Source organism: Oppia nitens, unplaced genomic scaffold, assembly GCF_028296485.1.
Source record: "Oppia nitens isolate AA-2021 unplaced genomic scaffold, nextdenovo-longstitch-racon4-pilon3 scaffold28_pilon_pilon_pilon, whole genome shotgun sequence".
Taxonomy (NCBI): domain Eukaryota; kingdom Metazoa; phylum Arthropoda; class Arachnida; order Sarcoptiformes; family Oppiidae; genus Oppia; species Oppia nitens.
Genome location: NW_026533208.1, coordinates 41,535 through 162,500, shown reverse-complemented (window position 1 = coordinate 162,500; position 120,966 = coordinate 41,535). Strand labels below are relative to the sequence as shown.

Sequence of the window (120,966 nt, the reverse complement as noted above, 5' to 3'; positions counted from 1 at the left end):
TTAATTGCCATTTCATTCAAACATTTATACATACAGTATATAACAATATATTATCTTTCCATATAAACGTTTCCTTCAATTCGGACAACAATTTAATGAATCAGTCATATTAAATGAAATAATAATAATAATAATAATACAGGTATTTTAATAGATAATTTGATAAGCATTGAGATACACACACACACACTATTGAATAGATTTTTATGAATAATGTGTTGAGAAATATATAATCTATAATATAATTCAATTACAACATAAAATAAAAGTTTATTGTTATTATTATTATTAATAATTTTTTGGCGGTACCTATTTGTGAAGATAATATATGGGCTGTCTATCTACACACACACACACACACACACACACACACACACACACACACACACACACACACACACACACACACACACACACACACATAAATACATACATACAAACACACACACATATATACATACATAACATCGATTTATTTTCACACAAAGTGATCTCATCATCACTTTTTTTAGTTGTAGGCCTAATCTATTGCAAAATATCATTACGACTACTAAACCTATTGATGTGTGGGCTTATATGTAGGTCTGGGTTAATAAGAAAATTGGTTTTTCAAGAGAAACAAATAAGTTTTGAATTACTTTTAAGTGTATAGTATATGCATATTATTATTATTATTATATGCAAACAGTCAGTCTGTAAGAGAAATGTGATAACTCCTCTGTGTGTATGTTTGCAGAGTTAGGGCCCCCATCATCACCACCACTACACCACACCATCACTCACTTGAACTATATATTTGGTGTCTTAAAAGTGTATAAATGAGCCGTTAAGTGATGCAAACGGCATATACAGTATACTATGCTATGAAATATTATATATTGAATTCAATATATATATATATTCAGCTATATATTGAAAGGGGGATTCTCACCGTTAAAAGTTTTTGACGATAATCTAAATAATAATAATAATTATTATTATTATTATTATAATACTAATACAAAAATCCTATTAATATTAATAATACTATTACTAATAATACTAATAACAATATGACATTTTTGGTATTTAAGTGTTTCACAAATTTTAAACATTTTGTATGTCCAGTGCAATCACTACTAACCAACCACTTCAAAAAGTGGTTGACATGAAATAAAAATTTACACACACTTGTACACAGTGTATATATATAAGTTATGTCTACCCTGTAAGTACAGTATTACAATACCGTACATACACTACAATGGGATATATATATATATATATATATATATGAGAGAGAGAGAGAGAGAGAGAGAGAGAGAGAGAGAGAGAGAGAGAGGCACAGGTGAGTCTCATTTAGCATCATTTGGATGGCAAACCGTTTTAGTTGTTTTAAGCGCAAAGTTTTCCTCCTCTGTCTCACTCTTTATCGTTCAGTTAGCAAATCCCTCCTCCTTTCAGTGCACACAAGCATTTGTGGCATAACAGCGAATACAGCACTTGGAGGCACTTACATATAGCATACTCTCTCTCTCTCTCTCTCTCTCTCTCCTTCTCCCCCGCGCTTCTCCTCTCTCAATGCTTCTCCAGATTGAAGAAACACTGCCTATTCCCTGACCTCGATCTTCATGTGAAGCACCGAATCACGAGTCCAACAGAGAAAAGGTGTTCAGTTCTTACCGGTGCTCACGTCTGATGAGATAAAACATTGAAAAACTAAACTCTCATTTCATTTTTGCTGCTAAAATCAAAATCAATACATACTTTTTGAAGAAACTTTTTTTTTTGCTTTAATAATATATTTTTATATTAATAATAATAATAATAATTCAACAACAATTGTGTGCTCCTCTTTAACTACTATTATATATATATTGATCATAATTATTGCTGCTATTGTTTTATAAAAACAGTTTGTTTTAGTTTTAATTTTTGTGTATCAATTATGTGACCACTGTTTATCCGTTTAATTACTGTATTATTATTACTTAAATATTAATCTAATTTTTTTAAGTTGTTGTATTTCCAACCAATACTTAACACATATTAGAAAAAAAGTTAATTTGTTTTATTTTTTCTGCTGCTGTTAATTAATGAGTTAACATATCAAATGCAAAAAAATATGATGATTTTTATTTTTTGTTTTTTTTGTTATACATATATATATATAATAAAAAACACATTTTAAATTCAAGTGATTCAGTTAATAGATTTATTATTATTATTATTCTTATTAATAATAATATTATTAGTTGCGATATAAATGTTTCAATTTTATTATTTATATATATATATATAATTATATATTAATATAATGAATATACTGGTAAAAATCTGCTAATTATTTATAATATCAATAATAAATAAATTGTATTTTCAACTACACTTTCACAGTCATTGTCGAACGCATTAAAATGTTATAATAAGTGAGAGTCGAGTTATTAAGCAAAAAAAAATTGTGATATTTTAATATATCAAAAAAAAATAATATACAGTATATATATACATACATATAAAAAAAATTATATAGTTTAAATAAATATATTTATATATATATATGTATGTTATATATGTGTAAATGTGTGGTTTATTATAAAGAGATTATCATTGCTTAATACACGGCTGGCTGTAAAAGGAAAAGTGTTTGTGTGCCGTCACTTCACTTTACTTTACAAGAAAAAACATTACATTATTTTACTGTGTATTTCAATTCAAAAAATTATTTACTGTATAATAAAAAATATTATTATTAATAATAATAATAATAATATAAATTATATTATAATACTGTTGTCTTTTTTTCTGTATTAAAAAAGGCCATGAAATACATACATGAAATCTTGTGCTGTTGTGTGTGAAAAACTCTCTACTATTTTGACTTTTTATTTAAATATATTTAAAAAAAACTTATTGTTTTTTCTGTGTGTGTGTGTGTGTGTGTGTGTGTGTGTTTGTATCGCATATTTTGCTACTTAAAGAAATTATATACATATATATATATATATATATATATATATATATATATATTTATAATAATAATTATAATACAGTATATTGAGAAAGCCCCATTATTATTAAGGTAAGTTAACTGTTTTTTTAAAAAATAAACAGTACTGTTTTTTAAACTACTAAAAACTTATATATATATATATATATAATTTATAAACTGTATATTATTAAAACAAGTAATAATTTTTATAGACATTTTTATCATATATGCAAATCTAATGCTAATATACATATTATTTTTGTTTTTATATAAAATTCTAATATTAAAAAAACAAAACAAAACGAAACAAAAAAAATATATTTTCTATAAATAAATAATTATATTTAATTTATTATATTATTATTTTTTTGTTGTGAGGCAAATATTCTCACAATTGTCTCAATCACATACACATACATAATAGCTATTAGTTATATTAGGGAGACTGATATTAATCTAACCGTTCAATTCAATTCGTTTTTTTTATTAAGAGAGAGAGAGAGAGAGAGAGATTCTGTTAAATAATTTTTTAACGGATCGATGAATTCTTTGCTAATAAGGGATTGCCATCTTTCCGGGCACTGGGATCATCAGGTCTCTCTCTCTCTCTCTATCTATCTACTAGTGCTGGCTTTTTTTTGAACAAAAATAATATTACTCGCTTAATGAATGAAAAAACACCAGTTCTTATATTAGTATATTTATATATATATATATATATATATATATATTTGACATCCCAGTGCTGAGAGGGGATTCGTGGGAAACCTTAAATTCTCATGTAATGCTTCATCAGGCCAGAGGATTCCTTCTCTCTCTCTATAACCACTTACTACCTATTACTAGCTACCGGTGCCAATAGCCAGTCCACTCACTCATTCACTTACTTACTAACTCACTCACACACACACACAGACATACACACACTTACTCTAACCACTCATTTCCCTAAAAAAATTTTTTTTAGTGTTTTGGCCGTTAGATTAGCAGAGAAATCGGTTGAACTAAATTCACAAAAAAAATCCCACTAATTATTTAGTATACTATAGTAATAGTCGATATATACTAACCCATCAAAATCATCACCGACTTTGATTGTCTATTAGCTAACAAACTATCATCTGCTGCTATATTCCCCATTCAATTGCATATTAAATGCCATCACAAATAGCTTTAGTCTCTCTCTCTCTCTCTCTCTCTCTCTCTCTCTCTCTCTCTCTCTCTCTCTCTCTCTCTCTCTCAACATAACTCAACAGCAAAAAAAAATAAATAAATCAAAATCAGAGACTTGAATACTAATTAAATAGCATTTATTAACAATTATCAAAATAAAGTAGACAAAATAGTAGACAAAATATATTATAATTTCATAATTTCAAGTTTTATTTAGAAAAAAATTGTGTTTATTAAAATGATAAGTTGTATTATATTTAGTAATAACTAATTAAACAAATTTTATAATTTATTATATTTAAAAAAAAATCGATATTCATTCGACATTAATTATTTTATTATTTAAATTTTCAACAATTGAGTAGATATAAGTAGGATTTCAACAAAAATTAAATATATTATATTATTTTACAGTATTATCACTAAAAAAAAATAATTTTTTTTTCACTCTGCAATACCATGAATATACACTATTTATTATTTTAGACCAATTGTTTGTTAGGTGTATACAGTATGTACTGTATATATATATATTTATATGTAAATTGAAGGGTTTCTAGAAACCATGACATTGAACAGTCAATTTTTATTAGCATGATAAGATTTCTTATTTTTTGAAAATTTATAGTTATTATTGTTTTATATATATATATATTAGATGAAAATTATTTGATACAAGTTGTTCAGCAAAAAAATAATAAAAATAAAAATATCAGTAAACTATTGTATACTATTTTATTAATTTTTTAAATAAATATATATATATATTTATAATTTTATTTTAAAATATACATTTTAGTTATAACTAAAAATATTCAGTTACTTATAATAGTTATTTATAATATTGTATTTAGGCAAAAACTAGTATTTATATATACAGTATATATAGTATTTATAATGTATATTTAGTGTAACTATATTTGACCATTTAAGTTATCTTTAGACAAATATATATATATATATAGTATATACTGGACTATGTCCATTGAATTCAAGTGATTTTATATATATATACAGTATATATTAATATAYAGTATATTATATGTACATAACTGTAGTATCATTGAATAGTAGTACATTTCTATCGCACACAAAACTACATAAATATTAATATAAAATATTGATAAAAAAACGATTGTAAACTGGTTTATATTGTCCATGAAAAGCACTTTAATATATTAGTTTGACATTTAAACTTTTTAAGAAAACTCTCCATTTAGACTAAAACTAATAATAGACAGATCATAAAATTATAAACATTTATATCATATATATATATATATATATAAATCAAATTATTTTATGTCTATATATAGATTATATATATAATCAATTAGTTGATATATATATATATTTTATATWTCAAAATAATAATAAATTAAAGTGATTTTTTGTTTTCAGAGATTTTTTAATAAAATTATATTCTAATAATAATAATAATAATAATAATAATAATAATAATAATAATAATAATAATTATTATTATTATTATTATTATAGTTAAGGAAACACACATATATATATATATATATAAATTTAAAAAATGTTATATACACTGTACACCTGCACACACACACAATTAGATACATTTGTCTAACATTTTTTTTTAAAAATATTATTGTTGATATCGGTTGTTAAATTTTAATATAATTATCTACACACACACACACACACACACAMACACACACACACACACATACATACATACATACATACATACATACATATATATATATATTAATTTTTTTTATATATATATATAGTTGAATCGCGATGAACCAACTGTGTAAGGTGTGTGGAGAACCTGCAGCAGGATATCATTTTGGCGCTTTCACTTGCGAGGGCTGTAAGGTATGTATACATACATTTCCCTCAATATATATATATATATAACTTATAAACGGTATAAATATATTATACATAGTAGTAGTCTATGTCTGCAATTTTTGTTTTACCCTACAAATACCTTTTTTTAAAAAAAAAAACTTTTTTTTTATTATTTTTTTATTGCTATTACTCTATGACTATCACTATTACGAAAAAAATTATTATTATTATTATTATTATTATTGCTACCTTTTTCTGCCTAATATTATTATATACAGTATATATACTGTATATATATGTAAATGTTATACAGTATTATATATCGTATACCCTCTCTCTCTCTCATTTAGTCTCCTTGTTTTTTCCCACTGTTTTGTATAGTGGAAGGACATTACGGTAGTGTTGTGTTTAAATAATGGATAACTAAGTTAAATGAAAAGAAAAGAAAAAATTAAAATGCATTTCATTTTAATAAATGTTATATTGTGTGTATGTATGTGTGTGTGTGTGTGTGTGTGTGTGAGAGAGAGAGAGAGAGAGAGAGAGAGAGAGAGAGAGAGAGAGAGAGTTAACAAAAATAACAATATAATACAAATGTTGAATCTTTTTTAAAACATTTTCCTCAATTTTCACTGATGTATTTTTTATATAATAATAATAATATATATAAAACTAATTTTTAATATTATTATTATATATATATATTGTATAAAACAGTTTTTTATGTTTGTATTGTCAATTAAGAGCGCGCGCGAATTATATACAAATAAAAAAAGCATTTTAATTTTAAATATAAAGAGTATTTTATTATATTAATATAAAATAAACAAAAATAAATTAAAATAAAGTAAAACACTTTTGATTAACGCAACAATTTTTCAATGACTTTATCTCTCTCTCTCTCTCTCTCTCTCTCTCTCTCTCTCTCTTCTTAAGTAATTTAAAAAGTGGTATTAAATTTAAAACAACTTTCCGCAACTGAAACACTCATTATTAAAATTATTATTATTTTTGTTGTTGAGCTCTAATTTTCTAACGAAATAATTGATTTTGAAAAATGCACTTTTTATTCATCTCTCTCTCTCTCTCTCTCTCTCTCTCTCTCTCTCTCCTGTTGTTTGTTAACAAAGCATATCATTCAATGTAAGTAAATTATAAATCATCATTTAATTCATGGCTTTTTAAGCCTTAAAAGATTGCCTTCAAAGATGACGTAAATGCCTATTTGTGTGTTGCAATCATAGCTCTCTCTTAACTCTCTCTCTCTCTCTCTCTCTCTCTCTCTCTCTCTCTCTCTCTCTCTTTTACTTATAATTAAATTAGCTTTCAATATCAAAACATGAAAAGTGGTAATTTTTTTGACGAGAGTTTTAGTTTTCAATTATAAACTCATCTCAAACACACACACATAACATATAGTTGTTGGTCTGGTTTTTATTGACTTCACATATATTATAGTTAAGTTATTTTATTTTATTTTTTTAGACCAAACAAATTTTTATTTAATTATAAAAATCCTCTTTTGAATTTTCAATTAGACATATTAGCCTAAAATTACAATTCATTATAAATAAGCACATAATTTGAAAAATATGTAAAATAGTTTTATATTAACAAACTCTGGGAATTACTAATCAAATAATAATAATAATAATAAATTAAAATAAGATAAGAAAAAAATAAGAAAAATTAGAGAAAATTGTTTAGTTAATAAATATATATATATATATATATATATATTATATTATATTTAATAATATATTTTTATAATATATATATATAAATTGAATGCCAAATGAAATGCATGGACACCACCACTGGTTTTGTTTGATCGATGATTACATTGCTTAATATCGCACCAAAACATCTTTAATAATATATATATATATTTAACACAAATATATATATATATATATAAAATGTGGAACAGATCTCAATGTGTTTTTTATATTTTTTCCCTAAAACTACATGTAATCTACAACTCAATCATATGATATATATATATATATATAAATATATTTGTTTTAGTTTTTCTTGTTATATATCTCTCTCTCTCTCTTAGTTTTTTCTCTTAACTTAACTTCAAATCTTAATAAAAATGTTATTCATTTCAAGCATTTCTCTCTCTCTCTCTTTCTGTTATAATATTTCCATATAATCTCTCAAAAAAGCAAATGAGTGAGAAAGAGAAATGAATTACAAATAATGATAATAAAAAATTGTTTTCTCTTTTTTGTTGATTTTTATGTTGTGTGTGTGTGTTTGTGTTTGAAAATGAAAGCAAAAATATTAATAATCATAATAATAATAAAATGTTATAAACGATAGTAACAAAAGCCAAGGTTATGCTAGTAAAGAGAGAGAGAGAGAGAGAGAGAGAGAGAGAGAGAGAGAGAGAGAGAGAGAGAGAGAGATGCGATTCAATTGAATTCAAGATCAGATTATATTCATCTAAAAAACTACTTTTCAATGCTTTTCTCTCTTTCTTTCTATACATAAGCRTAAGACAACATTAAATACTAAATATATAAAGCAATTGAAACGGGAGGTGGGTTTTTATGGTTAATAACTATTTTACAACACTTGCCTTAAATATCTATAGTATATATATATACAGGTATTRAAAACAATTAAATTTAAAGGCACTGAAATCTCTCTCTCTCTCTCTCTCTCTCTCTCTCTCTCTCTCTCTCTCTCTCTCACACACACACACACACACACACACACTCTAGTGTTCACTCTTTGTTCACTAATTTTTTTCTCCTAATATAACAAATAATATATAATAAGTTAAGAAATAATAATAACCAAAAAAAAACGAAATGCTATTTAAATACAGCACACAATTGTAATGTTAGTGTTTTTTTCTTTCTGGATAGTCATGAATCAATTACTATCATATAATAGTATAATATATAATAATAATAATACAGTAATATAACAATAAAATAAAAAAAAAGTATTTATGATATTATTATTATTATTATTATTATTATTATTATTATTATGTTATGAATAAAGAAAATTGACTCAACATTTCTCTCTTTCTTTCTTAAGAGATGTGTTTCATTACATTAACACTATTGTTGTGACCTAATTGTATATATATATATATATATATATATATATATATATATATATATATATATATATAWAAAACAGTCTGTCCTTCAAATGCGCCTACACTTTCAGTTTTTACCCCTTAAATAATATAATGTATAATAATGTTTGCAATATTAGCGCAATTTTCTTCAAATAAGTGAAAGCGGTTCCCATTTATTCATAGTATTATTAATAATAATAATACGGTTTGTCTTATATTTATGTTTTTTAAGTGTTATGTGGGATGAAAACAATGCATTTACAAAGTGCTGCTCTTTACATAAATACAACAAAAAAATTTAAAAAATAGTATTTTAACTGTAATATTGTATATATATATATATAAATGTATCATTTGTGCTATATATAGTTGCATACAAATACATAGATATATCATAGATTATACTTAATATATACAAACAATACAACTTAGTGTGTATAATAACTATGTAAAAACTCCGCCCCTTAAGCATTAGACGCTATAATATTGCGCGCATATATACTATTGACTGTATTATAGGATGACATTGTGTGGCATTGAAAACAAACTAAGTCCACGTGTTGTTTAAGTACTTTTAGATTTGTGATAACAAATGTGATTAAATAATAAATATTAGTTATAAATAGTACTAAATATTGTGATAAATACAATACAATATTAATAACAATCAATTATGTGCAATAATATAGTTTTTAAAGTTAATTAAAGTTAATTAAAATGTCTAATAATAATAATAATAATAATAATAAAACTAATGTCATAGTTGTCATATAATATCTACATTTTTTTTAGATTAAATATATATATTTTTTATAATTAATATTTTTTATAATAATTTTGTATAATTAATAATTTTTTATATATTCCATATTAATAATTAATACAATTAATAATTTATTAAATACAAATTTAAATAATTATTAAATTAAAATATAATAATTAAATAATAATTAATATATTCATAAATAAAATTAAATTTTAATAATTGTTAAAAATTTAAAATATTTCTATTTCAATAAAAAATATATATATATTTTATTATTATAATAATTTAAAAAATAATATCTTATATATAAATCTTTACATTATTACTGTACGCTTTATAGTATAACAGCAATATATATGGGCGCGATATTATAACGTTTAATGCTTAGAGGAGGAGTTTTAATTTTTATTTGTATGTATATATTAAGTATAATCTATGATATATCTATGTATTTGTGGTGCAACTCATATAGATTTGGTTTAGCACAAAGTGAGACAGTTTTATATATATATAATAAAAAAATCTCATTCAATTCATATGCAAACATACGGTACACACACACACACACACACACACACACACACACACACACACACACACACACACACACACACACACACACACACACACACACACACACATACAATATTACTGTACCTGCCTTTCCCTTTTTTTGATGACAAGTAATTGCTGTGCACTTATGGGTAATTTATATATTACTTGCCATTTATTACAATTATAATAATAATAATAAATAAATAAATAAATAGATAATTGTAAAATAGCAACAAAAAAAGTAAAGCCCAAAAACAAATTAATATTATTGAGAGAAAGTTTTATTTTATGAATGAGAGAGATAATGAATGAGTGAATGAATGAAAGTATATAATAATAATAATAATAATATATTTCTTTATTAAATAATAAATGCTTTTTTAACTTAATTAATGCAATCGACACACAAAAGTGTTATACCTGTACTGTATATATAAGTATGTAATGTTTGCGTAACACTATTACTAATATTGTTAACTATTGTTAAAATAAGCGAAGGATGAGTTTTTCAGGTTATCACACATTTTTCATTTAACACTACTTTTATAATATAACATAGATTTTTTAATTTATAAATATAATAATATTGTATAACATATATATATATATATAGTATATATGTATTTGTGTAATATTGGGTAACAATGAATGTCAAGTTTATTTAATTATCTCAAAAAAAGATTATTATGGTATATAAGACATAACCGCCACCACAACCACCACCTACTACTATCACCAATGCTATCATTTATTTATTTTTTTGCTACTATTTATGGCTATATTATATAACATTTAGTTAAAGATATATATGTTATGTGTGTGTGTCTTATATCATATATATATATATATATATTGTTTATTATACTGTATACTAAAAAACTTATATTATATTTGTGTGTATAGTTTCTGAGAAATGGCCGGTAATTAGAAATTCAATTTATTGGTCACGAATTATATGTTCAAATAAAAAGCGATCTTTTATTTTATATACGCAACTAATATACAGTATATACTGTATATAAATACATGATATGGTATTATATATCAAAGAAAAAAGTTTTCGCACACAAAATGTTTGGTTTATCACTCAGCTCTCTCTCTCTCTCTCTCTCTCTCTCTCTAAAAGATAACAAATAATTATTAATTTTATATGTGATGAGAGAKCACACACACACACACTCTTCAAAGTCTATCTGTCTTTTGTTTGTTTGACTTTTAATTTTAATTTTATTTTTTTATGTTTCAAATATCACACAAAATATATTTCACAGACACAATGTGTATACACTAAACTAACTTAAATGTAAGTGACTTTTTTTAGTTCACACATTGCATTGCGTATATATAATATGTGTGTTTGGCTATCAGTGATGATATTATTAATTTTCGTGAGCTATATAGCCATGTAATCCCATTTTTTTGTTGAATAAAGAATAAAAGAGAGAAAGAGAGAGAAAAAAATTCATGGATTATATTGTGATATCTTTTTAGGTGTAATTGCTTTCTATTCAATTTTTTATTATTTTTTTATTTGTTTCATTTACTCTCTCTCTCTCTCTCTCTCTCTCTCTCTCTCTCTCTCTCTCTCTCTCTCTCTCTCTCTCTCTCTCTCTCTCTCTCTCTCTCTTAATAATATAATAAGTGAAACAACAAGTGGTGTAATAGTAGTACACAATGAAAGTTATGTTGAAATGATGTTCCCATTTCAGGTGTGTGTGTGTGTGTATGTGTGCGAGAGTCTCATCCCCTCTCTATCTCTCTGAGCCCTCAATAAGCCCTTACATACAAATGTAATACAAGTGATATGTGAATCGACTCATTAAACGACTCATATATTATAAGTTAAATTACTATTATTTTTATTAAATGTTTTTTTTCAAATCAATGATTTAATTTCGTTACACTGTTTTACTTTTAAGATAAAACTTTAAATATGATTTTTGCTAATATATATATATATATATATTCACGGTTAAAGTGTTGGGAAAATTTATCAAAAATTAATTTTTAAACAGAGAAAGAGAAAATAAAATAAAATATTGAATATCTCTTACTCWCTCACTCAGTCAGTCACTCACTCACTCACTCACTCACTCACTCACTCACTCACTCACTCACTCACTCACTCACTCACTCACTCASTCAGTCACTCACTCACTTACTCACTCAAACACACACACACATTGAGATATTTTGATATCCAATTTGACAAAACAATTGAAATCAAAAATTGTCTTTAAATAAGTTTTTTCTCTCTATTATTATTATTATTATTATTCTTTTGTGTTTAAATTTTAAAGAATAAGCGATCTTTTATTTTTATATATTTTTAATTTTTATAATTTTTTTTAGAGATATAATTCTCAATTGTAAGGGTTTCACAATTATTATTATTTTATTATTATTATTAACACATCTCTTTCTCATTAAGATTATATGTATTTATTTGGAGAGACTCTCGCAAATGAAATGTTTAAAAGTTTATAAAATTAAATAATTGTTTTTTAGTAGTGTGCCATAGATTATATATTATATATTATTATTATTATTGTATTTAATATAACACTGAAATCTACTGTATTATATGTTTTGATATGATAGTACTAAATCTCCACCAAAATAAAAAAAAACTAAATTATAAAACAATTGTTTGTTTATTATATTGTGAGGATTAGGTCATTGGGATTATTCACACATCTCTACAACAATTATTTAATACTTTCAGAGAAAAAAAATTACATTCAATTAACTGACATTTAAAGTGTTTTAATTATATTTTATTTCAATTATTGTTTGCTTGTTTTTGTTTGTTTGTGTGTAATATATTTATTTATATTTATTTAATACAATAAATTGCATGTATGGTTTTATTATCATTATTAGTATTATTATTATTATTATTAAAATAATTTTTTATATATATATTATATATAACAAGCTTGGCGTCAGATTTAAATGAAAAGTCAAAAACAATTAATTAAATGCTTTTCTTTATTTGCAAACACAAGTATAAAGATATTATTGAAAAATTTATTTACTTGTAATATGTGTTAGATATATCACACATACATTTAAAAAACAAGAATAATAATAATAAATAATTAAAAATATTCAGTACAAACATAAAGATAATCACAGAAAATAATAATAATAATAATAAAAATTATTTTTTAAAAACTTTTTTGATATTTTTCATGAATTCGATCTGAATATTAATTTGTATTAAAAGTAATTTAAATATATATTTATATGTATTTTAAACAAAAACATCGCCAAAAAAAATTTAATTCAAATAACTCTCAAATAAAATAATTTATTCATTAAAATGCATACATAAAGCCCTAAATAGTGTTTGTTTTATACGATTTGCAAAAAATAATAAAAAAATAATAAAAATTTTGTAACAATTATTTAAAAACTGATTTGTTATAAAACATGAATAATTTAGTGATTTCTTATACAGTTTATTCATTGGGAATATATAGTATAGTATTTTTTATTTTATTTTATTATAAATATAAACTAATTTTAAGGCACGAAACGTATTAATGTTTTTACTTAATAGATCTTTCGTAACATTTTTTCTCTTATATATATATATATACCGGTATATACAGTATATTATGTATGTTTAACTCATTTGTATTAAATTAGGAGAGAGAGAGAGAGAGAGAAATGAGTTTTTCTCAAAAACTATTGAAATTTTTGAATAAAAACTAATAATAATAATAAATAATAATAATATATAATTTGTTTGTTTGACTCAATTGTAAAGCATGGAAAATAAAATAATATATATATATATATATATGTGTATATATATTATATAATAATTGCTGATGATATATACGGGCGATTCAAACGCACAAATAATATTATGTACACACAAAAAATACAGTATTATTTAATGATATAAAAACATTAATATTAGTATATATAATAGTGAGGCACAAATACAGTACATATACACTATTAAATAAAATATATATATATAAAAAAAACTATTACTCTATTAGTATTACAGTACAACAGGTATTATATAATAATAATAATATTATACTATTAGAGTTACATTACTTATTACATTAAAAAAACATATTAACTTACTCTTCATTTTTTTGTAGTTCAACTCAACAAAAATGTTGTGAAATAAAGATTTTTTTTATTTCTCTCTCTCTCTCTTTCTCTCTCTTTCTTTCTCATTCATTCAATTCATTTATTATATGATTAAATTATTTGTTAACTCAACAGTACATTACCGTTAATAAAGAAATTATTACAACAAGAAGTCGTCTTCTCTTTTATATTATATATATATTATATTATTATATAATATAAATAATTTTTTTGTTCAAAAAAAATAAAAATAATTTCCTGCCATCTCATCACAACCCTATTGATGGCCTCATTTTTCATCAATTTTTTTTGTTAAAAAAATGTTTAATAATAATAAAATTTATGAACAAAAATTCACTAAAAATGTTGATATTTTTTAAGTATTTATATATACTGTATATATATATATACAATATATTATATAATAAAAAAAACTAGATCGACACTCAACCAAATCTTTTTTACAATAAATATATATATATTGTATGTATAAATATATATATAAATAAGTGAATAATTTTGTGGTATTTTATTATATTATTTTTATTATTATAATTATGTATTTTGTTTAAATAAATAATGTCATATACATCATACTGTTGTATATATTATATATACACTAAATAAGTTAATATATATTAAAGAAATACATTAAAATAAATGAAAGAGAAAAACAGGTCTTTTTTTCTTTCAATACACAAAAACATACATAAAAATAATTTAACCAAAAGTTTTATTTTTTATTATTATTATTATTTGTATATATTTATAAAACTACATAATATATAATAATTTTTGTTTGATGTATACAATATAGCATACAAATATACAGTATATATATATAACTACATATAAACAAAACAAAATAAACCAACAAAATAATAATAATAATGTTTTCAATTAGTTTGGGGTAAAAATCGTGATTTTGCAAATTATCAATTTCTTATAGCTTAGTAGTACAGTATATGTATATATATTAGTATTAGTATTAGTAGTTAATATATATATATTGTATGGTTAGGTTTGGGTCACAGGTATGCTATGGGTTTGTCTTGCTTTACTCCTCTTTAATACCTGTGCTCAACCAATATTGTACATAATATAAACTATTGTATTATATATTGTACTTTATATACAGTATATATTATAAAAGAGAGCAATCATTATGTATTTGGGAGATAGAAATACAAGTATATATTATATATGTATACATAAGTGAAATAACTTATGCACTCATGATGTGCTGTTTATTATATATACTGTATATATATATTTAAGGGTAAGTTTTTTTTCTGTGAAAATTAGTTTTTATTTTTTTTGTTTGTTGAATACCGTTGAATATCTGGTCTAATGTTTTATTTTTTTTCACTCCACTCTATGACTTATTATGATTACCTGTTTTGTCCCCTTAAAAACTAAACTAAAACTTTAGCAAACATTAGCTGACACAACAATACAATACCTTATTGCTTCTCATATACAGTATATACTGTTTATATATATATATATATAATACAATATATGTCTATGAAAGCACAGTTCCTGTCAAACGCTTATATTTATTATATATATATATAAATATAAGATTTCAGTTACCGATGTCTACCACTACCGCTACTAATGTTATATTTTTTTGAGAGGTATTTCTCTCTCTCTCTCTCAATATTGGGATTTCTTGAATCCTAAAAATAAAAACATTTTTTTCAGAGAGAGAGAGAGAGAGAGAGAGAGAGAGAGAGAAACGGAAATATAGCCAAACTTAACAGTTTTGTCATATTATTGGTCACGTTTGGCACTTCACGCTTCCGTAAACAATATAAAGTTTTTTGTTTCCCAACCAAAGAAAAAAATTATACTACAATTACAATACAATACATTCAAATATCACTACAAAAAAAATAAAATAAATCATTTTGCTATCAATTTATTATTCAAACTGTTTGTGTTGTGTGACTATCCCTACATATGATTAGATATTGTTTTTACAATTGGACTTGCTTAGTTTGTTTTTCAGGGTACACCTAATTAACAGTATGTGTATGTAGTAGTAGTAGTAGTAGTATACCTGTAAGTACAGTATAAACAAATATTACGCTATAATTTTAAACTAAATAACTTAAGTTGTGATTTCAAATTATAACACACACATAGAAAGAGAAAGAGAGAGAGAAAAAAAAACATTGATATTAATTGAACAGACAATTATAGCGTAAACTTTTCCACATATAATGATAATAATAATTATTATTATTAATAAATAATAAGTGAGGCTATCATTTAACTTCATTTCTTGCTCTAATAGATAGTACAGTATTATAAATGTAATGCAATTTTTTTTACCTTAAGGTTGCAAATATATATATCAGACAATAAAAATAAGTTGTATTTAATTGAGGCAGTGGTGTGTTAATAAAGAAAGAGAGAGAGAGATTGAGACTATGGATTATATACATGAATATATTACTCAKAAAAATATGTATTTTATTAATATAAGTGTATWTAAGTCTATAATATATACAGTATATTAGTGAAAAGGTATTCAAATGCAAAAAATGAGAGTCAAATCCGTGAACAGACTCTTACTTTTCATGTTTGTTGTGAAACATAGTCTCTCTTTTTTTCGGTCGTTTGTGCTCTCAATTGTACGCACCGGTGGTTTAGGGGACGACAGTCGTCGTCGTCTTTTTTTTTTTTTGGTTTGGTTGTTGTGTGTTTCATTGTCATTAAGACAAGTGCATAGCTTATTGTCAAACAAGTGAGTGAGTGAGTGAGTGAGTGAGTGAGWGAGAGAGAGAGAGAGAGAGAGAGAGAGAAAGTGMTTGCTTTATATTTTTTGTTAGCCCTGAGGGCTATAAATGAGATGAAGAGAGAGAGAGAGAGAGAGAGAGAGAGTATGAAAATAAAAGGAAAAAGTGGGCCGTAATTGTGGTAACGGTATGTCAACATTAGGACATATTATATACTGTATATATCATATATATATATACTTTTTTTCAAATAAATTATAAGTAAACTGTAACTTAACTGCACCTAAAAATATTAGCACAACTTTCAAAATCAATTTTAATTAGCAAAAGATTTATTGGTTTCACTTTCTAGTTATTCAGTTATTTATTTATTTATTTTATTTTTTATTATTATTTTTCTAATGCAATTCACTGTTGATCTCAATGTATATATAAATATTATATTTAAAGAGATTTTTTGTTTCTTTCTTTCTCTCTCTCAAAGGTTTTTATGCAAAAAATGTTATGAATTTTTTATGAGATTACTCTGCTTTTCATTAATCAAAACACAAACAAAAATGATTAATAAATATTTCAATATTATTTTGTTTCATTTATTATATTATTAATATTTTTTACCTAATATTTTATCTTTTTTTGTTGAAATAATAACGGAATGTTAAATTTTATAAATTTTTAACACACAAAAATGTTAAAAAATTTTATAAAGAAATATTAAATTATTATTTTTTTTTTGTATACATTTATTAGATTAGCCAAAAAATTAATACAATATGTGTTTGAATACAATATACAAAATATATACATAAATATATTTAAAGAAAAATTGAAAGAAAATTGCTATTTTCTAGAAGAAAAACATATACACAATATGTTATTATTTATTTATATGTATTTCTCCTTTTTAGTAAACAATATAAAAATTTATTTATTTAGAAATAAAGTTTTTAAACAATAAAATAAGAGCAGAGAGAGAGAGAGAGAGAGAGAGAGAGAGAGAGAGAGAGTTAAATTAATGGTAATCATAGTCATCATAATAATAACACACACACACACACACAATAATAATGATAATTTAGTAATAATAATAATAATATATAACAGCAAAGGTGTAACTAAAATAAGTCGATTTCAATAAAATAAAACAATTTAATGCATTTTTATTATTTAGTGTAAATAATAATAATAATAATAATAACATTTTGTATACATGTATACACAAACATAAAAATTAATGCAATAATTTTTGCATAAGTTGCACGCATTGCCCAAATTGACTAATAGCTTGTATGCCTTATTTGTAAATTGTAATAATCATAATCATCTAAGTAATCAAATAATTTTATTTTAGTATTTTTAAACAACAACAACAAACAGCCCTAAAACCATACCAATCCTTACTATACAAAACACTTAACTGTTGAACTTAATATTGTTGTTATAGTTTTTTTTGTTGTTGAGAATATTTTATATAATATATAATTGCAAACAACATTTAACTATACATTATTTAAATTATTTAAAACACTTTCACTCAATTTTTTTTGTATATTAAAGTCACAGCACAATAATAATAATAATAATAAATATTATATATCATTGTAAATGTATTTATCATTCAATTAAAATATAATTTCCTTTTTTAATTTATTATATATTTTTTTGAAACAAAAATTTGATAATGAATTAGTTTTGTTTGTAATATATGTTTTTTATGTTGTGTTATCATAAATGTTAGTCACAAAAAAGCATTTAATAATAATAATAATAATAATTTAATATTTAATAATGTAAATTAATAATATAGTTTAACCATCTCTCTCTCTCTCTCTCTCTCTCTCTCTCTCTCTCTCTCTCTCTCTCTCTCTCTCTCTCATGCAAACACACACACATTTGGTTTGTTTGTTAAAACAAATAATAATAATAATAATAAATTGTAAATGAAATAAAATAAAATGATTTCAATGCAGATATGATTATATATATATATATAAAAATTGTAATTGTTTTGCATTATAATAATAATTGTGTTAATTTTGTTGTCGTGTCTGTGACTCATATGGACTTTTATAATATACTATATTATAATTTTTATTATAATAGCAATAGTAATAATAATATTGAAATATAATAAAATAAAATAAAACATTTATGAAGAAATGCATTTTAATTTATCCAAACTATTATGTAAATGATGTCATCATATGAATTAAATTACATTACATTACAGTATCATATATTGCCATCAAAATCATTGGTGGTGTACCTGAACTCAATTCCCCCATATTTTTTGTATTTAGTTATTTTATTTTTTTTTATAAATAAGAAAACCAGTTATGCATTTAATTAAATTGAATATTTAACTCATATTTTTCATACAATCGATTATTTTCTCATTAATTACAAATTCCTCTCTCTCTCTCTCTCTCTCTCTCTCTCTCTCTCTCTCTCTTTTTATTTATCATTTATATATTGTATATATATATATATTTATATTTATTTATTTATTTAACTAAAAATTAAATAAATGCCATTAATATATATGGTAAAACCGCAAATAACAACAACAACAAAACACAATATATTTATTATACACTATATTATATACCGTTATATATACACACAAACAAAAAATTAAAGTTAAATAAAATTTATTAATTAATTAATTAATTTTTTTTCTATAAAAAAATAGTCATTTTTTGGTCGCACATACAATAATCTGTCGGCACTGGGAGAGTGTAAAAACAATGGTCAGTGCGTTATCAACAAAAAGAACAGAACCTCCTGTAAGAGCTGTCGGCTCAAGAAGTGTCTGGTCGTCGGTATGTCTAAGAGTGGTATGTATTGTCTGATTAAATAAAAATATTTATATATATATTAGTAATAGTAGTAATATTGCCGRTAATATTACGTAATAATTATTATGATTATCCCGTTTTTAAGATTATAATATTTATTAATTATATAATGTAATAGATTGTACCATTAGATTATTGCCCACTCATTTGAACGCCTCCTCTCTCTCTCTYTCTCTCTCTCTTTCTTTCTCTCTCTTTCACTCACTCCCGATGAATACAATATTACAGTACAGTATATACTGTATATATAAGCCATATATGCCTCCAACATACCTGTTATTTCAAACAGTTTTTTATTATTATTTTATTGTTATTGTGTATATTTGAAAAAACATCGTTATTAATATTAGTATTATTATTATTATTATTATTATTATGGTTATCATTTATAATTAATATCATATTTATATACCATATAAAAAAATATTTTTTTGTTAATAAAAAAAGGCGCTATAATTGCAACAATATTTTAATTTATTATTATTATTTTTATTTTTCTATTTGCATATTTAATGCAATATCCAAATAATAAAAATCCCAAATTAATAATATGATATATCAGTATATAATATAATATATATATATACGATATATATAGAGATAGAGAGGCTTATTATGAAATAATATTTGAGCCAAAAATAAAAAATAACACAAAATTTTGTGCCATATTTTTATATGGATTGTAGAGAAAAAAAAGTTTTTTATTTTCTTCTATTTATTCTTCTTCTTCTTGTATTTTTCAAAGAAATTTCACAACTCATGTGATGTCTATTGAAGCGAATCTTTTAAAAATAAAAAATTAAAAAAAAATAAAAATTAAAGAAGTGTTTCCACAAATGGCACCCAATTTATGATATAATTTTATATATAAAAAATATATACAGTTTTTTTTAATTTGTCGACAAATTGACGATTTGAGTGATGAATTCAGACCACATTCCTCCAGACCGATAAAAGTCTCTCATTTTTTTTTTAAATTTTAGATTTGAAAATAAATATATAACAATCAAATCAATAATAATAATAAAAATCAATAATTTATTTCCCTATCATTATTATTATTATTATTATTATTATTGATGAACATATTTAAGAGGGCCATCAAACAAACTAAATGGCAAAATCTCTCTCTCTCTCTCTCTCTCTCTCTCTCTCTCTCTCTCTTTTATATATTTAAACTGTAATACCAATAGAGTACATATAAAGTTATTTTAGGATTAACCAGTGTATGAAATAATAATAATAATAATAAATGGTAACAATAATAATAATGATGATAATATTGAAAATTATTTTTTTAAGTGAATACAGGGCTAACATATATATTATAAAACCATTGCTTATATTACTGGTTCATATGGATGTGAACTAACTAAACTCTATGCTTTTTTTCAAAAAATAAGTTCATCGACTTATACATCAATACATATATAACACAAAATTTTTATATCCAAATACATAATACATAACAACAACAACAACAAAAAGTTTTTGATGAGACTTAAAAGTTTTAGTGTAACAAAAAAATAATAATAAWAAAATAAAATCAATTGATATTAGACTCGGTGTACGTCTTGTTAGTGGTTAGTGTCAGTCACGCCGTTCACAAAGTCAGGGGTTAATTGAACTAAACATTACTTTAAATAAGATTATACTTTATATATATATATATATATATATACTGTATATTGATTTTTTAAGGGGTATAAGTAAAATAATAATAATAATACTATAATATTTAAGAAATAATAATAATAATGAAAAGATTGTGTGAGTCTGTATATGAAGACTCAGATGGCAAGTGTCCGCCTCTTCATCTGTGATCTGATTAGCACTTTATTATGCGATTTGCACTTTTTGATTGCCTTTTTAAATATTATATACAATAATAATTGTTATGGTTTGCACTCAATTTGCGGCCTTTAAATAATCAATGAATTGTATGTACAGTATGTATGTATGTATGAATGGTCTCTAATAATTGATTTTTGATTTGTTGCCCAAACATTAATTGATTTTCACTTTACAATACAAAATATTAAATGCATTTTCCGGCTTTTATTTTATTAATTTAATTTCATATTATATTCTAAATAATTTAAATTTTTATTCATAATTTCATTTATTATAATATATTAAATAACTTCGAGTTTAGTGTCTATTATAAACATATATATATATATTCATACTATATATCTATATATTCATTATTTTTTTACGGTATATGTTCATTAGGTTCCCGTTACGGCCGGCGATCCAATTGGTTTAAAATACATTGTCTCATACAAGACCAACAAGAGATGACAAACCGACTACAAGAACAGGGAGTAATGGCCACCAATAGCCAGATCGCTCACGCGTTTGCCGAAAACAAAGATCTCTTATCGCAGTACAAGAGCAGCGACTCATTCAGGGAAACGAGTAGCGCCTCATCCGTCCATCACGGAGTGTCGCCGCGGGCCGCGTCACCCAACTCTAGCGACGGCTCGGTTGGCGGTCACCTATCATCGCCTTATCCGACAATATTCGACACCAAACCAAATGGCTATTCGTCGTCCCGATTCGGCACAACCAGTCCATCATCATATCTGGACGCTCGCAAAGAAGTCAACAACAATTTCCGATTGCACGGCTCGCACGGTCTGCCGCTGTCGCCGGTATCGCCGCTGTCGCCGTTGAGCGCCGCAGCCACTGCTCGCTTCCTATTTCACAATTCACACGCCGCGGCCGCCGGCGCACTGTTCGGTAAAGGTATGAACGGTTTGCACGCCTTTCACGACATGTCTAAACTGTATAATGGAAATCATCTGAACTTTGCCGCCTATCAATCGATGGGCCTACCGATCCATGCCATGCAACCGGTGCTCAGCAAAGCCAATATCAAAGAACAGACAGACATCAACCAGAATATCGGCGGCGGCGAGTGCTATGGCGGTGATGTACCCGAACAGGAGCGGCCAATTGATCTCTCGGTCAAAACTAATACTAATATCGGCAACTTATTGAGTGAGACGGCACTACTCAAAAACCTCAGCAAATCATCGAAACAATCGCTCGGCGATCACGACTCAGGATTTTCGCCGAGCAGTAATGAGGACAACCATCGCGTCAATACTTCACCGTTAGATTTGACGGCCAAACGATCGACACCCGACCCACCGATTAATAAACCAAATGATAGACAACAACATAAGCAGCACTTAGATAGTGATGTCGACGATGATGATGATAATGATGACGATGATGACGATGACGATGAACAGCACATGGAGTTTAATAGAGACAACAAATGACATTTAAAATTGTTTTTTTAAAAAAAATTAGATTTATATATATATTAAATAAATAAATAAATAAATAAATTTAAGACATATATTAATACAAACAGGTAGACAGACAGATAATGCACAGGTGTCACAACATACACACACACACTCAACGCCTGTCCATTATTGCCGCACCGATACAGCCTATTGTCGGCAATTATAGTCATGTGTTTGGGTAGGATCTTCCAGTGCTAATCATTTAGTCTCTCTTTTATCGATATCTCTCATATCAAGTGCTTTATACATATAGTTATATATAAATTAAATCAAAACAAAAACCTTATTATATATGTACTTCACCTGTGATTTAAAGTGTGCCTCTATTTTTTGTATAATAAAATTGGCAAATTTTTTAGGTAAAAAACATAATATATATATATATATAATACACAATAAGTCCATTTACAAGACAAGTTTATATATATATATAAAAATATACATAATCTATACATTCAATCATATTTTTTTTTGTATGAAAATAAATATATAATATATTTGATTGTGTGTGCTTATGGTTTAGGCCTTATTAAAATAAAACCAATTGACAGTATTATTATTATTATTATATTTTATTATTAGTAATATTATTATTATTATTATTATTATCACAATTATGATCAAGTTATATACAATTGCATACATGCCGTCCCATTTGCCATCCATATATATATTATACAGAGTACATGCATTATATTATAATATATTAATATAAAAAAATAATATTTGTTTGGTGTAACCAATATAACACATTTTTGTTAAACATCTAAAAAACAGTATTTATAACATAAATATATGTATAGTTTATTATATATATATATATATCCAGTAGATATATATGTATACTGTATTTATACATTTATAAACCAGGCATCAAACTTTTATATCATGCAATTTGTAAATTATTTTTTATTTTCAAAAAAATTGTTATTAGAGTTATCATAACATAATCAATTTTTTTTATAATTAAAAAATATAAATACATTCATTTTTCACAACAAAAAATTTATACATTTTTTATAATATAAGCAAATTGTCACTTATATACAGTATATACTATTAAAAACTTAACACATTATTAGTGTCACTATTTTTTATTATTATTATTATTATATATATATATTTTTTTTAAAACACATTATAAATATTGTTTATAAATTAGTTTCATTTAAAGAGAGTAGTTTTGTATTATTATTATTACTATTATTATTATTATTATTATATAATGATTATACTATTTTTTTATACTGAATAACAATTAAACAAATTTTTTTATTATTATGATTACGATTATTATTATTATTATTATTAAATCGTATTATTAATGAGTCTTATTTTTGGAGTTTGAGTTTTTAGATCATTTTTTTATTAATCCATTCAATTAAAGCAAATTTAAATATATAATAAAATTATATACAATTTTATTGTTTGTTTGAATTTTTTTTGACAGCATTTTGTAATTTGCATTATAAAGAACTACTAGTCCTTTGTAATTGATATGGAAATTGTTGTATTAAATCATTTGATTTTATTATTATTATTATTATTATTATTATTATTATTATTATTATTATTATTATTATGACTTAACAAAATTGCCAATCATTGGTATTGTGATAAAAAAAATAATTGAGTAATTTAGTTGATACTAATTAGATATAAAATAATTTTTAATTTCACAAATAAAATTGAATTGAATTTTTTTTTTATTTTAGTAGCACTAAAGCATTTAATATAACAAAATATATACACAAACTTGTATATAACAATTTGTATATAAGTTTTATTGGGTAAATATAATTGATATTAAGCCATTTAAAAATGATTTTTATTTATATCAATAAATTAATTAATTTTTTTTAACAAAGAAAAGTTAATTTCTTTATTATAATAAATACTTTTGTAATCAATTTAAATTAAGCAAAAATATATCAAATTTTTGTAAATTTAATATTTTTTCAAAAGACATTGTTTTTAAAAAAAATCAAAATATTTTTCTTTATATAAAAATTAGTTTAACCTAAATATTAGAAATTTATTATCTTATATGATATACAGTATATATTTATATAAATATAAAGTATATCGATAAAAAAATTATTTTTTATAATTTATATTTTATGTTATGTAATGTACAGTTTATTAATACAAATTTCATACATATTTTTATAAATATATATTACATTTTGAAATTTTCACCAATTTATGTCATATATATATAATATTAATTAAAAAAATAAAATTTAAAAACTAAAGGTTGCCTTGTTTTGCTTAGTTTATTTTATTATTATTATTATATTTAGTATATATATATTTTTTTTAAACTAACAATATTTATTTTATGTATAGATTTATAATTTCATTGTAAATTATTAAATAAATATTAAAAAAAAGCTGACATTAATAATCCAAAATAAATATAGGATTAAATAGTTGATTCATTTATCTAACATTATTATTATTATTATTTATATTACTATTATTATTGTACGTAATATTTTCAATGACTATCAACTTTTTATTTTATTTTACTTATAATCACATTATTTAAATAATATAAATCATTATATATATATATTTATTTAATACTCAAATTAAGTATATAAAACATTTTTGACGTATGAGTTTTGAATATTACAAATGATAACATATAAATAAATTAAAACTTATATTTTATTTGAATAATAATAAAAAAATATTATTATTTTTTTGATGATATTTTATTAAACACATTTCATTGTGTAACTACTACTACTACTACTAGTATTATAATAAAAATAATTTTCGGCAATATTTTTAGCGGCACTTCATTAATTCAAATCTTTATTTTATTTTCAAATTTTTGTTTAGTTCAATAAATTATGGTTTTTATTGTTTTCTCGTTAAAATATTTTCTATAAAAGTCTAAAACTAAAAAAAAATTATAGTTTAAATTATTAGTTGAAAAATCTTTTAAATTTTTTTTAAATTAAAATTAGTTGACAAGGATTTTGTAGTTTGAATTATAATAATAATAATAAAAAAAACAATCACTGATTTATTGATACTACAAAAATCTCTACCTAATAAATAAGCCATTAAATTGATTTAGTTAAAAGCAGTAAAGGTATTACTCAAAAAAATAATAATAATAATGAGCAGCACAGGTATTTAAAAGGAAAGGGGTGTTTAAAAACTAATTAATCAACAGAGTAACAGATAAAACATCAAAAAATCAATAAATTTTGTAATTCAAGTAATTGTCAAAAAAATCAATATTATTATTATTATATATATATTATCTTTAAATAAAATTCAATAGAAAATTTCTAATTTATTTATATTATATACTGTATAAATCAACAAAATTATTGATGAAAAAAAATTGTAAAATAATTATTTTATAGTTGTTATTATTATTAAAGTTAGAAAATGTTGAATAAAATAACCTTGATATATTTTTTTCAATAAAAATGACTTACAATTATATTTAAGGCAATAAATTAGTCGCTTAACAAAATCTTTTACCTATTTTATTATTATTATTATTATTATTATTTTCTTGTTTAATTGTATAATACATGTTTTAAATTTAATATACTATATTTTTTGTGCAAAAAAATATATTAATAATTTTTATATCTACTATATAATTGATTTTACCTCCAATTGGCCTCCAATTTAAAATTCATATAATAATAATCTTATTATTAATATAACTATTATATATAAATGTGATTTCATACACCTGTACTACTACTATATATTCCAGCTATCATTAAATAATCAAAATTTTTATTACGTTATTAGTTACTAAATATTATTATCTATATTTTTATTTTGTTTTATTTTTATTCAAAAAAAAACAATACATAATTTTGTATTAAATTTAAAAATAATAAATTGTGTGTAACATCATCTAGATATAATTTCTTAAATGTATTTACATAACTATCATGAAATATATTTATTTTTTTATATTTTTAAATTTATTATGCATTATGTATACAGTATATAATCAATCTATTATAAAAATCGTGTACAACTAATTGACCAATCACACTTTTGCAATTATGGTTAATATAATAATAATAATAAAATAATTATTATAATAAACTTTATATATATACTGTATATATGTATATATATATATATATATATAATTTATATTTTGTATATATATATATTTATACGCGTGTTGCTCATCACATTTGAATTTTTGTTAATAAAATTTTTATTTTGCTTTTTTCAAATAAACAAAAAAAATAACAGTTAATTATGCATAAACTAAAAATTATAGCTGTAAAATAATTGCACTAAACTAAATTTATAATAATTGTTTTAATTTTTCATCATCAACAACAACAGCAACAAAAATTTATTACTATAAATAAAATATATAGTCATAAAAATAAATGTATAAACAATATTTATTAACATTTTTTTTTGGATTCATCTTTCAATTCAATAAAATAAAATCACATAAAAATGTTTAATAAAATTATCATTTTTTATATATACAATATATTATTTTTAACAATTTTAACAATTTAGTTTACTAGTTGAACTTGATGAATTAATTTAGAAAAATAAATATTGATATAATTGGAAATCAAGTTTTAAAAAATAATATATTGTGACTACAAATAGTAGATATACTGTATATATACCGTATATAACACACATTTATTACATACATTTATATCATTTATAATAATATTATTATTAAATAAAAAGTGAGAGATTGTATAATATAATAAAAAAATAGTAATAATTTTTTTTGTTTGCAAAACTTCCTACAGATTTATCCTCTGATAATCGTTCAAAAAAATACTACTTTTTTGATGACTTCATACCCTTACATATATATATATAATATTTAAGTATTAACTATTGATACAATAATAATAATAATAATAATATTTTTTTATATCATTAAACTATTAATACAGTAAAAGTATGTACTGTATGTCTATGTGATTATTGTATAGTTATTGCCATTACCCTTGATCTTGGAGGTGGTTATCATAAATGTTTTTATTTAGGTGTGGATTTTTTTTATAAATATTTTTTTTGTGTTAGATTAATCATGATTTTTTTAGTTTATTAATAATTAATTAATCATTTTTTAATTAAAGTTATCATCATCATCATTATTATAAGCCTTTAATCAGTTTCAAAGTTGTTATTTATCACTTTTAATCATATATTACCATAAAATAGTTTTAAGTAAATTATATATATTTACAGTATTATACGTATGATATTAATATTGTATTGATAAATGCAATTAAATATACATTAAATTATTTTTTTTTGTTTTTGTTTTTATTATCAGTTCCAGTAAGATATAGCTAATAATCATTTGCAACAACTCTACTATTTAAAAATAAAATTATTTCCTTAAATAATAATTTAGTAAAAAAAAAATGAAATTATTTTTAAAATTCAAGCAAATTTATTTTAACATTATTAAAAAAAATTATTGTCTAAAATTTTATTAAAAATATAATATGTCAATACAGTATATTTATATGCTATGTGTATAATATAATTTAATTACATATAAATTGGACTTTTAGCCGCTTTAATTCTTAACTAAAATTAAGTTATAAAAACAACAATTGATATCCAGTGATATCAATAACAAATTATATATAAATCTTATGACAATCTGGTATTTAAAATATATATATATATATATATATATATATCATATGACATATATAATTTATAATAACTTTATAATACTATTTAAGTATAAAATACTAATTTTAAATTTTAAAGTTTAAAATAATAATTACTACAGTAAGTATAGTAAAACAAAAAATAGCTTAAATTGTTTAATAAATTGTATGATAATTTTTTCCTATACATATCAAAACAATTTTTTATGAACAATCTAAACTTGGTAATCCCTTTTTTTAAAAAAAATATATATAATTGTTATTTTTTATTTTAAAATTCAATTCATGAACATTACAGTAAACCGTATAGTATTGTAAATATAGTTTCTTATTCTCTATTATTTCTAATACTATTAATATTATGATTATTATTATTACTTTTTTTATAAAAAAAATCTATCCTAACGTGTAAATCAAATATTTTGATTTCAAGGTTCCCAACAATTTATTTTTAAAAACATACAAAACACAAAATAAAAAGTTACTGAGATATATAGTATAATATATATATATAAAATTTAATGCATTTATATTATAACATATTATTATTATTATCAGTATTAATGCTATTATAGACCTAAATCTCAAGTGTTTTATTAAATGAAATACTTTACTCAAAAAAATTATTATTATTATTACAGTATTGTCTGTAATATATTTTGTTTTTGTTTTTTTATTTTATAAAAAAAGTGTGAACTATATTGTTTGGTGAATCAAAGATAAAGAGAGAGAGAAAAAAATGAAAAGTCAATTATTTTTTAATAGTATTATATATTATATTTTACTATTAAAAAAAACTACTTAAAGCTATTAAATATTACAGTATTTTTTATTATTATTATTAAAGACAACATTTCAAGAATAGCTGCCAATACTTGACTTCGAGGTTAAGGGCGACTATGAGTTGTTGTAAGGAAAGGGATGGATATTTTAATAGTAATAATAATAATAATAATCGTTTTGTTATTATTATAAATTATCATTTAATAAATATATATTTATATAAATACTTTAATATAAGAGAGACTCGATTTATATTTTTTTTTTTTGAAAAACTTTATTGAATATGAATTATAAATGAAAATAAAAGCATTTTCTAAAAATTCAAAAGTGCTTTTGAAATAACTTTCAAATAATTTTTTTCATAAAGTGTTTTCATTCAAAACGAAAGTAACTTTTTAAAAAAATGATTGCATTTTAATTGCTTTATTGTTTTAAATTGTTTTTTATATTTTATATTTAAAACATATACCAGTAATATGTTATTATTTTATCATAAGCAATAATCTTTTACTTTTTTGATATATTTGATAAATACTTTCATATAAATATAAATATTATTAGTAATGTTAGATTAATTTAAACTATTTTATTATTATTATTATTATTATTATACAAGTATTATTATATACAGAATAATAGATATTTTAATATATGTGCAAAAAATATATTTAAAATGATTAAGCAATAAATAATATATAGTAATTTTAATGATGCTGGCATTAAATTAAAATATTTAAAATAGTTTCAAGTGCATTATTTAAATTAAATATTTACAGTAATTAACTTTTTTAAAGTAATACAATAATTAATAATACATTAATCTAATTAATCTAATTAATAATTACACAATTTTTGCATATAATTTAGTATAATTAACTCAAATTGGGTCTCATCAAGTTAAATTTAATTTTAATAATTTTAATACAACGATAAATGATAATAATAAATAAAAAAATTTAATAATTTCACTTACTTGAAACTATTAGTATAAATACAAATAGTTTTAAATAAAATATCGTATATTATAAAACTTTTTTTTAGTTAACATATTTTTATTTAAAAAACTTTATTACTAACAAAGCGTTGCCATCTATATGTTAACTTATTTACTAATATATATATATATAAATTATATAATATAATAAAATTGTTAATAAACTTACCCATATCCATTTAGATAGTTGCGCCATACTCGATGGTACTGGATCACTTTATTAAACAATTTATTAAATTTATTTAATAAAAATTATGTCTAATTCAATACTATTGTAATATACGCAATGAATAAAAAATATTGTAATTTTATTAATTAAATATATAAATGATTATCTGTAATAATGTATACAAATTGTTAAGTATAACATTACATTTGAGCTAAATATTAATTAATATTAATATTATTATACACTTTATTATACACTTTAATCTATACAAAATCAAAAATAAATAAAATAAAATATTATTAAAAATAATTAATAACTTATATTATAATATTTTTTATTAAAAAAAAGTTATATTATAAGTAAGTGAAGGTCGATAATTGACAACTATATCTTAGTATAGTCTATAATATAACTAATAACTAAATTTAATTGATTAACAATCATCAAAATCAAGTAGAAATTAATTCAATTGCAATCGATTAATACACATAAAAATTTTATCGATAAAAAATTATGAAATAAAATCAAACTAATTGTTAATAACTAAATTTGCTAGCTGAATAATTATCATAGTTTTTACTTATAAATTATTAAATAATTTATATTAATTAAATACATTATATTTATTTAACGCTAGAGGTGCTTGTTTATATTTTATTAAATACAGTGTATATACGGTACTGTCTAAATAAAAATATAATTATTTTTAGAAATCATATTATGTTATAAACTTTTTTTTTAAATAAATAAAACAATAATAATATTATTTAGCAATTATTTAGTCACTGTATGTTAGTTAGTCAGTATGTATGACATATTCAAATGTCGGACCACTGGTTAGTTTCAATTGGTTGACTTCGCCGACAAATGTGGCCACAAACGGACCAACCGATAACAAATATAACCATTCGAATAGAGCGGCCAATACGTGTTGCCAATAGCCGCCGTCGGCAGACGTCCACACGAGTCGATCGGACGATCGAAACTTGAGTCGAAACTCTTGAAACGACCAAAGAGTGAATCCACTGCTCGACACTATACTGACCACCGATACCAGTGTTATCGATAGCCGAAAGTAGGCCATCCATTGACTGTTGATTAGCGGCGATAACTGATAGGATATCCAGGTTTGAGTGCCAAAGAAAACCGGACCGACACTGAAAATGACGGCCGCACTGGCAAAGTGTATGCGCGAAGTCTCTATTACCCGAAACGAGGCCAACGATATCAGTCCCAGCGATAATACCGGTGCCATATATAGTGATAGACAGTTTACAAATAATATGCGCTGTTTGCCGGTCGCCGATATCGACAATAATCGACAATAGCTATCGGTATCGAGTATTGTCTTAACTTGTATGACACGTAACACAATTGTACAGAAAACTATAATTAATTAATAGTTAAATAATTATTATTTGATTGAATGTTTATTATGTTAAATAGTTTATAAAGTGATTAAATAAATAATTTTTTTAAAAATTGTTTAAAAACTTATTTATTACTTAAAATGGCTATAATAGTGACCAATTCGGTGAATATGGACGCCTCGGGTGCCCTAAATGCACAGTCGCTAACATAGGGCAGCAGTGGTTTAACAGTATTGTCATTGACGGCCAACAAATAACTATTATTTTTATTTAAAAAAATACTGTATTAAATATATGTTTTATACAAGTGGTATATCGTTAATGGTTCTAAGATATTATACGTACGTCAAAAAAATAGTTATGGGAATCAGTATTGTCACTGATAGTGGAAATAATATCAAAATATTCATTCAATCAATCAATAAATCATTCAATAAATTTTGTTTCAATCAGTTTCAATATTGTAATTCACTTTATTATAACTATATTATTATTATTTTTGAAACAACAATTTTATAGATCAGTAACTAAACAGACAAATCAGTTGAATTCAATGTATAGTTGAGTTAATTCAATTCAATTATTTCAATGCACGTGAAGCACACGTGAAACACGTATTGTTGACCAAATTTGTCGACACTGTATAATTAAATATTATTAAACAAATAAATAAATTATTAAACACTAGTTATTCTAACTTTTTAATTAACAAAAGTATTTGATTTGATTTTGTATAACAAACACAAACAAACAAAAAAAGTTTTGAAATTCACGTTAATTATCAAATATTATTATTTTTAAAATTCTTGCATTTTTATCATCAAAACCCCTCCTCAAAAAATGTATTCATTGATACAACTAATTGTAATTTCATTAATGATTTTATTCATTATGAGCGCAAACATTGGTTTGATTAAAGCCAATGACAAATGCTTTACAAACGAGTCGTACAATTCTGGTCAGATGGTGGTGTGTCCGCCAAACAACCCATTTTGTTGTTACGATTTGGTCGGTGTCTACTATTGTTGTCCGCAACGTCAGTTGTACTCCGTATTGACAACCGGTTCAATAGTGATGACCACAATGCTTGCGTTGGCCATAGCTATTGCCACGTTTTTGGCAACGTTTGTCAGATTTGAATCAATTGAATGGTTTTCCGAAGAATCGCGCGATATGTCACAGAACACACCCACCGACGGAGGCTTTTCGACAATGTTTGAAACGGATAGTCCAAAGAAAGATGAAAAACAGGTATCAATTGGTTATCAATCAATCAAATTTTTTTTTCGAGAAATAATAATAATAATCACAATTATCTTTCATATATTATTAGTCGCCAACAACAACAACAACGACAACACCTCCACAGATACTTCTTGGACCAGCAATATATAGTCCCAAATGGATGGCAACAAAGTTAGGTGAAGCAAAAAGACAGACAACAACAGCTGAAACTTTGACGGCTGCAGTCAAGTCCGAAAAAATTGTTGATTATAAGCCAAAATGGGGTAAATTTGATGACAATAACAACGACAACAAATCTAGTGATAATAAGACGAGGACATCGCTAGAAAAGATTGGATTTATTAAGAAAAATGAAAAATCAAGCGAAAAGACTGCCTTAGAAGTGAAGAAATTGATCGACGATTCCGACAACAACAACAACAAGAAGAAGGATAGTATTAGTAATATTAATAAAACTAATGACAATAACATCAACGACAACAACAACAACGATAGGAAGATCGTGAAGACTAAGTCGTCGACTAGTTTTCAGCAAAATGTCGAGTCGTTAAAGAAATCAATAGCTAAGAAATGATTGCTAATTGAAAAATAATTTGTTTATTATTATTATATATATATATATACTGTATATAACTATTGATTATATATTTTATTTTATTATTTTATCGCCAATTTATACTTTATGTTTTTCATTATTATTTTATTTTTATTTAATTTTTGAATATACCGATAATTATCGATAATTTTATTTTTTGTATCATATAATTATTTTTGAATACTAAAATTTTACCGGTCTATTATTATTATTGTATAGTAAAAAGTGTTGTAAAAGATAATTAAACTTATTATACCAGTATACATAATAAATGATACATATTTTTTTATGTATTTATTCAGATATATAATTTTTGTTATTTACTACTGTTTAGTATTTCAATATACAGTATATTAGTAATTTATACCGGTAATATTTTTAATTTTATTATTGTATTTTTTAAATATATATATATATTGTATATATTTTAATAATACAATAAAAACACCACTTTGTTAATGTATTTTATTTAAATTAATTATTTGCAACACAAAATAGCTTATAAATTATAAGTTAWAACATAATAATATAAAACAGTTAAGAGATTTTTAATTCATGCACTTATTTAATGTATTTTTGTAATTAATAGTTTGAATATACGATATATATTAATATTTATTTATTTTTCTGTTAATTGACAACTTTTATGTTATTATTATTTTGTTTTTGTTTTGTTTTTTGTTGTTTCAATGATAAGCGTTAACTATATTTTATTACTTTTCATAACTTCATCATTACTAATGGCATTAAAATGTGAAAGATTTTGGAATAAATTTCAAATCAATAGAAATAYTATTACTAATGATACTAAAGATAATATAGTAACTATAACTATAAATTACAATATTTGTATTTATAAAATATATAATAAATAAATAAAAAACTAATTAATATCTAATTATTTTTAGAAAGATTTAATTTGTTTTTTGGAAACACCGAACGCTATCGTCAAAACTAATGACAATAAATTTTATCTATTTTTTCAYCAATACTTTTGGCAATTGATTGTCGATAACCGGACCAATAGTTTCCGAGTTATGGATGAAAATGCCCAACTGATCCGCGACCGATGGCCACCGTTGCCCAACGATATCGATATAGCCTTTACAGTGGAACAGTCGACTGTCCAGGGAAATCCGTTAGCAGGACATACCGTTTTCGTTAAGAACCAGACATACTATGAGTTTGATAATCGCCAATTCATTAGTTCCGGTGATATTAGTTTCTGGGAAATGGGAAGACCAGCCGATCAATGGAAATATGTTATAACATTTCGTGACACTAATCTAGTATTGATCAACGTTTGGGATCCATTTCGTAAAGATAATAAAGGCCATACACTGTATTTTGATCATAATAGATTTCCCGGTTAGGAAACTGTAGCTATATCTGTATAATTATTTTTTAAATATAGTTTAGTTTACACTTAATAGGAATATTTTTTTTAAAAAAACTTTTGAATTTTCAGAAACTTTGAGCCATTTTGACGCTAATATCGACTCAAGGGTTCCGTGGCATCACTTAAGACAGTTGTTCCCAATGCCCGGCAGTGATGATAAATATGTGGCACTGCTTAGGACTCATGGACAGGGATTTTACTGTATTATGAATGATTTGTTTGATAATGTATTAGACAATAGTTTTTTTAATTTTAATTATTTTTATCAATTAATTTATTATAATAATAATTAAATATTTTTTTCGTTTAGTGCAACTATCGGCCAATACATGAAGTGTTCAATTGTTCGGCTCAGGTATTGCTGACCAAACAAAACAATTGGATTTATTGGGTTTGGCTTAAAACCAGGTTAAACATGAATGAACTACTAATGGTTATGAGCGGTGCTATTTTGGCCACTGTTCTCGTTATTGTTTTGATAGCTATTGTCTCAACTATCAGATTCATTCAATTGTCATAATTTTTGTTCATTAAATTAAATACAATTAAAGTTTTAAATATTTATATTTTATAAATTTGTTTCATTTACACACACACACACACACACAAATTGTAATGATATTTTGCATGTTAACTATATTATTAATTAATCAATATACTATATAAAAAAATATTATATTAATATTTTAATAAATCGTTTACTTTATAAATATTTGATTTAATTATTTATTTTTTTAACTGTGTGTTAAATTATTTTTAAAAATTAATTATCATAAAAATTATTTTAAACTTAATGAAAAACAACTAAATATACTTATCAAGATAATTAATTAATATGTAATAATTTATAAAATAAAAATATTTTTTTATATCCAATTGATTTTTTCATTTGTAAATTATTAATTGTCATAATTGTTTTAATAATTTAAATTAAAAGTTATTGTAAGTTAATTACAATAAGTACACTAACATTACCTAACATTAATTGGGAAAATATTTTTTAAGAAAAAATCATTATTTTTGTGTCTACTTATAATAATAATAAAATATTATGAATATTATAATTACTGAAACAATTTGATTGTAATTTCCATTAATTAATACTAATAATAATAATAATTTAAAAGTAATTGACTCAAAGTAAGGTATTGTTATTTATCAATAAAATAAATAAATAAATAAAATTACCTAGAACACAATTCCATAAAGGACATTTCAATAAATAAGAAAAAACTAAATTTATTAATAAAAAATTTATTATTTTTTAATCCAACTTTATATAAAGATATACTAAATACAGTACATATAAATAATTTTAAAATGCTTAATATAGCTGTTTATTATATCCTTATATGTCATAAATTAGGTATTTTTTAAAAATAAAATACAGTAATTTATTTTTGCATTAAAAATTTAAAGTAAAAGTTATGGGCAAATAAAACAATTAAAAAAAACGAAAATATGACCAATAAATAAATAAAATATAATTTAGAGGTATTTCCTCATTGTGTTTGGGAAATAAAAAGCTTAAAATTATTTTTTTCGTTACTTTAATAAAGTAATTGAAGGAATGGGCGTTAACTACAACCGCATGTCTTTAGCTAAAACATTTGAAGAGATGGCACTCTTAATGCTCTCTCTCTCTCTCTCTCTCTCTCTCTCTCTCTCTCTCTCTCTCTCTCTCTCTCTCTCTCTCTCTCTCTCAACACACATAAAGCCATTGACATTCACATTGGGATTCAATCACTGCATTGAATTTATAATAACACAGAGAGTCCAATACATTAGCCTTAAAGTACATGTAAAGTAAAAATTTTCAACATACAGTCGACACCCAATTATTATTACAATTATTATTTACATCATTATTATTATAGTATTAGAATCATATTATATCATATAAAAATCGATTAATTACTAAATTAATTTAATTTTTATAAATTGTCTAAATTAAGTATATTTTTTTTATAATTAATTTATCGATAGCACCTGTATGTAAGTTCATGGTGTATATGTGTGACTATTGTTTGTGTGTTGAGACAAAAAACCTGAATTAGTATTTAATATAATATTATAGTATATTTTGGTGCTATCAGTGAATACCCGAACTGTTATAATAATAATATAATAATAGTTTGTTTCACTGCTATATTCACATTGAAAACCCATTTTGTGTTTGATTTATACATCCATTCATTCATTCATTCATTCAATTGAATTGAATGYAAACCAAAMGCAAACACACGACTAATAGATAGACTCATGAGTTGTTGTTATTATTATTATTATTGTTGAGTGAATCCAATGATCAGCTAATAATCAATTTTGTTATTTGTGTTGACACACACCGTGTGTCCAATCAATGAATCAATCGCCACAACAGTTGTGATCGATTCCCGACAAGACATCCAAAGACATGCAGACAACGGCAACAAAGATAACAACAACAACAACATCGGCAGCAAAAGTCCGTCCCATTTGATCCATCCATCCATTGGTCTTCAAATATCATATACCGTCTCACTACTGCAGTCCATCCATATCATCATCACTTCATATATATCAGTACTCCGAAGAAGATGTTGCGGTCATCACATTTGGTAATTGTCGTCATCGGAGTCATACTATTGCAAAGTTGCTTTCAATCGGTTGTTGGCCAAGTGATGTCCGTATCGGTATCCGAAACGGCCAACGATCTGATGAATGGCCAACTGTTGCATCACGGAAAGTGCGAAAAGATAACGATTCCCATTTGCATCGGTAATATCAAATACAACGAAACAATATTCCCGAATATACTGAACCAATTGAAACAAGAAGACGCCGGACTCGACGTCCATCTCTATATGCCTCTCATCAAAGTCCAGTGTAGTCCCGATTTGTTGACATTTTTGTGCTCAATCTATGCACCCGTTTGTACGATACTGGAAAAGCCGTTACCTCCGTGCCGGTCGCTATGTTTGTCGGCCAAAATCGGTTGCGAAACACTAATGAATAAGTTTGGCTACAAATGGCCCGAATATTTTGATTGCGACAAATTTCCGACACTCGAAGACCGAAAAAAAGGCATTCTATGCTTCGGTCAGGACAGTGACCAAAAACCCGACCAACCAGCCTATACGGGTACTGGTGGCGGTGGTGGTAGTGTTAGTGGTGCCGGTGTGGCACCGTTTTTCAACAATGTCATCACCAAATCGTGGCCAAAATCGTTYGCTAACACCACTACTACCATCAGCCGAGATCTTGGTTTTGTTTGTCCCATCAATTTTCAGACACCCGCCGGAATGGATTACGTATTTCGTGTTCAGGGCAAAGAGCACAAAAACTGTGGAGCACCGTGCGATGGCCTACTGTTCAACAGTGACCAGCGCCGGCTAATCAGGGTATGGACCGGTATCCTAGCACTGGTCTGTGTTTTTTCCACACTATCAGCCGTCCTAACCTATCTGATYGATACGTCACGCTTCCAATACCCGGAACGTCCGATCATCTACTTGAGYCTTTGCTACTTTTTTGTCGGTCTCGTCTATGTAATCGGCTGGGCACTGGGCGACACTGTCGCCTGTAACCAACCGTTTCCGGCACCCGACGGTCAAGTCAACGTCCAAATGGTACGGACCATAACTCAGGGAAACAAACGAGAGTACTGTACTCTTTTGTTCTTAATTTTATACTACTTTACAATGGCATCGGCTGTCTGGTGGGTCATACTTACCATTACATGGTTTCTGAGTGCCGGACTCAAGTGGAGCCACGAAGCCATCGAAAGCCAACAACATTACTTTCATTTTACTGCGTGGACAATACCGGCCCTGAAAGCAATAGCCGTACTGGCCATGCATAAAGTCGAAGGTGACGTACTCACTGGTGTCTGTTTTGTCAGTCTCTGGACACAATCATATTTGGCCATTTTCGTACTCATACCCCTACTCATCTATCTGGCCATTGGTGTACTGTTCCTGACCACCGGGTTTATATCGCTCTGGCGTATTCGTACGCTAATGAAAATGGACGGTACATTCCAGACGGATAAACTGGAAAAACTAATGTTCCGTAACGGCCTGTTTTCCATACTCTATCTGTGTCCGGCTATACTATTGTTGGCCACCTATTACTATGAACACAAAAATATCGATTCGTTTCTGTTGTCGTGGCTAACAGAAGTCTGTCATCGGCCAGAGTTTGGTATTCCCTGTCCGGTACCAAAACCAGACCAAAAACCAATGAAACCCTATCTGTTTGTATTCATAATCAAGTATATGACATGTCTGATGCCAGGCATTACAATGAGCTTCTGGATCTGGTCGGAGAAGACAATGAAATCGTGGGCAAAATTGTTCAAAAAGATATTCTGTCTCAACACCCGAACAGAGGCTTATATATAGTACATAACATACCAAACAAATCATAGAGAGAGAGAGAGAGTAATGCCTTTTTAAAAATAAGTTTTTTTTTTGTTATTATTATAACGCTTTTTAATAATTATTTAAATGAATGATTGTATATATATTTATACAGTATATATATATATATTTATTTACTGTTGAGCTTTTTTAACTGTTATTTCTTATATTTATATATATAGATAGATAGATAATGTTATTTAGCAATAACGCCATCAATCTCTTTATTGCCATATTTTTTTATTATTATTATTAGTAACTTTTGTATTTATTTTATTTTTTTTTTATAATTATCATAACTCTAACACACCATTGGACTTAATATTACTATTATTATTAATAATAAGTGTAATGCATTTTCCAATGCTCTTTGTGTTGTCTGATTAAAAAAAAGTCATACAACCAACAGAAAAAACAGCTTTAGTTAAGTTAAGTCCAGTCCTCCTATCGCACTGTTAGCTTAGCATTTTGGGACTTCCACATAGAGAGAGAGAGAGAGAGAGGTGGCAATCAGTTCATTGACATTACACCATAGGATGAAAGATATATAGATTTATATTATATATAATATTTTTAAGTATATATATATATCTATCTATCGATATATCATTGCATTATTTCATAGCAATGGGAGATCTTTTTTTTTTAAAAAAAAAGTTTATTTAAGGGACAAAATGTTTTAGTGAATTATTGTGTGTGTGTTTAGAGCTAAAGTATATATGAATACTATATATTTAAATATACATACAGTGTATATCTTAACTAATGTTGATTTTGTTGGATACAAAAACTAAGAGATAGAGAGAGAGATTGTGAACTCATTTTCATAAAAAGCAATATTTTATTCAAATATTCACCCAAACAAAAAAATGCATACTATTTATTATTTTCATTATTAATATTATTAGTTTTTTTTGTTGAACTAATTTTTCGCAAAAAAATCACACATATTTTGTGTCTATGTTTTTGGTGTTTAGTTAAAAAAAGATTAAGAATTTATAAATTCGCCCAAAAAAATGTGTTGAGAATTATAATATATATATATATTATATTAATATATATTTTATTATTTATAATTTGCTCCAAAAAACGCTTATTAGCGTATTTTTTATTTTAAAAAAACTAACTTAACTATACATATATTTTTAACTATATTTTTTATTATTTATTAATTAGTATATTACTTAAAAAAATTTATTTTTTAATTATGTGCAGTAATTATAATCATGTTTTAACGAATTTGTTAGTGAATAGAGAGAGAGAGAGAGAGAGAGAGAGAGAGAGAGGAAAAAACAGTTCAAAACTTTTTGAATAAATGGTAACTTTTTTTATTTTTATTTTTTAGACAATATACTATATATATTATATATATAAATCATCTGTCTAAATTTATTATTTTTTAATTTTAAAATACATTATAATTCATTTATGTAATTCATTTATAACGATTTATTTATGTAAATAATTTTTTTATGTTGTATTGAATTTATGGATATTTATTATATATATATATATTTATATATGAGATTTGTATATTATATTTCATAAGCGCAACGCAAACCTAATCGCAACAAAACTGCCTTAAAGTAAACTATATATATATATATATATATATAAAACATTATTTTAAACTGTATATACTATGCATTAATGATAATAAAATTTAAATAAATTGAATTAATATTTTTTAAAAAAAATTAAATTGATCGTGCTAATTTTTTTTATTATAAAAAAGTATGTATCTCTTATTTTTATTAAATACATTGTTTATTGTGTTTGAAAAATATTATGTATTGTCTTAAATGCATATTTTATATATATTTATTGTATATAATTGTAAATTACAATTTGTAATATAAAATAGTGGGCTAAAACTAATTATGATTATCAGTGAAAATCAATAAGTTAAACTTTTTAAATAATTAAATAAGCTATTGTCAATCTATCCTTAAATTTATTTATTTACTGATGTATAGTACAGTATATAAAGTATTTTATAATAATAAATAAAAATTAATAGGATTTTTATGTACTAAACTAAATTATTTATACAGTATATACCGGTAAATGTCTAATTTAGTTATCTATATTATCAACAACAAAATAATCATTTAGAAAATACAAGAGTATTTTATTATATATATATAAAACATATAAATATATAGTTAAATATTAATAAAAAAAATTAATAATTTATAAAGCTTTCAGTTAGTTTGAGATTTCATGAATTTTTTTTTTAGATACTTTAAAACATTTATGGAAAATATTGTGATTTAAAAAAAAATTTATATATATTTATTTATATCAAATAAATAGTTCACAAACTTATATGGATGTATATACGATACTAATACATAAAAAATAGTAATAGTCTTATATAATGATTTATTAATGTATTTTTTCAATGTGTGTGTGTGTGTGTGTGTGTGTGTGTACCCTATAACCTGTAGTTATTATTTTATTTTATTTTATTATTTAGAAATTAATCTTATAATTGAGGATTAAACTTTTTAAATATTTGTGTCAATGTTTTTTTTATATAAAAAATTTATTTACTAACACAATGCTACTAATATTTGGCCATAAAAGTTGAAAATGTTATAATAATATTCATAATTTTTACTTAAAAAAAAGTTATTTTGTTTGTATGATAATTATTTATCATAGCTTGTAGTCTATTAAAAAATTTTCATATTTTTATTATTTTCATATTTTTTGTTTTGGAAAAAAAGTTATAATGACATAAATATGATTAAATATTTCCAATGGGTATGATTTAATTAATAAAATTATTATTATTTTTTTTTTAAAAAAGGTAATTTAAAAGTTTTATTAATTAAAAAAATTGATTTATTCCTAATTTATTACACACACACACACACACACACAAACGTATTTTTAATACTTTATTAATGATTATAAAATATGATAATAATTAACTAATAATAATAATAATTATCATATCGATGTCACATAATTAAGTTTTTAAAAAAAAAATAATAATAAATTTAAAAAATATATATAAAAATCACTTATTATTTAACTGGCATTTGTTGTGTTAGTTCAGTGTTTGGTTCACTCATGTTTGGCAACTCTGCAAATACCATACAATAGTCGCCAATCTTCTGGATTTTACCGACTTTTCCCGTATAGAGAGTCAGACAACCTTTCCATAGACTAACATATCTGTATTGAAATTTAATAATAATTTAATTACCGATTAATTACTACTATCTCATCACCATTGGATCAAATATATAGCACACACACACACTAACTAACTAACACACCCGACACTAATTGTTGGCCAAACAAAACCTACCCTTTAGTGATACGGCATATGTCTCCCGGTTGAAGATAGACTCCCGGTTCGTCCCAAACGCATACGTTGATTGAACCGGTCCGGTCGGCCAACTTCACCGTACGTATCTCGTGATCATCTTTGGTTGTATTGGGTCGACCTGTCGTCGTCGTAGTCGTCGTCGTCGGGAGACAGATAACGGCGGAGAGAGAGAGAGAGAGAGAGAGAGCAGCGGACACATAGATATCGCAATCGAGAAAACAAGAGAGAAAATACTTTGGATTAGTCACTAAATTATTGGTCATATGATTGTTACCGACGGCGGCCATCACACACACACTAACCGATGTCCAAAACGATGGCAATTATGGTCAGATTTTTCGATCCGATCTTCAAATCTCTGATTGGTGTCACTCTGTCCGACTGATCCATCAATTGTGAAGATTTTTTATGATTTTGATTGAAGGGTTTGTTGTTGTTGTGACCACTTTTGTTGACCACCGATCGGCGGCCGCTAACGATATGACCTCAAAAAAAATCGCTGACAAACAAACAAATTAACCGCAAAATTGTATTATTTTTTATTAAAAAAAATTGTATTTTAATATAAATATTAAATTTTTTGTTTCAAAAAAAACTTCAAAACATTTATAAATTTAATGTTTTTGTGTTAAATATTTTGTGTTCACAAATAACGTGTAATAAATAGTTTATATTATAATTAAAATTAAATAATAGGAATATTCGTTGAAAAATTGATTATTTATTTATTGGTATATATTATATTTTTTTATTATATAATTATTTAATTAGTATTTTTATTTATTTATTTATTTTCCTAATTTATTAATTGTAATTTTGATTATATAATAGTTTTGTTTTTTGTTGTTATTTTATAAATGTAATTAATTTTGTCGATCTAATTGTATTTTATATATTTATAGTTTTTTTTGCTCTCTTTCTCTCTCTTTTAGCTACAAATAAAAATAAAATTGACATAAAATTTAGTGTTATTTATATAATAATTACATTGAAATGTTATCCAACTTAACCTTTAAACTTTATAGCAGTTATAAATTTAATGTCTTTTATTTAATTTAATGCTAAGTATTAAAAATGTTTGTGTTTTTATTATTACATTTGTAGACTAAAATTTTTTGTTTATTAATTTTATTATTTAGACTAATTTTAGAGTTAATAATACAATAATATTGTTTGCTATGTTAGCCAAAAAAAAGTTTATTTATTTTTTATTATACATTTAACAATACTTTTTTATTATGATAAATAACATCCAGTTTTTAAAATTGCTTAAAATTTAATAAACTTGTTTACAATAGGATTACAAATATATAGAGAGTATAAATATTAAACTTTTAACAAAAATGTTTTTTTTAATATTTAGATTAAACCAAAATTTTTTGACACAATGATATATTACAGTAAATAAAATAATAATAATAAATTTGCAACTTAAAGTTTTTTTTCGGTGCTAATAATTTAATTTTTATTTAAATAAAATCAAGTGTCTCGTTTATGTAATTTATAAATCCTATATATTATAATTAAGTGCAATAATTGACATACAAAAGTGTCATACACGCACACACACACATACAYACACACACAYACACACACACACACACACACACACACACATACACACACACACATACACACACACACACACACACACATACACACACACACACACACACACACACACACACACACACATTAGAGATAAAGTGAGATTAACTTTAATTAAGTGCATTGCTTTTTTAAATTACATAACAATTTTTTGTTAGTTGATGATGAGTATCGGATTTATATAAAACAGTTTAGTTTTTAAAATGATTTAATGGGATTTTGAATTGAATAATTAATTAATTAAAGTTATTTAATCTGATTATTTGTCTATTTTCCTGTCAAAACCAGTTTTTCAACTCAACAAAAATGATAAAATTAAATATTTTATAAAGAATTTGATTTTATAAGTTTAAAATATTTAGTAATATATTATATGATATTTATTTTTCAATATTGGATGCGCTGTACGCACACACGTTTGACATCAAAATGTTTATAAAATATTATTGAATTGCTATTTTAGTCACACACACACACACACACACACACACACACACACACACACACACACACACACACACACACACACACACACACACACGTCTTTGACAGTGCGATCGATAGGAAAGGGAGCGGCCGTTTGGCAGCCAATCCTATCGCCAGAACCATTGGATCCGCACATTTAGGTATATCCATCCATCCATCTCCCATTCCCCCAACCCGTACAGCGCATACATCACTTTAATGAACAGTACTTGTAATTAATGATGATTAAGAAAAATCATTTGTTTACTACTACTACTATATAAAACTATTTAGTATTAATCAATAGTAGAGAAAGTTATATATTCTTTAGTAGATTTTTCACCTTTAAATTTGATTGGGAAAAAAATGGGGATCCAGTGATCAGTGATAATACAGTTGTTGTCAATATACTAGTTGTTGTTGTTGTAGTAGAAAATAATGCCATAAAACCCAGAGTTGTCTGTAGTTAGCAATATATTAATATATGGTTGGCTTTGAGCCAAAAAAAACTACTGCAAAATTTTTTTCTGTCTTTTTACGCGCATTGGTATCGACCGGTTGGTTGGTTGGCTGGTGTGTCTGTCTATCTGTATTGTCGCTGTTGTTGTTGTGGTGTCGGTATTGTTGACGCCAACAGTGTTGTACTTATTATGCAAATTCTGTTGTTTACATCATTTCTCTGTTCAATTCATTTCTTCTCCTATTTTCAGTGAATCCAGACATATATAAGAGTTGGCATTGATTTTAACAAATAATTTGATTTGATTTTTTGTTAAATAAAATTATTATTTATTTGTGAACACATTTTTTAAATAATAATAATAAATTCTTTATATATATATATATATACAGTAAACTCAATATTGTATAACAAGAATCTCTGTTTTATTGTATTAATAGTATTATTCTCAACAATACTAATACAGTATTATTATCTAATATATTATCCAAAAAATATATATATATCATCACTAATACGATTATTTGTATTTAACATCAGATAAACTGATAATTAAAAACTATTTAATGGCAATTGAGTTACAAAAACAATCAAACATTGGTATGAATTATTATTTCTTTTTGTTGTAATCTAATTAATAAAAATAATAATAATTATTACTATTATTATTATTCTGTTATTTGTTGATTCATCTTTTTTTATATAAATAAAAAATCTAATATATTGTATATAATTATTGTATTATTAATATTCATTAATAATTATTATTTTGTAGCCAAAGTTAATGTCTTAAATGAATTATTGCCGCAAAAGTACGAATCGGGAGGCAATGGCTTATGTCTGGAGACCAGCTGGAGGTGTGTCTTCTCACACGACAATCAACTGTTTGCTTATTCATCCGGTGATAGTATTGTCCATCTCATTGATTATACAAAATTAATATCAAGGTATTTAATTAATCAATAAATTTTTTTTATTAAATATACAGTATATATGTATATATTATATTAAATGTTTCAAAAATTAAGATATTGTTTTGATTGAATGCAAATATTGATTAATTTTAGTTTTATTATTGATTAATTAATTTGTGGAAAATATATTAATTTATGTTTTTATTAATATATTATTTATTATTTATTGTTATGTTGAAACTACTATTTTGTATTGAGTTGAATCAGCATTTTTTTAAATTAAATAATTATTTTTCTAATGATTAATTAATAATATTAATATATCTATTTTTTTTAAAAAAAACAATTTATTAAAACAAAAATAATAATTGACGTAAATAAATTATTATGTAATAAAACATTAATTAAATAATACAGTATATTTCATAATTTAAAATATTAAAAATTTTGTATTATGCTAATCAAACAAACAAACAAAAAAAAGTAAAAATATATATTAACAAATATTGTTAGATTATTTTTAGATTTTTAGATTCAATTGAAAACATTTGTGTACATAATAAAAAATATTAAAATAGATATCAAACATATTATAGACAAACTTTATAAAAAATAAGCCAAACTCTATAGAATATTCAGTAATAATATACTGTATAACACTTTATTTTATATTTTTTGTTGCAATAAAATATAATATTTCACTGGATTTAAGTTTCAGTTTTTAAATTTCATACAATTTGTGTTAATGACTAAATAGCAAAATATCTACTAAATAACAGTAAATATATAATATATTTTACTATTAGTCATTAATATATATATATATATAAAAATAATGTTTTAGACTAAATTTATGTTAAACACAAAAAACAATAAAAAGAGTTAAAAAATTTAAATATTTATATTGTAATGTCACATGTATGCAATTTTTATGCAATCATTAATAAATTATCATTTTATTTGGCAATATTGTATAACAGTATAATAATAATAATAGAGCTATAAATAAATAAATAGCCTTCAAATTAAGTGTTAATAATATATTTATAAATGTCGCCGTCAATTATTAAACATATATTATAAATTATATATTACTGACACTCCTACTATTAATTAAACATTTTAATAAATAATATGCTATTAATAATGCTATTATTTATTCAATAAATGTTTTTTTTTGTTTCAGCTATCATTTAAATAGTTAATTCAATTAATGATCGCAGCATAGCATAGCTTAGCTATAAAAAAAACTATTAACACTAATACTAATTTATATATATATATATATATTTTTTAAAAAAAAGGCTATAATTATTGGTAATTAATATATTTGCTTTAAGTTATATTACATAATATTTATCATATGTAATACTAATTATTATGTTATACCAACAAATTATTAGTAGAATATTAATTATAAATTAAATATCTTATTATTAATAATGACAATATTATTTAATAATGAMWATATTATTTAATAATGAMTAATATTATTTAATAATGAATATATTATTTAATAATGAATATATTATTTAATAATGAATATATTATTTAATAATGAATATATTATTTAATAATGAATATATTATTTAATAATAAATATATTATCTAATAATAAATAATATTCTGTTAAATTAAATTATTAGATACGATCGTAATAGGGATGAATCGGCTAATAATTATAACAACAACAACAATGATTTAAATATTAATAATAATATTAATAATAATTTTAATAAATCAATTGAATGCAATCATTTGGTGAGATCAGTCAGTTTTGCACTAATGGCTAATTTGCACAAATCTACAGCTTTCTGGCACCGGTCGGCACAATTCAAACAGTATTTCCTAATTACTGGCCACTCGTCGGGCAGAGTCCGCATTTGGGACATCGATTCAGGTACTGATGAAAACTTTTTACTTAAAAAAAAATTTCGTAAGTTTTTTATATATATAAATATAAATGTATTATACAAAAGAAATTTGTTGTTTTATTAATTACTTGTTGTTTTAAACCGAAGAAAATTGTTGTTAAAAATTGTGTGAAATTGAGAGTGAAATTTCCAAAAATAAAAATAGGAAAATACTATCACTTCTGGTAAACCGACACTTAATTTTCATTTTATTATTATTATATAAATTTTTATAAAAAAAAAATTTAAATGCAATTGAAAACAAAAATAAAAGAAAAGTTTATTAATTGTATTTTTTTCTTTACAACAAATTATAGGAAAACTATTGCTTGAATTACTCGATCATAAGGCCTGTGTTACACACGTTGAGTGCAATGACACCGGTATATTGGCCTCGACATCGACTGATGGTACGATCAAACTATGGGATCTAATAGATGGTGGCAATCTGTTGAAGACAATCAAAAACGATGGAAAACCATTGTTCGGGTGCCGGTGGGCGCCGGACTCCAAATCGTTTGTCACGTTTGGTATGAGAAAAACAGTAAGTTTTCAGTACATATAATAAAACCAAAAAAAAAATTTTTTTGTTTCAAATTCTAACAATTCATGTAAAATACCTGTCCATATAATTATTATTATTATTTTTGTGGAAAACAGGTGTTTGTCTATGAGGCACACGACTACACTGTTAAACATAAACTGGTCGCTCATCAGCACACAGTCAGTTCGGCTGATTATTCGCCGGACAGTCGGCTTATTGTGACGGCCTCTTGGGATACGACTGCCATTATATGGAATGCCAACAGTGGAGAGATTCTGACAAAATTATAGTAAATTTTCTTTTTTAAATATTACATGAGCTCTAGTAATAATCTATACATTATTTTTTTGTTATTGATTTGCATAGCCATTTGAAACCCCGTCCGACACTTATGTGGGCGGGTGGAGAAAATGGACATCACATAAGTAAGTCCCTATACTACCTCTAGTTTTTTAGGACAGCCATATAACTTATTGTTGTTTCCAATGTATAATCTAATAACTCATAGGAAGTGTATCGTTTAGTCCGGACGGTGCACACATTGCCACTGTTGCCGATGATGGGTAACTCACTACCAACTCTTTTTTTGTTTATATTCAACTGATCTCATAATTTATTTAATTAATAAATCAAATATAGATTTGTGAGAATATGGGACATATGTAACGATGACAGTCCCGAAGCTATCTGTCCGGTTACACATGGGTTGTGCTGTACTTATTCAAAGTCGGGACAAGTACTGGCAGTCGGGTCAGTAGTATTATTTTTGTTGTTATACAGTAGTATATGTTATATACATATTACCGTAACATACAGGAGTAAAATTAATACCAATTTGTTTTTGTTAACCACATAATATYTACTGTATTTAGTACTCGATCGGGAAGTGTTACGGTATTGGAGTCTCACTCCTGTGTCAAATCGTTGCTATTCCTCTGTCGACTGGCCATCGGTAAGCATATGCGGTGGTCATCGGATACAATCGACGCCAATGATAATACTTTAGCCATTCCGCACGGTTTAGTCAATTATCTTAACTATCAAGAGTTGACATAAAATAAACCCCACACTGTTTCGACTATAAATTATTTTGTGCCAATTTATTATTAATAACAACAACAATAACAACAAAAAATCAATACTTTTTTTCATCATAGCAATCATTAAATTCATTTATTATTTAAATTAAAACTCAATTTACTAAAAAAATGATAAATTAAAAAAAATAATTATTATAATAATAAATTTTATGACGAAATAATTTTTTTAATTAACGAGTTTTGTCCCAATTTTTTGCGCTTTTGTTTTGATAGTGCTTTCAATTTGGTCTTTGCGTTATCCAAATCGTTGTTTGATATCTTTATTCAAAAAAAAATAAGTAATAATAATTAAATTCACACAAAAAATTGAATCAATTTTTAAAATATTAAATTAAATACCATTTGTTTGACATCTCTATCTTTCAATAGTTTGTCAGACAATACATATAATGTTAACAATACTTTCACGTATTGTGTCCGCAGTTTTTCTGTACTCAATTCGCTGGTCACCACTTTAATACACCGCTCTCTCAGATCCGACAGATTAGTATCTGTTAGTGAAATGGGTTTCTCTTTGTGTGTCTGTGTCTGACATAATAGTGTCAACATATCAATTGAAATCGCCTTTTTATACGAAGGAATCTCATTGTTGAAACCGTACTCTAGAAGTGTGTCATAAAATTTGACAGCAATTTCCTAATCAAAAAAAAATAATCAAATAAAATAATCAATAAAATCGATAAAAATTTTCATTTTTCTTCAATAAACTCACGGGATTTCTTGAAACAAAATTTTTAAACATATTTGGATTGATTTGACAATTGCTAGAAAATATATAAATTCAATAAAAAAAAAATCATTTTAAAAATGTTATTTTAAAGGTGGCAATAATTTATTTATTATTTAACAACCTTTTAGTAAAATATGTATTGAATGTATTTTTTATGACATCCAAATACCAACTATCATCAGCGGGAAATAGACGTTTGCATAGTTGTATCTATAAAAACAAAAAGTTTTACATAAATCACATATTTAAATAATCAGTAAAAAAAAGTTATATAAAAAAAATTTCAATAAAAATAAATAAATAAAAAACTAAAATTCACTTACAATCCAAATCCATAGAGAGCTAAATGGTTTTTGTAGCTCTAAATGTGTTGTTTTCGATAGTATTGGTGTCAAAAATTCAAACAATTTTATCAAATCATTAGCTTCTAGACTGTTGTCATCAGTTTTGCATTTGATTTGTGTGATTTCAGTAATCAATTTAAGAGCTTTTTGCGATAATTGATTTTGTTTGGACGGTTGATAAGATGTTTTGGCTAACAATACAATCGGCGGAACTAATTGTATTACTTGATCCATAACAATGTCTTTTGTATTCAAATAGATGTGCAATAGTTCAAGACATCTAAATAAATAAGTTWTATATATAAATTCATCAATAATTTCATATACAAAGTGGGGGTAATAATAATCATAATAATAATAATACCTATTTCTAAACATAACGACAGAGCTCTGGCGTTCAATCGATTGTTTTTTAAGATTAAATTTAGTTTTGAAAACTGCAGCCAACGAGTCGTCAATTTGAAACATTTCTGAATCGCTTAAATAAACTGAATCCTATTTTAAATAACAAAACAATACAATAATTGATATTTTTTTTAAAMMACAAACTRACTGACCTGATCGTCATCATTGTGTTCAGCGGCCGCTCCCAAAGCGTTCAGTACATCGTTGCGAAACTTTTCGTCGACATCATCGTTGGTGTCATCTTTTTCATCGTCAGATTCAGATTCATCGTCCGATTCACTTTCATCATCATCATTGGCTTCTTCATTCTCTACTTTATCATCACCACCACCATCATCATCATCGTCGTCATCATCATCCGATTCATCATTGTTGCCGAAAAGTTGATTATCATTCGATGGATTAATGGCATCGATTAGATACTGTATGCCAGAGCTGGTTATATGACTACAAATATGTCTAAAGCTCGACACAAGAGCTTCTTTAATTAGTTTCGAGTTTTTGGTTAACAACGATATTATTAAGTCCATCAATACGTCCGACCAAACCGGTGTCGTAGACGAGTCGTCATTATCTTCTAGTTTGCCATCGATGGCACGCTTTCGACATTCATCCAAATCCTTAAACAAATTAAAATTTTTAAAATATTCTTAAGATTCTTTGTTTACAAAACAAACCGCTAAAATATTGTCCACATCTTCAAACTCTTCAAACATCTGAATGCCAACCGTTGAATACAAAACAATAAAAATCTGAATTTCAATTCGTTTGTCTTCAGTTGTCTTGAGTTTCCTATTAAGTTTGGACACTCTTTTCGATACATTATGAAACAGTTCCACAATCTAATCATTAAGATTTATATATATATATATATATAACATATTAATTAGGTTTTATCCAATAAATTTTTTAACAGTAATTACTAATACTAACTCTTGAATCAATCAAACAGCTGCTCATATCTTCATCTGATGTCAACAATTCGTTGATAAACTTAACCATTTTGGTCACAGTCTGYGACTCCCAAACCAATCTCTCTTTGGCTGACTTTACATCCAAGTGTATGCTGTGATTGAATAAATTATAGAAACAATGTCTTAAAGCATCGCGAAGTTTATCGCTGACCGGAGCTAAAGGCTTACTCTTTAAAAAAAAAATCATTAAATAATGAAAATATAAAATTAAAAAATAAATTATAAAATACAGTAGAATACATACAAAATTTAATTTATCGAAATTTTTGTTAATATCAAAATATGAATAAACAAATATGAATCTAATGTTTGTCCATAAAATGTCAAAATCTTCATTTGATGAAATAGATTTGCAGACATGTGTTATCTAAATGAATGATAATAAAATACAATGAGATTTTCAAAAAATTTATTTCAATTATAATTAACAAAAAAAAAATCAATCAATAATATAACAAAATACCTGTTGAACGCAACGATTCCTAAATAAATCATTTGATTCAACTTTATTTGTAGTCAACAAATATATCTCTTAATTTTTGTGTCCACTCCTTAACCGATAAGCTTTTCATCTAAATTTATATATTAATAATTAAATTTTAATTTATATATATATTAAACAATTATATAAATCATTTAAAACATACAGATTTGCAGAGATGTTCAAAAAACTTGGACTTTGATATCGTGTCAAAGAGTAGAGATCCAGGTCTTTAATAAAAAAAAATTTAAAAATATATTTTAAAAACAATTAATGTATCATTAATTTACTAAATGTCTTACTCTTTTGTAAAATTATTAATAAACTCCAATTGAAATTCATGATTATCCAAACTTTTTGAAAAGTTTACAAAGAAATCGCACTAAAATTTTTTAAAAATAATAATAATTATTAATTACTAAAATTGTTACACTTAAATAAAAATATTAATCCTATAAATAATTCAATAAAATAACAATTAATATTACAAATTTAATTTTTAAATACCATTTTTAATGATGCGTTGTGTAGAGTATGGGATTTCGATGACAACGATTGAATGAATAGTCGCAAAAATGATGCGGATATTACTGTCGATATCTAATGTGAAATAATTAAATATATAAYAAAAATTTTAAAAATCAAAAAATAAAATATCATTAAAATTTGTTTAAAATAAAAATACATGTTTAGATTTAATCAATGGTAGCGCCAGTTTAATCAATTCAAATCCTAGCAATCCTTTTTCTATTTGATTTGGTGTAAATAATGTGTCTAAATATATATATATATATATATTTTAAAATTAGAAATAATTTTAAAATTACMGATAAAATTATCATTAGATTATTAAAGTATATACCATCGACACATTGTTTCCAAAATTTAACAAAATGTTTGCTATCATTAGTAGCAAAATGTTTGATAATCTGTTCATTTACCGGATGAACTAATGGTTGATATTGTGTCGACTCCTAAATAATAATAATATTAACAAATTAATGATAAATTAAAACCTAAAAATTATGTTAATAATAATAATATATATATAAAATAATCAATACTTTAATTAATTGCAAAAGTCGTTGCAAATCATCTGATTTTAATATATAGTTTAGTCGGTCTCTATCGCAATGATCCTACAGATTATAATATAAAATTTATATTTAAAAATCAATCATCAAATCTATAGTTAATTTAAAAAAATAAAAAAAATACAAACGGGAAAAGTGTCGCAAACAAACAGATAGACAAATAGGAAAAACGGTTTAAATTTGTTATCATTATTATTATTATTATCGATATCTTCGTGTAGTTTGTCGACAACTATTTCATCTAATTTTTTAGGATTCAAGTCGACTATAAATTGTTGAATCAATTGACAGACAATTAGCTCGACGTAGGCTTTAGTTGTTCCCAATGTATATAAGTTATCAAATACTTTGCCGAGAATGTCGTCGTTGGCTTCGGACAGACGTTCACTTTTGATTAGTGAGGCCAACATCAGTGACCAGCCGATCACCGAATCGTGATTTGATGATGACTTAATTGGTTGTAAATGTTTTTCGGCCAAATCAATGACCAACTTTAAGGTAACATTTTTCTTGAACATTGTCAACAACTATATTGAATGAGAGACCAAATAAATCAATCATCAAAAAAACAATGTCCGGAACCAATATATTGGTGACAATAAAAAATTTTTTTATTTACTTGTGTTAGGAGCACACAAAAGCCGTGTCTTGCAAACTGTCGGGCAGAGGCCAGACCACGGATGACGCGATCCAAACAATATCTGATATCATTATTACCTTTTGAGTCCTTTTTGTTTGTGAAAGAAAATGACAACAAAAAAAATGGTCAATAAGTGGTCATAAAAATTTCATTTTCATTTACCCATTGTTTGGTGAGAATATCGACAATAGTCTTCAGACTCTTGTTTCGTTTGTCTTCGTTTGGGTCGGCAATTAGCCAGAACTGGTCGAGAATGCGTTGGTCGGCATCGGGTCGGCGAAGTTTGGCCGCTACTGGCTTTATGTCGGCCGTCTCACCGGTGGTGGTGGTCGTCGTCGTCGCCGCCGACAGTACCAAGTCTTGCTTTGAGTCCATCGATGATGTGGCCATCAATGTGATCAGCGGGCAGTCAATCAATCAGTCCGTCGGTAATCAAATAAGTGGGACAACAATCAGTTTTTTTTGTTACATTCAATCAATCAATCAGTCAATGCATTCAAAAAAACATGTGTTTTATATATGTTTTAAAACACTTCACACAAAACGTGGGTTTGTTTTTGTGTTTTTTAGTGTTTTGAACGACAATAACGTCAATGTATTTAAACAATGATTTTTTAAAGACAGTTGTCATCGACTTTGAAGAGACAAAACAACCACTTTATTGTTGTTGAAGAAGAAGAATAAGAAGAAAAAACAAGACAACTAAATGATGGTTACCATCGATGAGTTACCCCAAGAGATTGTCGACAAAATACTAGTGTTGTTGTCGTTCAACGACCGACTACTAGCCAGTCGTGTGTGCCGTCGATGGCATTCACTGGTCTTCAATACCGCTGCCGTCTCATCTGCCGTCCGATTCTGTATCCGTTACAAGACGTCCAATAATAATGAAGAAGACAACCAAAAGACAATTTACGAAAGCAAACAACTCTATTGGAAAGCAATGGATGTATTGGCCAATAGTTTTGCCGACTTTTCCGACATACTCATCGAATCGGTTAATCTGGACTCTGACGATACAATAGTTGCCGATCGATGGCAACGAGTGGCCACTAGTGTCCAGTGTTTGCATCTGATTGATTGTACAACAACTGACTATCACTTGTTGGCCATATTGTCACAGTTGCCATCGCTAGTGGAGTTGCATCTCAATAATAACTACTATCTGATCAAACAAAGCCAACAAACGGCTACAATCGGCAAATGGTCGTCAATTGATAGAAGCGATTGTTTGCGTCGACTTCGACGGCTGGATATGTCGGGCAATAAATCGTTTAAGTTATGCGATGCCTTGTTTGTGGCCATTGTCCAACATTGTCGCGACGGTAGCTTACGATCGGTAAATGTGGCCAACTGTAAGCTAGTATTTCATTTTCATATCATACGCCGGTACTACGGTAGCGACTGTTGCGATCACTGGTCACAGGCCACACACTATGCCTTTACGTTTGCCGTAATCAAAGAGTTTTGTCTGAAATTTGGCCAACAAATCGAGTCAATGGATTTTAGCGGAACCGACATATGTTATCAACATTTACTGGAACTGTTAGACTTGCAATCATTGGCAACTAATTTAAGACAATTTATTATTAAAGATTGTCGACAACTACTGACAAATGGTGATAATTTGACAGAAATTGTACGCTTGAAACCAATGATTAAATTTATTTATTAATTACCGGTAATTGTTTCTCTCTTTCTCTCTCTCTCTCTCTCTCTCTCTCTCTCTCTCTCTCTCTCTCTTTCTCTATACTGTCAGTAGTACTACTGTACAACTATTATTAATAATGAATTATTAATAATATTTTTTAAACGACTATTGTGTATATGTATACTATATTTGTTATATTTATTATTAAATGAATAAATGAATTTTTAATAAGACATTTAAATATTAAACTCTCATAATATTTTCATTTTCATTGAGATGTCATTGAAATATCTATACAGCAATATATTTAGGTATACACAGTGTGTATATAGAGTATAGTATAGTTTTAGTAAATACGGGTAAAAATTTATAGTGTATTATATACCGTATAACTTATACGGTTATATGATATATACAACTAATACCATATATATTGTATAGTACTTTATATAACGGTATACAGTATACACATACACACACACACAGTGTGTATTTATAATATGATGATAGCCTATGAAAATGAAATGAAACTAAAATGAAAGATAATTTAGATATTAAATATTCAAAACCAACTATTTTAAGTCAATATTATGTTTGCTAAATATTTAATTATACACTTTTGTCTGTCTATGTTATGTACAGTATGTATGTGTGTGTGTGTGTGTGTGTGTGTGTGTGTCTGTGCATAATGTTTAGGAATATCCAGATTTTTATTGTCGTTGTTGTTACTAAACAGACTGTTGAATACCTGAAACCTAATGTGTCATTTGATATGTCAGGCCTCGACCCCCGATGGGTCCCTACCTAATCAGTCCATTAACTGGTTACTACTACTACTACTACTATATATATTAGACTTAATGGTTGACCACTATAGTTGATATCATAAATATGTATTTGAATACACGATAATAGGTCTGTTATGTTGAACCATAAATATGAGAGTTTTTTTTCAATCATAAATTTTGTGTAATTTTCAGTTAATTTATTAAGATTATAATTACGGTATTATAAAAGATATTTTTTTATATAAATGTTTAAATAATAATGCATCTATGAAACAGTTGGATAGTTGGTTGATTCAGTTGGGATACTTGGCCTCAATGGGTGTCTCATTATATTTAGTCATTGAATGCAAAAGATAGTAGTAGTAGTAGTAGTAGTAGTCATCAGTGGATAAATCAATGACATAAAGACATAATAATATCAATAATAATAATGGGGTTTATGAATAAAATAATCATTTATCATAAATATATTAATATATTGATGCAAAATAAGCAAATATTATAATAATAGTAATAATAAATTAGTAGTAATGAAAAAAAAATAAAATAGTATATCATATATATTGCTATACATAATATATTCATATTATATTAAACAAAATCAAAATTTTCATGTTTGAGCCGGTATTTACTATAAATATAACATATATATACCTGTATATACTGTATTTTTGTTGTTGTTATATAATATATCATATAAAATAACTATACAATAAATGTATAGTAATGAATAAATTAAAATATCATACTATATATCGAGTGTGTAATAAAAACTACCAATATAATTTTGTTTTTTATACTACTAGTTTTTTTATACATGTAATTTATTTGAAATATTAAACACTATTAAATAAAAAAGTATTGAAAAATAAGAGATATTTTATAAAGAGTAATATACAGATTAAATACAGTATATATMTATCTATATTACTATATATAACTTAGGTTATAATATAGGATTTATTGTGAAATATTTAATAATAAACATTTTTTTTAAAAAAAATATTACTGTATTTTTCCGTATCATTGAGTTTAACAAAAAAAAATTTATTAATTTATTAATCCATAAATATCCCCAGCAATTGGGAGTATTGATTAGAAAATAATAACTATAATAATATTTTGTTTTTAGTTTTTGAAAAACTATTAATTATAAAACTGATAATGGGCAACACAATACAATACAAATTAACCATCAAATTATATTAAAGTGTAATTATCAATTGGATAATGCACTTTCCAACAAATTGTATATAAAGAAAAAAAATTTGTAGGCTTTTTAATATACAGTATATWTATATATATATATATATCAAACATATTGTACCAAAAAAAAGGAGAGCACACATGTAGTCATGCAGTTATGTAATTCCCCCGATATTTCACTAGACGTGTCATTCAATTCAATAATAATACAGTTGTGTTATACAATATATATATAAAGTATATATAACTTATTGTTTAGTACTTTAAATTTAAAACCATTTATCAATGGTTTGTATCTCGAAACATATATATTTTTTTATATTGTATAATACATTGTATAAATTACATGAGTATATATATATATATATATACTAATGGCTTCTAAATTTTAAACAATACTTTTTGACAATGTTTTACATGTAATACAAATAAATAACAGTAAATTTCAATCAATTTTGTCGAGTCTATTGAGAACAAACATTTTAAAACTCGTTATTGTATTCTCTCTCTCTCTCTCTCTCTCTCTCTCTCTCTCTCTCTCTCTCTCTCTCTCTCTCTAAAACACAAATAAATATATTTTTATAGTCTATGGGTTACCATTAAATTTATTTACACTAATTTATAATTTATATAAATTTTTATATATATTTGACTTTATATGTATATATATATATATATATATATATATATATATAAGTTATATATGATATTAATATATTCAGTTCATAAAATTTGTTGAAAATTAGTGATAAATATTATTTAGTTATTCATTTTTAATACTCTATAATTTATTAATGAGTGAATATTATTTTTAAATACATGTACAGTATTTACACAGTAGGAAGTATACAAAAAGGGTTATTAAATATTCAATTTATATATAATTTTATATATAATATTTTATGATTTTTATACGACTTTTTTCAAATTAATTAATTAATCATATATAAGATAATTATTTAGTTAACAAACAACCAAAAAATCTGATTTAAAAATAACTTATTATACACTAATTATATTATAGATTTCTATTAATTTATATGGTATTATTAAACTAATAATACTAAAATCCATTTAATATATATATATATATATATATACTTTATGTATAAATACATAATATTGTATAATAAATTTTCAATACTCAATCACTTAAAATTGTTTATTATGTTAATTTTTATTTTATTATTATTAGTATTATTATTTTTACGTGTAAATCAATAACACAAATCTACTGGTAATTTGATTGGGAGATTGGATTTTAGTTTTATGATTTACACATATAGTAGTAGTAGTAGTAGTAGTAGTAGTAGTAGTAAATAGTGTACCGGTATATACAGTATGTGATGTGAATGTTTCAGAGAAATACTACATATATTACTGTATACACAAACTAATGGGTATTGATATTTGATGTAATTATATATACAGTACTGTATATATATATATATATATATATATATATATACTAACACAAAATGTATGCCATTTTAGTATCAAAGAGACAAATCCAATTTATCACAGACATACAGTAATTATTATACAATTTATAGGTTATATCATATACAGTATATACTATACAGTATATATACACAAATAGTAAACATATTATTAGAAAAAGTACCAGTATACTTTATTATATGATAAAATCACCAAGCGCCGTCACCAAATAAAATTCAATATGAGTTTTTTCAACAGCAACAACAAAAAATTAGCTAACTGTGCCGTATTTATCATTATTAGTTTTATATTGATGATGTTATCATTGCACAACGTATTCAATTGATTTTTCTGAAATGATAACCCAGTTAATCACACACACACACACACACACACACACACACATCAATACTACGGTATATACGGTATGGTACATATAAAAACAAAAATATAAAATAAAACTACATTTTTATTTAATAGCAATAAATATAATGCTTACAAAAATATTCTTACATTTTCAATATATGAAATATGATTWTTGAATAAATTCTAATTAAATATTATTTCATTGTATTTATTTTTAACTTTAAAAAAATATAATTATAAATCTTAGCTATTGGAGGAAAACATTTTAAAATTGAAAATACATAATACTACTTATCCTTTTAAAAAATTTCAAATATGTTTTCAAAAATAAAAATATATATATATATTGTCTGACGTTTAGCAACACTGACTTCACAACAATACCATTAATACTAAATTATAGGATACGAGTGAATGATTTAGAAAGAGAGAGAGAGAGAGAGAGAGAGAATATTAGACAAATAGCTATTGAGTGAGTGAGTGAGTGACTGTGTGTGTGTTAGCACTAAATAATTATAAATTATTAATAAATAATACATTGATATAAATAAATATAAAAAAAACCTAATGATCATAAGGTTCTGACCTATGTTTTCTGTTTGGTGTCTCTGAGAATCGACACATCTGATAGGTATTAGTATACAGTATATTAATATAGTATTTGTCAGTCGATATAATAGTCGGAAGAGAGAGAGAGAGAGAGAGAGAGAGAGAGAGAGAGAGAGAGAGAGAGAGAGAGAGAGAGAGAGAGAGAGAGATAAAGAGAGAGAGAGAGAGAGTCGGGTCGAGTCGGGAGTCAATTCATTGGTGTCACGATATAGTAATTGTTTCCATCATTTTATATCATATATATATATACTAAAATATATTATATATGTATTATTATTATTATTATTTATATTCTATGATATTTAGGTTTTTTTTGTTAGAATTTAAACACATTTTTCTATTTTTTTTATATCTATTTGAAATGAATGAATTACTACATACACACTGTATTTATCATTTATTGAATATAAAATTTTTTTTATATATAAATATATCGATAAAAAGGTTTTATATTATTAACATTGTGTCACCCAATCAATTCACTATCCAATTATAGTGACAATATAAGGTCAATAAAATTTAATAATTTATAGCTATTTGCAAAATATTAGTTATGTATAATATAAATTATATAATATAATAATGCCCATATAATAATAAAAGTCATTAATAAGATAACTGTTTGGTTGGGTTAATAAATGATCTCTCATTAGATATATATATATTTTTTATTTTACGGTATATATACAGTACTAATATACTTATATTTTTGATGGCAACGAGTCGTACGACAATTTGCTACATAACTACATATAAATTTATAAGTCATTTACAATCAAATAATGTTCAGCCAAAAAATAATAGTATATAATATATAATACAATATAAAAATTTCAATCATATATACTATATATGATTGAAATTTTTATATAGCATTTATTGTATACSGTATCATATTAATACTGATATTAGTTATCATATATATATATATACAGMATATAAACGTTTTTTATTCAAAACAAAATGTGATGCTTTGACATAATCGATAATAATAATAATAATAATAATAATAATACTTAAAATAAGAGTATATACAGTATATAAATAATAGTAAAATATATACAATAAGTTTGACTAAAAAAAATAAAATAAAATAAGTTATAATCGGATTCATAATTCGTTTTGATTGCACTGTAATCTCCTAAATATATTATACAAAACATTTTCACTGGTAAAGAGCACCAACATATAAAAAAAAGACAGGTATCAAATTTTATRCCAATACATTATTATACTGTATTATATATGAAGTTTATATACTATCGGATCAAAAGCCAGTGTGTCATTTATAAAATTTATATATAGCTTTCATATATATATAATAAAGTTATGGTGTTTTAGTTATAGTTTGAAAGAGATTGAAACAATATGTGATCCGATTGTGATGTAAACATGTCTTTTGATGTGATTTTCAAATGCGATGTGAACTTCCCAAAGGGACACCAACTACTAAGTATTGGATATACAGTAAATATATACAATATATATATAAGCGATACATAACAGTAACTATAGTATAGTATATACTATATATATATATATATAAGCCTCTTGAAGAGGCGATACGATAGATGCGACAGCMGAGATGTACAGTATCTATGCTTYAGAGAGAGAGAGAGAGAGAGAGAGAGAGAGAGAGAGAGAGAGAGAGAGAGAGAGAGAGAAATAGAGAGGAACGGTATGATAGAGAAACTGATAGGCAATGATTCCTATCCCGACACCCGAGCGATGCTTTTGAATAATTGAATAGAAATGTTGAGTGTTTTGCTCTGTTGTGCTCTGCATTGCTTTCGGCGTTGATTTAAGCTCTGTCTCTCTCTATATATAAATATATATTTATACTGTATATATAAATTTATATATATATATATATTTGTACACTGTTTGTCAAATAGTATTAACTCATGTAATCAAGTAATACCTCATATACCTTATATAACTAAATACATAACTATCCTAATGTATAGTATAGTGATTATATTGGGAAATAAAATGTATTAAATGTATATTTTCTCTTTCAGTCTAAACATCAAATATTGTATATAACTATAAAAATTTATATAAACTCTATTATCATTGCAATTGCTATATGAGTTTGCAGTCCACCGACTTTTTCTATTTTCTCTCTCTCTCTCTCTCTCTCTCTCTCTCTCTCTCACTCAGTCAGTCTCTCTCATGTGTAACATCTCTCCAGTCATACACATACACACACACACATATACATACAGCAACTCATCCAGTGATCCACTCATTCACTTGTCGGGTGTGGTTGTACTGAGCCATAGGTGCGGTTCAAACTCTATTGTCTAACTATAAAATACTGTATTACATGTGATGATGGCATTGATGATGATGATGACTACGATGACACACTGATGGCTATGATGGCAATGACGAGAGCTAACAGTTCACTCCTTTTTATTAAATGTTTGGCCACAATATTTAGTGGTCGGAGCTCTCACTCACACATATAATAAGATACAACAAAAAATACTGCACTTTAATTGATACCATTTTTCTCAATCAATTTTTGGCACTAATATATCAAAACACACTATTGTTTTTAGTTTTATTTTTCTAAWATACTGTATATAAATAATTTTCTTTGCCTCTAGATTTTGACAACCAATTTGTATTAATGTATTGTATTATAAATTAATTAATTATTTTTTAAGTTTATTGTTATAATAAATATATATATATTATCAATCAATATATAATAAAATTTTCTCAAAATAATTTCTATTATTATCATATACTATTAGTAGTATTAGTGGAAAATTTAATTAGTAATTTTGCAATTGAATTAAAATATTATAATGCTATGATTCAGTGTAATGCAAATATTGAGTGTATGTTTAGTAGAAATTTTCAAATATATATAAAAGAGACAAAACTTTTATATATTATTATGATTTGTTTGAATGAATGAATGCAATCAATCATCAATTATATGGATATAAATAAAAGCAATAAGAGTTGTACAGTTATATTATAGTACAGTACAAGTTTCCACTCAATAGTATAATATAGTATAGTATAGTATGGTATGGTATTCAAGTAATAATGAAAGTGATTGTTCACATCAATGTTAAAAACTAATTTAGTTGTTGTTTAGTCAAATCCTATGGTGTTAGACATTAAATTGGGGAAACMGGAGATGGATAGGAGAGAGAGAGAGAGAGAGAGTGAGAGTGAATGCTTGGCACTGACAGTTAAAAAGCCAACTGAGCACCTGAGCCTTTTAAGGTCGGGTTTGCACTTAAAAAGCATCGGCTCTGAGTGTATGCACATTATCTATSTGTATGTCTGTGTGTATGTGTGTGTGATGGCTATAACGGTGCCTATAATTTCCGAGTAGTCTTTTATTTAGACATATAAATGTCAATCCAATGATTGTATGTATAAACACAAAACCCATGGCATTGATTCAATTAGTTGGACRACTGAATGACACGCGTCTCCCAATTGAATGGCAATCCAATGCATTGGCCTATTGTTTGCCTGGATATTAACGGCACGCGTCTTGCGTTTGGCCGCACATATACCGATCCCGGGTCTCTCTCTCTCTCTCTCTCTCTCTCTCTCGCTTGTCTTTCAAWCAACATAGCGTTTAGATAGTGTACAAAACACAACGAAATATATATATATATATATAATGTTTTTGGGTAATGGATARGCAGGTGCACATACAGTACATATAGAGTATAGCATATACAATGCCATACAAACTATCATCGCATCCATAAGCGCACCACCACTACATCCAWATACAGTATATGACATTATTGATAACTTAGTATTGAATGACTAATTGCAAAATAAAAATTTTTGTTTTGTTCGTTATGAGCCTTTTTATATATCAATTATTTCATTTAGATTTTTTTCTTACATTATATACATATTACATATCAATAATAATAATAATAATCGTAATAATAATAATAATAATAATAATAATCATAATAATAATAATAATAAGATAGTGTACATTACATTATTACATACAAATCATACATTTGTTTTTGTTGGTATTGTTATTAATATTATATTTTTTTTTTGTTATTTGTCACAACAATTCGGGTTAAATTTATAATATAATAATCATAATCATTATATATAGAGAGAATTAATTAATTTAATTAATAGGAATTCAATTATAAACCTAAAATATTTACAATAACTGTTTGTTTGTAATTCAAAAAATCTTTAAATAAATAATAATAATAATAATAATAATCTGTTTGTTAGGTTATATTTGGTTTTTATTTTATAAGTAAAAGTTTGAATTAGTATTTATATTATTTTATTATTTTTCTTGTTTGGCAAACATTATTTTATATCGGGTTTCACTTATTTATTATTTTTTTTGTAAATATACTGTAAATATATATTGGTATATAACTTATATATTTATATACAGGTATATATGATATGTGTTTGTGTGTGTATGTGATATAAATACAACACTATTATCGCAATCATTGTTTAATTTAGATTTTTTTGTTGTTGAAAATGCCGTAAATAATTTATAAATGTAATTTATTATTTAATAAAAAATTACATAAAACTGTATTAAATGAAAACTGTGTTAATATTATTATTACTATTATATCCTTATTTTTTAAGAGTTTTATTCCAGTTATTTTCGCAKTTATTKTTGTTATATTGTTTTTTTAAATAATAATTTTATTTTACAATAATTWTATGTTTTTTWWWAWTTTTTTTTGTAATTGTCTGCTAACTTAAACATACAGTACAACAGCTTACTGTGTTTGACCTCCCGGTCCGTTCACTGCCGAGTATTTCATACGTTTTTGTTTTTGTCTTTGATTGCAAAACCAGACGCGGACCACGTTTTTCTTGAGGTCCAACTTTTCGGCGATGGCCGCAATTTTTTCGCCCGACGGTCGCGGCTGTACAGAGAAGTAKGCCTCGAGCGACCGTTTTTCTGGGGCAGCAATCGACGTACGCTTTCGTTTYTTATCACTCGACGGTAGTACACAAAGATCTCCGTCTCGGCCGTTGTTACGATTTTTGCGGGCCTGAGCTTCGGCCGCCTCCAGCCAGGCCTGTAGTATCGGTTTCAGTGCCACCATATTGTTGTGGGACAGTGTTAGCGATTCAAAACTGTTTATTTTTTGGGTAAGTTTTTTGGTTGGATAGCAATTTAGATGTTTGTTACAATCATAATTTGATTATATATGATATATAATTTTTTTGTTGTTGTAATTAGCATTAATTAATTTAATTACCGGCATATAGTACTCTGCGAGAGTGAGCCGACGCCCGGAAGCTTCAAATTGGCCAAAGCTTTGCCGACGTCGGCCTGAGTGACGCCAAGTTTGATACGCCTTTGTTTAAACCTTTCAGCAAAGGCCTCGAGCTCTCGTGGATCGGCATCTAATAGTGACGGGTCGGCGGCCACGTGATGGGGCGATGTGGCCACAAATGAACTGTGATGATGTGGATGATGGTGCGGGTGATGATGAAACGGATTCTGGATCTGATGACTAGTCAGTTGCGATGCACTCGGATGATGATGTAGGCCAGGAATCATACCATTGACTATTATGTGATGGAGAGGGAAAGGGAGGCAGAAAGGGAATGGTAGTGCACACACACAAAAAAACGTATGGTTTATTCAATATATAATATATCAATATACAGTATATATATAGTGTATATATAAATATTAATTAATGGGCAACAAAAACGACACAATGGAAAAGCACTTGTATGTTAAATGAGTCAAATATAATACTAATAATAATATTTAACAATAATAATCACCATTCATAGGGTTGTGGTGATGTGTGTGAGCCGTATAGAGAGCGGAAGGTGCGTGTAATTGAGCGCTGGATGACGATCCCGGATGATGGGAGACATCAGATGCCTGGGCCGCTAAGCCCAGCGCTGACGACATGGGATCAGCGGTAAGGAACTCATGCATCTCTGATGAATGATGCTGTCGACTCTGCATCATATGGTGATGGTATGCCATAGACGACATGTCTGGCTTAATGTTGGCCTGATTTCGGCTGCTCAGGTCGTGTAGTTCAACGGTGGCTGCATCGAGACCCGCGGCGGCAAATATATTGGCGGATCCCTAACAACAACAAAAAATCATAGTCACACATCAATACAGACAGTGAGGTACTGTAGTTTAGATATATATATATATATATAGTTTGGAAACAGAGGTATTGCCAGTAATAGAGTGATAGATATATAATGGAGTGAGAGATACTCTATGGTCTATGGGTTTGTAGTGCTTAATAAAAGTGCCGCTTATTATGATTAAAAGCAAAATCATATGTATTAAAGCTATTAATTTGCATTAATTGCTACTTTGATCGATGAGTTAAATGAGTGCATGGCTTGCATATCAACTAATCTCTCTCTATATATACAGTATAAGTATATACTATATATGTAAAATATGGTACAATAATATGATATAATATCATAGATTTTCATAGCTATATGGATGTACGTGTGCTATGCGCACCGGTATATAAATCTCTGCTCTGATAAGCACACAATCATATATTAATACGGTATTTGATTTGATGCAAGCATTTAATTAATTCATAATTTTTTTTTCTCTCTCTTGTTTAAAAAAAAATGATAATAATTCTCCAAAATATTATTATAATATATATATATATAACAATGTTTTACTAATTTATATATTTTCAGTTCAATTCAGTTTCTCTTATACTGTCTATTGATAGTATACTATGTATTGATACACAATGTTATACAATATCATATAATATACGAAAATAGATTTTTGTTTCACTATTGTTGCCCAAAGCAGTTAGCAATTAATAATTTATAATATGAATAGTTATGTTTATATTATATAAAAATAATTTATATATATATATATATATATATATATATATATATATATATATATATATATAAATCAGTTATGGATATCTCTTTGATGATGATTATTAGTATTGGGCACACATTTATACATTTATGCAAATAAGGCACTACTGTTAGTACTTGTGTTTATTGTTGGGTTATCACTGTTATCACAGACATACACAATGGTTGTGTGCTTTTCAAATGAATGAATAAAAAAATACTATTTAGAAAATACCATTTAATTATTTAAAGAGAGCCACATATATAATGCAATTCCACTTTTTGTGGCTTATTATAAAAACATGAACTGAAAGAGAGAGAGAGAGAGAGAGAGAGAGAGAGAGAGAGAGAGAGAGAGAGAGAGAGAGAGAGAGAGCCCAGACCCCAATTAATAAATAAAATATTTTTACTCTCTCTCTCTCGCACTCTAATCATAGATTATAGTCATACATACACACACACACAACACACCCAACCAGACACGCAGTTCAGGTATAACCCAGTGTTAAAAATGTGTATACAGTATGTATCTATGAATGTGTGTGTGTGTGCACTACCAGTGCTGTTTTTAACACACTTATTAAATAACGAGTGATATATTTTCTATCATTTTCTTTTAGAGCCAAAAGTGAAAAGTTTTTTTTAATATAAATATAATAATAATAATGTTTTATGTTTGACACACATGTTTAAAATCATTTTAAAAACCAACACAATTGTGTSTATGTGTGTGTGTAGTTTGACATTAAAACAAAATAAGTGTTACATTTAATTATAGTGCACTAATATTTATCTATCACTATCTAATTGTGTGAAAAAAAWTTTTTTTAATTGTGAAATATAATCAAAATGGATGGGACACAACAATATATTGACAACTAAAAAAAATACATTATTAAAAGATAAATATATATATATATTTACAATGTTATCGTAATAATCATTATTAGTAGTATTATTAGTAGTGATATTATTATTATTATTATTATTATTATTATTATTACTATTCATCTCATCAATGATTTTACGGAATCGTTCGGCAGTGAAGTGCTATTTGAGGGGCAAAAACTCAACTTCAGTCAACAATTTTCATTTTCAGTCAAAAAAAAGTGTAAGTTTTTCAACTAAACGTTTATTTATATATATATAAATATATTAATGTATTGTATATTTTTGCAATGAGTTTATCTCAACAACAAAATCATATTTTTATTAGTGAAATATCGGAAAAAATTAAAATTAAAAATTAAAAACGATTTGCAATTTGACACATTAGTCAGTTAGTTATTTATGAGATTTATTTTTTTATATATATATAAATAAAAAACAGATTGTTTTTTTTTTGATTGAATACCTACAGTCACTAATACTATCTATAAAAAAATCCAGTGTATTATATTGTGTGTGTAAAATATATGTCATATACTATTATCTCTCTCAGTCTTACCGGTGATGAGTGTGGGTTAGGTGTCATAGTTGTACAGTGTCTTCTCATATCTCGATGATGGATAGATGTAGGTGTATACGGTGACGGTGGCGAAAAGGTACGGCCAGCGCCGGGGGAACCGACGTTTTGATTTGAAAAACACGACGTATTGTTATTATTATTATTAGGACTGTTTGTCTTTATGTTGATAGTATTATTCATATCATATCATTACAAACTAGGATATATCATAACAAACAAACAAACAAAAAAACTTGATTATTATTATATCATCGATGATAATAATAATAATAATGTATATAAATATTGCGATAGACACTGACGATTGAATAGCTCTTGGTTTGACAAAATGTAATGCATTTTATTTACTCCAAAGAGTGAAACAGAGAGAGAGACGGCTTTTTTGTGAAGATGAGTGAAACTGATAGATAAGTTTGGGCACCAACTTCTATGGCTCTCTTTTTCCTCTCCTCTCTCTTTCTCTCTCTCTCTCTCTCTCTCTCTCTCTCTCTCTCTCTCTCATTCTCTCTCTCTCTCTCTATTTTGATCTCTCCAGTCATGCCCGATGTGATACCACTACCACTACTAGTGGCCTCCACTCTTGACTGAACCAATCAGAGCATTGTATAGGCGCTGTATATACCTGTAAACTGTTATAATGCAAGACAAGTGCATCCATTGAATAGATGTATATATGTTTCTCCCATGGATTACATGCTATCTGCCAGTGCTTGTATATAAAAAGTATGTTTATATATATATATAGTTGTATAGATTCACAATAGGGTTATGGACATGGGGTTATAATGGCAATGTGTATGTATAAATTTTTATGTGTGTGTGTATGTGTATGAGTTTGTGTGTGTATGTGTCTCATCAAGTAGTCATCTATTATAACATTTAATGTCATTTTGTGTTACTCGCACTTAATTTAATATAATTGCTATTTTGAGTGATCCCTCTTTTTTTGTGCAAATATAGTCAAAATACCATAAACACACACAACACTCATAATTGTCATGCACTTCATTCAATGCATTTCAATGTATACTAAATTTTAACAAAACTAAATGCACACGCATTGATGATAATCACAACAAGAGAGAGAGAGAGAGAGAGAGAGAGAGAGAGAGAGAGAGAGAGAGAGAGAGAGAGAGAGAGAGAGATAAAGGGCACAGTTATCTTTTATGGTTTGACTTCCATACACCCCATACAAACCAATGTATTATACAATATATAAGTTCCTTATTAGTCACAAATCACTCATTATATTTTTATATATATAAAATAAGATTAAAATTTACTTTCATTTTATTTGTTAGTGATCAGTGACAGCAACATTGAAAAACAATGTTTAGAGAGAAGAAAGGAAGAAAGAGTGAGTGAGAGAGAGAGAGAGAAAGAGAGAGAAAGGAAATAAATGGCAATTGAGGGCAAACTAAGAGCTAATATAAGACTTTGAGGACAATAATAATATATTGTTGTAAATGGCATCGCAATGCCATTCATATGGCCATTGAATGGCACATTAGTGGTCTATTGTGTGAATGGGCAGCAAATTTTAGTTGTAATACTAGTTTATTATAGTTAGCCCATCACTTGGACTAAACAAACGCCAGAGTCCTAATCATTTGAAATGTTGCCTCATTGGCGTTGGACACGGAAATTGCATTATAGCTCATCACTGATTTGCTTTTATTTTTTTTTTGTTTTGTTTTGTTTAGTGTTTAGTCTGCAACAGTTGGTCCAACACTATCTAACACAACTGCAACACTATATACAGTACAGTATATATATATCAATATATTGTATATGCATTCACTTCTCTCTCTCTCTCTCCGCATCCAACTGTCCATCGCTTTGTGTTTATCTTAATTCTCTGGTGTATCGGTGCTCTGCCAAGGATTCAACCAAAAGCAAATATATGGCAAACATATGGATTAATGTTCAATTGTTAATCCAAACCCATTGTTAAATGATAAAGAGAGAGCACATTCAGGCCTACCATTCAAATACATATCACTTCTAGTCAAACGCCTCTCGCCTCTGGGCTCCCCAAACACTAGAGCAGAGGGTCAAGTAAGACAACTACTATCCTCTCACTCCTATTCACTCTCTCTCTCTCTCTATTTACTATTTTTCTATGAGTCCATACAATAGGGTAATGTATATAACAGTTTCAATTCTATAACATATTAAACATTATATTTTTTTCTGGGGGCTCAACAATACATATATCCATATACAATGATTATGACTGCTCTCTCTCTCTCTCTCTCTCTCTCACTCACTCATGTAGCGCTTATGTTATGAATTAAAATGATAATAATAATAATAATAGCAATTTATGACATTATATACTTTTATAACTGTTGTGAATATAATGTAATATAGCGTATATATTGACTCCCGAGTGGATAGAGTGGGATATATATCTATACTACTCATATATATATATACTAAATAATAAGCATTAAAAGATTACAATTTTGACAATATATTCACTCAATTTATCAAATAATACAACTTCTAAGTAATTACTAACAGATCAACAAAAGTTATTCATACTTTTTTTTAGTGTAATTTATATACTCTACAGTATATAACATACTGTTTATACACTTATTCACTTCACTTTAACATTATTTTTATTAATGTTTTTTAAAAAATACATATATTTATTTAAATTTATTTTTATAACTTTTCAAATATACAAGTATTTTGTGGTAACGCCATAATAATATTTAACATTATTTTTCATTGATATTAATGAACCAAAAAAAACTATATATATTGTATATATAAGTATAAATGTATATAAAAAACTCTTTGAAATTAATATGCATATAATAATAATAATAATATACTGTAAATACTACTTTAGTATTAATATTAGTAAAGTATTATACTGTTAAAACATAGAAATATATATACACACACATAATAATAATTATTATTATAACAAATAATTATCGTATATTTTGCACTGTAATTATTAAATAAAAATATAGTTCACCAAAAATATATATATGTATATAAAAATAAAATAATAATAATAATAATTAAAATGCTGAAATTGAAAATATCAGGTAATTAACAGAAACATTTAGTCCAAACGAAAATAAAAAAATAAATGTTGTTTTGAATGATTCAAACTAACAAAAAAAAGAGTCTTATTTGTTTGACCTCTCTCTTGTATATACTGTATATATATATATATATATATATATAATACCCGAGTATTATTCAGAGATTTACTGTAGTTTTCGGGTGACTTATTATACACTGAATTTATTTATTCATGAATTAATGCAATGAATGCAATACTTTATAAGGAATCCAATCAACATTTCTCAGATCGAAAATCTACTTTCTCTCTCTCTCTCTCTCTCTCTCTCTCTCTCTCTCTCTCTCTCTCTCTCTCTCTCTCTCTCTCTCTCTCTCTCTCTCGGAGCTAACTGTGCGTGAGTTGTGTGTTATACTCTTTACTTTAATATATATATATATTTTGTACAGTATATACATTAACTAATGGTTAGGTATAATAACACATAACGTTTGGAACATAGGGTTGTCTAATACCAGAGCGATAGAGAGCTATGCTATCATTTGTATTCAAGTCTACCCAAAAAAAAATATATTGTACGGAAAGGTTAGGTTAGGAACTAATGACATAGAAGTGGTATATAAATATATATACAGTATATATATATATATATATATCATATATGGCTCGTGGAGTGGAAGAGCTCTCACGCATTGGTCTCACAAAAACAATTTGATTCTCATCACAACTAAAAGTAATTGTAATGAAAAAAAACTAAGCCATTGAAACATCTGCGTTAGTGGTTGTCAGTGGTTAGCACTACATATAATATATATATACTTTAATATATATATATATATACTATATATTCATACACTCAATATACCATTTAGACAATATTTATGCCGTATTTATATACAGTATATGCCGACCACATATATATATAAATATAAATATATACTGTATATATCATACAACGCCCTCCTAAAGCACATGAGTTTAGCTTTGAATTGTCATCAGTTTGATAGTCATAATCATCAACAAAAATAGTATATATTTATTATTATTATTGAAAACAACAAATTATGTATTGATTATAAAACAATCCATACATTTTGCTTTCTCTCTCTCTCTTTCTCTCTTTTATCCCAAAAAACCTGCAATTTTTTACTCTCTCTCTCTCTCTCTCTCTCTCTCTCTCTCTCTCTCTCTCTCTCTCTCTCTCTCTCTCTCTCTCTCTGTAATTCTCTATACTTTGTGTTATTGCAGATGTTTTTGTTAGATTTTTTAAAGGGAGTCTTTCATTTTTTAGTCAATTGATTGAAACAAACAAATAATAAAACAAAACACAAAAAAATACATTAATACAAGATATAAAAAAAATTTAAGACACTAAAAACATAATATTTAAAAACTAGTGGGTAATTACATTACGATTATTTTATTTTATTTTTTTATTGAAACAATAAAAAAAATTCTTTAGTGTAGTAATACTTTTATATAATTTAGAAAAAATAACAAAATGCCATTAAGTCATATCATATATAAATAAATATAAATATATTGTTACGGCAATTGCTGGTCGTGTGGATAGTCGTAAAAGCCGTAAAAGTATAGTGTAATTCATATTCAAGTAAACAATTAGAAAGAGGAGAGAGAGAGAGAGAGAGAGATATTGTGAGAGATATTTATGTGAGTAAATAGTGAAATGAATTAAAATTAGTTGTGTTGTTAGGCTGTCTATGTGTGTGTGTGTGTGTGTGTGTGTGTGTGTGTGTGTGTGTGTGTAACGGCCGTGTTTTATGTGCTGCCACTTTTCATGTCATGTTATAAATGTTACGTTTGGGAAACATTGCAAAAGAGCACAAATTGAGTTAAGATTGCGTTCACCAGTCATACCTACCCATACCATACCAGTCAATATAACCGGAGTCTGAGGCACATCCATACACACACACACATACTTGACTTAGGCTTTGGCACCGGTATATGAAATATATGTCGTATATCTATATATATTAGTGCAATGGTATTGGTATGGTTGGCAATCGAGATGCTGAACTCATGTAATATTCAAAACTCAATCATGTTATCCAAACGCTCTATGTTTGTGTGTGTATTCCCAATGGATTTTTCAAAAACTATTGCAACCAATCCTACATTAGATGCGCGAAACACAAGAGCCTTACTGTAGTTATAGACACAACACTTATATATTATATATCGTATATATATATATATATATATATATATAATAGATATTTATGTATTGAGATTACATACTGTAATACTGTTAATGTTATTGCTATAAATGCCATCAAAAAAATAGTATACTTTCTCTCTCTCTCTCTCTCTCTCTCTCTCTCTCTCTCTCTCTTTCCTATCAAAACAATTCCTATTTTCCATATTTTTAAACGCTTTTAAACTCAAATATATTGTTTTTACAATTTTTATAAGTTTCTCTAAAACTCATATATCCTACTAATACAATAAGTTAAAATTACAGTATTATTATTATTACTACTACTACTACACGGTATATTATATTTTTGAAATATATATATATATATACAGTATATATTATATCCAAAATATTGTAATTTAGTTAATCCAATGGTTATAAAACTGAATTACCGCTACAATTACTATTATACTAACACTAGTACTACTAATACTAATAATATTATATTATAATATTACTACTATTTTTCATGACTAACGTTTAATTGTATTCACAAGTGACTTAAAAATATATATAATATTATATATATTTTTATTATATCTTTCACTTTCTATTTTCATTTCACTTTTGCATTTTCGTTGAATATATAAAAAAAATTTTGTTAACTTTTGTTTTATTTTATTATTATTATTATTTTCTCCTTTTTTTTAGTCTAAGCTATCTCATTGTATAACTGGTGTACAGCACTGGTATACTGTATGTGATTTTATGATTGTGTGTGTGATATACTGAAAACTGGTACAATAATTCATATAATACAGCACATACACACACACACACACACACACACACATAATATTATTTAGTATACCATAGACTTCAGTAATGGTTTGTATGTATGTGTGCACTGGTAGGCACACAACAACACATATATATACATAGATAGACATTCATATATGTTTAGTCCATTGATCGAAGTGCAGGTGCATTATTCTCCATTATTTTCTCACCTGAAAAAAATGTCTAACTCTTATGCAAAGGCGGAGACCTTTCTCTCTTTCTCTCTCTCTCTCTCTCTCTCTCTCTCTCTCTCTCTCTCTCTCTCTCTCTCTCTCTTCTATGCCTTACAATTATACTGTATATAATAGAAATAATATACAACAACACACAGACACACAACAGAAAAAATTAAATAATAACATAAAAAGAGAGAAATTTGTCTCTCATTTGTTGTACTCATTAATCATATTCAATAATTATTTGGTCAAATCCCGGCTGACAGCCCTTCCGATCCCTATTTTCCTATCTTTATGTAAGACTATATATATGCACCCACTCTTATATATATAGTATATACAGTATAGAGCTATAGCTAATATATTGAAGGAGTTTAAGGAGTATTATTAGTTTTACTAAAAACATATTTTACTATTATGTTTTGCCATCTCTCTCTCTCTCTCTCTCTCTCTCTCTCTCTCTCTCTCTCTCTCTCTCTCTCTCTCTCTCTCTCTCTCTCTCTCACTCACTCACTCTCACTCATTCACTCACTAACTCATAGATAGAGATAAAAAAACATTTTTCATATCCCAAAGTAAACTCTGAAAATAATTAATGCTTTTATATCTGAGACTAGCTTTTTATAATACTAAAGGCATGTCTCTTAGACTAAACCTTATTGTTTGCTCTACTATTGTATTAATAATTTAATTATATAGTATTTAATGAAATAAAAGTCAATCGAGTTAAAAGCATAGACTTTGACTATGTTTTTGTTATTATTATTATTTTTTAAATAAAATAAAACACTTAATACAAAGAGCTTATGTTTAATCTGATTGTGTTATTTTTTTATATTTTCAAAAAAAATCAAATGCTTAAAAAATATATTATTAAAAATTATTATTATTATTTGACTTTCAAGTATAATTGAAATAATTGTAAAATTTTTCAAAATACATTAATCTGTATTTATTTAACATTAATCAAATATTTATCTATTTTTTCTATTTGTTAGTTTGATATAATAAAAATTATAATTAATGTTATTTAGCATTATAAGTGTTTTTGACTATTTATTGTTTAATTAAATTTTGTTATAATAAATCATGAAAATAAACTTTTATATTTAATATAATTTATTAGAAAGTTATTATTTATTATATATACATATATATATTATAATTTATTAATATACAGTATTTATTATTCAAATGCTTTACTAAATTATAATAATATTATATATATATATAATTTATATGCCGTATATATATACTGCATATATTATTAAGTTTCACGTAAACATTGCCACTTATAAGATACTACTAGTTTACACACTATTTCTTAAATTTAATAAAAATGTTGTTTAATTAGCTAAAAACTTGTTATAAATAATAATCTTATTAAATTAAATTAAATAATATTTAGTTATTAAATTACTGAGACAGAGAGAGAGAGAGAGAGAGAGAGAGAGAGAGAGAGAGAGAGAGAGAGAGAGAGAGAGAGCATAGCATCAAAAAAATTGTTCATCTTTTTGGTAGTATTTTTTTCACCGGCAAACATATACTATAGTAATAATTAAGACACTAAAGTGACAAATAATTATTTCAAAAAACATTTGCATTAATAATGTTGTTTATTAAATATTAATAAAAACACTTGTGGTATAATTTAATGATAGTTAAACATGTCTTCATGTTTGATATGTGCACCAGATATATACCAGTGCTCTATATATATATATATATATATATATATATATATATATATATACTATATATATATATATATACTGTATATATAAAGACCCATTTAAACGATGCTTTTTATATGGATATGACTTAATCTGTAAGAAATATTTAACGTTATTTTATTATTTAACAATATATTATTAATTCAAAAAAATACTGTCTAATATACTGTAAATATATATATAAATATATATATATAATTTATATACCTTACTAATAATTTATACCAGTAAATTTTTAAATAAATAAATAATTAGCGACTTTTGAGTTTATTTTTAAATTAAGTATTTTATTATTATTATTAATAATTTTAATATTATACAAAATATTTATAAACCATATGTACAATATAATAATAAAAACATAGTTTTATATATATATATATATAAATAAATAAAAATTATCATTTTTTGTTGTTGACAATTTACATTAAAAAATAGATGGTATAAAAAAATTGTAATACTAGTAGTCAATGTTTTTTTTCTTAATAAAAAAAATACAAAATAAAAAATGTAATTAATGTAAAAAAATTTGTAAAGAGATCACAGAATTGTGTTATTATTGCTTTTAAAAATAATTGTCATTAAATAAAATTGTTATTAATATTATTAAAGAATAGTAAATCGAAAACAATATTATAAGGCATTTTCAATTATTTTCTTTTTATGAATCTATGGCACAATATTTATTATTAAATGTTATGTTTTATTTCTGTTTTCAAATAAAACATTTAGTCTCATTATATTTATAGAAAATATATATATATATATATATATATATAAATTTATGTGTAGTATTAGATAATGAAAAATAATAGGTATTAGAAATAATGATTGTTTTATTTTTGTATATAGAAATCGTCGAAATTATATATATATTAAGCACACTATGTCTCTACACATACACACAAAATCCTATAAAATAAAACATTTCGACATATAATTAAAACCAATTTTTCTTAATACAGCAAAACAAAAATAGTAGTACTTTATAAAAAAAAGTCAAAAACAAAATAAATATATATTTAAAAAAAATTTAAGAGCAAAGAAAAAGCAATAATAATTTTCAATTTTTTTTTCTCGGAGAAGACGTTTTTTTGACAGAGAATTAATAAAATGAACACTTTTTTGTTGGGTTGCAAATGAATTAATAATTTATATATAACTTCAGAGAAATGTTTTGACTCTCAGATACAAAAAAAGATAGGTATTTATTAGAGAGAGAGAGAGAGAGAGAGTAGGCTAACTGAGCTCTAGACCTAAACACTCTCTGAGAGGTAATAAGTGAAATGGAGAGATGAGACTGTGAGTAGAAATATATATATATATATAWAAAATGGTCACAAATTTGTTGTGTAATATGGTTTTAGGTATAAACATCTAACAAATATTTACTATATATATATAATGGATACAAAAATACAGKTAATACAGTCAAATGAAATACTCTCTATAATATATATATAAAAACTTAGTTTGCATTTTAAATGTGTGTATATATATATCAATATAAATTTTTATATATATATATAACTTATTTGGCAAATTACTTATTATTAAATATGTATATAAATATATTAAAATATATAATTTATATATATAAATATGTATAACACTTTGTTCGGCTTATCATTTTTATATAAAAATCTTATTTACAAAAAAATATCTATTTAAAAATATATATTCATATAATATTTATATATTTATCAATAGTAGTCTCTTTCTCTATCAATTTTCTATGATTTCTATATAACTTATATATAAAACACTGAAATTAATATATATATATATATCTTTTTTTTGAGTTAATCACACAAATTAACAAACAAAACAAATATTTTTATAAAAAAACACATAATTATTAAATAATAATAATTACTATTATAATACAGTATATAAAAATTGTATTCAAATAATAATAATAATACTAAATAATAATAAAACAACTAAACTGTTGTTTCATTTTTACTTTTCTTTCTCAGATTCAATGGCTGTAATTCCCTCTGAAGTCTATCAAACTCATTATAGTAGTCGTGATCGTCGGACATTTCCTCCATATCACTGCCGCTTACCCGACGGGTGCCGACAACAATACCGTTTGTGTGTGCGGACATCATTGGCGGACAATTGCCATTCATTGTCGGATGCATTGTCACGGATGGACCAGTGGTTACGGTTGGCATACCATTTATCAGTGAACTGGTCAATGAAATGGGAGATATTGGTGTCAATGGTGTATTTGGTACTGAGTTGACATAATCGTGTTCGCGACTCATCAGATGATATTCAAGATTGTCGACACATCTGGACTGGCCTTTGACGACCGGAAGAAAATCGGGAATATATCGATAGTCTTTAACTTTACCGTTGACTGACTCTGCAATTATTTTTTTGGATACATTAGTATTATATATAAAATTATATACCGATACCGATCTATACAATTAAACAAATAAAGGATAGACTACCTGCTCGTTTGGCGTCGCCTATCAAATCCATATACCCTGAGGTCTGACCAAGAGGTCCGGGTGAAGGCATTAGATAATCGTCTTCATCGACGGGCAGTTTAAATGAGAAATCACTTTTTGTCGACATATTTGTATTGTTTCTCATTACTTCACAGAAGTCTCCGTCTATTTATATTAAATACAAACAAAACAAAACAAAAAAACAATTTATTAATAACTTTAATAACTAAATAATTTAGTTAAATATATCCGGATATTATAAAAATAATATATATATATACATACCTTTACCCATGACTTTGACGGGGTCTGAACTGTATCGACCCGAGCCCTGACTATTTTCCCTTAAGTGTCCATTCATTTGATAAAGGGATGGGTCTAAATGAGCGAACTTATAGTTAACGAAATCGCAATGTCTTCCGTAACCATTTAAAAATATATTTTGCCGATACTGGGCATCGAGTGTGTCATCGGTACAGCCGGACACCGAAAACCCGCTGTTAATTGGATCGCCTTCGAAGCCGCGATCGTCCATAAATTTTTTGATGGGTGTCGGCGGCGGCGGTGTGTCGCCACCCGAACACGTTTTGCTTGGCTGCAGATATTCTTCGGCATCCATTATGGTTTCGGGTCCTTCAATAGGCATACTAAGCGTACGGATCAGTTCTTTTTCGTCCTGTTGTGTATACGATGGCAGACGCATTAGTTTGTCGCCCGGTATGACCAGATAGCGGCCCGGATCGCGAGCCATTTTGGCAAACTCTTCGGCCAGCTCTTTGAACGATGGCCGCGACTCGGCATCAAGCATCCAGCACTTGATCATTATCATGTAGACATCGATTGTACAGATAGTTGGCTGCGGTAGGCGTTCGCCTTTTTGCAACAGATCGGGCACATCACGGGCGGACACACCGTCGTATGGTTTGGATCCGTATGTCAACAGTTCCCAAGCTATTCGTTATAATAAATAATAATATATCAAATCAAAAAAAAAGATTAATAAGTTGTCAAACAGTTATCAAATATAAAGATAATAATCTCTATAAGAGATTAATAGATGACATACCAGTGACGCCAAAACTCCAGACATCACTCTTGTGAGTGAATATCCTGTGCTGAATGCACTCGAGTGCCAGCCATTTGATAGGCATCTTTCCGCCCGCGGCTTTATACTCGTCTTCATCGATCTCAAGAAGTTTAGCCAAACCAAAGTCCGTAATTTTTACACAACCGGGTGTCTGAAGTAATACGTTTCTGAGGGCCAGATCTCTGTGAACCATTCGTTTTTCTTCCAAATAGGCCATTCCTCTGGCTATTTGTGTGCACCAGTTGAGCAACGGTTTGGAGCCGATCTTGTCTTTGTTATTGCGTACATAATCGAGTAGACAGCCTAATGGCATCAGTTGGGTGACCAGCATCAACTGGGATGTCATACAAACGGCCAGCAGTTTAAGTAGATTTGGATGGTCAACACTGGCCATTATGTAGGCCTCTTCCAAGAACTCTTTGTTAGTATTAGGCTGAGTGCCTTCGCGCAGTACTTTGATGGCAACCGGTATTTTGACATTTTCACCCTCGGGAACCCAAACTCCCTTATAAACGGTACCGAAAGCTCCGTAACCTAACGGTATGCCACCCTTACGTAGTTCAGCTTCTTTGACAATCCTGAGCTGAGCCAAGTTTGGCTTTATGTTAGATGGCTTCAGGGGTTCGTTGTCGTCGAAACCACTCATTCTCATTGTCAACTTCATGGTATTCTCCTTAGTCCGGGCCCGTTGTAGCCATTGATAGCTGAATATTGCCAGAAATACGCCGAAGAGTACAACACAGCCGGCACTGCCGCCAATGATGACAGTCCAGGGATCTTCTTCGGCGTTGACACCATAGGCAGCTATATTCGGATCTTTATCGGAACAGTAGGGATCTTCGTTGTTGTCTTCGAACACTTTGTACGGCTTCTCAGTTGGACACGAAGCGGTACAGTTGAACAGTTTTTTGTCGTCGCCATTGTAGACACGATAGTTACGGCAGGCAATACAGTTGCTGGTTGTAGGACCGTAACACTTGCGACACTCGTCGGCACATTTGACACACTTGTGATTGGCTTCATCAGCGTAGTGATCGCGCGGACACTGGTCTTCGCATTGTTCACCTGAACTGTAGCGCAAACACTCGCAAACCGATACATGAATACCAAAAGCGGTACAATTTTTGCACCGCTGATGACATTTACGGCAAACCGATTTCCCAGTTAACGATTTGAGTGCCCCTTCCTCCTGGGGACCAATGTATTCGTGATAGAAACCATCGGGACACGGTTCTTCGGCTTTCAGACATTCCTCCACAACATTCGGGTCGTACATACTGACGATAGCCTTTTCGCATGATTTGCATCCGCCATCGCCGAGTTTATTCTGCGAACCAGTACAACCCTGGACACAGTTTTCGTGACAGGGCTTACATTCGCCATTCAGGCCGTACTTGGAAACCGGACATTCGCCGACACAATACGGTCCGTCCCTAACATGTCTACATTGTGAACAATTGCCAGCTCCCGGACCAAAGCATTCGCCTAAACACTCTTCGTGACAGTGTTTGCAGATATAATTTCCAGCGTCATAGATGCTGTCAGAAAATATGTATGTATTATGTGTTTGATGTGTATTACTAAATAGTGACAGATCTATCAGATATTTATTTGATTTTGATTTTTTTTTTAATATACAGTATATATAAAACAGACATTACATTGCATTCCTGAGCTGAGTGAGTGAGAGATAGAGATAAAGCATTAGCTTTATATTAAAGTTATAATTAGTTTTGATGGGATAGAGAGAGAGAGAGAGAGAGAGAGAGAGAGAGAGAAGATAGATAGATAGGGAGATAGAGTGAGTCCTAATGAAAAAATAGCGAAGAGCTTAGCGGAGTGTTGTACTGTAGAGAGTCTTAAGAGAGAGACGACGACTAAAGACTACTTACCCTAAACTTGTGTTACAACTTTGAATGCATGTCTCTCCCAATCTATACGAACGGCATGACAGGCATTCATCTGGTCCGGGACCCCAACAGCCATCACTACCACATTGTGAGTGGCAAACCAGTCCTTTATTACCTGTACAGTGCACATACATACACAGATAGAGAGAGAGAGAGAGAGAGAAAAAAAACAGGTATTTTTAGGAATGGTATGTTAAATACCTCTTTCATCATATAAAACTATGTAATAAAACTTACGGCACTTGTCCTCATCGCCATTGCTCTGTAATAACATATTATGGGAACTGGATCGCATCACTTTCTTCCAATCAATACTCGATGCAAAACATAGGTCTTTGTTCTCGAGTATGGCTACACTGCCTGATCGGACCTTTTTCAACGATCGCAGCGACAACGACTCAAGCGATGTCTTAACAATATAGAGTGCGGCAAAATATTCGGTCAGTTGTCGGCCACCGATGATATCCAGATTCTTAAAATACGACAGGTTTTTGAAATCCTGATGCGATGCCTGGATGCTGACAAAACCGGTAACTTCGCGCAGTGTACTGAATACTTCCAGTTTTTGCGGATGCATACGAGGATAGTGGGGTCCGAACGTAAAATTAGCGTAAACTTCTTGGAAACCGTTGAACGAAGTGTCCAGAATGGTCAGCGAACCTTCGATGATCGTACAGCCTTTGAATGTGTCGATATTGCCGGCGTGAACCACTTCAACGCCCTGGCAGTTCTTCGGACAGGGACCATCGCACGGTACACATTCGCCATTCAGGGCTTTCTTATTKGGCGGACACGACCGTACACAAGCGCCGTTGTCTTTGAGCAGATGATCCGGACAATTTTTCACACAAGTAGCACCGTAAGCGTACTTTCCTTCCGGATTACTTTCCCACGAATAAGTGGACGGATTGTAGCGCATCATTGGCGGACACTCTTGTTTGCAGACACCGTCGTCGAAGAAGTTGCGACAGGCCTTTTTTGGAATTTTTGAAAAATTTGGAAATTTAATTACGGAAACAGTTAGCCAAAAAAAAAATACAACCCAATCATCGATATAAATAAACAAACTAAACACTTACAAGACAATCACTTTGTTTGGGACCGGTACAGCCGCCCGCGCAAAACAGATGACAACACTCCCTAGGGTTGGGTCCGAAACAGCGCCCCTGATGACACTGAGGCGAACAATTGATTTTGGAAAACTTCTGGCAATTATGCGATCCCTCGCCCCAACAGCCCTCTTCGCAAGACTCATGACATGGCGGACCTGTTATTAAAAAAAAAAACAAAACAAAAATAATTTAAAAATCATTATTAGTAGGATTCAGAAGACATCTGATGTGATAATATGACTATTAAAACAATAGTCATCCAAAAAATTTAAAAAAAAACTTTTGCTTACAATCCCGTTCCGGTTGAGTAAAATTATAGACATAGATGGTCTTTGCTTTGGAACCCGTTAGGATCTCATCCCAATTGATGGTACGTATATGACAGAGATTGTAATTATTGAAAAAGCCAACACTTCCCGATAGTATATCTTTTTTTTTGTTTGGAAATAATTTATAATAATATAAATCAATTGTACAAAAAATAAAATAAAACATTTGCATCCACACAACAACAACCAGAGTCACCATCACATACCTCTGAGTGCAGGCATTTCCAGGTTTTCCATTTTGCTTAGGGTTACCATCAATGCAAACTCTTCGTCCCTAACATTCAGCTTAAACAGTGTTCGTCCTCTGATTATCTGAAGACTCGGCAACACTATCCGTTTGACGTCCACATGCGATATGAGTACATAACCGGTTACTTCCCGAATGTATTGCAAAAAATTCAGGTCCAGATTCTTGTCCTGAAGCCATGTTAGTTCCAGATTTCCATCGACATACGTACAGTTGGTATACCTGTCCCGTAGATTTTGGAAATGGTGTTCCCGATTGGATGGCACTGACATACGGCCATTGGTTCCAATGCATACTAAATACAAAAATTAAGCAAATATTCACACMMAMAAAAATTAGCAAATAATAAACTTTAAAAACTTAAAGTATTAAATACATATAATATATTTATGGGACTATCAGCTTATGGGACACCTGTTTATAGTTACACGCACTGTGCGTATTCATTATTAATATTATTATTTAATTAACAAACAGTAAATTAAATGCATATTTGCATATTTTATGACCGCAAATATATATTTAATCCCGYACTTCCCGTACACACACACACACATTGAAACAATTGACACCCCTATAGGATATACTGTAGTTTTTTTGTTGCTTAAAATGCAAGTTTTTTTGTGACCATATTATATCATATATGATATGATATTTGACAAGTAAAATGTGGGCTGAAAATTGTATACTACTATATAAAGTATATAATATTATTTACTTTTAGTTATAAGCTAATTAAATGGGATTATATAATTTTTTGTTAACGATAATAATAATAATAATTTATAATAAGTATTGTTTAGTATAATCACTAAAAAATCACACAATTTCATAAATAAATATTTATATATTGTAAAAATTAAAAATCATAGACAATAATATAATAGTTTATTAAAAACTATCTAAAGATTTATGGTGACACATCATAATAATTGCGCAAAAATATTTTAAGCGCAAATACATAGCATATATACTGTATATATATATACTGTATGTTAAATATATTGTTTATCGTGACATCCTATTGTAAGTGATCATCCAATTGATTGAATTTTGTTTAGAAATAAATAAACTATCAAATAATACTATTAAAAAAAATCACGGTATTTATAAAGCAAATTATATTAAGTAACAAAAAAAGAGTATTGACTAAAAATTGAAATATTTAAAAATATTTTCCAATGCATATCATAAATTGCATATCAATGCCTACCAATAACCTAACACAAATAAAAACTTTTTTGCATATATTTTCAACAAAAAAATATTTCAACAAAAAACTAGCGACAAATCAAACAACAAACAAACTTATTATTATTATTATTTGCACACACAATATAAGCTGCATTATATATACAGTATATATATACACAATCTGAATCTCTATAATTATGGTGGGATTAAACCTTATCACAAAAAATACAATAATATATTATATACAGGTATATACTGTACAATAAATAAGATTTTTAATAAATATATATATATATAGATATTAAATAATTATCTATTGATACGAGTTCAAATAATTAAATTTGCAATGTTAAACACATACGGTACATAATATATATATGATATATATATAATAAATAAATATTTAATTAATAAATATTGAATATTTATATATCATATATTGGTAAATATTATATATATATATAGAAAAAATCGTTGAATACGTAAACAAATTATATWTATATACAGTATAAATATAATAACATAAGTATATATAAATAATTAAATGAGAACGACAATAATAATAATAATTATTATTATTTAAACAAAAAAAAATTTTTTTTAAAAACGGTTATATAAGTTATATATATATATTAATATATTTCAATATATATATATATATATATATATATATAATTGACACTAACTTTTGCCTTTTGGTATGTGATTGCCTTTTTGTTTGCCACCTCTGACCAGAATAGTATTCACTAGTATTACACAATTTGCTAACAATATTGAATAAATAATAAATAATTTGACGATCGATGATAATTCATAATTATTAATAATTTTAGTCCTCATTATTGTCCAAATAATGAGAAACATAAAATTAATTAGTAAATTAAATAATAATAATAATAGATTTGGTCGCAAATGGTTTGACCATTTAAGGGGTTCATAACATTTTTTGTTGTCCTCACATAACATATAACAAGTGGTAGTGTTTTTTTTATCTTTAAAATTATTATTATATTAACATTATATTATTATTATTAATATTATTAATACACAACACAAGTATTTTTTGAGACAAACGCATAGCGAGTGTATTGGCGTTTTGGCAGAGACTACACAACACATTCACACAACAAGTTTTTCTCTCTCTCAGAAAAAAGTCTTCAAAAAAAATAAGATAAGACTTTATAATATTTCTTGAGGAGAGAGAAAAGTTTATAACAAAATGGCATAAAACCAATGCATTTGATTTGTATGTATGTATGTGTGTGTGTGTGTGTGTGTGCACTGTATATGTGTGTTGTTGTTGTATATTAGGTGGTGTTTGCACTGTGAAGGCAATGCTAACTACTCTTCAAGATGTGGAGCACAGCTACATAACTAACTATAAGTTTAGAGCTCCAGAGGAGTAGTCGACTCTCTCATACTGTATGTATGTACTGTATGTAAGTATGTGTTTGATCTCAAAGTTGTTTTTAGAGGGGGCTGTTATATAGAGAGGGGCCAATACCTGTTGAGGGGGAACGATAGGCTCTCTCTCTCTCTCTCTCTCTCTCTCTCTCAAACTTCTACTAATATTTCTAGTTTTCTTAGCCCTCAGCGTGCAATGGGGTAAAAATATGCGGAGAAGTTTTAAGCACATAAGTAAATATATATTGGAGGGATTAATACCATATAAACGAAAAATGTATGTACGTTTGCGAGTATGTATGTATGTATRTATGCATGTATGTGCCACACAGTGCAGTGCACACTATCTACCAAAATGTATACCTTATGTATTTGCTTCTCCACCTATGTTACCCTGGCTTCGAAAAGCTCACGTATCTCTAAACTAACTGTGTGTATGTGTGTGTGTGTATGTACTTTATATTTAGCTATATATTGTATATAAGTTATACATCTTATACTTTATATATATATATTGACATCTCGTGAGTGAACGACTCATAATCTCTACTTATTTTATCTCTCTATACCTAATGGTTCTCTGTCTCTCTCCTATGTCTATCTGGTCTATCTCTCTCTCCCTTTCTCTCTCTCTCTCTCCCAATACCTATACCCAAACATTTCATCTATTATTAGAGAGTGCAGTGCAGTTGCAAAATACAGGAGGAATTTCGGGGAAGAGTAGCCCCTGACCTTTCACATGCTAGCTCACGGCAGCAGCAAACCAGCACAGGTATCGATGCTCTCTCTCTCTCTCTCTCTCTCCCAATACCTGTTCCCTTTTTTCACTCACTCACTCAGTCACACACACACACTGTCCCTCTCTTAATACCTGTGCGCAAACATTTTTGCCCAGTGCAGCAACAAAAATCGTGAGTCGCTCATCTTTAATTTGCAGTGTATTCAACACATAAAGCTATAAAAATTGAGCCCAAAATCCAATACCTGTAGACTATTGTATAGTCCCGGTGCTGGGGCTTTCGTGTTGTGCAAAAGCAGTCATTTCGATAACTGACTGACGCTCTCTCTCTCTCTCTCTCTCTCTCTCTCTCTCTCTCTCTCTCTCTCTCTCTCTCTCTTTATTTTCTCACTTGTGAATAGTCCGGAGCCAACAAAAACAACAAAAATCTAATTTATTATACAATTATGGCTTTAAGAGTAGTAGTCCAATCACTATATATATATATATATATATATATATTTGCAAACTATTTGCAATACTATTTAATATTATTATTATTATTATTTTTCAGAGAATTTTTTAATCACTTTCCGATAATTTGTCTCTAAATAAAAAAAAATGACGGCTACTTTATACTCAYATATATATATATATAWATTATATAAGCAGCACCTGTAGATCGTGTTCATAAGCCCTTACCATAAATTTTTATGTCATTAATTTCTAATATTATACATGTAAAGTACTAACTTATCTATGCAGTAAAAATATATATATATAATCTCTTATATATATATTATATAATATAATTTTAAATATTTGCTTTATTTCGTGCATTACTTTAGGATATGAATTATATATATAATATACTGTATATAATACAGTATATATAGTATTATACAAACATATATAAACTTATATTTGACACCACAAACACAGTATTAAAAAAAATATTTTTCATATTATTATCTAAAGAAAAATTGGTAAAACATCTATTAATTTCTTTTTTGGTAACATTTTGTTACATAAAATAACTATATTTTCATCTAATTTTTGTGCAATAAAAGTTATCTTTAAAACAAATAATATTGTAATTTAATAATATAAATAATCGCTAAACAAAATTTTTTTTGTGTGTTAATTTAATCTATAAATGTTAAGACAAAAACACACAGTAAAGAAAAGGTCATATAAACTAATCGATTTAATGATTGAGAGAAAATAAATTTTAATTAATTTTTATCTTAAAATGTAGAGAAAGAGAGAGAGAGAGAGAGAGAGAGAGGTTTTTAAAAATATTATTATTAACAACAAGAAAAAATGTTGAGACGAGATAATCAGTTTACATCAAAAAAAAAAAATAGAAAAACTAAAAATTTAAAATAAAAATTACAAAAAAATTTAATGTATGACAACCAAAAATAATTTTAAAAACATGTTTCATAAAAAATTGTTTCAAAATTAATACTAAATGCCCAAAAAAGAGTCCTCTAATCTCAAATTATCTATCAATTTATAATATCATATATTTAAAAAAAATGTTTAGAGAGTCGACTAAATATTTGAAGAAAAAGAAAATTTTTATATATTTTTTCTGAACTATAAGTTTGTGGTATAACTAGAAAAGTCAGTATCTATTTAGTTATTGGATAGGAGTCTAAGGTATACATAAATATATTTATAAATTATACTTATATACAGTACTTATACTATATATATATTAATATATAACCATATGGTATATATACCTATATTTTTATATATACAGTATAAAGAAAATATATGTATATATAACCATAAAAGAGTGAAAGTCAACATAATTTTTAAGCCTCACATCAATTAAGGTTTTATATATTTTAAAAATGACATAAAACAAGCAAAAAAATAAAATATAAAATTAAAACGTTTTAGCAGTAAAACTATTTGAAAAAGTTGATGTCTGGAAATATTTATTGGAATATTTAAATTTATTTTCAGACATAAAATTTGCTATTATTATATTTGTGTAATTAATGTACTATTATATGTACTAATGTACTAATAATATATCTATTTATTTATCTTTTTGTTTTAATTTTTAACGCAAATATTAATAATTAATAAATAATTATTTTAATACTTAATGATATATGTGCTTTTTTAAATAGTGAATTACATAATTAACACTATTGTAAAAATCTTCTATAATTTTTTGTATCAATGATAATACAAATATAATTAACAATTATTGTATAATAATTAATGAAATATATTTTAATAATTTATACTTTATTAAGAAAATATATGAAAATTATATTTTTTTAATAGTTTTATTTTATTTGTATTATTTTAGATCTAAAATGTAATAGTTAATTAAAATTATTTTATATTAAATTTTTAAATTGGACATCTCATTTATATATATATTTTTTAAAAAAAATAAGTAGATTTTTATTATAAATAATTTATTAAAATAACATCATTATGGGTGAATGTCTTGAAATCGTTTAATTTTATTATTATTATCATAAATTTAGTTGACATGTATTAAATACATGCTAATAATAATTGCTAACAATTGTGTAAATAGTTGTGTAAATATATATCAATACATTTTCTAACATATGTTGCAATGTATTGATGTATAGATATAAATGTATAAAATCTGATTTGATATTTTACAACAATCATATTAATTAAATTAACACATTTTAAATATTGTTTTTTTCATTTTAACATTTTAAATCAAGTTATATTCAGTTTATACAACATTATATAAAAGTGTTTAACATATGTGACAATTATAAAAATTTGAAATTATCAATTCAACACATGTTTATACTATTAGCATATATGATAGTGTAAAGTATTATATATAAAGCATTTTATATATATAAATGATATATGGTATACACAACAGAGTATGAGTATATACAGTAACTTATCGTATAAATTATAAATCATATAATTTATATACATATAGCGCTAATATATCTATTAATTAAATAATTAAATCAATATAATTAAGCGCATTTCAAGACATGTCATTTTTATTATTAGGGGAATATATTATATTATATCTAATATAATATAAATTTACAATATATTTACAATGAAAATATACTGTATAATAAATATTTATTTTATTTTATTTTTTTGAATAATAAACTAAAATAATTTCCCTCCAATGCCCATCCAATCCCTATTTATTAGTTTTATCAACTTTGAACTGCAATAATAATAATACTAACATTTGACAACAAAAACAACTACAACATAATACAGTAATAATACTAATACAACTAATACAGTAATAATAAATATCAAAAGTTTTTAAATAAAGTATTTTTGTTTTGTATAATAATATTCGTTGTTTTATGAGTTTGGAGTCCAAACACTTTCGAGGAGAGAGAGAGAGAGAGAGAGAGAGAGAGAGAGAGAGAGAGAGAGAGAGAGAGAGAGAGAGAGAGAGAGTCTGAGAGAGCAATATATTGCAATATTTAGTTTTGTGTATTACTAACAGTTAACAGACCTCTTATTATTGGTTGTTATGCTAAGAGAAACCTTATAAAGAGTTTTTCCTAAAAACCTTATAAAGGTCTCTCTCTTTCTAAGCTCTCTCTCTCTCTCTCTCTCTCTCTCTCTCTCTCTTTCTGTACAAACACTAATGAGAGGTGTGTTTTGTTAACAGTAGTTCCAGTGCTGTCTTCTGTGTTATAATAAATGGAAAAATATTTTCACAATTCCGTGGCTGTCATTAATAGAGACACCTTTAGGGACAGCATATACCGGGTATTATTATTATATTAGCTTTTACTTTAAGTAAAAGCACTTTTAAGTGGTGGTTAAGCAGAGAGAGAGAGAGAGAGAGAGAGAGAGAGAAAGAGAGAGTATTGTAAGTGATTTAGAGGAGTCAAACGAAAAATTAAAGAGTTAAGAGTTATAACCAGAGATTTTGTGCTAAATATCGACTTATAATGAAAACAATAGTCTTTCACTTGTATTTTCTATGTATTTATTAATGTATTTATTTGTGAACTAACAATAGATATTATTATTATCATTATTAATACACATTAGAGGAGACACACATTCATATCTATATATACAGTATTATCATTATATATAGTGATTAAAAGATTAATTGAAATTCAGATCTAGTTTTTCTATCTCTCAATTTTACCATTAWATATCCACAATTTATTTATGTATACATACATATAATAGTAGTAGTATATAATTATCGGTATTAAATGTTATACAATGTATTAAAAAAAATAAAAATTATTTTCAATACTCTGATTTCYATTTTACATGCAATTATTTAATTAAAAAAATTAAATATTTTTACATTATTTCATGGCCCAACAACATTTAATATATAAATTACAATTATACAGTATATTGAATTTTTAAAATATTATACAGATTTTTTGTTGTTGAACAAAATGTATGTGTGAATTWAACAAAATAAATTAAATTTTAAAAAAATCATAATAATTTTAGTTAAGATAAACACTTTTTTTAATAAAATAATTAAATTCAGTATTAATTATSAAAAATTTTTATCCATGTAAACAATTATTAGATTAAATGTGTAATAATAATGATAATAATAATACATTAAATGTGCAAATAAATTAATTGGTTACAACAAACAACAAAAAATTTGCATTAAATTTCTATTTAATTAACTAAGTTGATTTTATATGATTTTTTTTATTATAAAATGTTATCATGAAATAATTTTCAACGAAAAAACTAAATAATAATTGCCATTAAAAATTGATAATTAAATATCATGAGAACAAAATTTTTTTGTCAAAACAAAATATTTTAGTTTTTTCGTTGAAAATTATTTTTTGAAGAGTAACTTGAAATTGAAATATTATTACAGGTATTATCGCTATTTGGGAAAAAATGTTTTTAATTTATATAATCAATTGCCACTTAAATTGATATGAAATCCAGTTTTTWAATATATATATATATAAATAGTTTAAACATCTGTTGGAATATCAGTCAACAAATCATTTTATTTAAACATTTATATATAAATATATAAAATCTATTAAATTATATATATAAAATCAAACTGAAAATAATAATAATATTATTATTATTATATAATTTATTATAATAGGAAAAGAAATTTTAGTTTTGAACAACAATTATTAAACTTCAAGTTTCTCTTCCTATTTAATCCCTTTTAATACATTGTATTAATATATAATAATAATAATAATAATAATAATAATAGTAATTATAATCYTTATCATAATCATCATTTCATTAAATTGAAATCTTTTTTTTAATTTTGTTTGACATAATTAAACAAATGATGTCAAATACATATAACAATATATTGTTTTTATTCTACAGTAGAGGCATATAATTGCCATAAATTCATGTAAATGAATACAAATTAATATATATATATAAWAWATATAAAAAATAAATAAAATATAAAAAAAGAGGAGTGCAATAGTAAATATATACTTTATATATTGAATATATACAGTATATAAAAACAAACTGACAAACACACAAACAAACAAACAATCAAAATAAAAGTAAATTGAAAAATATATATATAATATATATATATAGGAATAATACATAATAATTAATTCCCAGTCATAGTAGTAGTAAATGTGTGTATATATATACAGGTATACTGTATACGGTTTATATATATATATGATACACCTTTTTTTTTATTATTTTGAAAATATATTATTTAGCAGTGTATTAGCGCAAACAAAAAATATTATTATTATTAGGTCAACCACACTGACACTAGTTAAGAGAGCTATAAGAGAGAGAGAGAGAGAGAGAGAGAGAGAGAGAGAGAGAGAGAGAGAGAGAGAATTAATTTTTTATATATATTTTTTTGAATTTTTTTTAAAAACCAGTTTTTTTGGACTTGTACATTTTTTTTTGTTTGGCAATTTATTTATTAGTATAGTAACGCCACCACTATTATCATATTGGCACTAATTATTATTATTATTATTAACGTACCAATGTACATTTGTGTGTCAAACAAAGCGAGGAATATGATATGATAGTGTAAACGCCTTTATAAAATTGTTGGCTCTTTTGTGATAAGTAATAACTCATGCGTATCGCTATCATAAATGGGCACAAATTGTATTCAACAATATTCTATCTATTGTACATAGACAAATTTTTTTTGTGGAATTTATATACAAAAATTACGTAGTAACTTTTGTGTGTGTGTTGTGTATGATGATGATTCATTTAATTTTTTTWWAAAAATATTTTTTTATTGTCTCTGAACAATTTAATTATTTATTTATTTTTTTTTAGTTTTTAATAATTAAATAACTAAATAATTAAATAATTAAAATTGTTAATTCTATTAAATAATATTTTTTTTAATAGTATATATATAATAATAAATGTTTTTATACTATTTAATAATAATAATTATTATGATGTGAAATCATTTTTTTTAATAACAATGTATATTAAATATGTATTACATAATAATTTTTATTTATTAAACTGCTTATTGTTTTTAATAAATCGTGAAATTAACTTTATTTTATATACTAAATGCTTATATTATATATATATTTTCAATATGAAAACATCTTAAATGTTTTTTTTATTTAATTTTTATATACAAGTATTTCATAACATAATTAATAAAACATTTAATCATTATATTTATGTCTAAATTTTTTATTTAATAAAAAAACAATATAACATTGTCTGCTAATAGTTTCACATCATAATTATTAGATATTAAAAACAATTATTTCATTTAATTAAAATACAAAATTTATTTTTCTCTATTAAAAAAAATCAAAATTGTTTAGTAATATAATAGAATTAATTTAATAATAAATAAATAAATATATTTATTATTATTATTATTTTTGTTTGTTTGATTCAAACGAGATAAATGATTGTTAATTATGAACTAAATTTATTTTTATCAAAAAATTATTTTTAGAGTAACCAAACAATTTTTTTTCATTAAAACATTATTAACATTAGTTTAACAATAATTATTGTTGGATTTTTTTAAAAAAATATTTATAATAAACTTTGCTTACCTATTTGTTTGTTTATTTTATTAAATTATTAAATTTTAAGCTCAATTCACGTTGTTCAAAATAAATAATAATAATAATAATAATAAAGTTATAAAAATAAATTTGAATAAAAAAAATAAGATGAAAGATCGTGTGTCGACTCAACAACAAAAAATAAATAATTATTATATATAAAACAAACATTAAATTTATATTCAAATAAAACATCAGTTAATTAGTTTAATATTAAATATATATATATATTAAACAAACAATGATTATTATTATTATTATTATTAAATAGCAACACTATCTTTAACATAATTACCTAATAATTTTTTTGTTTCAATCAAACAAATAGCTAACTAAAATTTCCATAGTTATACAGTATATATATATATATATATAATATTTTATTATTTTTTGTTTGTTTGTTAATATTGATACCGCTTTTTTTAATTACAAAAAAATAGTATATATAAAAATATATAAATATATATATATACCCGGTAATCGAGACATACATTTTTTTATAATAAAACGTTGTTAAGAAACTAAACTAAAAATATAATTTATATATTATACAGTTATGCAGGTCTAATGAATAAAAGTTTATGATATATTTATATGATATGATAAATATCAGCTAATAATACTAATAATTGTGGTWTTAATTGTTATCTGTATATAAGTAATTAAATATTTTTTCACATTTTATCACACTATATTACCTATATATTGTGCTATAAACCAAAATTTAACAAAACTATTTATTTTTTTGTAATATTTTTGTTGTTGTTGTTATTGTTGTAAATTATACCATGTAATACCCATATGGTATCTGTACACCTGTAACATACCTGTGCTTATATTTAGTTTTTTAAAATAATAATAATACTTAAAGTATAAATAGAAATATTAGAATTTATTTTTMAAAAATTAAAATTATAAACTTTGAATTTTAACTAAATAATTATTGCATATATTATTCAATTGCAATTACAACAACAACAACAACAACAACAACAACAACAACAAAGTTGTAGAACTGTATAATACTTGAGAGTTATGTATATAATATTAATATTTTTAAAAAATTTAAATATCACATTATCTTTCATAAATTCAGACACAATTAAGTATATTAAAATTATATCTATTATTGTCAACTCTCTAGATTTTCGTGTCAAAAAATTTCTAAACAATATCATATTTTATTTAACATAATAATACAATATATAATAAACTTTCATTATCTCATATTTATGTTTGTAAAAATAAATATATTTATAACAAAAATTATAAATAATTTAAATTCATAGTCTGTAGTATGATATATATATATATATATTATATATTAATGTATATATAATAATGTATATAAATATTCATGTATTTTTTGAAATTTACATTTGAAAAATATTTTTGAAAACTCAATTCAATGAAAGCTTTACTTTTATTTTTGCTGAGTTTTGACAATAATATAATTTAGTAATTGTTTTAATATTATGCATATGATTAGTGTCAACGATATCTATATATATAAATATCTCAATATATTTTAGTTTGATTTGATCAACGACTAGTGTTTTTATGTTTRTTTGTATGTATCTGTCAAATACATTGCATATACAAATATATGATACARTATTTTGAAATACTGTTTGAACGAGATATTTGGGCTGTAAAAGATATACAGTATATATATATATACAGTATATATATATACAGTACAATGTGTTTAAGAAAAAAATATAGATATATATAATGGTAAGAAAAATGGTGTGAGAATATAGAAATGCAAATAAGTATTTAATTGAAAGCATCGATTGACAGATTGTTTGCCTCAAAAGTCTCTGTATATTCAATATATATATATATATATATATATATATATATATATATATATATATATATATATATATATATATATATATATATATATATATATATAATATCTGCCATAAAATATATATACATTTATATATATTATATATGGTATATATCTTATATATATATATATGCCTCATGTCGTGCACCAGTGATTTCTTTGGGTTAAGGACTGGAGCACAGTGTTTGGGATATATAGGGACTGGTGGTATAGTAGTAGTAGTGGTGGTGTCCAAAACAGACATAATCTTAGTATATATTTTCTCGAAAAAAAAGACAACTTTCATTTGGCACTAAAAGCAGTGGCAATAGTTAAAGGAGAGCCCCTCTATAGACGGTTGCGCTTCGGTGAGTTCGCCCCCCTTTGCCAACACCGGATGTCTTCTTTCATACTATTATTATAGCATTTATAGTCACATCTCAAGCAAACCTTATATACAAAACATAAAACTACAGTCTCAGCGCTCTTAATGTTTTTGGGTACACAAAACCTTTTTTTTTTGGTGGGGTATTACTACTATCATAGTATGAGCACAGGTTGCTGGTGCTCTTCAATTGCTAATTGACCAATGGATCCCATAATGTGTCTGTATATATATAATATGTGTGTGTGTATCAGCTGAACAAAATAAATAAATACCTTTAAATAAAAAAAAATCATCGTTTAATCAATAAACACCCCACCAAATAATAAAACATTTATGCCAAATAATTATTTGAGGTACCAATTCAATGGACATATTTTTACCGGGGATACATACATACATACACATACAGAGAGTGAGAGATAGGGTGATAGGCTATAGTAATGGCATTATATATATATATATATATATATATATATATATATACAGTATATGACGACAAGTTGTTTGTCCCTAAAAGCGATGTACGACAGTATGAATGAATAGTAGTGTGAGAACCAACTCGAGAAAGAGAGAGAGAGAGAGAGAGAGAGAGAGAGAGAGAGAGAGAGAGAGAGAAAACTTTAAGAAAAGCCACTTTTGACTGCAAAGTGAGGGCAACTTTGTTGGTAACTCTCCCATAGCTTTAACTTTCTATAGTAATAGTAGTAGTAATWGTAGTAGTAGTAGTAGTAATAGTAATATATTTTAGTATTAATTTTTACAATAAGTTTTTTTTCGATTCCCAAAAGCTCATATATGTATATATATAAATATACGATATATACCTACAATAGGTACACAAAAATTGCTTACCTCTCTCTTCAATGACGGCATATGAAAGTCGTGTTGAATATATAAGAAAAAGTAATGCCATCGAAATCATTGCAAAACATAGTCTATTGTTTTCCATGGCTTTTACTATATACCAGTGGTGTACCAGTGATTAAAACACTGATTATGACAAAACAATAACTAAACTTTTAATAACATGTATGTATGGTTTGTATGTATGATAATCCACCGGTGAGATCAATGTTTATAATAATGTCAACAATCGTTTATGAAAAACTTTTAACAAAATATTTCACACATTTAGCGCACAAACATTGATTCAAAAAAATAAAATAAAATTCAAACTTATATATAATGTTTTTGATTTGAAAATGTATTGATAATATATACACACGGAGTTCACTTATAAAATATACAGTCAGTCATCGATAGCACATATATTGAATATTTTTATTTATTTATTTATATATATATATATATATATACACACACTGTTGAAAAAAGTATAGCTGTTATATATATATATACCAACAAAAAATAGTGGCGCTCTTGGGGTATAAGGGCTGTAAGGAATATCACCTAAAGAAATATACAATATATTTAGCAACAGATCGCTTGGTGTAGTTGTCCTGAGAGAAGCCAACACTGGATCTGACGGTTCGCAGGCAATAGCTCTGGTACTACACACACACACACACACCAAATGCCACTCTATTATGTCATCCCTGTTAGGACCTCCTCTATAGTGATCACACACACCTCCCTCTTCCTTTTGCTTTAGAAAGAATAAGAGAGAGAAAGAGAGAGAGAGAGAGAGAGAGAGAGAGAGAGAGAGAGAACCCAAAAGAAAAAAAGTTGACAATCATTGCAATCATTGTTTTTAAAGAGTTATTATATTCAACATTATAAGACACATACAGTCAGTCAGTTATTATTATTAACGTTATTATTATCAACGACTTTGAAAAAAAAACTTTTTTTTATATATATAAACATTTCTGTTCATTCAATTCATTGATGATAATTATTCATATGCTTAGCACATAATACTATAATAGCTATCATAAAAATTTATTATGACTTTTTTTCATAGAGTTACGCTTAAACTTTAAATATACAGTATATATATCTATATAAATATTATCAATGAATGACTCGTCTATTTTATATATTTATTTATATATGTWCATTACAACACTATTGTGAATACAATAATAGTGAATATTTATTATTATCTTATATCATATCATATAAATAAATAAAACATACACTGATTATATTTGTATGAATAATGATTGCTTCGGCATTTATTTATTTATTTGTGTGTATTTTTGTCCAAATGATAATTTTTTTCAAACAATTAACTTAAAACCTGATATATATATATATATAAAGTATAATATATATTTAAGTATTGTCTCAAACAAATGTATATACACTGTATACTGTAAGCAAAATTATGATTGCAGAGACAATGAAAAAAATATAAGAGAGTCGACATTGCAATTATGACCATTATAATGGTTATGTATATTATATAATATATATATATATATATATATATATATATATATATATATATATATATATATATATTTGCATTTTTCCAAAAAAGCTTACAAGTAATATAAACTAGGTTATGCAAAAATAGCTCCCAAAAATATTGTTTTAGTTTTGTTTTGTTAAACASTWMRTTAATAAGTTTATTCAACTATAATATTTTTGCATTATATTATTATTATTATATATATAATCCATCCATCGGCTAATTGTATATTAATATAAAAAATATATATATCTCATTAGACTCTATTAAATCAGTTATCACATGCATGATATCTAATTAATTATTTTTATAATAATTATATAATTAAAAAGAGTCTAAATAAATATAATAAGCAAAAAAATAAAATAATACAATATATAAATATAATTAGACTGTTTTTTTCATTTTAATTGTCTAACAATGGTTGCTAACTTATTATATAATAATAATAATCCTAAGTGTAGGCAAATTTTTTTTAGACAATATGCCAATTATAGACAGTGTAGACTAAATAAACTGTTTTTTGTTGTTGTTTTGTTTTGGATATACACACACAGAATAAATGTATTATTTTATTTACAGTGAATTTTAAATATATATAGAGAGAGAGAAAAAAAATTGTGAAAACATAAATTTTTGGTTTTTTACAACAAACAAAACAAAACAAAAAACATTTATCTGTTTATTTATCTAATATGAATATCTAATAGTTTAKGGAAAACTATTAGAAAACAGTTTTGAGATTATATGATATTATAACGATAAATAATTATTCACACAATTTGTTTGTATATATATATCTATTTCAATTTTTTATTTTTAAATTAAACAGATACATAAATTTTTTTCTTCCACTCACACACAYACACACACAATAAATAAATAAATATATATATATATATGAATATTATAAGTACAGTATATTAGACAGTATATTATTATAAGTTCAATATTTGTTGCCCTGGTTAGATCCCAGAACATTCTGGGCTAGGCTAGGCTAGGCCAGGGATATCATCTAAGCTAACTAAGCAAATGTCACACATTTTATATACTACCGGGGACTCTAAGGGTTTCACTTTTTAAAGTTTTGCAAGTGGTAATACAGTATATAATATATATACTGTATATGCAAATACCAGTTTCAAATATATATATATATATATTAGTAATGTATGTGTAATATAATCCCAAACAGATTAAGATGGGAACCAATTTGTTGAAACCAAAGATCTTATTGCAAAATGAAGAAACAAAAATCTTTTATTTTATTTTTTTTTGGTTTTTGGTTTTTATTTGACCGTTTGRTTTATAGTTTTCAATACACTTTTGTTTCAAACAGTTAGCAAAATGTGAAATATTATCTCTCAATATATATATATATATATATATATAGGGTATAGAAAATATATGACCAGAAAACATTGTGGTGTGTGTGTGTGAGCCCAGTAAATGCAAAAATATAAAGCACTGGTATTTACCAATTTTTAGTCTACTATATATGACACTATTATAYATRTATACTGTAGTAGTCCATGTGAAAAACCTAACTGTTCAACAACAACAACAACTACAGCACCGACTGATCTGGATTTTTTTAATGTTTTTATTGACCACAACTGATATCTGTGCAGCAAAAAAGGCATTTACAGTATATTTTTTGATGCAAACGTTTTTTTTCTCAAACTATTTTCACACAAAAAATAAATATATAAATTTCTGTAAATAAAAGACTGTAATGTTTTCAAAGTCACATAATGTTGTCAACGCGAAAGTCATCAAAAAAATAAATAAATAAAAGTTATATAATGTTATAAACAATGCTAATGTATTGTATGAGAGAAACTGATGAAATAAAAACTTTTTTTTTAAACAATTTTTCCTCTTAAATATGTTATATTATGATGTATAGCTATTTCATAAAAAACATATTGTTGATATAGCATATGAAAAGTTTATTTTTTGAATATATACAATAATGTATACAATACAGTATGTATATAATTATAGTTATGTTTGTAGTCGAGAGAGTCGTTAAATTTTGTCGAAAAAAAATTTCATAATTGATGTCTTGACTTGACTTTGATAAACTCGATGCCATAGATAGAGACAGTTGAAAATTGCTTAAATTAGTCTATTTTTGGTCACCTAAATGCATGTCTCTGAGCACACCATCACCACCAAACACTACTACTCATTATTATTATTATTATTATATTTTTATATTTTTAATTTTGATGTCTCGTAGAAATGTGTTACTATTACTACTACTACTACTATTACTACAGGAAAGGCTCCATTCATTAGTATTTTAGTAGTAATCTTAAAATATGTATGTCTTTCACTAAAAACTTATATATCTTAAGGACAAGAAAGAAGAGTAAGAAGACAAGAGATACGAAAGAGAGAGAGAGAGAGAGAGAGAGAGAGAGAGAGAGAGAGAGAGAGAGAGAGAGAGAGAGAGAGAGAAAGTAAATCTTAGAAATACTAATGAAGACTCTTTCCTGTTATTGCATCTGTTATTACATGTGTTCAAAGCCATCAAAATAAAAAAATTTTGCCAAAAAAATTGTGACCATAGGATGTAAGCAAGGAATCAGTTTAGCATAAAATTATAAAAGCTTTTTATTTTATTTTATTTTTTTAAATAATCGATTATTAATAAAATTCAATTCCGTTATCTATTAGTTTATATCTGTATATATAATTTCAATGTTAATGACTAAATGAATAAATTTTCCATTAGATATGTACAGTATATAATAAAAGCTCAGCACCAGGTGCTCAGCAGCACTGGGAATCCCTGGTCACCAATGATTTTTTGACTGAAAACTTTTAACTGAAAAAGGAAATTGTGTTGAATTTCATCAAATATATAAATAATATACAATAATATATTTATTTATATATATCTGTCCGGAAGGCCCATCAACTGTTTTGGGGCATAAATCAAGATTTTTACTATTTTTTTGGGTGACTTTGAAATATATATCCATATAATTATTTTTCATGAATTTAAGGCACACTTTCCTCTTTTACTAAATATAATCAATTCAAGTGCTGCTGCCATAAATCAATGCACCGATTTGTTAAACTAGACAATCGGAACCTAAAAACTTGTGTTTCCCAATACATAAACTGTATATTTACACAGTATATACAAAATATATTCAATATATTTATAATAAACACATTGATTAATATTTAAACAAACAATAGCTATATTTAGATATTTTTTTATGTCTGCCAGTAATACCAAGTTCAGTATCATCACTGATATGCATCATCAGTACTAACGCAAACTTTATATATATTTTGGTTTTTTATGATCCCTATATAAGATTATTATTTATTATTTTTTTAAGACTACTATCATTAAGGAAAATATGCATATAATTTATTATTAGACATTTCAATGGTATATACARTACAGTATATAYATAGTATATATATGCTATAAATTATAGCCTATAATACACAAAAATTTTTGTTATAATTAATAATTATATATTAAAATAAATTATGTATACTTTTGTRGCCACACATTTTAAATATGATAAATGATCATGGTCAATTCTCTATTTTAAATTAATAACTTCCACATCTATTTTTTTGTCGCTTTGTTAGCCTGTGAGACAACTATTTTATTTTTTATTTTTTTGTCAATCAATTTAATTAAATTATTGCATTAATAAAATAATTTATGATTTTTTTTTTTTTGCTATAATATTGAATTTGTATAGAAAAATAAATTTGTATGTAATTGATTATTATAATAATAATAAATTAAAATTAATTTTTGAAACTTTTGTAACAAACAAACAAAAATTGATGTCTTACTTAACTTTTTTTTTTAAAATCCCAAATTATATGCAAACAACTGTTTTGTTTGGGGATGTCATAGATTTTATCGACAAAAAAAACATTCGCCTCTAAACTTCCCGACAAACCCTTTTGGACATACATTTAGGGATATGTCAAACACATATATCAATATATATGATATATATTATTATTATACACCCAAACCGTTGGTCACCCTAAATACCCTCTCTTTCTCTATCTCTAACTCCTAATGATAAACTTGTAGATAAAATAATGGATACATAATATAGCGTCTAATATATGGTTTAAGCGGTAATTTAAAAGCATATCATATATTCTCTGTGTGTGTATATAATTGTAATATAAGTTAACTGCAAAACAAAAATCAGGAAAAAACAATTGATAAACTAATTAAAAACTATTATACAAATATCTTAAATGAGTATTTAATAATCTAATGATTTTTTAAACGATATCCTGTGTTATTGAATAATATACATTAAAAAAATTTATAATATAATTTATATAACTTTAARAAWWTTTTTCTTTAAAATTTTTTTATTAATTATAACCACAAAATAATAGCCATTGGCTATATGTCAGTGACTATTGCTATGCAATGATATTATAATACTGTATGTAATATAATAATTATTATTATGTAGAAAATATAGGAACATTTATTTATTGCACTTAACATACAATCCCTCTTATGAAAGCCAGTGTTGTGTTTGCTTTCATACTGTATATACATTTTAACCGTAATTATTAGCAATACTACTGCAATAATATGACAATAAAAGGCTAGCATTTAATATATATAGACTATACTGTTGTTTGTGTTATTTGATTGTTATTTAACATTCAAAATATTATCAACGATTGTATTGTGTATTTGATTTGATTTGAAAGACAAAAGACAAAGGAAGAAGTAGTAGTAGTCGTAGTGGTTATCACTGGTATGTGAAGATTGTCTCTCATCGACTTTGAGTGACCACCGATATAAGGTAAGTGACGGTTAGGATCTGTATAATCGCGATATAGAGATCCGATTTAGTGACCATTGAATTAAATTTATGATTATTTAGTTGACAACACACATAGATAGACACATGATGTCGGCCAACACCGAATCGGTAGTGACCGGCAAGACATGGGAACTGAGTCTCTACGAACTGCATCGGACGCCGCAAGAAGTGATTACCGATGCAACAGAAATTGCTGTCAGTCCGCGTAGTCTACACTCGGAACTGATGTGTCCGATATGTCTGGATATGTTGAAGTGTACGATGACTACCAAAGAGTGTTTGCATCGTTTCTGTCAGGAGTGTATCATAACAGCCCTGCGAAGTGGCAACAAAGAGTGTCCCACGTGTCGCAAGAAACTGATCTCGAAGAGGAGTCTGAGGCACGACCCGAACTTTGATATGTTGATCAGTAAGATATATCCGTCGCGGGACGAGTACGAGGCCCATCAGGAAAGGGTTTTGGCCAAACTTAACAAACATCACTCACAAAATTTTGTCAACAATATCGAAGAAAGCTTACGAATACAATCCCTGAACAGAGCCCAACGTTTCAAGAAGTTTAACGACGAATCGTTTACCGATAGACCAGGTAATTGACTGTCCAATCGGTCCAATTGGTTATCGGCTTATCACCAATTGATTTCTGATTACAAATTTCTAATATGTATTATCTTTTTTTTCGTTTTGATTTACCAGACTCTCCCCAATCGATGAGCGGTGATTCGACACCATTGACACATAAAAAGAAGTTTAAAATATCTGAAAACGAGTCAAATTGCGGTTCAAATCATGAAAACGATGGCAACGACACAGATGGTACCGAAACAGAAAGATCGTCATCGAGTACACCGCTAATGGATGTACAAAGTCCGCCACATTTTCCCATTTATCACGAAATTGAACTCGTCTTTAAGCCGTTTCCACAGCCGGGCGGCGACCAACACGATCAGGTGTTGACACAAACGCGTTATATTAAGACGACAACCAACGCATCGGTCGATCATTTAGTCAAATACCTGTCGATGAGACATATACTCGACTGTTCCAATGGCGGAACCACCCAGAAGGACGTTCGGGAGTCATCGAGCGATGCATCGTTATTCACCATTTCGATAGCTTCGGGCAGTCCTGGCGAGTATAAGATGCTGTCCGGACCTATGACTTTGAATGAGATCAACGATAAGTTTTGGAAAGTTAACCGACCTCTGGAACTGTTCTACGCTTACAAACTCGAAACTGTTTCTTGAGTTGTCTCTTTAGAGGGCAACCCAATGGATAAAAAACCCCTTTTCAGCCGCCCACCCCTCCCCTTTGGCTATTGTTTCTCATTTGAACACACATTTGACTCACACTCACTATCATATAATCATTTAACTTTTGTATTTTTTTTGTCCAATCATTTATTTACCGCATTTACATACGGTATATATATATTATATTCTCTATACATATTTATTTTTCCTTTTATTTTGAAAGTTTAATTAAAAATATATAGTAATTAAAAATTAAAAGTTGAAAACCATTATCAAGTTATACTTCGGCCAACAAACGGTGTGGCCAACAAATGTTTACGATGATGATTACCGGTACCACCAAATGTGTGGTCGTATTTGGCACAGTGGCCGAGTCAACAAACGGTAAATAACATTAAACAACAACAACAACCAATAATAATAACATTTAAATATTTTTAATATTATATTATGAAAATACACATTGAAAAATTATACATTGGTTAATTTAATAATAATAATAATAATACAATTTTTGTTGTTGTAAAACGAAACAAAATGAAACATCATTGGTAATTATAATTGACCAGTTTATGAGAGCAAAAAAAAACAAAACAAAAAATGATAATAATTATAATATAATAACAAATCGTTAGAAATAAATCTATATATAAATCTTTTATATATATATATATATATATATATATTTACAGTATATATATATACTGTATATCGTATATAATATGTCAATCATTGTTGTTGTCTATTATCGTCAAAATTGAATCTCTCGGGCCTTTCCTCAGCCAATGGTTCCTCTTGTGATTCAAATAAGAATTTTCTGTAAATAACATAATAATAATAAAAAAAAAGTATTGTATTATTAATAAATTGTAATTTTTTTTTGTTGAAAAAAATCAATTATCGATATAATATATATATATTATCGTACATAATCTTCGGTGTTTCTAATATCCTGAAGCCGCCCCTCTGATTGGGAAATACATCCTCCAGGAAGTAGTAGACGTGTCCGACGGCAATGCCCATCAGGTCGACCAGTATGGCGTTGCCGAGTAGTAGCGAAAAGGCCAGCAAAACCCACGGCAGGTAAGGAGCCTGAAAGTTGAGCAAACCGAAGAAGTTCATCCGTACGTATGGATTACGTCGGGACCAGACATAGACCAACATTATGGTGAATGCGTGGCCCAAGAATAACAGATTGACGAAGAATGCGATTATCTATAAATTTAATCACAACAACATCATGGGATCAATTAGTTTTTTTTGTTGATAAGATACTCAACAACAATAGAAAACATACAATCATAAGAATGGCGCCGAAGACAAACATGTAGAAGAAGTCGGCGGTACGCGCCCTAAATGATCCTTCTTCTAACATACGACAGTATCGATAGGTGAAGATCAGATTAAATAGAAATGTGAATCCAAATGAACCGAAAAACAGGAAAGTGGTCACTAATCGCCATAACTGGTCAACAAAACAAATCAAATCAACAAATCAATCGACATTAAAAAAAATACATATCATTATTATCATCGACATCATCATCGGTGACCACTACTGCTAACCTGATAGTTGCGGAAAATGAGTACCGGATTAAAGTACAGTTGAAACGGCGATATGATGTCAAGTTGCTGAAGAAGAAGGAAGGAATATAGAAGAATGGATTAATTATAATTATCTTAAGATTATAATAACAACAGCAAAGAACTGGATGGTATGGATGGATGAATACATACGACAGCAACGGTGGTCAATACACAGGCGGTAGTGTAGGCCCGAGTGACGGCCGGCATTGCCAGATAGTCTTGCAGTAGTGTCTGATATGCAGCCATTGATTATTTTTGAAGTTTTGAGGTTTTTTTTTAGGTGTTTAACCAAATAAAACAAATGAAATAAAAACAAAAAACAAACGAAACAAATGTTTGTCGTTTTTTTGAATGTCTTCAACAACAACAACACCAACAACGACGACAATAACAATCACTTGAATGTCTTCACATCGGAAAAAACGTAAACATAAGATGTGTTCAACAATTGAATGACACAATCGCTCACTCAATGAATGACTCGTTGGCTTCCCATTGGTTTATAACAACAGTACTGTATATATAACATACACACTGTGTGTGTGTATAAACAGTGTATAACATAAGTTATATACCAAATACTGTATTAATAATATTTAACATTTATATACACGGCTTATGAGCTATCGAAAACTCGGGCCCTTTTTATGTATATTACATATGTTTTTTGTGTAACTATATCTCTATTAAATAATTATATAATTACATAAATGATGTCGCATTTTTTAAACAACACATGACAATATGGTATCTTTTATAATTACCAAATGTAGCACAAAAAACATAAGTAACATAAATAAAAAAGTACCGAGTTTGTTCTGAAAATGTTTAGTGTACAATATTTTTTTTTTAAATAGCATTGCATTACTCATAGAGAGATTTAATAATTATTGTGTGACTAAACATTAAATAATTTTTATTATTAGTTAGTTTTGTTTATTGAAAAAATTATATATAAATTCAATTTTGTAAATCACTATTAATAATATACTGTACACTGACCATAAAAATTATTGATGATATAGAAAATTCATAATCAATTATATCATTAATTTTTTGTTTGACAAATAACAAATTTGATAAAACATTTATTATTTTTTTTTGTTGTTGGTTTTATTAGTATATCATATCTATCTCTATATTTAAAAACTTATTTGTGATTTTATGTATTTAATTTGAAACCGTTTTTATATTTAGAAAAAAACTTTAAAAATTTTATTAATTTAAAAATTTGTTTTGTATTTAATAATTATAAATTATTGTCAAACAAGTCTATAATATTTATATTGTAATCATTTATAAATTAGATTTTTATTTGATATAATTTAGTAAAATTATTATTTTTAAATATTTAAATTTTATCATAAAAATTTATATATATAATTTTTTTARAGTAAAATTATTATTATGCTACTCTAATATTTTAATCATTTGGTAATAGTTAACATTTTATTTTATTTATTTTATTATTTTTTTAAATTTGTATAGATTTTGATAATAGTTCATACAGTATATTGATATTATAATTTTATTGATACTTAAAATAATTTTTTCAATGATTAATGAATATAGAAGTTATAGAAGTGTGTCATTGCTAGAAAAAAAGTTTTTATAACTAATATTTTATTTTGTTATTAAAATTAAATATTTTTCTATAACTATTATTATTATTAATCATCATTATTATAATTATTTATAATACAATATGATTTTTTTTATTATATACGATAAAAAAACTATACATATATATATTTAATAGCAGCTATTAATTTTAATCTGCATATTGTACACACAAAATAATTGTTAAATAACTTTTTTTTTGTAATATTTATTTTGTTGGTTACATTGCAAACAAAAATCATAAAATGCAAAATAATTGGTACAATAATTAGCTAAATAATTAGACACATAATATATCATACATGTATTATACTTTTATATATTTTTTAAAAAAATAATTTTATAATACTATATACAGTATATAAAAAATAAATAAATAGTCAATAAAACGTGTGCTGCAATTAAATACTATTTAAATATTGTATAGTTTATTAACTAATATAACAACATTATTATTATTTTTAAAAAAAAGTGTGCAAATATTATTGGGAGTGTATATGATATTTAAAGTTAAAAAAAAACTAACACCAATAACAACAAAAATATTATATGATATTTTTAAAAAAAATTAATATTAATAGTTATTTATAGTTAATAAGCAACAATAAAAAAATGTTATATACTATTAATGCATTAGAAGTGCATTGAATCACAGTATTATTATTATTAAATAATAATAATCAACATTTCAAATGATAAGACACTATACTGTACTGTAGTATAGTATCCACTGATTGACAGTCAATATCGAAATTACATTTATATATATATATATATAGTTATATTCAATACAAGCATTTTGATGACAGCAAGCGCTGGGAATTTTAAAAGCACCGAAAGGGTGTATATTATTCAATAATATATATATAATATTAATAGTTATTGACATTACTATATATACAGTAATAGGACATGCATTGAATGCCTAACTAACTAACTAATCATATACTGTATAATACATATATATATGAAAAAACCACTGCAAAAACATTGTACACTATTTTGTTATTTATTTATAATACAAGTGTTGTGTGTATATATAAATTATATATATATATACTGTACGGTACGGTATTCAATACAYAAGCGCTTATGTATGTGTAATGCATTTTGGGTATTGTTGTTAATAATATAGTGACAGTGTTTGTGTGCATCCCTTGTGTGTGTGTATATGTGTTGTGTGTCTGCACTTACAGTACAGTCAGTCAGTCCTCTCTCTCTCTCTCTCTCTCTGTATCTCTCTCTCAGCCATCTTGTTATCCATCGTTTGCCACATTTGATGGTTTGTTTGTTTTAATTGGTGATCATCACCAACACAGACATACAGACCAAACGAGACGATTGGACAACACATAGGATACGYACAGACACACGACGGATGGCCGTAACCATACGGTCGGTGTCGTCGCCAATTGTCACTATTGCCGTCGTCGTCGTCGTCGTCGCCGCTTTCGCCGCCGCCGGACACCAATGATGGTAAGCTTACACASACACATATCATATATGATAGACAACAATATTGGTTTWCATCATATGGATCACCAATAATCGGATCCATGACTATATTGTTGTGTCCCCTCCACCGACACTCTCATCTGTTTGACACCAATTGCTCGTTTTGGTTACACTTCCTCAATGGTTCACATGATTTATCTATGCTATCGATGATGTCATCTGTGTGTSTCTYTCTCTCTCTCTCTCTCTCTCTCTTTATCACTGATGTGTTGATGTCTTGAGCAGCCAGTAATCAAAATCAATTGGTTTCACGGGTGTCCCCATACGGGTTGATGTTGTTGTTGTTGTTGTTGGTGATGATGACAATGACAGTCAATGTAAACATACAGTGTTTTTCAYTCATCGACTCTCTCTCTCTCTAACTCTTGTCTTATCTTTTTTTTGACAAGACTTTTGATTATAAACACACAATTCAATCAATCAGTGATTTATATTTATTTAGACAACAAATCACTTTTGTGTTTATTATTATTAATTGATTTGATATATCATTGATTAAGTTCACAGACATTCCTCARCATATCCATAGATATCATAGAAATATGTATTTTTTTGAAACATTTATTTTTTGATACTTTGTTTTATTTCTATTTTTTTAAAATAAGTTTTTGAAATATTTGATGAAAATATATATATATATCATATATATTTCTAATATAATTATTTTATTTAWTTATTTATTACAATTAAATAGGAAATGCAAATACAACTATCCTAATGATGTATTTTAATAATAATAATAATAATAGCGATAATATGRTCTTAAGTCTTGACCGATCAAATTAGTGGATCGGATAGTTGTTTCCGATTTCAAGACAATAATAATAATAATAATAAACATTTTATTACCGAAAAAAAAAACAAGAAAAAAACCAATTGAGAGGATGCCTTCGTATCCAAGGTTTGCATWAMTTTTTTTTTAACTCCCAATACTATCGGTATATTTATTTTGAMATTTCATTTCAAGGGTCGGCAATCTTAAAGATCCGGAAGTGTCACTATTGTTTGACAAAGAAGATCCCGAAAAGATTTTCACAGATCTACGGGAGATAGGACACGGAAGTTTTGGTGCTGTTTATTATGTAAGTRTWWTTATTATTGTTCGGTAAAATTATMCCACATTTTCTGACCATTTTCTGATCGCGATTTTSTAGGCCCGATATGTTCACACCAATGAAGTGGTTGCCATYAAAAAGATGTCATTCACTGGCAAACAGTCAGTCGAGGTTTGGATAAAATGTTTTTTTCTCTAAATGTTTTTATTATAATAACATTTATWATWATAATAATAATAATAATTTTTTAATGTTTGAATTTTTTTTTATRAACCAGAAATGGCAGGATATCCTAAAAGAAGTAAAGTTTCTCAGAAACTTAAGACATCGAAACACTATTGAATATAAGGGTTGTTATCTGAAAGARCATACGGCATGGCTTGTGATGGAGTATTGTTTAGGTTCGGCGTCCGATATAATTGAAGGTAATATYAATAGTTTTTTTTAAAAAAAAWAWTTTAATATTACCCTAATTTTTAAAAATTTAATTTATAATTTAGTTCATAAAAAGCCATTACGAGAGGACGAGATATCTGCCATTTGTAACGATGCACTCAATGGTCTGGAATATCTTCATTCTCAGTCCCGAATACATCGTGATGTCAAAGCGGGTAACATATTGCTCACTGAAAACGGTACTGTCAAACTGGCCGATTTYGGATCGGCTTCACTGGGCTGTCCGGCCAATTCGTTTGTGGGCACACCGTACTGGATGGCGCCCGAAGTGATATTGGCAATGGACGARGGCCAGTACGATGGCAAAGTGGATGTCTGGTCGCTCGGTATAACCTGTATAGAGTTGGCCGAAAGGAAACCGCCGTATTTTAATATGAACGCCATGAGTGCCTTGTATCACATCGCCCAAAACGATTCGCCACAACTGAACCCGTCGGGCGACTGGTCCGACCTGTTTCGTAGTTTTGTTGAAACCTGTCTTCGTAAGAATCCAGTMGATCGGCCCAACTCGACAAACATTTTAAGGGTATAAAAGAGATTTTTTTTTGTCCGAAATTTTGATTTAGTTTTCTTTATGTGAATTATTGACAATTTGTTTGTTTGTTTAATTACAAAACAATAGCATAGTTTTATAACGCGGACGCGATCCCAGACCGTTATATTAGACTTAATTAGTAGAACAAAGGCTGCGGTCAGAGAGTTAGACAATTTGAACTACAGAAAGATGAAGAAGATATTGATGGTCGACACACGTGAAAATGATTTGCATAATCACGATCTCGACAACGATATACCCGTATGTCTTTTTAAATTGATGTCTTAATAATAAACAATTTTGTATGTATKAATTGTTGTTGTTTTTTTTTTTTGGTGGACAGGAGGATGAATTAATGGCCAATAATAGTAAAAGCAATTCAGTTGCCAGTTCTCATAGTCGCCAAAGTGGAGGCATCAGCGCCGGCAGTCAAAGTAGTAGTACAAGTAGTCTACCAGCGAATTCCGATGCAAACGATTCTACTTATAAATGTCCGGTTTCTTTGAGGAGAGAAAGTGCCAGTAGTATGAATCGGGTTAGTCCTTCGGTAAGTACCACAACAACAACAACTGATAATTTTAAACTTTATTGCCTAATAATCTGACGGCTGATTATGTTCTTCATTATGTTATCTTAAGAATTCATCTGCAAGTTTGAATAGCACCGAATTAGGTACCAATAATTTTGCCACATTAAGGACGACATCGATAGTTACCCGACAGCTCAAAGAACATGCAAAAGAAAATCAAATGCACGAACAGATGTCTGGTTATAAACGAATGCGAAGACAGCACCAGAAGGCTATACTTCAGTTAGAAGGCAAATGTAGACAAGAGATTGAAGAACATAAACAAAAATTAGATAAAGAATATGAAACACTATTACAACAGTTTAGTAAAGAATTAGAAAAATTACAATTAAGACATCAACAAGAATTAGAAAGAAAGGTTAGTATTGGGTTTGATTGATATGTCTTTAAGACTTGTCATTTAAATAATGGTTTTTTGTTTGTTTTATAGCTCAAGACAAACGTTGCTTACGAACGAAAGCTTAGTAAAGCTATTCTTCAGCAGCACGAAGAAGAACTGAAAAGGTTTCAATTGCAACAAAAACACGAATACAAGTTCGTTAAGGAAAGACTAAAGAGAGAGTTGAACAACGATTCCATTTCATTCAAGAATCAAAAAGAAAGTCTTCAACGAAGTCAGAGTTCGGCACTCGAACGGCTACAGCACGAGCACCAGGAGTATCATCGACAGGAAGTTCGTAAATTTAGGCGACGAAAACTTATACAATATCATCAACTGGAACGGGATCTGCTCCGGGATGAGCTCAATAAACGCCAGAGTCAACTGGAACAAGCACACTCGATGCTGATGCGCCATCACGAAATCACCCAGGAGCTCGAGTATCGGCAACAACGGGCTGTCCATCAGCTTCGGGACGAACAGATTCGTAAACAACATCAGACAGAGTTAGCCAATCAACAGGAGTACAATCAGAAGCGTGAGAATGAGTTAAGGAAAAAGCATGCGCTGGAAGTGAAACAACAACCGAAAAGTCTTAAGCAAAAAGAATTACAGATTAGAAAACAATTTCGCGAGACTTGTAAAACACAGACACTTCAGGTATTTAATTGAATGATTATATGAACTAATTTTAATGAAAGTGTTGGTAATTTTTTTTTTTTTTTTTTTTTTAATACACTACTTGTAGTATAAGGCGTGGAAAACGCAAATATTGAGCTCAACACCAAAAGATGAACAAAAGAATGTCATAAAGAAGTTAAAAGAAGAACAGGTGAGAAAACTGGCACTTCTTGGAGAGCAATACGAACAAAGCATTGCTGAAATGCTTCAAAAGCAATCGGTATGTCTTTTAAATTTGTTTTTTATAAAATGTTTTTAATTTTTTTATTGTTGATATTTAACAGATACGTCTGGATGAGGCACAAGAACTCGAAGAACGCCAACTAAAAGAACAGTTACAACAAGAATTGGAACTATTGATTGCTTTTCAAAGCAAAATTCGTATGCAATCAGAGGCTCAACGAACTAAAGAGAGACGTGAACTCGAGGAAAGAGTTTCTGTTCGACACTCATTGCTTGAGAAGAAGGTATAYCACAGACAGACTGAGAATTAAATTGTTTTCAGATTTGTCGGAACTATTTATTAATATTTCTCTTTTTTTTTTTTGTTTGTTTGTTTCACTTCCAACAATCAGATGGAACTCGAGAAACAACAGTTTCAGGACGAAAGAAATGAAAGACAGCGTATGCTTCTTGAAAGGCAAGCGCACGAAACGGAAAGTTTTGATTTGGACAGCACTCGCCAAGGATTCAATGCGTTGGCCATCGCCGAGGCATCGATCGAGTGTCTCGGCGACGACGAGGCCTCAGTCAGCGGCTCGATGTTGTCATTGGCTCACAGCAATAGTGCCACGTCTTTCACGCACACAGCCCTCTAGCACGCGCGTGGGTGCGCCCGCGCCGACCTCATTGATGGCCAACATTTTTTTCTCTCTCTTTATCTGCATATATCCTTTGTATAATAGTGTACATAAAGAAAACAAACAAACAAAACATAATAATTGTTAGACAGAGTGTGTCTGTATGTATGAGATATATATATATCTCTAATATGGAAAGGATTTAAAAGAAAAAAGGAATCGAAAGAAAGTAAAGACAAACAAAAGAAAGACATTTTCATCAGTCATTGGATTAGTTCGGCTATTGTTTTGTGTTTGCTCTTAAAAAAAACTGAAAATTGTTATTGAAATGCACTTTTGGTTTTTTTTAAAGATTTATATTTAAAGATAAATATTAATATTTCAAACGATTGAAAAAGAAGAAATGGTTAACTTATTTATATATATAWATATAGACAATGAGATCAACTCACTCACCAAAAAAAAAATGAGATGAAGAAGAAGTGTTTCCATAAGTTGGTCTTCCATAAGATGACTGTAATAATAATAATAATGAAAATGTTTAGTGCAATGATTAGTGATTTTTTTTATTTAATAATAATAATTAATTTATAATTAAAAATATTTCTTTTTTATATATATAAAAAAATAACAAATTGTTCCAAAATCTTGTCGTATTTGAGTAGACATTCACTACTACTACAWCTACAGGAGGGGTACTCCATGTGTGTGTGTGAGATGACAGGACAGTCATATTTTTTTCGGGATCTGTCATACTCTCACTTCAACTCTATTCAAACACTACTTACAGTACACATACGTATAAATAATAATAATAACTTAATAATTAACGAATAATAATAATAATAATTTTTTTCTATTGAATTGTCATATCAATAGAGGAGAAGCCATTTGATGGGAAAAAATGAGTGAAAAACACACACTTTTTTTAAAAATAAATAATCACTTATTGTGTAATAACTAATGTAAAATATATTATTATATAATATATATATATATATTTAAGAGAAAATGCATTCAAATCCCAACACTTTTTTATTTATATATAAAAAAATAATTTTGTTTTTACCTCAAAAAAAATTGCGATCACTTGTCATTTCAGTCGGTGTTTCAAATGTTGTTTTTTTAATCCAAAAACACTAATAACTTGTATTACTATTATTATTAATTAATTAATTAATTAACTAACGGTTTGTGACACCCATTGAAGTCGTGTTTTTAAGTTTTAAGAAAAAAATAATATTTAATTATTATTATTAGTTTGTTTGCAACTAAAAAATAAGTAAAGGAATTGTTTTTTTTCTTCAAACAATTTTATGATTAGAAAATTTCTTAATATAAATGGAAAACTTTTTTTTAAAAATAAAAAATAATTAAAATATACATTTTTGTCATATAGTATATTACATTTATTTTTTATAGTTTGTTAATTGATATTATAATTTACAGTAAAATAATTTCAATTAACAAGAATCCTATTTAGAGCTCTGGTCGTCCATGACTTTAGCCGATAGCGACATATTAGGTCCGGTCTTCCATTGGGACTCATTCTCATCGATAATGGAGGTCTCGATGTTGACAGAGTAGAGACCAGCGATCGGCAACAACAACAGAAACTGAACCTGAAAGTAGTCGTTAAGAGGATAGACCACTGATTGTTGGGCTACGTTAGTATCGGTGCTCTTCATCAGCAGTTGTTGTTCACTGTTGTTGTTGGCATTGGCGGCCCGAGTAATGAGTACTGCATTAACCGAAATCAATACTTTGCCGACTTTACGGATTTGTTTCTGGGTTTTCGTATTGATGACAACGCCTTCGATACGGAGCGCAAAATGACTGTTCGTATGCAATGTCAGATAATCGCCAGATTTCGGTTGCGGAGAGACCGCCAGTTTAATACACGTATTCTGTACGGACTGAAAGTAAAAGCGGGGAAAAGATAGCGGCGCCCGAACCATCTGTACACTGATTTGTTGCAACAGTTGTATCTGTTTGCTGCCAATCGTTTCATTGGGTGTTTGCAGCGATGATACCACAAAGTTCTTGTGGATCAATGTCGAGACAGTACTGCAGACTTCGATCATTGATTTATGTTCTAATGGTAGACAATGAGTGGATGATAATTCTGTTTTTGTTTCAAATGGATTATCTTTGGACACAACCATTGCATTGAGTCGATTACTTTGGAACAGATTCTCGATGGCTTCGGCCAGTATTACGCAACTGTTTTGTATTAACTGCAACTGTGACAGTGTGTTGTCGTCGGCGTTGAACGACGACTGATACAGTAGACTATAGGATTCGGCCATTGATCGAAACTCTTTGGCACTCTTGCGCATTGCAACCACTATATTACCGCACTTTAGCAGATCGTCGCGAGTGGTCAACGCTGTCGAGGCGGCAATTGCCGGCGGCGGCGATGTCTGTATCAGTCGACAGCATTGTTGAAARTATTGATGGGTTTGTAGATATTTTAGCCGTAGTTTAACGAATTCGCATTCAAATCTCATCGGATTGTTCACCGAAATCGATGCCTTTAAATGGGTTAGTCCTTCGATATAAAGTGCTATCGATGTTCGCAAACTTTTATTCAGATCACTGGCCGAATCTTTAATCAAAAAGCTTTCGGCTTTCGATATATTAACCAAACTTTTGATCCAGAAATGAATACTTTCAATCGGTTCCATATAAGTGACCAGTTTGTCTAAAATCATTGACGCCATCAGATGTTGGCCGTAACGCATAGCTTGTCTGACAATTTTGAAACAACTCCACAAATCACGGCCTTTCATCAGTCCTAACAACTCGTTGGCCATCAATTCATCAATGTTTGTCCCTTTCTGTAGATTCAATTGAAAATAAATTGATAGCAGATTTGAAAAATTTGAATTTTCATTTGGCGATCGTTTGCTGTCTTCAATTGATTGTTTTGCACTCAGTTTGATTAGCTCGAGTATATCATCGCCGGTAGCAAATGTCTCGTTGGTTGAAACTGTGGAATTGATTGCACAGATTACCTCAGATGCCATTGCAAACCATAGAGAATCAATTTTGACAGTCATTATGACAAATCTTAACGATTCCGTTATCTGTGTAATCGATGATAATTTTTGCGAACGACACAGACTATGAATACATTGGAAAACACTCTTCAGTGACAATCTATCGATTTCGCTGTAGTTGTCATCGGTGGTCATATGTGATAATAGAAACGATTGTATACAACAACATGTTTCTTGCATAACATCGATATTGACCAAGAAATTGGTGTTCAAATTCAGCGAAATGTTTGTCAAAATTGAAATACAAGTCGAGATCAGTTCAATACTTTGTTCGCAATAAACACTTGTAATACAAATATTAATAATTTTGACACTCATTTCACTGTAATATTGCGGTTCATCGGAGAATAGTGTCGGCGATGCAGTCAATTGTGACAAAACAGACAGCGATCGACACAACAATTTTGTATCTCTTTTACTAGTTTTCCTATTCTTCAGATTGACAATAGCGTCGACCAATGCCGAAGTACTTTCTTTTTGCCACAAATGTGGACGACTTGTGGCCAATGATTTCAAATCAGATAAAACCGATAGTTTGACATTATTTCGAGGATCGTTAATAAAGTAGTCGAGCAATACTTGAATCTGATCTGGTATTTGGGTTAAGGAAACCGATGCAATGTGTGTCAGCACATGAAGATCACTGCAGACAAACTCCTCAGACGGATACGTCTCAAGCATTTGCAAACAATTTTGTCGGACTTTGTCGGCGACTTCGCAATCAAAATGAATATTATATAAAACTAACAAAAGCTTTGCTTTGGTTTCCAACGGAGTCGTCAATCCGTTGATCATCGAAAAGATTTTCGGATAAATATTGGCCGCAAATTCCGTAGACTTGTCGGCAAAAGCAGCAGCGGCTTCAATGGCGGCCAACACTTCCAACTGGTCATTCGAGTCCAAACTATTACGGATATAATGATGAATTGATTTACGATTGCAGACAATACGGGCCATAGTGGCCAATGTCTTCAGAGTTATGGTTCGGGCCAACGGATCATTCGAGTAGGTGACCGAAAACAATCGGCGAACAAATTCATCGATGTTAACAATTTTGTCCAAATGTTTTTCACTTTCGCGCATTACGTGCAATATGAGGACACGTAAAAAATTGGATCCGGTTCGGTAGACATCCGATAGTTTCAATGAGGCCGAGTTGATCAATATCGGGAACGGGTAGCGCTCCATCAGAAACGGAAATCGGACAATTGACTCGCACTGGTCGCCCAATACTGCCGACCGTAAACCTTTGTCCAGTTCGGTAAGCATTTGGTTGGCATCCAGATTGGCTTCCGGGTCGCCCGTCGGCACATTCATGGTCTGTATGTTTGTCTGTCTACTGTATAATTGATTGCAAATTCAAAACAATAATTGTTTGCAAACTTTTTAATACATTATTATTATATTATTATTATTACTTAATAATTATATATTAAGCCATAAATGATGTCCTCTTTAATGGCAAACCCATTGATCGTTGACATTGCTATCAATACTGATAGTCAAACCCCCCGTCGATAGCGTAATCTATGAATGCATTGATTTTTTGTGTGTTTGTGTGTATAATAAATACCGGCACTAATGTAATCACAAACTACAGTACTGTATATTGGAGAGGGGTTGGGATGATTTAACGGGAGGGGAGGGGGATAATATATTTTTATTAATAATACTATGTATAACAAAAAAAACACATAAATAAATTTTTTATTTAAATATTTAAAACTTTTAAATGTATAAATGTATATATAATCTATAAAAATAAGTTTATACTGTATATTGTGTCGGCCAGTTAGCCGACAATTGCGTAATAAAAACGAAACGATTAATAAATTTAATGTTTATTTAATATTACGTAAAAACGATTGATTTATAATAACTGAAAAATACGATACAATAACGATATCTTATATACAATATATTAGTGTCGATTAGTGTGCGTTACTGTCGACATCTGTTCGACAATTCCCCGACCGCGAAGGCCAGCGTCTATACGGTGCGGACGAATGGGGCGAACGTTTGCCAATTTGTACGGCCAAATGGACGGCCTATGAACGCATGAAAAGTATCCATCCGATGATGGAATGACGGGTGGTGTTGAGAACCGGTTCATAATACGATGGCTACGGTGTTGTCTTGATTGCAGGCGATTAGTGACCAAACGATTTAACGGCGTGAACGACATGTCGTTACGTCGTTTATCGGTAGTCACAAACGATTTGAATGACGAGTTTATATCCGATAAATACTGCGAATTTGATAGCAAATCGTGATTTATCGATAACTTTCGGTGATCTTGTAGTGTCTTCGGCGTTGTCTCGACGTGTATTGTATTTTCTACGTCTTTATCGGTGGTGTCGGCGATTTCTTGTCCAAATGTGACGGTTTCTGTCGCCATAACAATGTTAGGGACAGTCGTTGTCTCAATAGGACGACATGTTTCGGTAGTAGATTCGGGTTTAGGTGTCGACCAAATCGGTTGTTTGCATTCGTTTGCATCGTTAATCGTATTGATATGCGAATCAATATGTGTATCGATATGAGAATCGATATGTGGTACTACTTGAATGCAAATCGTGTAGTCTTCGGGTGATGAGCTCTCAGATGAGCTTTCGGTATAACTTTCGTCTTGATTACGACCAGTGTTATGTCGCGAATGTTTGCGCTTTATTTTTGCGGACTCAATATTGATGGCGACCTCATACCAGTCCTGAGGTGTCTTCAAACGAGACGCGCCTAATATATGACGATAATTATCGGGCATACCGTCGGTAAGCAGAGCGACAGCGTTGATGTCGTCGAGACCGGCCTGTTGTGTCAGTCGTCTCATATCGTTGTAGTAGTCGGTGACGGACTCATTTCGGTTGAGTTGTCGATGAATTGCTTCGACTAACGGGTTCGTTGATTTTCGACCGAATCGGGAGATCATGAGATCTCGGCACCGATTCCAGGTCATGGAGTGCCAGTTCGGCTCGATTTCCTCGGCCATC

At 26.8% G+C, this 120,966-nt stretch overlaps 15 protein-coding genes across 16 annotated transcripts; 8 read left to right on the top strand and 7 right to left on the bottom strand.

Annotated features, from left to right (window-relative positions):
• The first annotated feature begins 3,038 nt into the window (after positions 1-3,038).
• On the top strand, positions 3,039-23,469 carry LOC128954533 (uncharacterized). The gene is made up of 4 exons (XM_054300120.1): positions 3,039-3,061; positions 5,908-5,995; positions 19,951-20,095; positions 22,352-23,469. The coding sequence occupies exons 2-4, from the start codon at positions 5,918-5,920 to the stop codon at positions 23,407-23,409; spliced, it is 1,281 nt and encodes a 426-aa protein (XP_054156095.1). The 5' UTR covers positions 3,039-3,061; positions 5,908-5,917; the 3' UTR covers positions 23,410-23,469.
• Positions 23,470-31,840: 8,371 nt separating this feature from the next.
• On the bottom strand, positions 31,841-32,858 carry LOC128954535 (DNA damage-regulated autophagy modulator protein 1-like). The gene is made up of 3 exons (XM_054300123.1): positions 32,767-32,858; positions 32,557-32,678; positions 31,841-32,437 (listed from the first exon to the last, which is right to left on the bottom strand). The coding sequence occupies exons 1-3, from the start codon at positions 32,829-32,831 to the stop codon at positions 31,848-31,850; spliced, it is 777 nt and encodes a 258-aa protein (XP_054156098.1). The 5' UTR covers positions 32,832-32,858; the 3' UTR covers positions 31,841-31,847.
• Positions 32,859-33,312: 454 nt separating this feature from the next.
• LOC128954611 (myosin-G heavy chain-like) lies at positions 33,313-34,240 on the top strand. The gene is made up of 2 exons (XM_054300213.1): positions 33,313-33,672; positions 33,755-34,240. The coding sequence occupies exons 1-2, from the start codon at positions 33,313-33,315 to the stop codon at positions 34,238-34,240; spliced, it is 846 nt and encodes a 281-aa protein (XP_054156188.1).
• A 1,017-nt stretch (positions 34,241-35,257) lies between these two features.
• Positions 35,258-36,180, top strand: LOC128954610 (uncharacterized). Its single transcript, XM_054300212.1, has 3 exons — positions 35,258-35,629; positions 35,730-35,887; positions 35,971-36,180. Exons 1-3 carry the CDS (start codon positions 35,299-35,301, stop codon positions 36,178-36,180), a joined length of 699 nt encoding a protein of 232 aa, XP_054156187.1. The 5' UTR covers positions 35,258-35,298.
• A 1,645-nt stretch (positions 36,181-37,825) lies between these two features.
• On the top strand, positions 37,826-40,186 carry LOC128954532 (frizzled-1-like). The gene has a single exon (XM_054300119.1). The coding sequence runs from the start codon at positions 38,240-38,242 to the stop codon at positions 40,043-40,045; it is 1,806 nt and encodes a 601-aa protein (XP_054156094.1). The 5' UTR covers positions 37,826-38,239; the 3' UTR covers positions 40,046-40,186.
• Positions 40,187-43,098: 2,912 nt separating this feature from the next.
• On the bottom strand, positions 43,099-44,001 carry LOC128954609 (SOSS complex subunit B1-B-like). The gene is made up of 3 exons (XM_054300211.1): positions 43,709-44,001; positions 43,386-43,524; positions 43,099-43,249 (listed from the first exon to the last, which is right to left on the bottom strand). Exons 1-3 carry the CDS (start codon positions 43,794-43,796, stop codon positions 43,099-43,101), a joined length of 378 nt encoding a protein of 125 aa, XP_054156186.1. The 5' UTR covers positions 43,797-44,001.
• Positions 44,002-46,424: 2,423 nt separating this feature from the next.
• LOC128954538 (WD repeat and SOCS box-containing protein 1-like) lies at positions 46,425-50,462 on the top strand. Its single transcript, XM_054300126.1, has 9 exons — positions 46,425-46,539; positions 46,715-46,886; positions 48,500-48,753; positions 49,084-49,310; positions 49,427-49,599; positions 49,677-49,735; positions 49,819-49,873; positions 49,950-50,060; positions 50,183-50,462. Exons 1-9 carry the CDS (start codon positions 46,506-46,508, stop codon positions 50,364-50,366), a joined length of 1,269 nt encoding a protein of 422 aa, XP_054156101.1. The 5' UTR covers positions 46,425-46,505; the 3' UTR covers positions 50,367-50,462.
• A 266-nt stretch (positions 50,463-50,728) lies between these two features.
• On the bottom strand, positions 50,729-55,468 carry LOC128954607 (uncharacterized). Its single transcript, XM_054300210.1, has 17 exons — positions 55,241-55,468; positions 55,058-55,165; positions 54,567-54,965; positions 54,409-54,483; positions 54,207-54,318; positions 54,030-54,091; positions 53,852-53,944; positions 53,647-53,726; positions 53,511-53,574; positions 52,823-53,032; positions 52,567-52,731; positions 52,042-52,509; positions 51,849-51,979; positions 51,464-51,764; positions 51,310-51,350; positions 51,123-51,174; positions 50,729-51,046 (listed from the first exon to the last, which is right to left on the bottom strand). Exons 1-17 carry the CDS (start codon positions 55,466-55,468, stop codon positions 50,729-50,731), a joined length of 2,907 nt encoding a protein of 968 aa, XP_054156185.1.
• Positions 55,469-55,787: 319 nt separating this feature from the next.
• LOC128954606 (uncharacterized) lies at positions 55,788-56,753 on the top strand. Its single transcript, XM_054300209.1, has one exon. It carries the CDS (start codon positions 55,788-55,790, stop codon positions 56,751-56,753), a length of 966 nt encoding a protein of 321 aa, XP_054156184.1.
• Positions 56,754-65,904: 9,151 nt separating this feature from the next.
• Positions 65,905-69,668, bottom strand: LOC128954605 (POU domain, class 4, transcription factor 3-like). The gene is made up of 4 exons (XM_054300208.1): positions 69,468-69,668; positions 66,932-67,247; positions 66,394-66,706; positions 65,905-66,268 (listed from the first exon to the last, which is right to left on the bottom strand). The coding sequence occupies exons 1-4, from the start codon at positions 69,666-69,668 to the stop codon at positions 65,905-65,907; spliced, it is 1,194 nt and encodes a 397-aa protein (XP_054156183.1).
• Positions 69,669-79,348: 9,680 nt separating this feature from the next.
• Positions 79,349-98,093, bottom strand: LOC128954564 (epidermal growth factor receptor-like). Of its 2 annotated transcripts, none has more exons than XM_054300160.1 (10): positions 98,070-98,093; positions 84,554-84,889; positions 84,309-84,446; positions 83,986-84,173; positions 83,144-83,879; positions 82,889-83,021; positions 80,976-82,534; positions 80,195-80,860; positions 79,910-80,074; positions 79,349-79,818 (listed from the first exon to the last, which is right to left on the bottom strand). In XM_054300160.1, the coding sequence occupies exons 2-10, from the start codon at positions 84,864-84,866 to the stop codon at positions 79,388-79,390; spliced, it is 4,329 nt and encodes a 1,442-aa protein (XP_054156135.1). In that variant the 5' UTR covers positions 84,867-84,889; positions 98,070-98,093; the 3' UTR covers positions 79,349-79,387. The 2 variants fall into 2 exon arrangements, with proteins under 2 accessions (XP_054156135.1, XP_054156137.1); XM_054300162.1 differs by lacking the exon at positions 98,070-98,093 and adding an exon at positions 86,475-86,594.
• Positions 98,094-104,143: 6,050 nt separating this feature from the next.
• On the top strand, positions 104,144-105,868 carry LOC128954509 (E3 ubiquitin-protein ligase RING2-like). Its single transcript, XM_054300094.1, has 3 exons — positions 104,144-104,423; positions 104,505-105,033; positions 105,141-105,868. The coding sequence occupies exons 2-3, from the start codon at positions 104,529-104,531 to the stop codon at positions 105,689-105,691; spliced, it is 1,056 nt and encodes a 351-aa protein (XP_054156069.1). The 5' UTR covers positions 104,144-104,423; positions 104,505-104,528; the 3' UTR covers positions 105,692-105,868.
• A 541-nt stretch (positions 105,869-106,409) lies between these two features.
• LOC128954589 (derlin-2-like) lies at positions 106,410-107,790 on the bottom strand. The gene is made up of 5 exons (XM_054300190.1): positions 107,435-107,790; positions 107,264-107,329; positions 106,995-107,162; positions 106,626-106,912; positions 106,410-106,514 (listed from the first exon to the last, which is right to left on the bottom strand). Exons 1-5 carry the CDS (start codon positions 107,528-107,530, stop codon positions 106,427-106,429), a joined length of 705 nt encoding a protein of 234 aa, XP_054156165.1. The 5' UTR covers positions 107,531-107,790; the 3' UTR covers positions 106,410-106,426.
• Positions 107,791-110,357: 2,567 nt separating this feature from the next.
• On the top strand, positions 110,358-115,303 carry LOC128954560 (serine/threonine-protein kinase Tao-like). Its single transcript, XM_054300155.1, has 13 exons — positions 110,358-110,380; positions 111,114-111,320; positions 111,387-111,501; positions 111,574-111,645; positions 111,752-111,899; positions 111,975-112,456; positions 112,553-112,726; positions 112,809-113,012; positions 113,104-113,412; positions 113,485-114,093; positions 114,182-114,334; positions 114,399-114,581; positions 114,690-115,303. The coding sequence occupies exons 2-13, from the start codon at positions 111,304-111,306 to the stop codon at positions 114,930-114,932; spliced, it is 2,709 nt and encodes a 902-aa protein (XP_054156130.1). The 5' UTR covers positions 110,358-110,380; positions 111,114-111,303; the 3' UTR covers positions 114,933-115,303.
• A 1,086-nt stretch (positions 115,304-116,389) lies between these two features.
• On the bottom strand, positions 116,390-119,482 carry LOC128954513 (integrator complex subunit 7-like). The gene is made up of 2 exons (XM_054300100.1): positions 119,395-119,482; positions 116,390-119,315 (listed from the first exon to the last, which is right to left on the bottom strand). Exon 2 carries the CDS (start codon positions 119,291-119,293, stop codon positions 116,390-116,392), a length of 2,904 nt encoding a protein of 967 aa, XP_054156075.1. The 5' UTR covers positions 119,294-119,315; positions 119,395-119,482.
• Positions 119,483-120,966: the final 1,484 nt, after the last annotated feature.

Coding starts and splice junctions, on each gene's coding strand:
- LOC128954535 (XM_054300123.1), bottom strand. CDS start 32,831: ATGAATATTTTGATATTATTTCCACTATCAGTGACAATACTGATTCCC. Junction 32,679..32,766: donor CCCATAACTATTTTTTTGAC/GTACGTATAATA, acceptor TAAAAATAATAG/TTATTTGTTGGCCGTCAATG. Junction 32,438..32,556: donor CACTATTATAGCCATTTTAA/GTAATAAATAAG, acceptor AATTAATTATAG/TTTTCTGTACAATTGTGTTA.
- LOC128954609 (XM_054300211.1), bottom strand. CDS start 43,796: ATGGATCAGTCGGACAGAGTGACACCAATCAGAGATTTGAAGATCGGA. Junction 43,525..43,708: donor TGCCATCGTTTTGGACATCG/GTTAGTGTGTGT, acceptor CGACGACGACAG/GTCGACCCAATACAACCAAA. Junction 43,250..43,385: donor ATATGCCGTATCACTAAAGG/GTAGGTTTTGTT, acceptor ATTTCAATACAG/ATATGTTAGTCTATGGAAAG.
- LOC128954533 (XM_054300120.1), top strand. CDS start 5,918: ATGAACCAACTGTGTAAGGTGTGTGGAGAACCTGCAGCAGGATATCAT. Junction 5,996..19,950: donor TCACTTGCGAGGGCTGTAAG/GTATGTATACAT, acceptor ATAAAAAAATAG/TCATTTTTTGGTCGCACATA. Junction 20,096..22,351: donor CGTCGGTATGTCTAAGAGTG/GTATGTATTGTC, acceptor TATGTTCATTAG/GTTCCCGTTACGGCCGGCGA.
- LOC128954589 (XM_054300190.1), bottom strand. CDS start 107,530: ATGGCTGCATATCAGACACTACTGCAAGACTATCTGGCAATGCCGGCC. Junction 106,913..106,994: donor TCGGCGCCATTCTTATGATT/GTATGTTTTCTA, acceptor TTAAATTTATAG/ATAATCGCATTCTTCGTCAA. Junction 106,515..106,625: donor TTAGAAACACCGAAGATTAT/GTACGATAATAT, acceptor TGTTATTTACAG/AAAATTCTTATTTGAATCAC.
- LOC128954611 (XM_054300213.1), top strand. CDS start 33,313: ATGAGCGCAAACATTGGTTTGATTAAAGCCAATGACAAATGCTTTACA. Junction 33,673..33,754: donor CAAAGAAAGATGAAAAACAG/GTATCAATTGGT, acceptor ATATATTATTAG/TCGCCAACAACAACAACAAC.
- LOC128954538 (XM_054300126.1), top strand. CDS start 46,506: ATGGCAATTGAGTTACAAAAACAATCAAACATTG. Junction 49,736..49,818: donor AGAAAATGGACATCACATAA/GTAAGTCCCTAT, acceptor AATAACTCATAG/GAAGTGTATCGTTTAGTCCG. Junction 50,061..50,182: donor GGACAAGTACTGGCAGTCGG/GTCAGTAGTATT, acceptor TACTGTATTTAG/TACTCGATCGGGAAGTGTTA.
- LOC128954610 (XM_054300212.1), top strand. CDS start 35,299: ATGGATGAAAATGCCCAACTGATCCGCGACCGATGGCCACCGTTGCCC. Junction 35,630..35,729: donor TGATCATAATAGATTTCCCG/GTTAGGAAACTG, acceptor TTGAATTTTCAG/AAACTTTGAGCCATTTTGAC. Junction 35,888..35,970: donor TGAATGATTTGTTTGATAAT/GTATTAGACAAT, acceptor TTTTTCGTTTAG/TGCAACTATCGGCCAATACA.
- LOC128954606 (XM_054300209.1), top strand. CDS start 55,788: ATGGTTACCATCGATGAGTTACCCCAAGAGATTGTCGACAAAATACTA.
- LOC128954509 (XM_054300094.1), top strand. CDS start 104,529: ATGATGTCGGCCAACACCGAATCGGTAGTGACCGGCAAGACATGGGAA. Junction 105,034..105,140: donor ATCGTTTACCGATAGACCAG/GTAATTGACTGT, acceptor TTGATTTACCAG/ACTCTCCCCAATCGATGAGC.